The 110,665-nt window shown below is 38.8% G+C and overlaps 2 protein-coding genes across 9 annotated transcripts; one reads left to right on the forward strand and one right to left on the reverse strand.

Moving 5' to 3' along the window:
• The first annotated feature begins 7,649 nt into the window (after positions 1-7,649).
• LOC104590264 (uncharacterized) lies at positions 7,650-14,741 on the forward strand. Its single transcript, XM_010248852.3, has 8 exons — positions 7,650-8,231; positions 8,512-8,706; positions 8,842-9,000; positions 12,848-13,009; positions 13,158-13,271; positions 13,377-13,484; positions 13,610-14,143; positions 14,332-14,741. The coding sequence occupies exons 1-7, from the start codon at positions 7,857-7,859 to the stop codon at positions 14,054-14,056; spliced, it is 1,560 nt and encodes a 519-aa protein (XP_010247154.1). The 5' UTR covers positions 7,650-7,856; the 3' UTR covers positions 14,057-14,143; positions 14,332-14,741.
• Positions 14,742-32,295: 17,554 nt separating this feature from the next.
• Positions 32,296-97,640, reverse strand: RBL15 (RHOMBOID-like protein 15). 8 transcript variants are annotated; one of them, XR_016082415.1, is made up of 13 exons: positions 97,419-97,603; positions 96,537-96,702; positions 83,784-84,087; positions 83,496-83,528; positions 83,302-83,393; positions 83,101-83,174; positions 56,850-56,944; positions 56,706-56,775; positions 49,260-49,426; positions 33,290-33,324; positions 33,135-33,191; positions 32,712-32,786; positions 32,296-32,625 (listed from the first exon to the last, which is right to left on the reverse strand). XR_016082415.1 is itself a non-coding variant. In XM_010248849.3 (13 exons), the coding sequence occupies exons 1-13, from the start codon at positions 97,440-97,442 to the stop codon at positions 32,620-32,622; spliced, it is 1,218 nt and encodes a 405-aa protein (XP_010247151.1). In that variant the 5' UTR covers positions 97,443-97,640; the 3' UTR covers positions 32,296-32,619. The 8 variants fall into 8 exon arrangements, 6 of the variants coding, with proteins under 6 accessions (XP_010247151.1, XP_088753886.1, XP_088753885.1 ...); XM_010248849.3 differs by having other exon boundaries at positions 33,270-33,324; positions 97,419-97,640; XM_088897760.1 differs by having other exon boundaries at positions 33,294-33,324.
• Positions 97,641-110,665: the final 13,025 nt, after the last annotated feature.

Here is a 110,665-nt window from a genome sequence, read left to right on the forward strand (position 1 = left end):
GTCATAGGCGCACGCACAGCAGGCCGCACAGCAGCAAGCACCGCCTGGCAGCGCCGCATAGCAGCACACACCGCCGATAGCGCGCAGCACGCACCGCCTGGCAACACGCACCGCCCAGCAACGCGCAGCACGCACCGCCTGGCAGCACGCAGCACGCACCGCACGGCAGCAGCACGCAGCACGCACCGCACGGCAGCAGCACGCAGCACGCACCGCGCGGCAACAACACTAGGCAGCAGCTCGCACCGCACGATAGCAGCACGCACCTCACGGCAGCAGCACCGCGAGACGCACGCACCGCCCGGCAGCAGCAGTAGGGCGGGGCCCACATGACAGCTCATTAGGCTAGGCCCACACTTATCTTACCACATCAGCTCTACCCGCCAACTCGCCGCCAGCTTACCGTATCCCTATCTTATTCCTTATCCCTTATCCCTTATCTTATCTTATTCTTATCCTTATCTTAAGTAAGAGTTGTGTTACCATTAGGAGTAGGTAATTGGGAGTTTGAGTTCAAGTTGGAGTTTGAGTTTAATTAGGAATTTCCTTCTGTAATCTCCTATTTAAGGAGCCACGAATTGAAATAAAGGCATTCAGTTTTTCAGTCAAGAAAAGGGTGAAGAGAGTTCGGGTGGTCTCTTGGACAAATCACCCACTCGGTTTCCACAATAGGGTCTGCACGCAAGGGCAGGCGCAAGGGAAAGCAGAGCTTTCGCACCGTGGACCAACCCATGACGGGATCCTACGCGCGGGACCATAACATTTGGTATCAGAGCCAAACGTCACGGGCGATATGGAGAAGCTATCATTCATGGTCAACGAACTGGAGCATAGGCTAGCAGAAACCAGCATGGAGGTTCGTGAAGTCAAGGAAGATGTCTGGGAGATGCGATGCCTGTTGGAAGCATTCCTCTACAACAAAGAAAGGAATTCTGAGGGAATCGCCAACACAAACAATCACCGTCCGGACTGGGCAGAGGCATCCAGCGAACAGTAGATCGCTGCCCCGACGTCTATTCCCAAGTATAGACGTTCGGAGTTTCCCTCATATAGCGGCAGCGGCGACCCACTAGGATGGCCGAACCGCTGTGAGCAATCCTTTCGTAATCAGCGCACGGGGGATGAAACTGTAAAGTCTCCTCCTTTGGTCGGGGATGGTAACTATGCAGAAGCCCAAGAAACAGGAGTGTACAAGAGATATAAGGTGGATGGGCCGGATATGGAGGTAACTTTCTTTCAAGCTTATATTGATGGCATGGATTTTGTGTTCAGGGACAGCCCTATGTTTCGCAATATTGAGAAAAATATATATGGGGGAGGCCGAAGGGATATTTTAAAATGAATGGTTCTCTTCGGTAAGATTGCTCTTGAGGTTCTCTTCGGTAAGTATACCCGGTGCGTTCCTGTGATCCACAACATAGCACACCGGGGCCATGGTCCAGTACGCGATTTTTGTTGTGTGGATCTTCCACAATACTACTTCAAACTATATGACCCAGGAGGTGGGGAACACTTCAATGTCCTTGCGGCTGGCCTAAGTGCAGCAGATCGTGTAGTCACTATAAGTCATGGTTATGCCTGGGAGCTGGAAACTAAAGAAGGGGGTTGGGGTCTGCATCAAATAATCCAGCTTTATGCACTGAACTACGGGGCAGCCCCTGGTGGACTGAGAGATAGTGTGCAGCCGTTTGATCCATTCGCAGAGTTCCAAGCCCCGTATCTAGAATTCGAGCTTGAGGACAAGCTCGTTGTCCAGGAGGGGTGTAATGTTATGGTCACACCATCCGGCAGCGCACTGCGGCGCAGTCATAGGTAGCAGCACGCACAGCAGCAGGCATCGCCTGGCAGCGCCGCACAGCAGCACGCACCGCCCAGCAACGCGCAACACGCACTGCCTGGCAGCACGCAACAGCACTAGGCAGCAACTCGCACCGCATGGCAGCAGCACCGCAAGACGCACGCACCGCCCGGTAGCAGCAGTAGGGCGGGGCCCACATGACAGCTCATCAGGCTGGGCCCACACTTATCTTACCACATCAGCTCTGCCCGCCAACTCGCCGCCAGCTTACTTTATCCCTATCTTATTCCTTATCCCTCATCCCTTATCCCTTATCCCTTATCCCTTATCTTATCTTATTCTTATCCTTATCTTAAGTAAGAGTTGTGTTACCATTAGGAGTAGGTAATTGGGAGTTTGAGTTCAAGTTGGAGTTTGAGTTTAATTAGGAATTTCCTTCTGTAATCTCCTATTTAAGGAGCCACGAATTGAAATAAAGGCATTCAGTTTTCCAGTCAAGAAAAGGGTGAGGAGAGTTCGGGTGGTCTCTTGGACAAATCACCCACTCGGTTTCCGCAATAAGGTCTGCACGCAAGGGCAGGCGCAAGGGAAAGCAGGGCTTTCACACCATGGACCGACCCGTGATGGGATCCTACGCGCGGGACCATAACAGTAAACCCTTATCTTATCTGCAGATTAGATCAGCCCTTTTCTAATCCTATTAGGAGGTTTCTAAATTTTCTAATCTAATCTCAGAATTTGCCCCTCATTTAACTGATCAAATCAACCCAGTTTGAAATGGGTTTTAGGCCCAATAAGGATATGTGCTCACTTAGCCTTCCAAACTGCTACCCAGTTGGGCTTCCTTGTATGGCATGGGACCCAAACATTGATCTACACATCAGACACATGGGTTCAGCCCAGCCTTTGTTACAAGGCCTGTCCGAATACACTGTTATGGATAGTGCACCCCCTGAAGCCCATCACATGGGCTCCTAATGGGCCCAACACTTACCCTAAGTGGTCCCTGGGCCAAGCCACCTTGTAACACCCAGTGACTGTGGGAAGATGCAAGATTAGCCCATCAGGTATTACCCTCAATGGTCTTACACTTAACCTCTCAGCCCATAATAATCAAACACTGCCCGACAAGAGAGGACCTCTCCCTCGGCTGCAAGGAACAGTGTTGCACTCTCTGCTCACATGGATCCCAAGAATTAAAACCTTTTGCAAACATTTAAAAACCATAATATATATATATATATATATATATATATGTATGTATATTAGTATATAAATATATTTTGCAAAACAAAATTTCAACGATTGAAATCGGCTGTCGGCAGTCTTGGTTTCCAAGTGCATCCCCGATCATTACCTTTGTCCGACAAAGGGGCTAATCCTGTCACTATGATCACCCACTCAGATGAATTCTCGGACTGTCCCAACATACCCAGGTTTTGACCCCCGCTAAGGATTTCATTGATTGGCATATCAAAGACAACCCAATCTGACACCTAGTGCAGTATCATAATCGAGTCTAGGGGTTAGGTGTAACTTTCCAGTTTTGCCCATCAATCTCCAAGGTCCAGAGCAATACTGGAAATTTGGTCCGGTTCAAAGATTCAATTAATCCTACACTGCATGTGCCTTGGGTCTCACCCTAGCGACTGAGACAGGCCGCCCCAACATTTGGCAGCACACCAGTGTCAGCCTTAGCAGGATAAATCTCCCCAGACTTATCCAATGGCTGTAAACATTCTAAGCTAACACGAGTCTCATAAGTGTCTAGTTTAAGGATATTACACAGAAACACACCACAGGAACATAAATCAAATATGTACTTTATTCATTTACAATAAATTCATAATGTTCATCATTCTGATTGGAGCTAAGGGCATACAACTGTCTAACACTAGGTCGTGCCAAATTACCCCTCATCAATATGCATGACTTTCAATGAGGGTTAGTATTGGGTAAAAAGAAATAGGGTTGGGGGTTTAAGCCAATTGTCTTTTTTTTTTCTTTTTTTAGTTGGCTGGAATGTGATTCTCATTGGGAGAGTCGGAATGGCCATTCTCAAAAGGGGGAATGCCATTTCACTAGAAGTGGGAATCAGAATCCCATTCCACCCAATCAAACAATTAGGTCATTCTAGTTCTGATTTCAAACCCCCATTCCTTTGAATCAAATGGATCTTAAGTTCATTCGAATTCAAAATTCCATCATCTCTTCGATTATGGCTAAACTAAGAACACCAAATCCAACTTAAATGAATCATATTCATTTGTTCTAATCTATTTGTTTATGTATTCATTAAAATTTGGAATGTAAGTAGATAGAAGTAAAATGAAAAGTATCAAATTAAGGCCATGTTTGGGAGTGCTTAAAAATAAGTGTCCATTCAAAATAAGTGCTTATTTGGGCCATTAAGCACTTATTGGTATTTGGGAAATAAGCCCAAAATAAGTGCTTATTTTAAAAATAAGGAATTATTTTTTAAGCCCAAAATTCCGGCTTTTTGTAAGTGCTTATACAATAAGCACTTATTAATTTTTTTCTTCCAAAATTATCCCTAGTTGAATTTTAAAATACCACTTATAATATTATCCCTAGTTGAATTTTATAAAAACACTTTTACAAAAGCACTTTTATGAAAGCACTTTTACAAAAGTGCTTTTTACAAAAGACTTTTACGAAATTACTTTTATGAATGTGATTTTACGAAAGTGCTTTCTTAAAAGCATTTTTATAAAAGTGCTTTCATAAAGGCATTTTTATGAAAGTGCTTTTACAAAATCACTTTTAAGAAAGTAATTTTACGAAAACACTTTTTTGAAAGCATGTTATAAAAATACTTATACCTATAAAAAAGTACTTTTATATACTTTCATAAAGTACTTTTATAAAAGTGCTTTTGTAAAAGTGCTTTCATAAAAGTACTTTCACAAAAGTACTTTCGTAAGGGTACTTTCTTAAAAGTGTTTTTCATAATTATGAGAAACTATTACTTCATTTTTCTCCCTTACTTCATTATGAAAGTAGAAATATATATTTTATATATTTCATAATTAATTCACCAAAGTAAGGGAGAAAAACTATTACTTCATTATGAAAAACACCAAAGGGAGAAAAATGAAGTAATAGTGATTCACCAAAGTACTTTCACAAAATTAATTCATTAAAATGAAGTAATAGGGTACTCTCTAATAATTATGAGACCATTCTTAAATCTCTCTCTCTCTCTCTCTCTAACCTTAATAGTCAATGTTTGTAAGTTGTAACATCTCCCCTCTCCATTAAATCTTTATTTTCATCTTAAATACCTCTTAATACCCGTTGGCTCTCTCTAATAAAGTATGGTGTAAATTAGATGGATTGGGTTAGGTTACGGGTCAACCTAAATGTGAACCTTAGCTTGGACCCAAGTTAATGTCAAAAACCCAAATGTGCCCACGAGTATTGTGAACCAATCTAAACAAATCATTGCTTCTTTCCTTGGCTTATCAAGTTCCAGTTTTTGTTTTGCTCCTTGGGTTCAGGTTTTTCCCTCTACTTCTATTTATTTAATACAATGTAGTTTATTTCATGAATTGTTCTAGTTCAAAAAAGTAAAAATATATAAAATACTATTCTACATGTAAAAAAGTAGAAATATATAAAATACTTTGGTGAATCACTATTACTTCATTTTTCTCCCTTAAAAGGTATATATTTTTTTTTTAATTTTTAAATAGTGTAATGTGCATCGCACAAGTCACTACTAGTATAAATAGAAAGCTTAATACTCCAACACACTTCTTAGTCTAAGCTCCTAAAAATCATGTTGATGACTTCTTTTCTTTTAATCATTGTCTAGACTGGATACCAAATGTTTAGGACTTTGTAAAGCTTGAGTTGGTATAAGTAATTTAATCTTTTTAGTTTCAAAAAAATAAAAAAAAAATCCCATTTAACAAATGGAGAGACATCATCACCATTAGAGCCCAAATCTCCTACAAATAAAAACTTTACTCAAATAGCTTCCATCCACACATTGGGAATATCTCCCATACATTTATGTTAAATTCATGGGGGATATTCCCAATGTGCAGCGAGTTTCCCATGCTTTCATATTCACATTAGTTCCTTACAACACATTACAACTATTCATTGGGAATATCTCTCCATGAGATGTGCTATGGGGCATGTGCAAGGTTTTAAAAGGCTAAAGGCCCAAAAAGGTGAGGTGTAAGCCTCAAAGTGTTGAGAGGCGTAAGCCTAAAAAATTAAGAAAAAAAGTAATTAAAATTTATAAATTATAAAAATAATGTGTAATATGCAAAATTAGAATGATAGAAGGTAGAAATATCCATAAAATAGAAATTTACAAGCAATATGTTTTAACTTTTAAGCATTAAATAAAAGAACAATTAATCATCTAACAATTATAAGCATTTTACATTTTATGTTTCAAAATGTAATCTTATGAAATTATTCATATGAAGAATCATCTATATAATGGGTAGATTTATGGTCATCCAACAGTTGTGAAAAAAGAAACAATGTAGTTGATTTGATCTATGTAAAAAATCAATAAAAAAGAAAATTAAATCCATTTGGAAAAGAAATAAGAAAAACAACAAACTTGGGAGGTTAAATTAGAATCTTAAGAAAAAAAAAGTTCACTTGATTTGTCCAAGAGAAACTAATAACTTGATTGGCCATTTTTTTGCATTTAACTCTCTTAGGCTAAAATACTAAAAGAAACTAATAGGATTTGATTTGACCTATTGATTTTTGATTTTTACTCTTTTATTTGGTCCATAATTATTAAAGTGCTTTTTCTATTACATTTTGAACTATAAAAAATACATGAAAATATGTATTTTTTGCATGGAACCATTAAACAATGTTGATATTTGAGGCTTACGCCTTTTTACGCCTCATGCATTGAGGCTTGAGGCTTATGCCTCATTCTGACAATGGCTTAAGCCTCAAACCAAAGTTGTGAGGCTTAAGCCTTGAGGCAAAATCTGAGCGCCTTGCCTCAAGGCATATGCCTCATGCCTCAAGGCGTAAGCCTTTTGAAACAATGGGCATGTATAGGAAATGTTCCCAGTGCACGCTAAAATGAGCTGTGGGGCACGTGTGGGTTGTGTTCTATGGGGAGTCAATTTGAACTCCATGCTTTTATGGTGTGTGTAGAGTTTTTATTGAATCCCATTGTGGTTGGATTCAGCTTTTTTTGCTTAGACCTGACCAAGGCCAAGTTTGGGAGTGCTTATTCGAATAAGAACTTATTTTGGGCCGGAACCATACCATTAAGCATTTATTGATGTTTGGGAAATAAGCTCGAAATAAGTGCTTATTTTAAAAATAAGTACTTAAACAATAAGCCCAAATTTCTAATTTTTTGAAGTGTTTAAATAATAAGCACTTATTCAAAATTTCTCTACCAAAATTGTCCCCATTTAATTCTAAAATGTCCATTTATGCTCTTCCACCGTTGTCTCCAAATCCCCATTTCCCTCAACACACATCCTACCACCGCCATCATCAAACCGCTTTATCTCTTCTTCTTTGAACACTCTGTTACCATTGTTGGAGTGGCTCTCCTCATCTCCACCACTACGGGTCACTGGTTTACTTTAGCTATCGGATTGGCCCGCAACTTAACCCGGCCCACGGTTGCTCTCGAACCTCTCTGGACTCTGGCTTTCAAACAATCAAGACCGTCAGGTCGGTCCATCTTCCGCAGTCAAACCTCTGGCATTCTATGGTCTCATCTCATCATGTCCTCACGTCCTTAGGAGATCTCAGCGTTGCACTTTGGCGTTGCTTGCTATCTTTCCTAGTCCTCGTTTAAAAAACAAAAAGAAATAAAAAATACAAACCCTAGAGGAGGGATTGGGCAATTCTCGGCTTCTTTCTCTTCTCTTGTTTTCTTTCTCGGTGGTCTGTCTCTCTGCCGTTACTCCAAGTTTCAAATCTAGCTCTGCTTTAGAGGGATACAATTAGGGTTAGGGTTAGGGTTTTATTCTTCTTCCCTCGGGTCCGTTTGTTTCTGCAAAATTTGTTTTTTTGTTTTAATTCTGAAATGGGAAAGAGGGAGAAGATGAAGGGAAAGCTCGAAGAAGAAGAGGAAGAAGCAAGGAAAGCATCGGTAATTTTATTGAGCAGCAGTGACGACGAAGAGGCGAACAAGGATTTGAGCCTTGAGATTGTTAATAGAGCGAGGATGCGTGAAGCCAAGAGAAAACGGGAGGAGGATTCCAGTGAAATCGCTGGCACTAGTGAGGTTCGATCAGCTATTGTTATTAACCTCTCTTCCTCTTCTTCTGAGGAAGAAGTTGGAGGTCGGTGTGGCGCTGGTGATGTTGGTGAAGCGCCGACGGCGGTAGTGGTGGAGGTGAAGAAGAAGAAGAAGAAAAAGAAGAAGAAAATCAATAAGCTTGAAGCTGAAGAACGGACTGTAAGTTAGATTCAGTTCGTTTCTTTGTTCTGCTATTTTTCTCTTACTACTTAATTTGAACCAGAATCGAAAGTGTTTCTCGATTCTGGTGGTTTTAATTGATTGATTTAATGTTTTTGTTTCATGTTTGTTTCCCAACCATATTGGTGGTTGAGTATTGAATTCATGCAAAACGAAATTTTATAGTTCTTTCTGCAATTGGATTGATTGGTGTGTGAGGATTGATGACTTTTTTTCGAAAAAAAGGATTATAATGGCGATTTTACTGTGCCCATTTTAGGTTGGATATTTAAAGGAAGGAGACCAGGTAGAAATGGTTCAAGCTGTTGAAACAGTAGAATCTGTAGAAACAGAAGCTGTAACTGATAAACCTGTGGAAGCAGGAGAGGTTGATATATCAGACAATATTGAGCTCCGAAAGGAGGAAGCAGGAGCGGTTGAGATATCGGACAATATTGTTCTCCGAAAGCTTCTTGTGAGTTTTCTGATTTGGTTTCAATTATGAATTTCAAATTTGAAGTTCCTCCCCTTCCCCACCGGAAAAAAGAAGTTTTCTGCTTTAATTGAATTTTCTTTTTCTTTTCTTTTCTTTTATTTTTTTTTCTATCAGCGGGGACCGAGATATTTTGATCCTCAGGAAGGAAGTTTCGATAAGTGCTATAACTGTGGTGAAGAAGGTCATACAGCGGCCAGTTGCACCTCAAAAAAGCGGAAGAAGCCATGTTTTGTCTGTGGGAGCTTTGAGCATGGCGCCAAACGTTGCAAACAGGTATGCTCTCCTCCATGTCCTCAAGCTTTTATCTGCATCATAATTTTGTAATCCAAAAGTGAGCCAGAACTCCAATATCATAGCAATTTGGCTCTCTCCGTGGAAACCTGTTTTTAAGTAAGATTGGACTTATGTTGCATAGAATTGAACAATATAAAAACTCTTTTACATGGTTGCATGATTTAACTGCATGAGTGGCTATGCATTAAATTGAGGAATTGATATCATCCTATCCTGAAAACAAAGTATTTTGCTAATAAAAAAAAAGTATTTCTACTTCAAAGTTAACTAGCATCAAGAACAAGGATCAAAATTTTGATACGATATTTTGGACATATTGTATCATATCTTTTGGTTCTTGATAACATACAGGTGTTTTTGGGAACTCATTCTTTTTTTTTAAATAATATATAAAACTATATTTTAAACTAAAGCTTAAAAAAACCAAGAAAAGGGGGGGGGGGAATCTTCAAGAATTCATTTGCTGCTCTTCTTCCAAATAGCCTACAATATCATTTTAAAGTGTTCCATGTGTTTAAAGGTAAACCCTGAGGCATGGGGTATATAAGCTCATGAGCGTGCAATTTTTCTATATTGTAACAATATAGAGTATAATACTTGTACAGAGGCTTCATTGTATTTTGGTTCTTTGATCTTAATGAAATATATTACCTTATACATTAAAAAAAGTATGATACTTGTTCTTTTTTGTATTTTAGTTGACTTGGATTTTGGAAATCCAAATGCACATGGTACAATAACAACCAGTCTTGGACCTGAGAATAAAGAAAAAAGGAATTTTTTTTGTTGAATTTTCATATGTTCTTAAGGTCAGATAGCATGTTTACATCGGTGAGTTGTCGAAAGGGGTGTTCAGATAAGACTTGCTTGTGCCTTGTGAGAATGCCATGCTTCTACTAGCAAACAGGGGCATGTGACTCAAGGCATATGCCTCTAATGCCTTTTAAATCACATGTCTGAGATAAGACAAATGAAGCAGATTTCATAAGACCTTAGTGATTGAATACTGCTATCAACCAAGCAAGGATCAAGTGAAAGGTGCTACCATGTCCAATAAAGGATTGAAAAGGTACTAAAACCTTTAGAGGTGATAACATGGAAGAGCTCGACACGGCCCGCAGGTCATCACGGGCTGTGCCGCCCTCCCCAGTGAAATTTTGGGGGTCGGCCCAGCACGGCGCATGGCCCATGGCCCAGGCCTGCGTGGGCCCATGTCGTGCCGTGCCGTGGGCTGGGCTGGCCCGTGGGCCAAGCCTTGGCCCAAGTCGGGCCATGGACCGGGCCAAAGCTATTTTTGCCTATTTATTTAAAAAAAATTGAAAAAAAACTTAAAATTTTAATTTTATATGAATTTTGATGTATACAATTGCTTATATATACAATAATTAAATAAATTAGTATAATAAAATTGAAAAAAAAGTGTTTATTTTATTAATATATTATATACTATATATTATTATATAATTATAATTTATATGATATATTATATATTATATATAAATATTATGTATATATATATAAATGTATATAAAATATATATAAATAGTATATATGGGCTGTGTCGTGCCGTGCCTGCCCATGGACTTCAAACCCAAGGCCCAGCATGGCATGGACCATCGTGCCAGGCCTGGCATGACTCGTGGGTTGTCATGTCCCCGGCCCGATTTACACCTCTACACTAGACTTTAGGAGAAGATGACTTTCCTGATCAGGGGCAATGGGGCATTTTGTGAATGGACCTGGGCTATGGAAGGTGGTATAATTAATTGTGCAGCCCTATTGCCTGGTGTAGTGAGGGAGAACACTTTTCAGGATTTAAGTTGATTAGTAGGATATTTTGGCAAGAGATTTAAGATTCAACTTTTTTTTTGTCTGCTCAATGTTGTTAAAATCTTACTATTTTACGATTTGAATTATGAATCCCATGGGTTTCAACTTGAATCTTATGTCTGAATCCTTTTCTGCAAAAATATTACGATTTTTATTTGAATTCTACTATTTGAATAATAAATCTTACGATTTATACGATTCGTGTGATTCAAATCAATTCAATTATGAATTAGTTCTCTACTTTATCATTTTATTTTGTTAATATTTAGTTTTGTAATAGGTAACTTGTTTTAAAGACATTACTAAAAATTGACATATTTATGTTATTTAAACCATATATTGAGTTTATTTTTCATCATATATAGGATAAAGAGTCATTTTATGTGGATTATTTGGCTTTTAAGCCAAACTTGATTATATTATCTTAGACTTCTATTGTGTAAGTGGTAAATTCTATTCATTTAGGTAGATACATGGTAGGTATGGATTAAAAATAGGGTAGAATTACTTTTCTATATACATTTTGCCTTTTAACATATTAATATTTTATTTTTTTTTACAATTTTTTAAACTATAGAAATAATCTTACAATTTACAATACTATTTCATGATTAAATTCAATTTTCTCGATGAGTAACGATACGTTTACGGTTATCAGAGCATTGCTTTTGCTGCTACTAGCACTGGTATTTTCTCAAATTTAAATTTTATGCAGCATTCATTTTAGAACTTCTGCAGCAAACTTTAGAGTAAGATAACTGCCCTAACCAGGGATATTTTGTCAATGGACCTGTGTAATTGAGGGCATAGGGGCTGTTTAGCAAGTCTTTTTGGGAAGATCTTCTGGTAGCTCTGACAGTTAAAAGGCACATTGAGCTTTTGCATGAAGATCTGAGCAGTCCAAAGCTAGTTTGGCTACTGTGCGTCTTTCTCGCATCTTTTTGGTGCACTGACTTTTGGCAGATAGATCTGTTAAGAACCAAACGGAAAAAGGACCGCGACGCGGTCTGCCTGGCTTGTAAACAGCCGAAAGACTGCACAGAAAGACGTGCCGAATGGGACCATAATTAATTGTGCACTTCTACTAATACCTTGTTTACTGAGGAACTTCCTGCAGGATGTTCACTTTTTGACATGTGCTATAGAAACCTTTGCTGCAGTGGACACTGGCAGATCCAAACTTTCTTGAATTTGGTACTTACTGTGGTTCTTTGAGCCAAGAAGTTGCTGGGGATTATCACATTGCCAATATGTTAAATGTTATATATATATATTTTTAATTTTTATGTTATTTATCTAAACTTTCTCAACCATCCAATAGATCAAATTGGTAACTTAGCATCATCATCTGCCAACTTTCTACTTAATCTATGGTACCGGTTTTGATGTTTCATGGATGATGTTAAGTTTTTATATCATTAGGGTGTGGGTCTGCTGGTTGGGTTGTTTATAGAAGTTGTCTTAACAACTAGAAATCTTGTGATAGCATGGTTAGGGGCCCACAAAAGCCCCATATGTTCCTTTGGCCACTTATTTGTGTGGATGTTTTAATCCAAAAATATTTGCCATTTGCAAAAAAGAAGCCCTTTTTAAATTTATAAAATGGGAACTCTCAGTCTCACTCAGAGAAAGCTCAATACTGGGCGGAGTATAAGGATGACATGTGCTGGAAAAAGTTAAGGTATACCTAATCCATTGTAGTAGTAGATGTAATTTGGATTTGCCACTTGGTAGTGGTGTAAATAAGGGGTTTTGCCTGGTGAAAATGCTAATCATTCTGATTGAATTACTTCTTTTCATGTTATTGTTCTGTTTCCTTTCCAAAACTTTCTATGGAAAAAATTTGAGAGAAAAAGTTTCTTTGGAATGGTCCTCATAAATAAAAAGAATGTCTTCATGATTGTGATATGGTTTTCCAATTTGATTGGATTGTTACTTACTGTGTCTACTATATATGTATTTTTCAGATTGATAAAAAAATATATGTATTTTTCAGGGGCTGGAGTGCTTTATTTGCAAAAGAAAAGGCCATCGTGCGAAAGATTGTCCAGAGAAAGACCAACGGGGATCACAAAATTCAAAAATATGTCTAAGATGTGGAGATATAGGGCATGATATGTATTCATGTAGGAATGATTATGCACCTGATGATCTTAAGGTCTGCACAATCTTCTAAGATTCCTTTTCAATTATGTTCTGCCTGTCCTTTTGTGTACAAAAGGTTTGTTTACTTAAATTTGAAACCATTTGGACATCCTTGTTTATGATGTTTAAACCCCCGCTCCCCTGAAAAAACACTTGGACAGGAAATACAGTGTTACGTTTGCAAAAATTTTGGGCATCTCTGCTGTGTTGGTATGGATTGCACTGCTAGAGAAGTTTCTTGTTACAATTGTGGCCAGTCTGGTCATACCGGTTTGGTAAAATATACTAGCCACTAGATTAATTAAAGCTTTTCTGTATTCAGTGTTCCCTATTTGTTGTTAAAACTCCTGTTGCTTAATAGTAGTTGTCTGTTTACACAGGGATGTGCAAAGTCACGTGGTGAAACCAGTGGTACAGGGTCACCTACTTTGTGCTACAAGTGTGGAGAGGAAGGGCACATTGCACGAGGATGCACAAAATTTACTAAGGTCTATATTGTCACATACTCTTTCTTGATCTATGAGAGTTATTTAGTTGATCATTGGGTTTTTCTGTGGCTTGTTTATGGTCCACCTGTTCATATCATAGATGACAATTTTTTGTAATTTTCCAGTTTGGTCAGAGGATGGATGAGTTGTTAACTCCTACTCGGAAAAAATTTTCCAACAAATCTAGAAATGGATTTAGATCTGCGCCGCATGATCTTGGGAAAGCTCATAAAAAGAAAAATGTTGTTCGATATGAAGAAAGAGTGGTGACAACAGCAGTGAAGTCAAAGTGGAGGGGTGGGTGGATTACTGATGATCCAGGAGATCTGCTCAATGTTAAAGGCAAAGCAAATGGTTGGAGGTCTCCTGCGACACCAGCCAAAAAGGATCATAAGATTTCCACCCTAACTGCAGATGGTCATTTTTCAAATTCTCGATCTCGAAAAAAGTCTAAGCTTCTTTATGGAACTCCAGGTTCACATGGTTCAGTCGATACTTATCAGCATAGATTTTCAGCTTCAAGGTTCGGAAACCATAGTGTAGGTGCTTTGCGGAGAAATTATGATTGGTAGGAGGGATCGATTAATTAACATTCAAGTCTTACAAATGTCCATTAGGAGTGTTTCTGCAAATGGAAACGACACTACCAGATCAACCGTGTATATCTCTCTCTCTCATCTCTGTGAAATATTGCCTCATTAATTGTTTTCCTTTATTAGATATGGTTTAGACTTGTTGATGTTACAACTTGTCTCCTTGTGTCTTGGATTTACCATATTGGATTTCATTATAAATCAAATTATGATTACAAATACTTAATTAACTTTGTTTCATTTCTTGGATACAGTAATTTGTAGTTGATGGGAAGTGGGTAATTATGGTGCAAGGTCAAGGTTTCTGGTGCTTTTTGGAGTGCTGCTCTCCTACATGTACCATGGCAGATAAATTCCTAGAATCAGGAAAAATCTTTGGAATCAATTTTCTAGAAGCCATTATCATTCTTTAATTTTTTTGTTTGTTTGTTTGTTTCTTTCCTTCTCTTTCCTTTCTCAGATGCCTGGCTACAAAGCTTTTCTTATAAATGATGTTGCAGCCAAGTGTGGTAGACGGGATTTAGCCGGTCCCTAGAAAGCTGTACTTGAATAGAATGTAACATGCACTAGTATTTCCAATTTACAACTTCATTTTTTGACATACTGTATCTTGGAGCAGAACAATGTGTGAACATGAAAAAAAACAGAATAGCCAATTTGCCAATTTGGTGAATGTCAGCTGCTAGATTAACTGTAAGACGTTCCTGATATCTGAGAGCTTCATACATAATTTTCCATCAAAGGTATACAAATTGTGTATCATGTGACATATGCCCGATTTTGAACAACGTAGATGGTAGGTTGAAATTTGAATACAAAGTGAATTTAATCCAAAGTGTTTAGTTGAATTGTATTTTGAGGATTTTAAACTTATAAGGGTAAAACACAAAACCTCCCCCAAAGATTTTGACAATCATAGAAACCTCTACTATAGTTTTATTTTAACAAAAACCTCTTAACTTCTAAAGAACTTGACAAAAACCTCCTTGAAGGTTCAAAAAATACGCCCTCTATTAGGTGTATCGAATTGTATCTTTTTGGGTCCCAATATGTCTGTTTATAGGTGTTTTGGGACCTAGTCTTTTTTAATAAAAAATACTTTTTTAACTCTCCAAAACCAAATTTTGAAAAAAAAAACTATTTCCATGTGTATTTAAGTATCATAATGCCTTTGTCGACACAGAGGCGTATCAATACTTTGAATCATGCCCTAAAGTTGTCTTTGACGTGTCAAGTTGTCATTAAAATATTTCAAAATATTGGAATTATCCCTACAAGTTTATATTTGATATGAATTCTGCTTTATCTTCATATGCTTTTGACTCGTAGTTTTTTCCATTGAATCTGACAAATCCTGAGAAAAGTATTCATGGTGATGTCTTTTGGACTTCAATCAATACTTAAGTATGACAGGCTATGTTACAGAGTACGGGTGGAGTCAAACTCCTTCAACCTTTCCTTTTTGTTGTAACTAACTAACCAGCCAACCAACTTAACTCATCAGTTCTTTAGTGGTTTTTTTTTTTTTTTTTTTTTTTTGGAACATTTCGGCATTCTTCTCCTCTTGGAATCATGAGTGTTTTAGAGAGTCAGTCCTAGATCTTTCTTAGAAGTTGTCACACTTCACACTCACTTAGGTCAGTTATTTAACGTGCACTAGATACACTATTCTTAACTGATTAAGAGTCTCATGCTCAACATCTTCAAATTTCAGTGAGCACTATCTTACCTCAACATCTGAAATGAGACAAACAATAATGCTTTCCCAAGTCATCTAGCGATTCGTTTCTACCTTTCTACCCATTTAACTTAATTTTAGGGATCTCCTTTCACATAGGTTGGGTGTCCATCACTAATGACTTATGTAACGGCCTTCAGCCCCATTTCTACCGATGTCTCATAAATCACTTTAGAAGTCTGTGGTTTGGTTGACGAATCTGCAAGGTTTTTTTAAGACCTTACAAAATCCAGGGTGATTGTACATTTGCTAAGGTATTGTTTTATCATATTATGCCTTAAGCGGATATGCTTTTTTTTACCGTTGTAAGTCTGGTTCTTAGCTCTGGCTATTGCTGTTTGACTATCACAATGGAGAGATATAGACGGAATTGGTCGTGACCAAAATGGTATATCTGCCAGTAAATTCCTTAACCACTCTGCCTCGGACCCCACCAATTCTAGTGCAATAAACTTGGCCTCTATTGTTGAATTTGTATTACATGACTGCTTTATCGATTTCTACGATACTGCTCATCCACCTAGAGTAAACACATATCCACTGGTGGAAGTATTATCCTTTGAATCTAAAATCCAATTTGCATCAGTAAAGCATTCTAAAAGAGGAGGAAAACCTGAATAGTGTAAACCAAAATTTATAGTTCATTTTAAATATTTTAATAATCTTACTAAAACTTCCCAATGTTCATTTCCGAGATTATGAGTGTAATGACTTAATTTTCCCACAGCTATAGTTATGTTTATTCTTGTGCAGTTCATTGAGTAAGACAATTCCAATTATATTTACATATTCTTTTTGTGAAACAGGTTCTCCTACATGTTTCCTTAAGCGAATACTACAATCAAGAAGTGTTTTAATTAGTTTACAACCATAGTGTTTTAACTTGTTCCCATTATTAGCATATCATCAATATATAAACAAATCATGACTCCTTTATCGTTTTCAAATTTACTGTAGACGCATTTATTAGAATAATTTCTGTTATATTCATTAATTATTAACACATTATCAAATTTTTCATGCCATTATTTGGGAGCTTATTTTAAGCCATATAGAGACTTAATTAATTTACATACTTTATTTTCTTGTCCTAACATCATGAAGCCTTCAGGTTGCTTAATATATATTTCTTCCTCTAATTTCCCATTTAAGAAAGTTGTTTTTAGATTCATTTGGTGAATTAGTAGTTTGTAAATAGATGCTATGGCAAACAAGACTCTAATTGTAGTTAATCTTGCAACCGAGGAGTAAGTGTTAAAGAATTCAACATCTTTCTTTTGTCTAAACCCTTTAGCAACTAATCTGACTTTGAATTTATCTATTTTATCATATGATTTTAATTTTTTTTTTTAAATCTATTTACAATCCAAAGCCTTAGTTCCAGGTGGAAGATCTATAAGTTCCAAGGTGTGATTGGTGATTATGGAGTCTATTTCACTTTTTACGTTTTTTTTTTTTCAAAATACTGCATCAAGTAAAGTTATGACTTCCTGATAGGTTACTTGGTCTTTGTCCACTAGAAAAGTGAACATTTCGTCATCCAAGTTTGTTTCATTTCTGTCTTTTACTTCTCTTTAAGTTTGGATCTTGATTCCTAGAATCGGTGTTGTCCTAACTAAGTGAATTACTGATTCCTTGAGCACTTGATTGTTCTTGGTTTCTGTTTTGGATTTGGAATGATTCCCATATATTTTTTCTTTTCTCCATGGAAAATGTGCTCAAAGAATTCTGCATCTTGAGATTATTATTGTGTTATTTTCTACAACATTATCAATTGTTTTAATTACAATAAACCGATAAGCCGCACTGTTTTGTGCATATCCAATGAACACACAGTCACAGGTTTTCGGTCCTAATTTCTTTCTTTTAGGTTCAATTATTCTAACTTTTGCTAGGCAACCCCAAACTTTAGCTAATTCAAACTAGGTTTTTTGTTATGCCAAAGTTCAAAAAGTATGTCCTTTCTTCTAGGGTGGCATTCTATTATATAGGTGACAAGCCATTAAAATTGCTTACACCTACAAATTCAGAGGTACACCTAAACTAATTAGCATAACATTCATCATTTCTTTTAGTGTTATGTTAAGTCTTTCTACTGCTCTATTAGATGTAGGTTGCTAAGGGGTTGTACTTTCATGTATGATTTCGTTTTCTTCAAAGATTTTTCTAATGGTTTCTCCATCATATTTAGTTCCTCTATCTGTTCTAAGTCTTTTTATTTTCTTTCATAACTGATTTTCTACTTCAATTTTATAGTTTATAAAAGCTTAGTCAGCCTCATATTTTGATCTAAGTAGAACTATTGCATATCTAGAGAAGTCATCTATAAATGTTATATAGTATCATTTTCCTCCTCTAACTTCATGATATTTAAAGTCTCATAGATCACTATGTATAAGTTGTAATAATTCAGTTTCTCTTTGTACATTTTTTTTTAGGTTTCTTAATGAATTTTTCTTCTACACATACTTAGCATTTTTCATTTGTAAAATTAATAGGAACATTCAAAACTCCTAACTTACATAACCGTTTTAAATAAGGAGCACTACGATGTCCGAGTCTAACATGCCAAATATCAAATTATTCAATAATATAAGGAGAAGAAGAAGCAATTTTATTCATAACAATATCAGAAGTATTTAGTACAAATAGTCCACCAGCATTGTATCATTTTCCAATAAATACATTATTTTTAATTAACACATCATTGTTTATTTCAAATGTGAGTTTCAATCCTACTTTGTTGAAGAGTGCTCCTGATACCAAGTTTCGTCGGACCTCTGGCACATGCAACACATCATTCAGCATTAGAATTTTTCTTGAAATTAGTTTTAGGAGCACATTTCCTTTGTCGATAACCATCAAAATTTGTGAGTTTCCCATGAAGACTTACTCTCCCTCGGACTGAATTGTGCACTCATAAAAAGAGTTGTGGTCCGCACATATGTGCTTGGTAGCACCAGTGTCTAGTACCACTTCTTTGGCTTATCAACTAAGTTTACCTCAATTACCATGGCTATGATAACATCCTCAGTCAAATTAACTTTTGGTTTCCCAGAATCCTTCTTTTAGTACCGGCAGTCCTTCTTGTAATGTTCGAGTTTGCCACATACATAGCAATTTCCTTTCTTTCGTTGCTTCTTGAATTTATGGTCATTTTTCACATTCAAATTCTTTTTGAATTTTGTAATCTTTTCCTTGGCCATATTGGTTTTGGAAAACTAATTCTCATCTTTCTTTCTGTTCTTTTCTTCTATTTTAATTCGGACCACTACTTGGTCCAAAATAATATACTTCCTCTTATGTTTCATACTAGTCTTGAAATCATTTCATGTATGTGGCAATTTCTCTATGAGAAAACCCGCAATGAATTCATTTGGCAGTATCTTGTCTTCCTTTACTAGTTCCCCCACAAGCACTTGAAACTCATCTATTTGGGCAAACCCATGCATGTCTTTTTTCATGGTGAAATGCAGGAACTTGGCAATTACACATTTTTTATTTCCAGTATTTTCCAGAGCATACTTATTGTCCAATGCTTTCCAAATTTCATAGGCAAAGTTATAGGAAGAATAAACATTGTACAGTTCATTGGACAGGCAGTTGAGGATATGGTTGGTGCAGAGGTGGTCAGCTGTAGTCTAGTGTTCTGTAACAATAGAACGGGCTAGTTCCTCCATGTTTAATGGGTCCAATTCAGTCAAAGCAAAGGCTACCCCTAACTTCTCTAAGGCAAACAACAAATGTTTCTCCAACGCTTGTAGTTAGTTCCATTGAAAGGTTCAATCTTAAGAGAAATCGGGTACTGTTGACAGTATCCGGTTTCTCATGAAAGGGTTAGCAGAGATAGGTTCCATAAATGCGGTTTTAAGATTGTTGAAAAATAATAAGAAAGGAAAAATGAAACTTATCGGTAATCGCTTTCTAAACCGAAACTTGCAGGAATGTGATGTTGCAGAATTGCAAAATGGAGAAGTTGCAGAGAGGAGGGATGAGTCATGCCACTTGGTCACTCCCCTTAAAACCACATTTGCCCCCTACGGTGCAGAGGTGATTGCAAATTGGTTGCCAAGATAAATCAGCCCGCAAGCCACTAGTAGGCGTGCACTCACTTATCAGACCTTCGTGAACCACAAAGAATTGATGCTCAGAGAAAACAAAGAAGAGAAGAATGTCGAATGAATTGGTGTGTGTAGACTGGGTCGACCAACACTCCTTTTATAGAGTGTTCTCAGACTAGAAAGGACACAGAGGTGTCCGTTCAGACAGGTGCCTCTTCAGAAGATAGCACATGTTCGAAGAGGCACAGAAAGGAAGAAACACGAAAGAAGGAAAGAAAAAAATGTTCAAAAATTAAATTCAAAATTTAAAAACAAATTATTAATCCGGTAGAAACAAAAGCTGATTTGGTGCATCGCGCGCACGCACCCCATCCCGACCCCACTCAGTTCAGTACACATGTGAAAAGCACCCCCAACCCCCCCTTACATGCATGAGATATCTATAATGCTTTCCTCCTATGGGTCATTACCCATAGCAAGAGAAAAACTATAGATATACTCTTCCTCTACTTCTTTCCCAAGCAATATGAGACAATACGTCTTCCCATCCACTCAAAAGTGGGAGGAGAAAAAGACAAAACTCAAAAACAAGAGAGGGGAGAGAGAGATTCTTGAAATTTTGAATCTCCCTCCAACACACACACATATATATATAATCTCGCTAAAAAAGGCCATTACACGATCTTGTTACATGCCACAATAGTTTTATATTCTACTTTATAACGAGACAATGCATCTTTCATGCGACATTACACTAATAGATTCTTTCTTCCGATACATTATGCAAATGCTAGATGTAAACATGTTCAAATCAAAATTCTGCTAATTCATATAATAAATTCTTATGCATGGTGGTTAGAAGATATAAGTTCTCATTGAGATAGAAACACAACAAATATAAGAAAATGTATACAATAAGACCAAACACCCAAAAATATTTAAAATTCTACGAGTATAAAATGCATTTCTAAAATTGAATTAAATTATAATTTACAAAATAAGGTATAAAGTCATTTTGAGTTGTTTTTGCCAAGATTTGTATACAAAATTTTCCCCAATTTAAGTTGTTCATGCACCCCAGTCCTTGTATGTACATTTGCCAAGGCCTCTTGCTCTAGTTGGGTGCTCTCGGATGTCAGTTCATCAAATTCCTTTCTTAGTGCATCTACACGCCCCACAATGAAGTCAAAACGGTTTGCAATTCTATCATGAGATTGGGTTAATTTCGAGTATCTCCTATGCATACTAGATGTTGGATTTTAATCTCATTAGAAATTAAATTCAATGGGTATTTAATTGATTAATCATACAAGAAAGCACACTTATACATGTACTTTGAAAATGGTTTTAAAATTCCCATCAAAATTCTTTGTTCTGACTTGCTCTCCTTTTTGAAGCTTTATTCCACATTGAAAAATTACTCAACTTGACTTAAGTTTTAAATAAGACATTGTTTGCACTCCCTTGAAGTATAGAGACTTGGTACCACACAATATGAATACACGCATGTGTGTTGTGCAATGAGGTACTTTAAAGTCACACCTTGCTCGCACTTAATGTGGTTGCGTTAAATGACTATTTTAGTGCATTGAAGTGATGTACAGTGATATGAAATGCGATGAGATACACAAAAAACCCAAAATCACGATTTGCAATGACTCAATATGAAATCATAGATGTTATTTGCAAGTCATTTATAAATCACAAAATCACAAGTTGTGATTCACAACTTGCAAATAGCTACTCGAAAAATCGCGTCTTATGTGAACCACACATCAAGGTGCTTTTGAGTCTTGGAGGCTGAACCATGATCATTGATGTTTTAAGTTAATCCAACGGGTCATAACTTGATTGGGTGTGATTAAAAGACATTCAAATGTTAACAATTATTAACTGTTAACTAACTGTGAACAGTCGCAGAGTTTGAATTTGTGATTGTATAAAGAGCTTCTATAGATAAACACACCCCTCTTCATGATGACTCTCCAAAACTCATAAAAGGATGTAAATCAAGTTGGTTGTACACACAAGTTCTTGCTCACTTTTCACTGCAAATCACTCACCTTTCATATTCTAATCTACTACTGTCTCACAGAAAGTCTTATCAGAGATTCTTCAACTTAGCTGATTGCAATTTTTCAACCAAGATTCTTCAACTTGTTAGTAACTCAATAACAAACTCAGTAAAACTGAGTGAGAATAAATAACATTCCAAAGACTATATCTTTAGAGACACCTCAAAACTTCTCCTCCAAGTTATCAATTCACCAACCACGGAGCCAACCTCACGGAGTAAATTGCACCTCGCCAACCACCCATGCAAACCACATAGAAAGCGGACTCTACTTTAAAAGGCCCTTATAGATTGACATACCATTGCTAGTGTCCTTAAAAAGTTCATCACAACGTGGCATATCCAATTAGAGGAAGAATCTTCATCTTCAAAAACTCCTATACTTGTACCGGGTGACAAGGGATAGAGTAAATGGTTTGCATTTCCTTAATTTGTTAATTCACAAATCCTACAAAGGAACCTCAATCACCTCAATATTTTCAGTCCTATATCAACCTCGCAAGACATGCAATCTATCAAGACCAATGCCATAAAGTCCTAGACTTTGAATCTGCTATCCGAGACATCAACAAGTTCTATATGGCTCTAAGACAGGTAAGATAGGAGAAACATTGGATAATGCTTATAGTCCCCACTAGTGCAGAATTACTGACGACAATCATGCTTTCTTTGAGGGGTGATGTTTTAAGTAGGGGTGTAAACGGATTGAATTCGATTTAATATTTGAATATTTGATTTGGCGTGGTTCGAATTCAACCAATTGATTATTTTAGGTAATTAATAAACATATAAATAATTTATATAATTTAATTATTGTATATAAATTATATAAAATATTTAAATATATCGTATATTATACATAAGAGTTAAATATCAATCGAATTTGGAGATGTCAACCCATTAGAAATTAAATTCAATGGGTATTTAATGGATTTTAATCTCATTAAATCTCATTAGGGATGTCAACCCATTTAATGTTTTTTTACCATTTTTTATTTTTAATTATTTTTTATTTTTAATTTGTTTTATCAAAATGGGCCATCCGTTCAACCTTTCCGTTTCCGGGTCATTTTTAAAACCATGAGTCTAAGAACGCGAATCTAGCTTTGGTAGCAACCTCTCAATCTTCTCAGTCAAATAATCGGAGAGAGGAGCTCTAAGTTTTCTAAAAATTTTTCGGCTTTGGCTTAACTTGTTTCCTCGTCAACTATCTGTTATTGACCCATAATAGCTTCAGTTGTAGAAGTCGTGATCATAGGTGTTACAACAATAAGAAGGGATAAAACTAAAATCACAAAGGGTTATGCTCATAGAGCTTGTTGGCAAAGTTGCTTTAACCTCAGCACTCATTGTAGGAATTGTAGTAGATTGTGTGCAAATTGAGGACACAACAATAACTGGCACAACAAGTGAAACACTGGTAGTTGGAGGAGGTGAAAGAGCTTCAATAGCATCAAGAACAGAGCTTTATTGAACCTAAGGCTATGTTTGGTTGCAGTGCAATTTTATTTGTACTAGTACAAATGAAAAAAAAAGAATGCAAATTTTTATTTAATTTTGTCTGGGTTTTACTTTATTCAGCTTCATGTCCTAATTTACTTCATCTGTACTACCATCAACAGGATAAGCTAAAATTTGAAACAAAAAAGGTCTGAATTTACACTCAAATCATTTTCCCTGCTATAGTTTTGCATCAGTAGAAATTTATTTGCATTGCAACCAAACACAGCCTAAAGACAAAACATAGAAACACAAACAAATAATAATAATACTATGAGTTATAGGGATGTAAACGGATCGAATTCGAATAGAATCAAGCAATATCCAAATCAGAATTTGATTAGAAAATTCAATATCCAACGGATATTAAAAATTAATATTCGTATTCGAATTCGATTAAATATTCAAATACTCGATTCGACTAATTAATTATTTTAGGGAATTAATAAATATATAAAGTAAATATTTTACTTATATAAAATATATAAATTATTTATATAATTTAATTATTATATAGTTGGATCGATCTTAGGCCGGATTCAGGCTACCTATGGATTAGGCCCAGGTCCAATCCAAAAAAAAAAGGCCTGAACTTTTAGGCTCGGGCCTGGCCCAAAGACCAAAATTTCAAACCCAACCCATGTAAAATTTTGGACTGGATTGATTCGAGCTCGAATTAGACCCACCCAAATTGCACCCCTATTAGCATGGTGCCCTAGTGTCAAATATCACTTCATTCCACTTGCCAATAATAGCGGGGATAACGGGAGGAGCTTGGGAGTAAGTAGTTTCCCGATGTCTTTATTTGTGCTTCCTAGTTTCATTAACTGAGGGCTTCTACATTATCTTTTTTGGAGGCCTCTCTACTCATTATCACATTCATCTTTTAAAAGCATCTTTCTTTTCGGTTGCCCCTTTGTGTGGGCACCAAGGGGCCTCAGCCTTCCCAACCTTCATTACTTTTGAGTGTTGGCGAACAACTAAGGTCTTACTCTACGTGGTGACAAACTATTGCCACTCCATTATCTGGGTAGCCCAATGCTACTTATATCTCGAAGGCACATGACTAAGCTACATCTTGCGAGGTCTTAAGACTCGCAAGGCTAGTTTTCATCCTCATGCAAAAAGTTTCTTTACAAACAGGAGGAAGAAGATACAGTAAATTGGTGACATACATGGTTTGGCTTGTACGTAGAGTCTACCGTGGTCATCCTGGCCATAAGAGAAAACACAATTTACGGCTGCGTTGGAAGCGATGTAAAATGTCATCGATGTAAAAATTTATTGACGAGGTTTTACATCAAAGCGTAAAAAAATTTACCGTTGAGCTTCGAAGAGTGTGGAGTTTTTACATTGATAATCGATGTAAAACTTTACTTTTGATGAGATTTTACATCGATTTATGACAAAACTCTACTCCATTCAGACACCAACAAATCTAAACCAAAGTGGAGTTTCGCATCGATTTTGATTTACACTCCATCCAAATGCCGACAAAACCGACCGGCGTAGACTTTTACATCGATGACATTTTACTTCGCTTCCAAATGCAGCCTTAGGAAAAAAGAACAGAACATCTCAAAACGTGGAGTTTGGTTTCCATCAGGACAACACCCATTCAATCAGCCTTTACAGCCTTGCGTCGGGAATATTTCTGTACTTATGTGCTTTATTTCATGGAGAGATATTCTCGATACAAGGTTGCAAGAGGTTGTTGGGACAATGTGAGCACGGGCTTGCCTTGACCGAAGCCGATCCAAAAAATGCCTCTCTACACCAACTCTGGCTCTTGCCCAGCTACGAGATCGAAGCCAAAACATGTTGCTTGGCAACCGCTTACACTCACCATATACGACCAAGACTAAGGGTCCATTTGATTCGCAGTCGGAATCGGAATCTATTAGGGTTGTGTCTTATTTTAAAACTGTTGGATTAGTTTTAATCTAATGGTTGGTGTAGTCACTCTTTAGGTCAAAGAGGTTTTACATATAAAATCTTTCCTTTGTATGTAGGGTTAAGGCTTTTTGGAGAGAATGTGTGAAAGAAAACAATATAGAGTGCTCTTAGTGTGAGAGTGAGTTTTTTCTCTTGTTTTTGTTCTTCTAGTTGAGAGGAAAGGGCGAACGGGTGTACAAGGGCTAAGGGTTGGTTTGGGTTGCCAGCCACAAAGTACTTGTATTGTTTCTCAATTTTCTTTCATAGTGAAGAACAAGTTTCATCTCTCCCATGGACGTAAGTAGTAAGGCCAAACCACGTAAATATTTGTGTTCCTGGTGGTTTCTATTTTATTTGTCTTTACTTGGATTTTATCATTTTTGCTTCTATTAGATTTCTTGTGGTTGCTATTCCAAATACCTTGTGATTTTATATTGTAGGTGGTTGTTGTGGGGCCCCCAACAAAGTGGTATTAGAGCTCACAAGTTAGTATTCACAAGGTGTTTGTAAAATTGCCTGAGAGATAATGGCAACAAAAGGTACAAGTTCTCAGTTCTATATTGAGAGGTTTGATGGCAAAGGTAGTTTTACCCCATGGCAAAGAAGGGTAAAGGACATTTTGGTTCAATAAAGCTTGGCTAGAGCGTTGAAAGGAAAGGATGGGAAGCCAAAAGACATGAAGGATGTTGATTGGGAGGACATCGAGTCAAGGTGTGTTAGCATGATTCGATTGCTCTTGGCTAATAACGTTATGGAGGAAGATTCTGCACTGGAATTGTGGAATAAGTTTGGAAAAGCTTTATTTGGGAAAAAGCTTAACTACAAAGCTATACCTAAAGTGGTAGTTGTACGGGATAAAGATGGAAGAAGATGGGAATCTCCTTGAACACTTAAATGTGTTCAATAGTATCTTGGATCAATTGAGGAAAGTTGATGTCAAGGTGGAGGAAGAAGACAAGGCCCTTTTACTTCTTACACTTCCTAATTCATATGAAAACTTGGTAACAACATTGTTGTATGGGAAAGATACAATGAAGTTTGAAAAAGTTATCGCATCTCTTCTATCCAATGATGTTAGGAGGAAGCCCAAGTATGAGAGCAGGCAAGACTTTGTGTTGGTTATGCTGGGAACAGATCGGAAAGGAATGTCATCTGATAGGGGATTTGAGAGCAACAAGTCTAGATCCAAGGCCAAGGAAAAAGGCAAAGATAAATTGTTATATATGCAAGGAATTTGGTCACATGAAGAGAGATTGTCCTACATGAAAAAGGAATGGGGATGAATTTGGAAGCGTGGCAATTGCATCTGATAATGATGGAGATGTTCTCACAGTCTCCGAAGGTATGAGCAATTTTTCTCCATGTGAGTAGATTTTGGATGTTCTATGTATATGTTCTCTATAGGAAGGAATATTTTGACACTTTCCAAGAGAGAAAGACATGTGTTGTCTCCTTAGGTGATGGATCTACGTATAACATCACGGGTGTTGGGACAATGAAAATCAAAATGTTTGATGGAGTAGTTTGCATTTTGGGTGGTGTGGCATATGTTCCAAAAATGTATAGAAATATAATATCACTTAGTCGATTAGACTCCAAGGGTTGCAAGGTTTTTGCTGCAGGTGGAGCTATGAAAAAGATGTAGTGGTATAGTTCTGATGAAGGGAGAAAAATGCAAAGGTTTGTATCATCTAGAATGAAGATAAGTGCTACAAATTTCCAAGGTATAGATGATGATGAGAGGAAGATTCATGTTGGAAGAGAGGAAAGATCGAGGTCCCTCTCTAAAGTTAACTAGAATTGTTAGCTTGGGTACAACTACACAAGTACATTGGCTGTTTTGTTTGAATCAGGTGGAATTAAGACCAAGTGATTCATGTTATGTGTAACTAGTGATGTTTTACAAGGCCAATGGAGGTTTGCGGTATTTGCAAACAAGTGGAGGCATGAACAGTATATCTCTAAGGTGGTTGAAAAATAATCCAAAGTGAAAAGTGTTGGGATTGTGTCTTATTTTACAACCGTTGGGTTAATTTTAATCTAACGGTTGGTGTGTTCTTTTTTAGGCTAAAGAGGTTTTACATATAAAAGCTTTCTTTTGTATATAGTGTTAGGGCTTTTTAGAGAGGTGGTGTAAGAGAAAAATATAGAGTGCTCTTGGTGTAAGAGTGGGTTTTTTTCTCTTGTTTTAGTTCTTCGAGTTGAGAGGAAAGGGATAACGGGTGTATATGGGTCAAGGGTTGGTTTGAGTTGCAAGCCACAAAGTACTTGTATTGTTTCTCAATTTTCTTTCATAGTGAAGAATAGGTTCCTTCTCTTCCGTGGGAAGAGGTAGTAAAGTCAAATTACGTAAATCTTTGTGCTTTTTGTGGCGCTTGTTTTATTTGCCTTTGCTTGGATTTCATCATTTTTACTTCTATTAGATTTCTCATGGTTTTTATTCCAAATACCTTGTGATTTTATACTGTGGGTGGTTGTTATGAGGCCCCCAACAGAATTGGAATCGGAATCCTTTGAAATCAGAATCGGTATAGTCCATTCCCATAATCCATTTGGTTCAGACAGGAATGGGAATGGAAATGGGAATCAGCAAGAATTGGATTTCATTCCCAAGGGAGGGGCAGGGAATGGCCATTACCTCAAATGGGTGAATGCCATTTCAACAGGAATGGGAATGGATTTTCGATTCTGTCTAACTAAACATTTGAAATTGAAATAGCCCACTCCTATTCCGATTCCAGACCCCTATTCCCATGAACCAAAAGAGGCCTAAGAGGTTGAACGGTCATCAATTAGCTTCAACAAGGCTTCAGAAGTAGCAAGGCCAATGTTACTATAGTTCATCCAACAACAGCCTTTTCTATGAAGCAGTCTTTATGAAGTCCCTTCCTTAAGAATTGACATTAATTTGTTTGGGCCGGAGTTCTTGTGAGAAATGCTCAACCTGGGAAACCATTTGCAAATGAACATAATCATTAAACTAGTATTTACAAATGAAGAATTAGAGTCGCATGCATAGAGTCAAGGAACTTCTTCACCAAATCATCATTACATTGATGCAAATAACCTAGGAAATTCATAGCCAATGGAAGTCTCCACATGCACATGATAAGGTCACTGCCATTTGGTACAAATTTCTAACAATACCGTCCTCTAGTGACCCTGGAAAATGAACTTATATATATATATGCAAAGAACTCTTGGGGACAGGTTAAAGTTTTGTTTCCCATGAGAACTAGTACGAGTAAGGGACTTTTGAAATCTACCATCCTCGGATATTAGTTGGTCATAGATTTTCCTTTAGTGGTCTTTTAGGGGGCGTTCCTTTTTTGAATTTTGAGAGGGGGGAATGTTGCTCAATGGGATCTCATTGACCATGAATCCCATGTTACCACTTACCCGGGAAAGTTTATTTTCCTAGGTACCACTTACCCAAGTAAGTGATACTGATCTCCTAGGTGGGTAAATAACCTTCCCACCTAGGGGGAAAGTTGCCAACACTTGAATGGGACAAAAATACCTCATTTTGTAATGGATTTTTATGGTTAAAATGGCCATTGCCTTATTTACATAAGAAATAAAAAACATGGGTAAATGCACTTATCCGAATAAGTGTTTCCCGGGAAAAACTTACCCAAATAACTGCATTTACCCTCCTGGTAAGTAACTTGCAAAAAGCAAACAGGGTCTTAGAGAAACCTCGAGATCTAATAGACACTTGTTTAATACTTTGTCAACTTCAAGGAGACCAAGCAAAGCTTAAAGCCTTCCAATGTCACAGTAAACTCACCCCAATTTGTTACGAGTGCATGTGACTATGGCTTGACCACCTCGTTGCAAGACGTTCACAAAACTCACCTTCCTATTACTTATTTGATGCTACTATAATGTCTATAAATTGCCAAAGTCCACGTCGACTCTATTTTGTAACAAAGGTGGGGTGGGTATGGTGCTCATATAGCCTAACCCAAGAGGAAGATGAATTGGGTAAACTTCCCCCCCTTTCTCCTAAAAGTCTTCTAAAAAGATGAATGCAAGAACAATGAATGTGGAGTCGGAGTGTATGTGTTCTGTGAATGCAATGCAAAAACAATGAATGCATGTGCTTTGTGTCACAAAGTCAATGCGATGAGAAGGTTGCATTCTTTGCAGCCTCAGCACTACTCTTGCAATCACATTCCAATGTGATTTTGCAGTTTCATAGGATGAATTCTAACCAAGATTCAAAGTATCGACACGTATCAGCCCATATTGACCGATACGTATCATTCCAAGACCTCTCCGATACACCCCTATAGTAGGTATCGGGGGTCTGACTAGTTCAGGGGGTGGAGGAGCTCTAAACCGTCTCCCCTGAACCGGTTTTGCAAAAAAAAATAAAAAGGTATCAAGTCGCCCAATACACCCCTACCAACGTATCAGGCATATCAATATTTTGAACCTTCATTCTAACACAATGCTCACCAACTGCATCACAATTGGGTCTCATTTCATCACAACGTGGCCTTAAATTTTCGAAGCTTCATCATTTTCCTTCTTTTCAATCACATTTGCACCTCGTCCACATCGCAGTCATGAGAACCTTAGGCTGCATCACCGATTTTACATGAAATACTCCATGCATTTTGGAGTTAATTTCATCACTCCCAAAATGAAGGCCAATGATTGATAACAAGGGTCAAAACAGTAAGTAGGGGGACTAAAGTGAGTGGATATACACTTAGGATTTAAGAACAAGGCATCAGCCAGTAATGCAAGGCAAGAACGATGTTGCAAATTAAAACAAAGTAAATGCCTTGCAGGAATCTCAACATTGTAAAGATTAAAGAAACAACCTCGTAGGAGCCACTTGACAAGGCTCTAGGATCACAAAAGCACGACCTCACAGGACCAAGAGAGATCTGATCACCAAGGATCCCGTAGAATGAGAAATAAACGAGGGATTAATAACACCAAATTAAGTTTTAAAGTTTTAGATTACTATAAATAAGATATATAGACGTAAGAAGTCCATGTCTTGACAGTTTATGTCAAGTATGAATTATCAGGACACACTTAGGGAAATGATGGAAGAACTAAGGCTGTGTTTGGTTTGAAGGAAAAAGTAGGGAAAGGAAGGGAAATGTAGGGAAAACTTTACAAGCCTTGTATAGGTTTCCCTAAGGCTATGTTTGGTTTGTAAAGGTTTCCCTATCATTCCCTTTCCCTACATTTTCCTTCAAACCAAACATAGCCTAAGTTTCCCTTCCTTTTCCTACTTTTTCCTTCAAACAAAACATAGTCTAAAAGTACGCAAATATATCTGAATTCTTAAGGAAAGAAAAAAAAAAAAAAAAAGATGATCGGCAGAAACAATTTCAACATCATCCCTCTGAATATTGGCTGCCACAACCAAGCAACTCATCCAAGTCGTCTTAATAATTTTCACTCATTCAATAGAACCAGATTGAGAACAGAAAATTAAACCAAATAAATCACTCACCAAAGGAAAAAAATGAGAATTGAGTAAATAAAAAACAGATGAAGAAGAAAATAAGTAGCAATAAAATGGGGGTGAAGAGAGAGAGAGAGAGAGAGAATAGGGTTTCACACACCTTGGACGTCGTCTGAACTCTGAAGTTGAGCAGTAACAAGTTTTAGGGTTTGAGGTTTGTGTGTGTGTGTCGAATAGGTGGGTTGAGTGCAGGTTGAGAATACCTACCCACCCATTAATGATCCACAACCAACTAGTGACCAAGGAATGCTGGGATGCCGTAATGGACTATGCAACAGAACTAAAGATAAAATTACCCCAGCATCTCAACAGTCATCCCAAACAACGGATTCAACTGGAACACCAAAATCAGCAGCACCCCTTCATGCTTTAAAGCCTTAAATAGTTACAATACTCTAAAAAGGTAGCCATGCTTTAAAGCTCTTGATTTGAAGCATATTCTTATCTGTGATCACTTTAGATGTATGTTAAGAGCATCCTCTTGCAGAGAAGGAGAAGCAGAAAAGAAGTTTCTTCCCATTGCAGACATTGAAGCGAAGTCGTCAAAGGATACCGTCATTTTATCCTGAAATTTTTTTATTAACTATTTGTTGTAATTAATTCTGGTTCTGGGAACAATTATATGTCACGACCAGCTTACTGGTTCATCGAGAGTCTGAAAGAGTATGAGCAGGAATGGGGAGAAATTTTTGTTTTGGATGAAATTTGGAGCTAACGGCTGTCCTGTTAGTTTCACACATGCTGAGGGGCAATTCGTGCAGGACAGGTGACAGGCTTCCACTGTATGGAGCGTTTGTGGGGTGCCCATCCGTGGGCACCCGTGAATTTGCAATCTTTTGAGCTCTCATTGTTTTCTATAACCCATTAATTTGGGTGAGTGGATCAGTATGGGTGGAGTCATGAGAAGATCGGTGGCAGGTGGAGAGTTTGAAAACTTCAAACCGAGTGATGTTAGAGGAAGCGGCACCTTAGGAAGACTGAAGCTTCAATCTGCTGATTCTTCTCTGCAAACTTTGACCCAACCAAGGTTCTAAATATCAATACAGGCCGATATGCCGGTAGGGAAACTGTAGATGATCATGCACAATGTCCATTCTTAGCTTGAAAGGAGCATTAAAATTATGTAGAAGGGCATCTAATGTTTTCTCACTAATGGAGGGGATTTTTGTCTTGTATCCTTACTAATAAATACTAATAAGAAGGGCTTCTTGGCTCTGTTCTTTTTCTCCCTTTTTCTTCTTTCTTGCTTTCCTCTCTTCTTCTTCCTCTTCTATTCACCATTTCTCTTGCTGTTAATCTTCTACTGCAACCAGCATACAACTACCTATTCAATGGCAGGCACAGGCTGGCATGCAAATTAACACCCCTAAAATTTAGAAATACTACAGATTTCACATCACAAACATTGAGAAAATATTTGGTTCATGATCACCAGAATAAGTGTAATTTGTATTCAAGAGGCAAAGCATTTTTGTATGTTCAGTTGGCAATTCCACAACACTGAAAAAGCCAAGTGATGGTATGTAACATATAGACAGACTTCTGGAATTCGTGAACTTTTCTTCTTACTTCAATGCTTTCCAACTAATTTTGTTAGCTCATGATCAAACATATACAGTTCCCATCAATAAAGGATAGATCACATCACCCAAATAGGCATTACACAGGCAGACAAACCTGAAAAGAACTGCAACCTTGCCTGCCAGTCTGTCTTTAAAATCTCCAAGCTTGAGTTGCAATTTACCCCTGCTAATAATGAGCAAACCATATTATACTAATTAGAAAAAGCAAGATAACAAGTGAAGTAAGCAATAAAAGAACTAAATACATGCCTGTTGGCTCATGAGAATCTCCACAGCAACATTTGAATCTCCATCAGCAGCTGCAAGGGCAACTTCTGCCTGTGTCTGCACAGAATCAACATCTTAGTCACATACTCGCATGTGCAAAAAAGGCAAGATGCTATATTTGGAAAGAATTGTAAGGAAAGCATTCAAAATCGGCTCCTGAATGTACAAAAAGTTCTACCTCTGCTCTCCTTAGATCCATTCATTTTAACCAAGGGGATTTAAAATGAGATTTATCATTACGAAATAATGAAGCATATTTTCTATCTAGAATATATTGCATTGAATGTGGAATAATGTTAATCTCTTCATTCTGAAATTAATAAACAATCAAAATAGGATGAACTGAAAATTTCCTTCTGCAACCATGCCAGAGAAAAGCTAAACAAGCTGTAGGCTGTAACATACCCTATCAAAACCCATTGCAACAAGTTTTTGGATCTGTTCATCAGATGCATCCAAACCCTGCATTCAACGAACACATAAACCAAATAAATTTTAACAGAAACCAAGTGGAATATGTTTAATACTAAATGAAGAAACCTGCTGGTGCATGTGGCCACCTACAATTGTTGCAGAACCATCTACAGTTGAACGCCTGAAAACACTCAAACACCAAAACAACTGATGAATAGAAGACCATATAATCAACTGGAAATATACAAGCTAATTAAGAAATATGCATGTTTGTATCTCATTAAACTTTTTTTATCAATAACAGAATTTCGTTAGAAATATTAAGAACTACAAGATAGGGAGAGGTAAACTATCTTAACTCTCCACAAACAAAAACACTATTACATCTGAGCCCAAAACAACTGATTCCTCCCCACCCCTTGTATCTCATTAAACTACCCCAGACAAGTATATTAGGTACCCTTCTTAATATATTTGAGTTATTGATGATGCCGCAACGGGATTTGGAAATTCAATAGATAAAATGTCAAGCTCAAGATCCCAGAGGCAGCTTTGCTAGTCAGGTTGTTCACTGAAACAGTTCGGACAACCCAAGAATCTTCCAGGTGTAATATGTTTTTTTTTTTCTTGTTCTTTTTTCATGGATAATCAGTCATCCTAGAGATTGAGATGACCAATACCCAAAATGAACAACAATAGAAGTACCACCCCTACCCAAAATTACAATACAACAAACTATCGTCCCGTCTCCCAAAACATATTTTCTCTTACAATCCCTTGTTTAACTAACCCATCTGCCAATCAATTTGCAGATCCTTACACCCAGTGGACAGCTGCTACTGTCTCTTTTGGGATCATTAGTTTCTCTTAAGATGCGTCTAAACTGCCAAGGACACTTCATTATCCAATCCCAAACTACTTTTGAGTCTCCTTCAACAATGATATTAGTATGGTTATTTATCTTTGCCAGCTTTAGTCCTTGTAGAACTGCTAGAAGCTCCAATTGCATATCCGTGGCCTGCAGGACCTGAGTATTGGGCAATATTGCCATCTAACAATTCCAAGAGGTAAATGTTAGAGCTGCAATAATACACCAGTACACCCCTATCAACAAGGATTGGACAACACAAGAATCTTCCAACCACAAACTTACTGGTTCAAAGAGAAGATGTATAAACTTTGGTGGTAGAATACTAGAACTACCCTTATTAAAAGTGCACCATATCTGGGTGTATTAACCTCCTTTGCTCAAGATATAATGGTGAATAGCAGTGGAACTTCCAGGGTGGTGTCAAGGGAACAAGAAGTGTTTTAGAAGCACAAGGTGCAAGAGGCCTTTTGCACCAAAGGTGCAAGGTGCAAGGTGAGGCGAGTGCCATTTTGAAGCAAGGCATAAAATATTTTAAATATTCAAAAAAAAAATGCATACTTAGAATTTTTAAAGAAATTAAGTGTTTTAAAAAGCCTATTGGCTCAAATATGCATGCCAAGGCTTCAGATATTTGAAAGGTCTTTGCTTTTTTAGTTAAAAGATAATAAACCATTAATCAGTAGCAAGTTTCGAAGAACAAGCCCATCAATTGGTATCAAAGCTTAGCTTCGATGCCGACCACCAGATCTACAGTGGCAGAAGAAAAGATTGATCGGATTGAAGGGGAGGTGCGACAGAACACCAATGAGTTGAAGGACATTGTTAAGATGTGTCGAATAGGGGTAGTTTAGTCTTCTTCTGTTTATTAAGTAACTTGCTTATGTGGCTGTGTTATTAGAGTTACTCTGCCCCACACTTAAGTAAGGGCATTTCTGTCTTTGTAAACATGATTAGAAGCTAATATAGATTAAGGGGGTCGACTGAATGGGTTAACCATCAGATTTTCGACTGACCCCTCTTCTCTTCTTCTTCTTCTTCTTCTTCTTCTTCTTCTTCTTCTCCTCTTCCTGTTCGGACTACTGTAGCAGCAGTCGAAATATGGTATCAGAGCAAGGTTCCTGATCTAAGTCAGTTGGTAAAGCACCTCAGTGTTGTTCGTGACTCTTCACTTTCGTTTCTGGTCAGTCGATGGAGAGGACTGGTTCGCCCTAGGTCAGAAACATTACAGCTTGTCTCTCTGCTGCGCATAACTCTTTTCAACAAGGAAAGTAACTTCAGCAGTGAATGGTTGATTGATATTCTCAAAGGAAGGTCGGTTCTCTCTTCTTCTAGTGTTACTTATATTTCTGGATAGAAACCCTACAAGAAGCTGTTAGTTTTGAGTAGAACCTAGAGAACTAGGTTCATTGTTTCCCTAGGTAGGGCTGTGTGTGCAGTAGCCGAATGGTGTAGGGCTGCTGTAAGTGGCTGAGTGGTGTAAGGTAGAATGCAGTGAACTTGCCGAACTCCTTGTGGTTGTGTAATGCCCTCTTAAGTGTGTTGAACAAGTCTGAACTGGGTGTAGCAGATTTGGCTGTGTTGTGGTGCTTGAGTGGTTGTAAGAGGGCCTCTACTTGTGATTAATGAATGGTAAACTGATTCTTATGTGGGACGTAAGTGTGTGAAGTCAGCAGTAGTGTGAATAAGAACAAGTGTGTGCTTCCACTGTGGTGTTTAGAGACTGCAATAGGTGCTGAAATATCAAACTGTGAACAACATCAATCAGCTTGTAGCTGAGAAGTAAAGTTAGAGACAACTGTGAAAGAGTACAATGGCAGCAATAGGAGGTGGCTACAATGATCAGAAACCTAGTGTAGTAATTTCCTCCGACTACCTAGGGGTACAAATGACCTCAATTAAGCTAAATGGAGAGAACTAGGTTCCATGGGCTAAATCAGTGGAAGTTTTTCTCAAGGCAAAGAAGAAAGTAAAGCATGTAAGAGATGAGAAGCCACCGGTTGACTCTCCAGGGTTTGATGATTGGGAACAAGAAGATGCTCAAATCATGACTTGGCTGTGGAATAGTATGGAACCCAAAATCAGTGCCAACTTCATGTTCCTTGATACGGCTAAGGATATATGGGAGCATGCTAAGAAGCTATATTCTGGACAAGACAACACAACAAGAGTATATCAGCTGTATCAGGAGTACTTTGATCTACAACAAGGAACCAAAACACTAGAAGAGTACTATGCCTGCATGAAGAATATAAGGAATGAACTCAATGTCTATCATCCCCTTACTTCAGATATTAAAGTTCAGCAACAGCTAAAGGAGCAACTTGATGTTACAAGATTTTTAGTGGGGCTGAAGTCAGAATATGAACCAATTAGAGCTCAAATATTGGGGGGCTCTACTCTTCCATCACTTGAGGAAGTATTCTCAAGACTTCGTAGAATTTCTTTGGGCCAGACAGAGAACCCTACACAGTATGATAGATCAGCACTTGTGACAGCTAGAGGTGGTGGACATAGTACAAAAGGGGGAGGTCATTCCAGAGGGGGCCGTGGCAATTCCATGATTGGTCGGGGTGGCCGTGATTCAGGGGGAGGCCGTGGTAGAGGAAAAAATAATTCTACAAGGAAATGTACTCATTGTGGTAGGGATGGACACACAGTGAATTTCTGTTATGACCTACATGGCCCTCCCTCTAAATGGGCTAATCATGCTGTAGCAGGCGAGGTTGCTATCAGTGACAGTAAACTGGCAGACCGAACACCTCCCACATCTACATCTACTTCTGGGAGGGAGATGGTGAGTGTTCCGCGTGATGAGTATGAACGGTTCCTTCAAACTACTTCACAGCATACCACTGCCACATATGCCCAATCAGGTATTGCTTGCATGTCATCTAAAACTCCTTCTTGGATTATTGACTCTGGAGCCTCAGATCATATGACCGGGACTCCAGGTGTGTTCTCTTCTCTTTCTGAAACCTCCACATCACAAACTGTTACACTTGCCAATGGGTCCTCATCTCCCATTTGTGGTGTTGGTAATGTTGACTTTGTTTCTGTCCCCTTATCATCTGTTTTATATGTACCTAAGTTTCCATTCAATCTTATGTCTGTTAGTAAAATAACCAAAGCTCTTAACTGTTATGTTACCTTCTTTCCTTCCACTTGTGTTTTTCAGGATCTCAAGACGGGGAAGAAGATTGGTGGGGGGCATGAAGCTGGTGGATTGTATTACCTTGACGGCGGTGGATCTTCAATTGCACTTCAGACCTCCCTTACTCCTCTACAATGGCATTGTCGACTGGGACATCCATCTCTCAAGGTTCTCAAGATGTTGGTTCCATCATTGAGTCAGTTGTCAGTTTTACAATGTGAGTCATGTCAGTTTGGTAAACACCGTCGTGTGTCCTTTAGTCCGAGAGTTGAGAGTCGCATGTTGAGTCATTTTTCTTTGGTTCATTCAGATGTTTGGGGTCCAATCAAAATTGAGTCTTACAATGGGTACAAGTATTTTGTCTCCTTTATTGATGATTGTTCAAGAATGACATGGATTTACTTAATGAAAGAAAGAAGTGAATTATTTTCCATTTTTCAAAAATTTCATGCTGAAATACGTACACAATTTGGTGTTCCAATCAAAGTTCTCCGTTCAGATAATGGTCGTGAATATTTCTTACTGCATTTCAACAGTATTTAGAACAGCATGGCATTATTCATCAGACATCATGTGCTTTCACCCCTCAACAAAATGGGGTGGCTGAACGGAAGAATCGTCATCTTCTTGAAATTGCTCGGTCTATGCTTCACCACATGAATGTTCCTAAACGGTTTTGGAGTGATGCTGTACTCACTGCATGTTTTCTCATTAATCGGATACCCTCTTTTATTCTTCATGGTCGGTCACCCTTCTCCATCTTGTTTCCCACTTTATCTCCGTTTCCATTAACTCCTCGTGTCTTTGGTTGTGTGTGCTTTGTTCATAATCTGAGTCCTGGCATAGACAAGCTAGATGCACGCTCAATTAAATGTGTCTTCCTTGGCTACTCTCGGACTCAAAAAGGGTACAAGTGTTATAATCCCATTGCCCGAAAGTGCTATGCCTGCCCTGATGTCACCTTTTTTGAGTCTGTTCCCTTCTTCTCCCGTCCTGAAGCACCCCTGTCCTCACCCTTACCTCCTCTTCCTCTTCCTGTCAGTGATTCAGTTCCAGAGGCTGTTGTTGGAGTAGACTCATCTCCTCATCCAGTGCAGGTCACCACTGAACGACCACCGATCCGACAAGTGTATACACGTCGAACGACACCGGCCCCTCCTCCTACTTCTACCTCGTCTGCGGATCCTCTCATGGCTCCTATTGCTGAACCTTCAGATCTTGACCTACCCATTGCCTTACGGAAAGGTAAGCGTAGTTCTACACTCCATCCCATTTCCAATTTTGTTTCATTATCTCGTCTTTCTACCTCACATCGCCAGTTTGTTTCACTTTTGTCTTCTATTTCCATACCTAACAATGTTCAAGAAGCTCTTAGTTCACCTGGATGGCGGCGGGCAATGGAGGAGGAACTTTCTGCTCTTCAACATACTCAAACGTGGGAACTCACTACTCTCCCACTTGGGAAGCATGCTGTGGGCTGTAAATGGGTGTATACTGTGAAATACTTGCCAGATGGTAGTGTGGAGCGTCTGAAGGCCAGACTTGTTGCTAAAGGTTACTCACAGTCGTATGGTGTGGACTATATGGAGACATTCTCTCCGGTGGCTAAAATTGGTTCCGTTCGTGTTCTAATTTCTTTGGCAGTTATGTATGATTGGCCTCTCCTTCAACTTGACATAAAGAATGCCTTCCTTCATGGTGATCTAGAGGAGGAGGTATATATGGAGCAACCACCTGGGTTTGTTGCTCAGGGGGAGGGTGGTAAGGTGTGCAAGCTGAAGAAAGCAATTTATGGGTTGAAGCAATCTCCACGTGCTTGGTTTGGGAAGTTCAGTGAAGTGGTGAAGAGTTTTGGAATGAAGCAATGCCAGGTTGATCACTCCGTGTTCAGCTATGACTCAGAAGCTGGGAAGATTTTATTAGTGGTCTATGTGGATGATATTGTCATCACTGGTAGTGATAAATTGGGGATTGACAAACTAAAGGCATTTCTGCAAAATCATTTTCAAACAAAGGACCTTGGAACATTAAAGTATTTCTTGGGAATTGAGGTTGCCAGGTCAAAACAAGGTGTGAATCTGTGTCAAAGGAAATATGTCCTTGATCTATTGGAAGAAACAGGACTGTTAGGTGCAAAACCGGCTGAGACCCCTATGGAACCAAATGTTAAGTTGAGCAGTGATACAGGAGAAGTATTTGAAGATCCTGGAAGGTATAGACAACTAGTGGGAAAGCTGAACTATCTGACTATCACGAGACCCGACATCTCCTTTGCAGTCAGTGTGGTGAGCCAATTCATGCAGAACCCTCGTATACCTCACTGGAATGCAGTCCTTAGAATTGTGAGGTATCTGAAAGGAGCTCCAGGCCGTGGGCTATTGTATAAACCAGGAGGAAAACTTTAAGTAGTTGGGTATACAGATGCAGACTGGGCAGGCTCAGTGAGTGACAGAAGATCTACTACAGGCAATTGCACATTTCTGGGAGGAAACCTTGTGACATGGAAGAGTCAGACGGTTGTAGCCAGAAGCAGTGCTGAAGCCGAATATAGGGCCATGGCTCACACTACCTGTGAATTAGTGTGGCTGAGGAATCTTCTACAAGAAATTGGGTTTCACATGGATAAACCTATGAAATTGTACTGTGACAACCAAGCTGCACTCCATATCTCTTCCAATCCTGTCTTTCATGAGAGAACAAAGCACATAGAGGTTGATTGCCACTTTGTGAGAGAGAAGGTTCTTGCCGGAGAGATAAATACAGAACATGTGAGCTCCAATGACCAGTGGGCAGACTTGTTTACAAAAGCTCTAAGCTCAGGGAAAGTGAACTATCTATGTAACAAGCTGGGATTATATGACATATATTCTCCAGCTTGAGGGGGAGTGTTAAGATGTGTCGAATAAGGGTAGTTTAGTCTTCTTCTGTTTATTAAGTAACTTGCTTATGTGGCTATGTTATTAGAGTTACTCTGCCCCACACTTAAGTAAGGGCATTTCTGTCTTTGTAAACATGATTAGAAGCTAATATAGATTAAGGGGGTCGACTGAATGGGTTAACCATCAGATTTTCGACTGACCCCTCTTCTTCTCTTCTTCTTCTTCTTCTTCTTCTTCTTCTTCTTCTTCTTCTTTTCCTCTTCTTGTTCGGACTACTGTAGCAGCAGCCGAAATAGACATCAAGGAGACACTCTTAGCATTGGTCGAGCAGTTCAAACGATTGTCGGCGGCACTTAGAGCTTCAGAGGCCGAAGGATCCAGCAGCAGCAGCAGGAGCAAGCGAGGTGGAGTTTTCCCCGTCAAGGCCGCCAAGATAGATTTTCCACTCTACTCAGGTGATGACCCTGTTCCTTGGATATACCAGGCCGAACATTACTTTGAATTTCATGAGACCCTAGCAGACCAGAGAGTTCCCATTGCTTCCATTCACATGAACAGTGAAGCCATCATGTGGTATCAATGGTATCATAAGACCCACCCATAGACCACCAGGTTAGATCTAACCAAGGCTCTACGCATGAGGGTCGGTCCCTCTAGTTACAAGAACTTCAATGAGTCTCTCTCTCAAGAGTGAGACAGACCGGAACGGTGAGGGAATACCAGAATGAGTCCAAATGGTTGGCCACTCGAGTTCATGGCTGGCCGGAGGCCGCTCTGGTGGGATGTTTTATAGGGGGATTAAGGGACGATATAAGGATCGAGGTAAAAACCATGCAACCAACTACGTTGATTGCGGCGGTTAGCTTAGCAAAACTCTAGTAAGAAAGGTTGGACCGACTTAAGAAGCTTGGAAAGTCCACTGGGCTTCAGGCAAGCCCAATACAAAAAAAAAAGAAAAAAAAAAAGAAAAACTATCCTAAGACTGATCGAACCCAGGTCCACTGCTACCCACACCCACCATTCCAATAACCACTACCGCTAAGATCACACCACCCCCCAAGAAACCCGGGTCATTGACCCTACTTTACCGAAAACTATCATGCACAGAGATGCAGGCCAGAAGAGAGAAGGGCATATGCTATAATTGTGATGAGAAATTCGTCTTGGGCCACAAGTGCAAGGCCCAACATGCATACCTTCTACAAGTTGAAGAAGAGACCCTGGGGTTGAACAGATGGAGGTGGTCCCAAAAGTGGAATATTGTGTCATTTCCCTACAGGCTCTGTCCGGATACCAAGCCCCAAGAAACATGCGGGTCCACAGGCAAATCTTGGGGAGGAGAGTGGTTGTTCTGATCGATAGTGGGAGTTCTCTGAACTTCATAACTCCCGGACTAGCTCAGCAGCTGGGGGTAATGATTGAGGCAGTTCCACCCTTCGCAACCAATGTAGCCAACGACCAGCGTATCGCTTGTGAAGGGAAATGTAAGTCGGTTGAGCTCAAGGTTCAAGGGTATACTTTTAGGGTGAACTTACATCCCTTGGAGTTCATAGGAGCCAACGTGATTTTGGGAATATAGTGGTTACAGCTTTTGGGCCCTGTGGTATGTAATTGGGCCGAACTGACGATGCAATTCACACATGAAGGTCGTTCCTATACCATAAAGGGGGTTAAAAACCAGCCCATAACCGCAGAAAACTTGGACATTATCCTTAAACATTGTCAATACAGTGCTACCCCCTTATTGATGAACATGGGTTCAATGCCTCTGGGGCCCACGACCGCCCTTCCTCTGGAGATATAGGCCTTTGTCCGGATCAAGCCCAGCAACTCCAGCTGTTACTCCAAGCCTACTCTGACATTTTTCAGGAGCCCACTACCCTACCCGCCCCTAGAGCCCATGATCACAAAATACCAATTCAACCCGGAGCCCCACCCGCCAATGTTCGTTACCCCCATTACCAGAGGGTAGAAGTGGAATGGATGGTGAAGGAGTTATTGGACAAGGGTTTTATTCGGCCTAACACCAGCCCATTTTCGTCACATGTTATTTTGGTAAAGAAGAAGGATGGTAACTGGAGATTTTGTGTGGGTTACAAAGCTTTGAACAACATCATGGTGAAGGACCGGTATCCAATACCCTTGATTGAAGAGTTGTTTGACGAGTTGGGTAAGGCTAATTTTTTCTCTAAACTGGACCAGCGATCAAGCTACCATCAGATCCGAGTACACCCCAAGGACATACACAAGACTGCATTTAGGACCTCGGACGGGCATTTCAAGTTCCTAGTGATGCCTTTTGGTTTAACCAGTGCACCTTCCACATTCCAAAGGCCCATGAATGAGATTTTTAAGCCCTACCTATGCCTATTTGTGCTTGTATTCTTTGATGATATACTTGTTTATAACCCATATTGGGCCACTCACCTGGAACATTTGCAGCGTACGTTGGGCTTACTTCACCTCCATCAGTTGTTTGCTAAACCCTCCAAGTGTTCCTTTGGACAGACCCACTGGGGCACATCATCTCTGACAGGCAAGTGCACACCGATCCAAAGAAAATAGCTTGCATGGTCACATGGGCTAGTGCCACCTCTCCACGGGCCCTTAGAGGGTTTCTTGGTCTCACTGGTTACTATCGTCGATTCATCAAAAATTATGGAGTCCTTGCAGCAACCATTACTCGATTGTTGAAGAAGCACTCTTTTGAGTGGGATCAGAAAGCTGAAGAAGCCTTCCAATTACTTAAGAAGGCAATAACAACACCACCCACATTGGCCCTCCCCGATTTCATTCTAGAATCCGTGGTGGAGGCCGATGCATCAGGCAAGGGGATAGGCGCGGTCCTAATGCAGTAAAGTAGACCACTGGCCTTCTACAGTAAAGTAGACCACTGGCCTTCCAATTACAAGAAGGAACTCATGGACATTGCTCTTGCAGTCCATAAATGGAGAGCATATCTCCTGGGCCGAAAGTCCGTTGTTAGGACAGACCACCGCAGCATCAAACATCTGCTGGAACAGAGAGTTATGGGCCCTAACCAACAAAAGTGGGCCTACAAGTTGTTGGGGTTCGATTTTGTCATTGAGTATAAGCCTAGGCCCTCTAATGTTGTGGCCGATGCACCCTCCCGGGTGGATTCACATGATAGGGGTGTCGAAACCAATCTATCCTTTGATGGACCAATTAAGACAAGAGGCCTATGACGACCCTCACCTGGCTCGAATACGGGCCCAGACCCTTGAAAGTCCAACCATTACTTTCGGGTACGCCGTGAAAAATGTTTTCTACAAAGGTAGAAATGATAATTTCTGACAGGTCCCAGCATCACCAAGAATTGTTGCGAACTTTTCATGACTCAGCCCAAGGGGGTCATTCCGGGGCTCTCAGCATCTATAAGCGTTTGGCCACCCATAATCATTGGAAGGGCATGAAACGCATGGTATAGGAGTATGCCGCAAGATGTGCAACTTTGCAACAGCAGAAGTATAGCACACAAACACCAACTGGGTTATTGCAGCCTCTGCCCATACCAGAGAAGGTCTGGAAAGAAGTTACCATGGACTCCATAACCGGGCTTCCCACATCTCAAGGGATGTCAATAGTGTTGGTGGTTGTAGACTGGTTAAGTATGCACACTTTATTGCACTCTCCAGACCCTACTCAACATCCACAGTGGCCCATGCCTACATACGGAAAGTGGCCAAACTCCACGGGACCCCCACTCCAATTTGACCAACCGAGATCCCCTCTTCATGAGTACCTTTTGGCAGGCCTACTTCACAGCTCAAGGGGTACGCCTACTTCTCTCAACCAGTTATCACCCACAGACGGATGGGCAATCTGAAGTAGTCAACTATTGCTTGGGAACTTACTTACGGTGTTTTGTGGGAGATAAACCCATGCAGTGGACTCATTGGTTACCATGGGTCGAGTATTGGTATAATACCACATTTTAGATTTCGGCAGGAACCACACCTTTTAAGGTACTTTACGGGTGCGACCCTCCATCTATCTTACCTTACAAAATGGGGATGTCGTCAGTAGCTGAAGTTGAAGCCCAACTAACGACAAGGGGTAGCATACTCAAGACCCTCAAGTTCCATCTACAACAGGCCCAACAACGTATGAAGATAGCTTATGATCAGAAGCACTGAAGTTGGAATTCTCAGTAGGGAATTAGGTTTATTTGAAACTCCAACCATATAGACAAACGTCTCTGGCCCGAAGAACATCCCAGAAATCATATCCCCGTTACTTCAGCCCATTTCAGGTGGTTGAACAAATTGGGGTTGTCACCTACCGTCTCAACCTTCCTATAGAGTGCCAGTTGCATCCCATCTTCCATGTTAACCTTCTGAAGCCTTGTCTATCTTCCTCCGATGTCACCAGCCCCACCCTTCCTCCGTTCACAGAGGCAGGAGAAGTGGTGTTTGAACCACATTTGATTAAGGATGTCTGTTGGGTGAAAAGTGGTGGCAAAGTCAATAAACAGGTCCTAGTTGTATGGTATGGGCTGTCGTAGGAGGATGCCACTTGGGAAGATTACAACCAACTCCAAAAGCAATTTCCCACCATCAACCTTGAGGACAAGGTCATTCTTGATGGGGAAGGGAATGTTAAGACCGACGCAGAAGCAAGCCTAGACAATGAGACCCAGCCCCAGTTCGCTCAAGGCCCAACTCAGAGCACTCCATGAATCATGTGCGCAACACCACCTCCGAGGTTCGCTTACAGGCGCCGTCCACGTTAGGAGGAGTGATCAGAGTTTGTTAGTTTGTTAGAGGTTGTTGTCTCTCTAATATAAATATATGTAATAAGCATTCGTAAGGGATATGAAGGAAAACCTATTAGCATCTTCTTGTCTCTCTTCTTCCTCTCTGCTTCTCTTCCTTTTTCTCTTGTCCATTTCAAGAGGGTGAACTCCCTCGAACCAGCTCCATCAGTAGCAAGTTTCGAAGAACAAGCCCATCAAAGTATTAAAGGTAATTTAAAAGTTGATAAACCATTACAAAAACATAAATCCACAAAAAAAAACACGTTTAGAAAAGGTGCATGCCTTCAGTGAGAAACAAGGCAAACCAGAGGCATGCCTTTCCAAGGGGTTGCTTGGGCTTAGGTGAGGCACATACTTTGAAATGCCACTCTGCCTGTGCGCTTAGACATGCCTATTAAATCACTGGGAACAAGCAAATACCTCCAACGAAATGGAAATGGGTTCATTGTCTTGGAATTTCTAGTGGATGGTTTTGGAAAAATGGGTATCACAAATAAATCTCTTATTGGAGGAGGGAAATTGCAGCTAAATATGGGATATCCAATCGCGGTTGGCATTGAAACTAGTTATTTCCATATGATGGGATTAAATTCTGGACTAAGGGTCTTGTTAATTGTAGTGGATTTTATAGGGGATTCTCCCAAGTGAAAGGTGTTATTAGTAAGAGCCATCTAGGAGGGATAGGGTCAATTGGAACCCAACTTTGGGCAATCCCTTTTGATTAGAGAGATTGATGAATGCTACAAGTTCAATTTACATTGCATCAGGTGGGCCTATTAACAAATGCTTAAAATGAGCCTTCTCAAGCTAAAACCCTAGTTTTATGTATTTTGGTTAGAGTGTCTGTGGAGGTGGTGGAGGTTGGATGCATTTTGTGAAGAGATGGGAGATCCATCATATGGAGGGTCGAACCCTGCAGGAAGGTTGGGAGAAATTTAAAAAATTTCTTTACTCCCATCTGGGAATCGCATTCCCAATTTAGAAAACTGCATTTTCAAGGTTCGTTCTTGTAACCAAACTGGACCAAATCTGAAACCAAGATTTGGGAGAGTTATACCTGATACGGAATCCACACAAAATTGATCCTCCCAACGCAAGTGTTCACACCCAGAGTGTACCAAATCCTCCCTCCACTGAAGATGACACAACTTAGGATGAGGCAGGATCAACAGGTAGTTTTTCACCAAGAACCTTTGATTCTTCAGCAAGAATCAAATGGGGTAGTGAGCACAGCTTTAGAATTGTTTCTTCTAACAAGAAACAATATCAAAATCTAATCTTGATCAGTTCCAAGAAAATGGAGATCGAACAGGGTAGGGCGGCAAGAGCAGGGAGAAAAAGAACTGAAGGCAGAAACAATCAAACTAAATTGTCTTCTGTGTTGTGTATGTGTGTTTTTTTCAGATCCGCCATGCTCTCTTTATAGCCTTAAAGAGATTATCTCCTAATCTGATTAAGAGTCTCTTGATCCAAATCTTTATTTGGATCTGAACTCTTTAAGTGATAAGGATAATCCCTTATCTTATCTGCAGTTCAAGATCAGCTTTTCCTATTCAAATTAGGAGTTCCCTGATTCAAATCTCTATTTGGATCTGAACTCTTCAAGTGGATAAGAGTTATCCTCTTATCCTTATCTGCTAATCCATACCCAGATTCGCCCCTATTTAGCTAATCCAATTAACCCAGTTCAAAATGGGCTTTAGGCCCATTAAGCTTTCATGTTCACTACGTTTTAATGCTAGCTAGTTTGGCTCTCTTTGTATGGCGTGGGATCCTATCATTGATCTACACATCAGCCACATGGGTTTAGCCTAGCCTCTTTTACAAGGCCTGGCCAAATTCACTATTGAATATAGTGAACCCCTGAGTCCATCACCATGGGTTCTCAATGGGCTCAACATTCACACTAAATGGTCCTTGAGTCCAACCATCTTATGAAGGCCCAAGGACTGTGGGTAGATGCAAGATTAGCCCATTAATTAGGTATAACTCCCAATGGTCTTACACTTAACCTCTCATCCTTTAATGATCTTACACTGCCCGACAAGAGAGGACCTCTCCCTCGGCTGCAAGGTACAATGCTGCACTCTCTACTCACATGCATCCCGGGAATTAAAACCTTTTGCAAACAATTTGTGAAAACATAAAATATAAGTATATCTCTATATAAATATATTTTGCAAAACCAAATTTCAAACACATTTGAAATCCACTGCCGGCAGTTTAACTTTCCATCAGAGAGCGTGCATTTCCCCGACCATTCACTTTGTCCGACAAAGGGACTGATCATGTCACTATGATCACCCACTCAGATGAATTCTCGGGCTATCCCAACATACCCAGGTTTTGACCCCCTCTAAGGATCTCACTGATTGGCACATCAAAGATAGCCCAATCCAACACCTAATGCAGTATCATAATCGAGTCTAGGGGTCAGGTGTAACATTCCAGTTTTGCCCATCTGTCTCCAAGGTCCAGGGCAATACTAGAATTTGGTCCGGTTCAGGGTTTCAAGAAAACCCACACTGCATGTACCTCAGGTCTCACCCTGGCAGCTGAGACAAGCCACCCCAACCAACTTGTCGGCACATCAGTGTCAGCCTTGGCAGGATAAATCTCCCCAGATCTATCCAACGGCTATGAAGATTCTAAACTAACACGAGTCTCATATGTGTCCAATTTAAGGGTATTACACAGAAACACCACAATAACATGAATCAAATATGTACTTTATTCATTTACAATAAATGTCATAATGTACATCATGCTAATTGGAGCTAAGGGCATACACTATCTAACATTTGGGTCATTATTGCCTCCACCCCCAGAGTCAAGGCTTTCATGTGGCTTGGATTTATTATAAAGTTCTTACTACTGATCATCTCAATAAGGTGAATGTTGATGTGATGGGCTTTGCTATCACATGTTTATGCTTTACCCTCATTGCACTCGAAAAAATAGAGGCCTCACAGCTCCTTATAGATATGTTCACCATGCAAAGAGATGGAGAGTCAATCAATCAATTTTCATTGTGTGCTCAATCTCTTCAGCTTTATGGAATTTTTCTTTCACTTTTCATGGTGATTGGATTTCCCAGACTCTAGTCATTCCATGCTCTGATGGACTGACTACCTCTTAGGGAGCAAGGGGTCAATCCTGTCAAATATGGTCCTATTTATGACACATTGGCCTGGTTGGAAAAAGAGGAAGTGGAGGATCATTGGATTGGAAAGGCCTTTTGCCCATAATTATGTGGGACGGTTGTATGACAGAAAGGTATGATACTAGAAGAATTTTGACCAATAAACTCCCCCACCCATGAGTTTTGATGAATACCAGCTGCTTGGTTACCACTTTTATGATATTGGTTGATTGGTTACAAGCTTTTCTAGTATCATGCCTTTTCTACCTGTTCAGTGCCATATTCAATATTAAAGTACTAGCACTTTCTTACTATCTTCAAACAATGTCCTTGTCAACTGCCCTAGCTCTTTTAGCCCCCTCAACCTGTAACAGATCGCTTCTTACAGATGCTGTAAACAGTCTTCCCTGCATGTTACCAGTCCTCCCTCTAATTCTGCAAGTAGTCATTACAACTATCAACAGCTCACTTTTCTTTGCAAAAAGAGTTCATTCTTTTTCTATTTTTATATTTTGATTTTCCGGTTCATGGTTCATGTGGAATTAGTTCTTTTTTTGTGTGTGTGAAAAGATGCGGAATTAATCAGTCCATATCCACCTATACTCATCAATGTTCATCAATACTATCAACTCACAAGAACGGGTACAAGTGGAATTGCACAAATACTCCAATATTCCACCAGTGCCACATGACCCCCTTGAAAATCTGATAAAATGTGCCATGCATCTTCCATGTCATATTGAGATTTTGAACCTTGATTATATCTATGATTTTACTATATAAAGCAATTTTCATTATTATTAAGCATTTAGATACTTTTTGTTCATTCTATCATTCATTTATATGATTTCCCTACACAAAAACATGCATGTATAATGCATTTCTTATCCTAATTATTTTAGTTTCATGTTTTTTCCTAAAAATTGATAACCCATGATGTTGCTCGACAAGTCATAAGCTTCAAATTTGAGGTTTATGCATCTAAAGGTCCTAGCACCCCATATCATGCCTCTACATCTTCAATCATTGTCAATAATATTGAGAACATTCATATATCTTTTTGGTGCTAGACATACCATTTCTGCTAAGGATAGCTAATAGTTTTCCCAGTTCCAAGTAAGACAGGATTACGTCAAATCAACTAGGTCAACTTCCTCCAGATCAGTCATTGACTCAGCTAGGCTTGAATAGAGCAGCTTGAACCAGTGGGATGCTTCCCAATTTTATTATTGTCTAAGTGGGCATTAAGTCACCAAGCATGTCTAAAAGAACAACCAAAAGGAATTATTCAAGTACCTCCCATCCGACCTCTGTCCTATACCAGATTCTGCTCTTTCTGATGAATGATCTAAGGTGCTGTCATCTAAGAGCCTAGCTTGTAGGGTTGAAGCAGAATTTATGTCAGAGGCTGCTTGATTTCTACCAGAATCAAGTGTCCGTCCTCTTCCAGGAAACCTGTTATCCTGTTGCAAGTTTGCTACCATAAGTTAAAAGAAATGCTATTCAAACAAAAACATATTTTAAAAACTCGATCAAACACTAGAGGATAAAAGAATTCCCAAAAATATAAAAAAAAAAAAACAATAAAGAATAAATAGATGGGATTAGACAAAGTTGAATAAAAACACAGAGCCAAAAATATTTCCTTCCCCATCTATCTTCTTTCTGCTTTTATTGTATCCACATGAGACTACTGCCAAAAAATGCCAACTAAATTTTTCCTATTTCCACAATCACAAAAAAGTACAGACCATCATTGCAACCAAAGATTCAGTACAGCAATAAGCTCAAAATGTATTTGTCATAAGTTCAGGCCATGGATTTCAATAACAGATTAAGTATTCCAGTTATTTCTACTGAGACCCTTCTGGAGCATCTTCTTTACTGTTATTATTAGTCTGGAGTAAGCCAGAACCCAATGATCTTCATTGTAAAGAGATTTCATTAATATCAAGATCAAGAATTACAATTAGGTGGGGTTTTTTCCACCTAAGAGGCAACTTTTTCGTTTATAATTTTTCCCAAAACATTTGGTGTGAACTGTCCCTTGTTTAGCCAAGATACCCGCCATCCCATTTGCTGATCTTCTCACCCGTTTAAAGACAACATTTTTTTTTGATAATTGAAAAGAGATGATATATCAGAAATGTTACAAGCACCCCAAGGAGAGGCACGAGGTGCAACCTCCCTTGAGATTAAAGTGCAAAAGCTACAACAAAAACATTACAATGTTGCCCAGTACAGATGTTCCCTCAAAACCCCTTGTTTAGCAAGATGATCAGCCAAAGCATTTGCTGATCTGCTCACCCAATGTGAGCTAACAGACGTATTATTTGTTAACCAGCTTGCCTTTTTTAGGAAGTCCTAGTAGCACCAAATGACTTATCACGGCTCTGTTAGCCAGCTCACAACACTCTTAGAATCTCCTTCGATGAGAAGATGCTCAACTCCTAATTCATTTGCTATCTGAATCCCCTGTAAAGCCACCAATAATTCAGCCCTGACTGAGTCTCCTACTCCCGCTGGACCAGAGTATAAGGCTAAGATGTTGCTGTCTTTATCTCTCAAGACTCATCCTATGCCTGAGGGGCCAGGGTTTCCTTGACTGCTTCCATCAAAATTCAACTTTACCCAACCATCAGGTGGTGGGGTCCAAGAAACAATGACCTTTTCCTTCCTGGAGGAGCTGTTTGTCACTGCTAACCAGTTCCTCCAAAGGTCGTCAAAGGTGAACAATTGGAAAGAATCCAAAGTTTTCAGCCAGTGAATTGCCCTTGTTAAGATACACTCCTTGATGAATAAAAGACTTCATTCCTTTTCTGGAAAATCCTTGCATTCCTTTCTTCCCAAATTATCACAGCTCTAATACATTTCCACATAATTCTTCCTCTATTGTTGGGCCACACAAAAGCTGATGGATCAAAGAGTTGGCTCATATCCGCAGGTTAGTTCCACCTACATCCAAACAAGGCAAAAATCCAAGCCCAAATAGCTGCAGCAAAGGTATAGGAAATTAGTAAGTGGAAACAATCCTCACCATTTGCTTTACAAAGAAGACACCAAGAGGGGACAGGCACAAAAAAGGTTTTTTCTTCTACAACCAGTCCAAAGTATTAATCTTCCCAAGAAACACTTCCCAGCAGAAGAAAGTGATTTTAGGGGGAATAGGCCTAGTTCAAAACTCCTTAATTGGAAAAATAAACTATAAAGCAGGAGCACAAAGGACCTTGAAGGAGGCACAAGTAAAGAGACATTTAAAGACAACACTCAGCTCCCTTGTTATGCTTTGAATTTCCCAAAAAGTATGTCTATAGATCCATGGGGTTTGGGAACTGCATCTTGTCCATGAAATAACCTCCAAGTTATGGAATCCAAATTGCTTAGCAAATTAAAAGCTATGGAGTAGCCCACATAGTTCTGCTGTCAATGCATTACCATGTGTTAATGGTCCTGAAAACAATGCCATCACCTTTTCTTCTATGTCTCAGAAAATCCATCCCATTCTTGCCACAACCTGATTTCCAAAAAAACTCCCATCAAAGTTGAGTTAAACAAAGTTGGTTGTTGGGGGTCTCCATTCCATGTTTACTCTTTCCCTGATTTGAGCCGACAATGCCACTTCTTTCCACGTTCTCAGAATGTCATTTATTGAAAAACTTTGGAAAACCTCCATATTCTTTCATTTTCATCATATCAAAGATCTCCATCTCTGTTCTATTCTTTTCACTGAAGATCCTCCCATTCCTTTCTCCCCACACAGTCCATACCATGGCAGCTTTCACTGCTTTCCACATAATTCTTCCCCTTTTCTTCGGCTGTCTCAAGAAGTTTGGATCAAGGAGACCCATCACATCCTGAGGAGGAGTCCAACTGCACCCAAAGAGAGAACAAAGACACTCCCAAATACAAAATACAACAGGATAAAAAGATGTGGGAGATGGTTTCACCACTGTTTTTGCACAGAAAGCACATCTGAGGAGAAAGGCACTTATTTGGCCTTCTTTTCTACAGGTAGATGTTCACCTTTGCATTATTATTTTGCAACTCTGATGAGAAAAAGAACACTGACCTAAAGGAATAGAATTAGGAAGACAAACGGGAGGCTTTTCTTCACTAGAATTCTCCTCTTGAAGAGAGGCACAAGTGGGAAAAAGTTATGTCTTCAATAAAAGCCACATCTATAGATACAACATCTTCCAGAACAAGGATCAAAACACTGATATCCTTTTTGAGTAGTAAAGTAGCTAGGAGAACACAATGAATAGACTTGGGATCAAATTTACCATGACGAGAACTGAAAACATGAACAACCAAAGACCTTCAAAAGAAGGTGGAAAGAAGGATCATCAAGAAAAAGTACCTAGTGTGGAAACTGGAGCTGCAAGAACTTAGATGGTAACCAATTTATGAGATACACCACAGCATCAACAGACTTGAAAAAAAAAAGTAAGAAAAAATAACCACAAAGATCATAAAGAAACATGGCCTGTGCAATAATGGCACAGTCTTCTTTAATTCAAAGGCATATCAAGACTATCTTCATGAGACACGGGACATACACCAGAGCTTGACATGCTGGCAAATCAAGAAGGTATACCCCCATTAACTTCACAACCACTTCTAATCATCTTCCCCATCTTCAAGTCCTGAAAAATACAACAACGTGGGCAGAAAGTCACACAACTATTCAGGCTTTTTGGCAAGAGAACTAACTGATAACAAATTTGTGTGAAGGGAATAGGTAAGAGAAAGATTATCACTTAGTTTGACTTCTCCCATAATTGAAGCCAGTGTATGAGATCAATCAACTATAGTGATTTTATTACAACTTGCAAATGAAAGACCACCACCTCTTTCCTACCTACCCTCAAACCTTTCAGCAATCCCCAATCATCAGTTCTAGTGATTATCCAACTCAAAAAATCACCTATGAGAGTAAAAAGGACCCCCCTGCCTTAGACCTCTCTTCTCTGGGATAGAATCCTTAGTGAACCCATTAACTAGGATAGTAATGACAAGACTATAAGCATCCCTAGACCCATATCCTCCATATTGCTCCAAACCCCGTCTTTTCTAACAGAACATCCAAAAAGACCAATCTACCATGCCATATTCTTTTTCTCAATCCAATCTGCAAAGCCATCATTTCTTCCCTCCACCCCAGCCTCTTGCATACCCTCAGTAGCAATTAGGATTTGTTCAGTAATCTGTTTATCCTACATAAACACTCCCTAAAATTGGGACACAAGAAAATATAGCACTACCATAAGCATAAGGGAGAGAACCTTGGCAATGATCTTGTACATTCCACCTACTAGACTAATGGGCCTGAAATCTCTAAGAAGGGAATCATCTGAGTTCAAGGGATTAATGCTAAAAAAGTTGCATTTGCACCAGGATTAATGATACTCCTGGAAATGGAATTCCCTCAAAGCCTCCATTAAATCAAACTTTATAATATCCCAGAACTCATGAAAGGAAACCCTAGAAAAACTATTGGATCCCAATGCCTTATCCATTCCAAAGGCAACACTTTTTACTTCCATCTTCCCCGAAAGGTCTCTCCAAAGAAAAAGGACAGCTCAAGTAAGGAATGGCTAGTCTAGGCCAGAAACAAAAGCTCTGATTGGAAGGGGAGAGCTATAAATTTCTTTAGAACAATCTACTATTACCTACTCTATCTCTCTTGCCTGGTTATCTCCAATCCATTGATCACAGGATCCTCATTAAGGACATTAAGGGTAGAAAGGAATTAACTACCTATGAAAAGAGGGTTCATAAAATTGAACTTTGATGGACACAACTGTGGTAACCCGAGACCATCAAAAATAGGGAGGTGTTATAAGCATGGTTTAAGGTATTAATACACCTGATACGCACGAACAAGCGTATCAGGTGTTTCACTACTTAATAAATTTGCTTTTTTAGTTTTTTTGTCAAAATTGCATCAGGGGGTCGGTTTTAAGCATCCCTTGAAAATGGTCAAAGTCCGAAACACCTCTTATTTGGGTTTTGGACAGTTCTCAATACACTAAGATACACCCAATACGGGGTGTATTATCAAAATTTTAAACAATTGAACCTTGGCCATAAGGAATGAAAAAGAAGAGATTTGTCCTATGTTCTCAAGACCACTAAGGGAAGGAGACTCGACAAGGGCAAAACTAATTATTGTAGTTTGTGGGGTACAGAAGGCTATGGAACTAAGGGCAGAGAAACTTGTAATTGAAGGGGATTCAAAATTTTTCATAAGTTAGCTGCTGAAGATGGAAAATGTCTTGTGAATATATAGAAATGAGATTAAAAAGTTCAAGCAGTTCACAGAGGATATGCAGTTGACAATTTGATAGGTTCAAAGATTGGTAAATAGTTTGGCTGACCACCTTGCAAAGCAAGGAACAAATAGAGTGTATCTTTTCTGGGCCTTCTTGTAAATATTGGATGTGGGGAAGATATTAGGAAATCGCAATGGGTTTTGTAATGAGCTGTATAGAGTATTCCCCTGTTGTACTTTGATCTTCTTTCTTTTTGTTTTTTTTTTTTTATCAGCAAAAGGTTTTCATTAATTAATAAAGAAACTTGGTACAATTGTTGGAATACTCCAACCAACCCAAGTAACATCAAATTACAGTTTTGCCCAAATAAAAGAGGTCTGTCAACTAATACATATGCCAGCCTATTTGCAGTTTTTCTGACCCAGCTGAACTTGGGATTAATTTTCTTTGATAGGAGATCAATTTCCCTAAAAGCATGTATAGTTCCAAGGTGCTGAATTGAAGTTGTGAATCTCCTTCAACTTCCAAGTCCCTAACAAGAAGTTGTAGTGCTAGTCTCATTCCTTGTAATAGAGCTATTATTTCAGCCATAACCGAGTTTCCATAGCCAAATGGTCCTGAATACAAAGCCACCACCACAACTTGGTGGTTTCTAAGGAACCCCCCCCCCAATTTGGTGGTTTCTAAGGACTCCCCCCCATGCCTGCCCTTCCCAGATTACCCATAAAGCTTCCATCAAAGTTCAGCTTCGGCTTATTTGGCTGGAGGTTTTCATTCCATTACCACACTGCCTTATGTCAGTTTGTGTCACTTTAGACCATGTCCTTACCATGTCATTGGTTGATACTACTTGGAATATATCCGATGTTTTTACCCAATGCGCAGCTCTAAATGTTATGGCTTCAATCAATTCCTCCTTAGATCTGCTATTTTCATTAAAGTCCACACCATTGCTGCTCTTACTATCCTCCAGATAATCCTCCCTCTTTATTTCTTTTTCCTCAGGAAGTTGAGCCTCATTTAATTCATAAACTTAGTTTAGCTTGGCTTACTTATCCTTTTATATGTGAAGGCAAGGCCTTCATTCCCATTCTTGAGCAATGTGGTACATGGAAAAACACTCAATAGTCAGTGTTACCATTGAGTTTTGTCCCAACTCCCACATTGCTCAAGAATAGAACCGAAGGCCTCACATTTATCTATAAAAGATCTTGCCTAAGAGGACAACTCTCATACTTGAGTTGACTCGTGTTGGCATGTATTGACTTGTGTGTTGACATGTGTCAACTTATGAATATTTATGCATTAAAAAATTTATATTTTATATAAAATACTAAATGTTTAATATAAAAGAAAATATATTTGCATATATAACATATAAAATATATAAAATTAAGCACATATAGTGCATAAAATAATATATAATAATATAAAAATATTATACACTTAAGAATATATTATATTATATTGTGGGATGGGCCAGGCTTGAAGTGTTGGGACCAAGCCCGGCCTGGAATTTTCTGGTTTTAATACAGGCCGGGCTTGCACACAAAATCCTGGGCCCAGGCCCAGAAATTTATGGGTTGGGCAAGGCCAGGCCAAGCGTGACCACCCCTACTTGCAATAACACAATGTTAGGCTTTCCCTTTCAAGTATTTGATCACCATCCTCTTTCTTGCACTCCCCAACCCTATCACATTCCAACTAATGATTTTAATAGATACAACTCAGAAGAGAACCCAGAAATCTTACCACAACCTCCTTACTTGAAGCCCTTCCTCCTATCTCCCCTACCACTAAACTCTAGATCTCCCTCAATATCAAAGATTAACCATTCCACCTCAGTTCTTTTCTTTTTCTTTTTCTTTTTTTCCTCCTCTTCCTTCCCTCCAACCTTTTCAGCCATTTGACCCCTCTCATTTTTTGAGGCTGATCCTATTCCTTTACTTCCACCAAAGATCTTTCTCTTACACCAGATCATGGAACATCAAATTTAGGGTCTCTAGCCTCTAACATCAACAAACCAATTGACAACAAAAAGAACATCAGCTTACCAACCAAACCACATCAATTTCACCTTAAAACATTCTATAATTGTTTGTTATTCTTAAATTCCTAAATTTCACTGCATATAACATGTTCCATCATCATTAATGCAGTTCAGTTTCCTCAGTCTAGATCTATGTTTCAATGCATAAATATGTCATAATGGCACATGAGAATTACATATTTTAAATGAATGTTTCAGAATCTGCACAAAAACAACATGAAGGGACAAAAAAGCATGGACAAGTCATGTTTATGGTAATAGAAAACATGCTTATTGTAGCCATATCAGTGTCAACATCCACGCCTGTATCAAGGTATCCTGACCTTATGCATGACAAATGACCAACAACTAGAACAATCATTTTCAGATTTAAAGAGGAAAAGATCCCACGGCAGCAACCAATTTGACAGTCAATACCTGAGCAGGTGTGGATTCTCTATGTGGGATCCATGAAGAAAGATTTCTCCATATACTTCCAGAGGCAAAACTGTTGCAAAATAACCAAATTAGACCCTTTTTTTCCTCAACAGGCAAACAAAAAGCTCAAACCACATATCTTACCTCGGTGTTGTATTTTGGCTTGAATAAGTAGGGATGAAGCCAGATGTACTCCCTCCAGTACACAAAATAAATTTAGGTCGCCTCACGCAAGTGGACTGAAAATAATAATATCAAAAATTGCAAATTCATTTGGTCTTAGCATTAACAATAAATGTGCAGGTACACATTTCAATGTGCTTCAGTTTAACACATAATTCCACAAGGCAAGCAAATTTATTTAACAAATTATATTTTAAATTACATCTGTGATTATATTTAACAAATTCCACAAGGCAGTGAAGGCAAGCAAATTTTAAGTTTAATTACATCTGCGATTATATTTTAACAAATTAAAATATTTCTTTTGGTAAAAACACAGGCCCAATATACTTACCTTTCAGTTGAACACATAGAACTTGCAGTACCAGGAGCAGGTGATCCACCCATTTAACCATTTCACTTTTTTATCTTCACATGCAAGTTTGAATTCAACATTCTAAACACTGAGAGAAGGGTTTGCTTTTTATAACCCTTTTCATCTCCCATTTGGAGGCAAGATAAAGAATCCTTTACCCCTATAGTGGTTCCTTTGATAATAAAACTACAAAGGCTAAAGTAGAGCTCTTACTAGGACGAGAATCAAGAAACAACTTCACATTTCATCTTTCATTAAAAATAGCTGTTCATCTAATGCAATTAGATTGTTGTAGGAAGTAGTCCTTGGAACCCCCTTTCTAAATGAAATTAGAGAATTCAGAATGGGTGGTTCAATTAAGACTCATTGAGTTCCAACTGGTCTCAATTGTATAGAAAATTGGCTTGTAAAATCTAGGGTTAGAAAAGTTAATTTTACACTAATATTTTTTTTGTTGATCAGCAACAATGAAAAAGATCCATTCATTAAATAATTAAAGCAGTTACTGTCAGAGTTAGGTTGAGAAGAAGAAGAAGAATAAGAAGAAAAAGAGAATTGAACGGGTGTTTCTAGGCTTGACCCACACCCAGAAAGTTGTATTTATATTAATATGACAAAAGGACAATTCCGCGAGGGTACCACTTCAGTAGGCTTGGATTCGAATTTTGTTAATATTTGAATGGACCAGGGGATACAGTGTAGATTCAACAAATCAAGTACTCCTACAGTGTAATTTTACAAATTTTATTTTTCCTAGTAATTATGAGAACCCAAACCCACACAAGATTCTTTGGTTTTCTCTTCATCTCCACTGCATCAAGATACCACCAATTGATTCTCAACTGCAATTCTCAAACTTGCTCGAATTCCAACTCTAGCAATTTCTGTGCTTCCACCTTGCTTGAGAAAATGACGAGGAATTGTATCACCTATTCCAATTGGACCTGAAAAGATTGCAATAATTTCCTTCCTCATTTCTGAAAAGTCCAATTCCAGACAGACCCAGATTACCTTCACTGCTGCCATCAATGTTGAGCTTGATGAAACCTCTAGATGATGGGGACCAAGGCCTAACAGCCTCCTTAAAAGAAGAAGCAGCTACCCCCCGCCATTTCCTTATCAGTTCGCCCCCAAAAATATCCTAAAAAGAGATCCAATGTCTTCACCCAATGGACCACTCTGATTGTGATATCCTCAATGATATCATCGCTGCTTCTTTTTTTGCCAAGAAAAATTATCTAATTCTTCTCTTCCCAGATTGTCCAGCACACTGCTGCCCTTGTACACTTCCATAATATTCTTTCCCTCTTCATTGGCAAACTAACAAAGGTAGAGGTGAACAGACTTTGTACATTAGGCAGAAGGTTCCATCTGCACCCAAACAAAGAAAGAAACCATTCCCAAATTAAAGAAGAAAAAGGGCAAGAAATTAATAAGTGATAGAAATTCTCACCATTGACTTAGCAAAGAGAACACCAGTGAGGGGAAAGACACCGATCAGGTCTTTTTCTTTGCAGTAATTCACAGGTATTGATTCTTTCTACAAACACTACCCAGCAAAAACCACCCACCCTATGCGGAATAGGTTTACTCCAGATCTCCTTAACCAAAAAAGACAACCCATGAATATCACTCGGCTGAACAAGGGATGAGAAAAAGGAAGCACAGGTGAAGGTACCAGAGGGTGACAGAGTCCAAATTTTCCTATCCCTTTTTGTAGTATCCAAACACACCCCTCAAGGTTTTGAAGTAAACTCATGGCACTAACTTCTTGGGGTAAAAGTGGGATTGCAGGAATCAACTTGGAAGATGGAGAGTTGTAGAAGTTTGCAGAGAATCTAGGGTGTGAGATTAGAGCGTGGCCTGTCATATACTTAGGCTTGCCATTAGGAGGGAACCCTAGATGTGATGGCTTTTTGGAAGCTGATGGTGGAAAGGTTTGTAAGAAAATTAGCCATTTGGAAATGAAATTACATCTCTTTGGGTGGAAGAATTACTCTAATTAGAGCAACACTGGCAAATCTTCCCATTTATTTCCTATCTAGCTTTCGAATACCAACCAGGATAGCAGGGCAACTAGAGAAGTACACGAGGAATTTTCTGTGGGAACCAAGAGAAGGAAAAAAGGACCACCTAGTAAATTGGGAATATGTTAGTAAACCTAAGGAAGAAGGGGATCTTGGGTAAGGGAACTTAGTCTCTAGAAACACTGCCCCCCCCCCCCCCAAGGTAAATGGTTGTGGAGATTTCCCTTCAAGAGTGAAAGACCATGGCACAAGGTAATAGTAAGCATTTGTGGGTTGGAGGTTGGAATGCAAAAATTGCTCCCCCAATCTTCCTCAGCTTCTCTGTGGAAAGCAATTCATGATGTTTACCCAACTTTCTTAACTCTATCAAGTATGATGTGCGAAGGGGAGACAAAATATGTTTTTGGGACGACTTGTGATTGGGAGATTTTCCACTCAAAGACCTTTTTCCTAATTTCGTTGCTATTTCTCAATTTAAAGGTGAACCCATGTCCAGATTGGGAATACCCTCTCCAACTGGTTTAAATTGGGACTTGGGGCTCAGAAGAGTTAAGGAATGTTGACTGCTCTTCCTTCTTTAATTACTTGATTTGTTAAGGCAGGTTTCTTTGGATTCTTCCTGTGAGGACTCCAGAATTTGGATTGTTTCTTTAAATGGCCTCTTTACTTGCTCCTCCTCTTTTAAACACTAAGCTTCTTCAAACATTCAAGAGGTGGATTACCCAGTGAAAAAAAAAAAAATTGGAGTAAGCCTATCATATATAAAACTCAAGCTTTTTGCTGGGAAATTTTTCTTGGTAAGGGAAATACGTGTGATATGTTGCAAAAAAATAAGGTTGTCTGTTTGCCTTTCTCCTCACTTGTGCTTCTTGTGTAGGAACAATGGTGAGACCCTTTCTCATTTACCAATCTCAAATTTCTCTGTGTCTAAAATTTGGGAGATCTTTAATTCTCTCTTCGAGCGCAAGTGGTACCCCCCCCCCCCGTCAAGATGTGGTGGATCTATTCAATCCTAACTTCTTGAGGCAACCAAAGAAAAGGGGGAAAGAATTGTGGAATTCCACAAAGGTAGCAGTTTGTTGGGTGGTGTGGGCAGAGAGAAATAATAGAGTATTCTTGGAGAAGAGCAAGACTCTAGAGAAAGTGATTGATAGTATAAAAATAAAGGTAGCATTTTGGGTAAATACCATAGACATTTTCAATTCCTTCTCAATAATTTACTTCTCAAGGGCTTGGCTTGAAATAGCACAATCTTCAAGAGTAAAAGATAGAGTTAAGATGGAATGGAAACCCCTAGTAGGTATTAAAGTAAAATTGAATTTCGATGGGAGCTCCCTCAGAAACCCAGGTATGGTTGGAATAGGAGAGGTCATCAGAGATTCAAGGAAGAGGATTGTGGCAATGTTTTTAGGGCCAATTGAGTGGGGAAACTCTTTGATGTTGACTTTGTTGCAAGGTCTCAGACTAGCTAAACAGTTGGGATAGTGATTTAAAAGGTGCGCCTAGGCGCACAAGCGAAGCACATTTTAGGGTATGCACCTCACCTAGGTCCTAGGCGCAGCCCTATCAAAAGGTGCACGCCTGGTGAGCCTAGGCGTGCACCTGATGCGCCATGCGCCTCAGCCCAGGCGTGCGCCTTTTGAAAATTTGACGTTTTTTGGTAATGTTGTTCATTCATGCATTATAATAAAATGTTGTCAATTCATTCATCCTAATAAAATGTCTTCTTAAAAAGCAATTAAAACTATAAAATCATTATTTTTTGTGTGAAAAATAAGAATTTAAGACCTAGCGTGGACTTGTTTGGGCTTGCCTCGAGGGGCATGGCACAAAGGCGGCTCGTAGAATCAAGAATGTAATATGTTTAATATTACATTAGCTACTTGAAGTAATGCAATTGAGTGAAAAAAGAGATTAGAGGTTTTACATGCTTGAAAATGTTTTATATGTTTGATTTTATTTTTAAATTCTCATTTGAATATGCTTTACATCTTATGTTTATGTATTTAATTTTAGATAATAGGCTTTTTAAAACATTATTTTAAATTTTAGGTTTATATTTTTTATTAATAATATGTTCAATATTTTTCGTTTTTTTTTGAATTTTTTGGAATTTTCTGACATTTTCTATTTTTTAGCATTTTTTTTGTATTTTTGCACCTTGCTTCAAAAAGGCACGCACCTCGCCTTGCACCTTGCGCCTCAAGCGCAAATTGACCCATGTGCCTTGCGCTTTTAAAACATTGAGCTGGGATTCAGAATGATTGAGGCAAAAGGAGACTCGCAAGTAGTTATCTCTTGAATAAAACCCACCAAGCATATTCCTTGGGCACTTTGGCATGTGTTAAGAGAAGTGGAAAAGATTACAAGAGAAATAGAGGTTGAATTCAAGTGGATTAGGAGGAGAGCAAATGGATTAGCTCTCTCTTTAGCCAAACAAGGGATTATGAAGCAACAAGGCATCCTTGTAACTTGTTGTAACTTGGGCTTGAAGAGGAGATTGACACTTTGGTCAATAAAAAAATGATCCCAAAACTTAACAAGAGTTCCAAACCCGAGATTATATCTGATATATGGTAAGAAAAAAGGTAGAATATCGTGAATGAACTTCCACGGAGAAGATCTTGTAGCCTAGCCAAAGTTCCAATATCCCAGCCATTAGCCGCAAGCCAATGAATGCTAATGATCACCTTTGTGCACAACTTATCTCCATCAAAAGGCAATATCTGCAACTGTTTCCCAAACAATGCAATATTCCTCTCTTGTATATTACCGAGACCTAACCCTCCAAGCTTCTTGCTTCTACACAACACTTCCCAACTTACTCTATAGTCCTTCTTTACCTCCCCTAGCTCCAATAAAAAACCCCTCATCAATTTCCCTAGCCTTCTACCTAACCCATCCAAAATCCTAAAGATGGACAAAAAGTAAACATGCAAGTTGGATAATTTGTATGTCTAATTATAGTGACCCTTCCTCCTAGGGACAAATAACTACTCCTCCACGAGGCCAATCTCTTGGTGAATTGATCAATCACAAGGTTCCAAAAGTTGTAACTCCTTGGATTAACCCCTAAAGGTAAACCCAAGTCATAGGCCATTGAGAAACCATACCACCCAAAATTCCTACATTTTTTGTTATCTCCCTTCCTCACCCATCTAAGAACACCCCTTTCACAAAACAAGCTTGTATCATCAACAAAATGTAGGTGATTAATCGGTACCTCTTATCTTCCCACCCGCCACCCCCCTTCTTAATCTTCTAGAATCTGCTCCAAGGTTTAAAATGTCAATGATGATGTCGATGAAAATGTCACTCACCCAAATCAAGGACATATTTCGAAATGACGGAAATGCTGATAGTGAAGGGAAGGGAGATCCATCATATGGATGGCCAAACCATGTAGGGTGGCTAGGCGAAATTTCAAAATTTTTCCTTCTCCCTTCCGGGAATCGTATTCCCTGTTTTAGAAAAACTGCATTTTTCAAGGTTCGTTCTTGAAACAAACCGGACCAGATCTGCAACCAAAAGGAGGGAGGGATATACCTGATACGGAATCCACAAACGTAGCTCCCAACGTAAGTGTTCACGCCCAAAGAGGTCACTAAATCCTGCTTCCACTGAAGATGGCGCATCTTGAGGTAAAACAGGATTAGCAAAGAAGTTCTTCAGCAAGAACTACAATCCTTCAACAAGGATCACACAAGGGAACTGAGCACAACTTCAGATCTGATTTTTCTAGCAAAAATCAGAATCAAGATCAAATCTTGATCAGTCCAAGAACAAGAACAGAGGAAAGAACTGGATTCAGCAAAAGTGTTTAACAGAAGGAATTTGCCCTCTATTTATAACCTTCCAAGATCAGCTTCCTAATCCTATTAGGAAAGGGTTCGTTGATCCAAATCTTTATTTGGATTTGAACTCTTAAGTGGATAAGATTTATCTTATCCTCTTGCTAATCCAAATCCAGATCTAAACCCAGATTCGCCCATATTTAATTAATCACATTAACCCAGTTCGAAATGGGCTTTAGGCCCATTAACTTATCAGGCTCACTTCCCTTTTAATTTGCTGGCCAACTTGGCTGTCTTTGAATGGCGTGGGACCATAACATTGATCTCCACAAAAGTCGTATGGGTTCAGCCTAGCCTCTGTTACAAGGCCTGGTCGAGTTCACTACTGAACACAGTGAACCCCTGAGCCTATCAGTATGGGCTCTTAGTAGGCCCAACATTTACACTAAATGGTCATTGGGTCCAACCACATTATGAAGGCCCAAGGACTATGGTCTTAAGTGAGATCAGCCATCATGTATATAAGCCATAAATGGTCTTACACTTAACCTCTCAGCCCATAATGATCAAACACTGCCCGACAAGAGAGGACCTCTCCCTTGGATAATGGTATGAAAACCTTATTGCATGTCAATATTTCATTGGGCTTCAGCCACTGATACAGAACATCATGGTGGACGTCCAAGAAATACAACTGCAATTAAAAACAAACAGCAATGGAATTATATCACAAAATGTGTCGCTTGCATATGGATTTCTCGGTGGTGTTGGTGGTTCTTGTCATCAACAAGAACCCAATCCGAGAAATATAGCTGCAATTAAAAACAAACAATCCATACCGATGTCATCGAAGACACAGCATATCTTGATGGTGTTAGCAGTTCTTGCCATCAATAAGAACCCATACGCATCTATGACCTACACAACCAAACACGTCAAATCAGCCACATTGCCAATTAGCCTTATACGATATGCAACACTCCCCTAAACCAAACCAATACCTCATTGTACATCCATGCTTTTGAGTTGAAAAGGGGCAACAGGCAACCTGGACTCAAAAATAGACCACCATCGCTCCATACCAATTGTTCATTGCCATTAATTACATAAGAAAAAAATAATGATACAGACAAAATCTAGTTTAAAGCAAATCAATTAAATGGACACGGTCTAGTAATACAATCATGTGCACTTGCCCTCTCTTGGAGTTGTTCAAGAACTGTTTCACAACTGCCAAGTCCTCCTTTGGGAGCAATTCCTTCATCTTAAAAGAAATCCACAAGGATCGTGCATCCACCGACTACAACAAATACTCCACTCATCACTAAACTACTAAGCAATTCTACCCTAAACACAATAACCAAATCAACCCAACAGACAACACTGAGACAACACCAAAGGTTATCACTTCACCTTCCCCTTCACTGCTCTTTTGGGCCCTGCAGCAATGGCAAACTCTACCGCTACCTACCCGTACTGCCTAGGAGCTAGGTAAGGTGACACCACCGTGCTACTTTGCTTTGCTCTCTCCTTGCCTGGGGAAACTTACGTTTGTAAGTAGAGGCAATAGAGGGAGAGACATTAACAATCTCACAAGATGGGGCTACAACGCTAGTCCTTTCCGAAGTGGTGTCACATGCAATTCCAACAGGCAAGTCTACACCATAATCAACATCGTCTGGCACGTAGGTTGCCAAACCTACCAGCCCCTCACTAAATGGTAATGCATCCGAGTCCAACCCATTATTTCTTAGCATCCTACAGAGCCTATTAATTTCATCACGAAGTGCCTCGTTTTGCTTTCTTGTCGAAGCGTGTACTCGTTGGCCTTCATACGAAGAATTTGATATTCCAAAGATTCCATGCAGAATTTGCAAAATCCCTAAAAAATCAAGTTAGAAGCTGGTTGACAATCTCAACACTAGCAGTAAGCAAGGTTTAAAATTTTGATATGATACGCCAGATACAGGATACGCATAGAAATCGTGCGTTCGTCTTTTTTCATGCATATTGGGGGCGTATCGGTAGCATATCGACGAAAAAGATACGGCCAAAAACTGAAAAAATATAAAGGGGAAAAGTAAGCTTCTTTTCCCTGAAATAAGCTTTCTTTCACCCCCCCCCCAAATGACTCTAAAACTCTAAACCTCATTCCTAAAGTGCTAGATTTGAAAAAATTTGCAAGAAACAAGTGTGAATTGTTAATATTTTTTTAAGATTTTTCAAATTTTGAAAACAAATATTGTAAAGGTTGGTAAATTTTTTCAAATTTTTATAATTTCTTTTTTTCATGAATGTATAAATTTTTGTAAATCTACATTTCTTACATTCTAAATCATAATTTTTTTGTGTTATCGGTAGATTTATGGAAATTTCATGAAGATATTTGGGGAAAAAATAAATTAACAAAAATAATAATTTTTTCTCTGCCTATAAAGACTAAATATGTTTTATATCTATGGATTTATCTATCATATCCATAGAGCAATTGAAATTTCTTCTTTAACATTTTTTATTTTTTATATTTTTAGAATTAAAAAATAAAGAATAATTAATTATATTTTATCATTTGATCACAACAATTGAATATATTATAATTCTATGGATGATCTATCATATCCAAGCACCAACTGAAATTTCTTCTTTAATAATTATTTTTATTTTTTTATTTTTAGAATTAATAAATAATTTATAAATTATAGTTAAGCATACGATTTTTAATGAAATTATAATTAACTACAACATATTTCTTCATAAAACCATTAAAATATATTAATTTAATGTATATACACCTCATTGAGGTCTTATATTTAGTGTTGTTGATGTATTTTTATGATTTATAGTGTTTCCAAATGTATCTACGTGTATCTTAGTTTTTCTCCGATACGCATGCGTATCCAAGGCGTATCTCGATACATCTCTTAAAATTGCTTTCCCGATACACTTAGCGTTTCCGATACTTTGAACCTTGGCAGTAAGTCAACTTGTATATAACTCAAAGCATGTATTTTATGGTAAAAATACCTTCTGCCCCCTCCGACCCCGCCCATGACCAATATCTTCTCTATCAGAAAATGGTTCCACGCCCACACTATGGCCCCCTGGGTCCACAAACTACATATAAACACCAAAGGTTAATTACTACCATGTATTGGGGTCACATAAAGGACTCCACAGAAAAAAAAAATAATATCATTAATTCAACTTATACAGCCCCCTGACCGACCCTCCACTAAGGCCACCTCCTCGCTAATAAGGTTCAAAACCTCAATAACTTGTAACAGGTTTACAAATCCATATGAGATCTTTGGTCTCCCCACAACTAAACAAATAAAAACTAAAAACACCATAAGTAGAGGAACATAAGTGAGAACCGTTTTCGGCCTATCTTTCTTTAACAAATCAGCTCTCTTCAGCTTCCACTGATACCCCATGTTCCCCCACTTTAACAGACGATGACTGGCATCGGGAACTAAAGGACAGAATAGCGTTGTGTGCTCCTAAAGCCATGCCTACAAAAAGCAATCAACCAATAAGTGACACTCAATTGAATGTGATTAACATCCTCAATCAACCAAGAATTCATGTACACATTTACCCCAAGCATAATCACCGATATGTCGTAAATCATCAACGTACCCAGCCCAGAAGGAGCTCACCCTCGATCTGCCTTGGGGAAACAACACATAACCGAATAAGAACAAAATAATCAGCTTCACCACCTCCTCAATGTGCTCCTCACCATATAACAAAACAATCTTTTTTAGCCTACGCCACACCAGATCCAATTGTACAGAGGTAGAGTGATTTTCATCAAATCCAAACGATGTTTTGAACAATCCACTACCAGGAAGGCCTTCCGATAGGGCAACTGTACTACCCGACAGGCCAAGCCCCGTTATCAAGGCAACATCGGCCTCGCTGAATTGCACAGTCCTTTCACCAACTATAGAGCACTGGCTAGTTGAGTCCCACGCTTTTACTAGATAACTCAAAAAGGGACGTCTCCATAGCCACCTATAGCAAATCCAAGAAGTTCCCAAAGGGAGTCTGTTGGAACCTTCTCATGTGCTCCAAACTTAGAGACAAACTCTACAGCATCTCCCTAAATCGTTCCGTGGAGCACCTTGTCCCAATTTTGTCACTTGGCATTTCCTGTCAGGAATTTAACATCCTAACGTTAGCACAAGAGACAATCTGAACACAATGTACCATTTCAATTTCATACAAACAATGACAATACTCAATTATCACTCAACAAAACCAAGAAATCAACTCCCAACAATAAACCATCTAATACAGGGTATTTACCAAAAGAAATGAACTATACAATTAAATAATAGTTCACCATAATGCATGTTGCTTGAATGCCTAACAAAATGCAGATATTCCAACTCCATTTAGAGGGACAACACAACAAGTAATGGCAAATGCTAAGTAAAAATCCCACATTGACACATTAAATAATTCCATTACAGCTAGATCCTTACCGCACTCAGAACAATGGAACAAGTATTGGAGGAGAAAATCCCACTATAATCTACCAAATTCCATCATAATTTCTGATCTTCAGCGTGCCATAGAGGATCAGAATTGGATGTGGGGGTGCACGATAGCTGGTAAATTGGAAAACCTTCTACCGATGAACAAAGGGGGCCTCTGAGAATCCTTCCAATGTTCAAAGGCAAGGGAAGGAGACGGAAGAAGAAGAAGATGGGACAAGAAGCAGACGGAAGATATTTATTCCAACACCCGGTAAACCTCATTTCCGACGGTGAACAACGGTTGTGTCCGACGGTCAGTACAGGGGGCCTTTGAGAAACCTTCCAACATTTGAAACTTTGGGACAAAAGGAGTAAATGTCCTCGTTTTCTTTGAACGGGTAAATCGAGCTTCCTTTGGCCAATGACAAAACGGGGCCTCTACCGAACGGCAAATGTAGGGAGCTCTGAAAAATCTTTCACCGATCAAAATGGGATGACTAGTACAAGGGCCTTTGAGAAACCTTCCACCTTCGAAACTTTGGAATGAAAGGACCGAATCAATGTCTTTGTTTTCTTTGAACGGCAAGTAAATCAACCTTCCTTCGACCGGTAACGAAACTCGACCTCTATTGGACCGCGACGCAAGAAGCTCTAAGAAATTGAAATGGGGAAGACAGTTAAAGCTTCAGGAGAAGCAAGTGAATGTATTCGAACCAAGCTTCATTTTCTTTGAACGGTGACATAACTCGACCTTGACCTTTATCGGACGACGACGAAACTCGACCTTCCTTCGGGCGGCGAACGGAGGAAGCTTTGAGAAATCGAAATGGGAAAGCTCAACTCAATGGCCAGATTAATTTCGAACAAAGCTTCCAGAAGTATAATGGTTATAATGATAATATTTTTATGCTGACGTGGGGGGAAGAGCTTAAACAAATTTTCAATTTGTTGGCTGGGGCTGGCATGGGTTTCATATTCCATACCAAGCTCATTGAAATTTTGATTTCTGAGGGGGAGCTGACCAAAGAAACCCCTTTGGTTTATTCTAATAGGTAATTAATTTAATCATTTGTTTTTATTTTTGTTTTCCAATGAATATTGTATATTTTATCTCAAACATTAATTTTCTTATTATTTATTCATTTTTAGTGGCTTTTATAGTGAGGGTCTACAATATTACCGTATACCTTCATGTACTGTAATAAGAGTGAAATAAAGATTCTATTTATAAGTTTTCAATTATGAGGTCTATAATTTTACAATAGACCCTCTTGCACTGTAACATGTTTATAAGGGTGTTTTAAAGATTCCATTTCAGGGCTTGCTATTGTGATGGTCTATAGGCTTCCATAGACCATCACGGACTACAGTAAGTCTTTAAAGTTTAAACAAACTTAATTTAAGGCTTAAGAGTAGTTGTTTTATGTTAGTTGTTATATAGGAAGTGGGGACCACAGCAGTTATGCTGGGTCCAGTTTTTATTATTTATTTGAGTCTTTTATGTGCTTTTTAGTGTTTGCCACCCTATAAGGGCATATAGTCTTTGTACTCTTCTTATATTTCTAATATAAATATTAAATGAAGAGGGCGGCAAGATTATTGCTCTCTTTCTTTCTCAAATTCTCTTCTTCTCTCTTTCTTCTCTTCTTCAAGAAAATACTCTTTTGTTTCATAGTTTTTTTAATTCAGCAGATTTCTACTGATTCAATATTCATTCGACCTCAAGTTCACACCTTCCCCCCCCCCCTCTCTCTTCTTTTTCCCAAGTTTTTCATGGTTATTCACCATGAGAGAGAAATAGGATTATTTCATACCTGAATCAAGATGAGAGCAAAATGAGAGCAACTTCTTCAAAGTTTCATAAGTCGAACATCCTGCTTCCAAGAAAAAGGCATTTCAGCGCATGACCAAGGGTAGAGACCACTCTTGTGCTTGGTTAGATCCTAAAGTTGTAGTGCTCCAGATCCAGGTACACAAGCTAAAAACCTCTTCTTTCCCCCCTTTAACGTCTCTTTTTTCTCTTTTTGTTTGACATGAGATGTTTGTAGTTCGAATATATGTTGAGTTGTCAACATATACTTGAAAATATTTTGAAATATTATACATTTTTTGTTTTTTCGGAATGATATGGTCGACATTTACCGAAATGGTCGAAATATCAACTGATATATTGTATTTTTTCAATTCATGTGAAAGTTTATGTCACTGGGTCTCAACACTGACATATGTCGGGCAACATTTCCGTAATTTCACAACATTTTAAACCATGATCAGCTCTATCTATGAGTCTTCCGAACACATCTGCAATCAAAGTGAAGAGAAAGGAGCAGAGTGGATGATCCGCCACTGTCCCATTTACTAGTATTGAATAATGGAAAGTCTTAAGACACCCCATTATTCATCTACACCATCTTTCACTAAAACCAAAACTTTCCATGACCTCCAACAAGAAACCCAATCAACTAAATCATATGCCTTTTCCAAATCCAACTTACAGAAAAACCCTTTCTTCCCAGCTCTCTTCATATCCTCCACACCTTCATTGGCAATTAGAATCTAATCAATAATTTGCCCATCTTTAACAAAAATTATGGAGGGAAGTACTACCCTAATCCTTCAAAAGGGCACCTTAGTTATGGTTTTATATTGAATATTAACCAAACTGATTGGTCTTGAAGTCTTTGGCATGCAAGGCATCAACTTTCTTAGGGATCAATGCAATAATCTTCCCCCCATGCATCTAACTTCAAATAACAGCATCAGTATTCCTTACTTAGCAATATAAAAGCTGGTTATAGAACAGATTGGTGAAACAGGATTCATGTAGCCAACCCCATATAGTTGGGATAAGGCATGGATGATGATGATGATGACAAAAGCTGGTTATAGAAGGCAATTCTAAGGTGGTGGTAGGTTAGTTGATGAATAGTAAGAAAGCATTGTAGACATAGAGAAATGAAATAAAAGGGATTGAGTGGCTGATAATGGGTATGACAGTGAAAGTACAATAGATATAAACATCAGCTAAGCATATGACTGATTCCTCAGCAAAACAAGGGGGTGATGAGAGATTAATTATTTCGGGCCATGTTGTAATATGATCTAATACTTTATAGTGGGCAGATGATGCCGCTTCTGTAAAACAGATCATAAATTTGTACATATTTCTCTCATCTTAATGAATTTAAAGCTAATTATTTAAAAAAAAAAAAAAACAGCATCAGTATTCCACTATGATCACATCCACTCCACCAGTCTGCTGTCTGGACTTGATCACACAAAATAACCCAACAAGCATGTACTTCACAACTAGACATGTATTCAACTTGCCTAGAGCCAAAACCACAAACTTCATGCTGAAGCCTATATAATATCATTAGTTAATCTAATACCTGCAGTATCAAGAAAAACTCTGTTTCTCTTCCTATTATCTCATTATTTCTTTTTCTTTTCCTTTAACACTATTTGTTACAAGTTTCTGCAATTCCTCTCTTAATGGCATAACTAGATAGTTGTTGGACTCACATTTGCTCTTGGAGAAGCTTAGGCATTAGCCTATTGATTGAATAACATTCATCAAATCATGCCTAGATGATTTCTTTACAGAAACAAAAAAAAAAAGGCTTGGAAGACCAGAATCCGTAAGGGGGCGCCAAGACCAGGGACTAATGAAAAGAAGATGATTACAATCACTTGGGTGTTGAGGAAACACCAAGGGAAAAAAAGTCAAAGAAAGCTTTCAGAATGGAAGAGCTTTGACCAATCAAAACCCTCACATGAATTTTGATACATACTACCTGATTGGTTACCACTTTATGGTACCAGTTGATTGGTAATGAGTTTTTCCAGTATCAGTCAAACCCCGGTTTTGCAATTCATCAAGTACACCCCAAAAATTATCCCCTAGATCTGAACAGCAAACTTGAGCAAATTCAGGTAATATAAATACCCAATCTGCAACAGACTTTCCAATGGCAGCCTCAAACATTCTCTTCCTTTCTTTCCAAATGGTCCAACATACAGCAAACAGTTTACAGCACTGCACCACCATAGCTTTCTTACTCCCTCTAAGTAATGGCCACTAACAAAAATTTTCATTCGGGGACCTTGGTTGAAAAACTTGCATTCCAAGAAGTGCTGAGTAAAACTTCCAGCAATTCTACAAGAGAAGAACCACTGAAGAACTGTGTCCTCATTTTCTTGGCACATCAGTCGCACATTTGCCAGGCTGAAACTTCTGATTTTAAGGTGAGCCCTTAAAGCTGAATAAAAGGACTTCACAGTGAACCTCCCATTCCTGCACTCCTTCAATCACAACTCGTCCCTTGAAGAACTTGACACCTTCAAGTTTTCCAGCACGTCCAACAGCCCAACACACTCCTCCACCTCCCTATCCAAAAGAGGCTTTCTAAATTTAGGATTACAGATCAGCTTATCCCCACTCATCTCATAGCATTGGCTGATAGCGATGTCATGATCAGCCAACCAAAATAATTTTGGACATAACTCACCTAACTTTCCCACTCCACTCCAATCATCTTTCCAAAATTCTATCCTAGCACCATTCCCTACCAAGAATCTAGTAAGAGTCATAAATTCTTGGTTGAACTTGATAATTCCTTTCCACACACTCACCCCAAAGGAAGTAGACACCACCCTTGATTCCCACCCAAATCTAACCACTCCATACTTTCTAACCACCACTCTTCTCTAATAGGAATCCCTCTCCTTCTCTAAACCAAATCTCCATAGCCATTTACCAAGCAATGCCTTGTTGAATGTCCTCAATCTTCTAATCCTCGAACGCCATTCTTCTTTGGTCTGCAACTTTGTCCCAACTGACTAGGTGAAACTTCTTTGAACTCCCCAATCCTTCCCAAAGAAAGTGTCTCTGAATTTTTCAACCTTCTTTGCCACTTATGCTGGAATCTTTAGTAGAGAAATATAGAAAGTTGCTAACAGGGAGAACCAGTAGAGGAGCTAATAGGAAACTTCACTGTATCCCTAAAATTCAGAATGGTGGAAGATGGAATTACTTGGGTGCTAACAAATGTGTATGGTCCAAATAATCACAGAGAGAGGAATGAGTTTTGGGAGGAGCTTCATGGGATTCAAGGTTTGTGGGAAGGTCCTTGGTGTTTGGGGGGTGATTTTAATGCAATAAGATTCACAAATGAGTCAAATAATCCTAGGCAGGCCATTACAACTAGTATGAGGAAATTCAATGGCTTCATAAATTCCTGTGAGTTATGGGAGCTTCCTCTACTACAGGCTACCTACACTTGGTCCAACTTCCAAGAAAACCCAATCTACTCAAAGCTTGACAGATTCCTATTTAATGAGGGTTGGGAGAGCCACTGGAGAGGTTTGGAGCTAAGGCCCTACCTAGAATAACCTCTTATCACTATCCTATAGAAGTAGGACAAGAACCTCTTGGTAATGGACCTAGACCATTCAGGTTTGAAAATATGTGGCTGACACACCCGGACTTCTTGCCTAAGGTTAAGGAATGGTGGAGTGAAGAGTTGAGAGAAGTGAAATGGGATGGGGTTAGATTCCACAAAAAATTAAAAAGGTTGAGAGGCAAAATAAAAGAATGGAATAAGGTTCAATTTGGAAGAGTGGAGGAGGTAAAAGCTAGATTATTGGTTCAGATTGAAGAGTTAGATGCAAAAGAATCCCAAGGGATGATGGATGAGCAAGACAGAGAAATGAGGAGGAAACTGAAAAAGGAGTTAGAGGAGACTTTGTTGAGGGAGGAGATCTCTTGGAGACAAAAATCCAGACATAAGTCGATCAAGGAAGGGGATGGGAATACCAAATTTTTTAATGATGTGGCTAATGGGAGAAGGAGGAAAAATTTGATACTAAAGCTTGAGGTTGATGGTGTGGAGAAAACCTCTGAAGAGGAGATTGTCAGTAGGATTGTGGATCACTTCAAATCCATCTTTCAAAGACCCTTAGAGAATCGGTTAATAGTTGGGGAGGAGAATTGGCCAACTTTGAACCAAACAGATAAGGGATGGCTGGAAAGAATGATTGAGAAAGAGGAAATTAAACAAGTTTTTTCTATGGATAGGGCTAAGGCACCGGGTCCTGATGGATTTACAATGGCATTTTATCAGGACTGTTGGGACATAGTCAAAGAAGACTTAATTTTGAGTCCTGGAATCAATGCCACCTTTATAGCATTAATTCCCAAAAAGAATGATGCCATACACCCCAAAGATTTTCGGCCAATTAGCCTGGTGACAAGCATCTATAAGATTCTGGCAAAAGTGCTCTCTAGGAGGATCAAAGTAGTTCTCCCCTCTCTCGTTAGCCAAGCACAAGGAGCCTTTATACAGGATAGACAAATTACAGATCAGATCCTTATTGCAAACGAGAGTGTGGAAGAGATAAGGAGATCGGGCAGGAAAGGATTTGTTTGCAAACTGGACTTGGAGAAAGCCTATGACTTAGTGGATTGGAATTTCCTACTGGAGATGTCGAGAAACGTGGATTTGGGGATAAATGGTGTAATTGGATAAGAGGATGCTTAAACTCTTGTCGTTATTCAATGTTGGTGAATTGGGTGGTTAAGGACTTTTTTCCAGCCAATAGAGGTGTTAGTGGTGTTAGTGAAGGGGTATTTCGGTCTTTGTACTTGTTGAGAATGTTGATGTGTACTGTTATGTTAGTTCGAGTGTCTCTTACTTAAAGAAGGGCACTTAAGTCTTTTCCAATAAGTTAATAATATAATAACAGGTCTGGCCGAATCTAGTGATAACTTTTTTTTCTCTAATTCGAACCAGCCTTTCTCTCTTTCCTCTCTTTTCTCTCTTCCTCTTTCCTTTCCTACTTCTTGCTGTTTACTTTACAGTCAACGAACAAGGCAGAATTCTAGGGCAGGTCAAACTTTAACATGGTATCAGAGCGAGGTTCAACAAATCAGACTTGCTAGAATTCTGTCTTCTGCGCATTCGAATTAGGGTTTCTCTTGGGTTCTCAGCTGTGAGTTGGAGACTGGGAAAAGAGCTGAAAAGGAGTAATCGCCCTCTTCCCTAGGAGGTTCCTATGCCTCCGATTGTGTCATTGGTGATTGGTTGCTGTGGTTTCTAAGCCCTAGTTAGGGCTGGTACGTGTGGTGCAGTGGTGTCTCAGCCCTTCGTGTGGTTGGCCTTCAAGCGATGAGGTAAAGTTTTTTTTATGCATATTATCTGTTATGGAAGACATGAGAGGTGTAGTACAATTCGCATGATGGGTTTTCAGATTGCAGTATGCTAGGGTTTATGCTAGGGTTTATTCTGGTTTGTGTGTGATTCGAAGGGCAATAGTGTCTACTTAATGGTGAAACTTCCTGTAGCTGTGGATTAGGGTTTGTTGTGTTGCAGTTTTCGGCATTTAATACTGCTGAAATCAGTGTGCAGACTTCGGTGAGTAGGGTTTGTGGTGTTGCAGTTCTCAGCATTTAATACTGCTGAAACCAGTGTGCAGATTTCGGTGATTAGGGTTTGTGGTGTTGCAGTTCTCAGCATTTATTACTGTTGAAATCAGTGTGCAGATTTCGGTGAAGTGTCTGTGTAGTGTGCAGTGTGTAGTGCTCATAATTCAGTGCTCAGAATTCAGTGATAAGGGAGTTCGGCAATGGCAGATAATAGTGATAGTAAACCTAGTGTCATGATATCTACTGACTACCTGAATGTCCAAATGACCTCCATTAAACTGAATGGAGAGAATTATGTCCCTTGGGCCAAGTCTGTATAGGTTTTTCTAAAGGCGAAGAAGAAAGTGAAGCATATAAGAGAGGAGAAACCCCCCGCTAATTCTCAGGAGTATGAAGACTGGGAACAGGAAGATGCACAGATCATTACATGGTTGTGGAACAGTATGGAACCCAAAATCAGTGTGAAATTCATGTTTCTTGACACAGCCAAAGAGGTGCGGGATCATGCTAAGAAACTGTAATCAGGTCAGGATAATACCACTAGGGTATATCAACTGTATCAGGAATACTTCAATCTGCAACAGGGAAATCAGAGCCTTGAGGAGTACTATGCCAGTGTGAGGAATATCCGTAATGAGTTAAATGTCTATCATCCTCTCACTTCTGATGTCAAAGTTCAATAGCAACAGCGAGAGCAGCTTGATGTGACACGGTTTCTGGTGGGGCTGAAGTCTGAGTATGAACCAGTACGAGCCCAGATACTAGGGGGATCTACTCTTCCATCTTTAGAGGAGGTGTTTGCTCGTCTTCGGAGGGCTTCCATTGGATCTATGGATTCTAATGTCTCTGATAAATCAGCATTCGCAGTGTCGAGAGGTCGAGGTGGCAGAAGTGGGGCTCGAGGAGCCCAGTCTGGCAGGAGTGGTAGTGGTGGATCTACACATATCCGTGGTGGTGGTCGTACTGGAGGCAGAGATTCAGGGGGAGCTCGTGGTAGAGGACGTGACTCGGGTCCACGGAAGTGTACTCATTGTGGTTTGGATGGACATACCATTAACTACTGCTATGACTTACATGGTCCTCCCTCGACGTGGGCCAACCATGCCATGACTACTGACACCAGTTTCAGCTCTAGACAGGAGAACCGGTCAGCTGACCCGATGCCTTCTACTCCCTCAGATGGTCCAGGCAAGGAGATGGTGAGTGTTCCTCGAGATGAGTATGAGAGGTTTGTTCAATCCAAGTCGCAGCAGAACACAGCTTCCTTTGCACACTCAGGTATGGCTTGTTTGGCATCCACACCCAACCCCCGGATTATTGACTCTGGAGCCTCCGATCACATGACAGGAACTCCAAGTGTGTTTTCATCTCTCACTCATTGCTCAACATCACAATCTGTTACCCTTGCTAAGGGCTCCACATCATCTATATGTGGTGTTGGTAATGTTGACCTAGACCCTATATCCCTATCCTCTGTTTTATATGTACCTAAGCTTCCATTTAATCTTATGTCTGTTAGTAAGCTGACCAAGTCCCTTAAGTGCTCCATCACTTTTTACCCTTCTATGTGTGTTTTTGAGGATCTCAAGACGGGGATGAAGATTGGTGGAGGGCATGAAGCCGGTGGACTGTATTATCTTGATGGTGGTGGACGAACGTCAATGGCCCTTCAGTCATCCATTTCTCCTCTCCAGTGGCATTGTAGATTTGGTCATCCTTCGCTGAAAGTGTTGCAGTCCTTGGTCCCTTCATTGAGTCAACTTTCTGTTTTAGATTGTGAGTCATGTCAATTTGGGAAACACCATCGTGTTCCCTTTCGTTCTAAGGTCGATAACCGTGTGTCGAGTCTTTTTTCTTTAATTCATTCAGATGTTTGGGGTCCTTATAAAGTGATGTCATATAATGGATACCGATATTTTGTTATTTTTGTTGATGACTGTTCAAGAATGACGTGGCTCTATTTAATGAAAGAAAGAAGTGAATTATTTGCCATCTTCTAGAAATTTTATGCTGAGATCCGCATTCAATTTGGCGTTCACATCAAAATTTTTTGTTCTGATAATGGTCGTGAATATTTGTCTTCATCTTTTCAAGAATACTTGGACCAACATGGCATTATACACCAAACTTCATGTACCTACACTCCGCAACAAAATGGGGTTGTTGAGAGAAAGAACCAACATCTTGTAGAAACGGCACGCTCCCTCATGCACCACATGAATGTTCCCAAAATCTTTTGGAGCGATGCAATGCTCACCTCTTGTTTCTTAATTAATCGGATGCCCACGTCTATCCTTGATGGTCGTTCTCCTTTTAGTGTTTGATTTCCCAACATGTCTCCATTTCCGCTTTCTCCTCGGGTATTTAGGTGTGTCTGCTTCGTTCATAATCTGGGTCCCGGGACTGACAAGTTAGATGCCCGTTCCCTGAAGTGTATCATCCTTGGCTATTCCCGAACTCAGAAAGGGTACAAGTGTTATCATCCCAGTTCTCGTCGTTCCTTGGTATGTGCTGATGTTACATTCTTCGAGTCTACTCCGTTCTTCGTGGGGTCCAGTGCTGCTGCTTCCTCCACATCACCACCTCCTCTTCCTCTTCCTGTGGTTGATCCACCTCCTCTGGTTCCAGTCATGCCTACGTCCTTGCCTCCGGTGCCACCGCCGGTTGACCGGCCACCCATCCGTCACGTGTATACACATCGCCCGCGTGTACCGGCTGCAGCTCCTCCAGCTTCATCCCCGTCGACAGATCCAGCTCCAGCTCCGACACCAGCCTCCGACCTAGATCTTCCTATTGCCTTCCGGAAAGGTAAACGTACTTGCACCCTTCACCCTATTTCCAATTTTGTTTCACTTACCCACCTCTCCGCCTCCCATCGCCAGTTCATCTCTTTGTTATCCTCCGTGGTTGTTCCTAAGGATGTCCAGGAAGCCCTTACCTCTTCAGAGTGGTGTCGTGCTATGGAAGAAGAGCTCTCTGCTCTGCATCATAATCACACTTGGGATCTCACCGCTCTCCCTCCTGGGAAGCAGGTTGTCGGTTGTAAGTGGGTGTATAGTGTTAAGTACTTGCCAGATGGTCGTGTTGAGCGCCTGAAGGCGCGGCTAGTTGCCAAAGGTTACTCCCAAACCAATGGCATTGACTACACAGAGACATTCTCCCCGGTTGCTAAGATAGGGTCAGTTCGTGTCGTCATCTCCCTTGCAGCTATGTATGATTGGCCTCTCCATCAGCTAGATATCAAAAATGCTTTTTTGCATGGTGATTTGCTCGAGGTCTACATGGAGCAACCACCAGGGTTTGTTGCTCAGGGGGAGGATGGTAAGGTATGCAAACTTAAGAAGGCTATTTATGGACTTAAACAGTCCCATCGAGCATGGTTTGGTAGGTTCAGTGAGGTGGTCAAGAAGTTTGGTATGAAACATTGCCAAGTTGATCACTCTGTCTTCAGTTTTGACTCGTCGGCAGGCAAAATAATATTGGTGGTGTATGTGGATGATATCGTTGTGGCTGGGAATGATAAAATGGGCATTGACAAATTGAAGGCATTCCTACAGGAACACTTTCAGACAAAGGACCTTGGCAAGTTGAAATACTTTTTGGGCATAGAGGTAGCAAGATCTAAGCATGGCATTAATTTGTGTCAGAGGAAATATGTGCTTGATTTACTGGAAGAAACAGGGTTGTTGGGTACTAAACCGGCTGAGACACCTATGGAAACAAATACGAGGTTGAGCAGTGATATAGGTGAAGTATTTGAAGACCCTGGCAGATACCGATGACTTGAAGGCAAACTAAACTATCTAACCATTACTCGGCCAGATATTTCATTTGCGGTTAGTGTGGTGAGTCAGTTCATGCAGAAACCTTTGGTCCCACATTGGAATAAAGTGCTAAGGATTGTGAGGTATCTGAAAGGAGCTCCTGGTCGTGGTTTGTTGTATAAGAGTGGTGGAAAACTGGTAGTAGAATGATACACCGATGCTGATTGGGCAGGTTCTATGTCTGATAGACGATCTACCACAGGCTATTGCACCTTTCTAGGGGGTAACCTGGTAACGTGGAAAAGTAAGAAGCAAACAGTTGTGGCAAAAAGCAGTGCAGAAGCAGAATATAGGGCCATGGCACATACTGCTTGTGAATTAGTGTGGCTAAGGAACCTTCTACAGGAGATAGGATATGACATCAGTACTCCAATGAAGCTCTCTTGTGACAATCAGACAGCGGTTCATATCTCTTCCAATCCGGTGTTTCATGAAAGAACCAAGCACATCGAAGTTGACTGTCATTTTGTGAGAGAGAAGGTGCTGAATGGGGTGATAGAAACTGCATATGTTAGTACGGGAAACCAGTGAGCAGACTTGTTTACAAAAGGTTTGAGTCGGGGGAGAGTGGACTACATATGTAACAAGCTGGGATTATATGATATATACTCACCAGCTTGAGGGGGAGTGTTAGTGGTTTTAGTGAAGGGGTATTTCGGTCTTTGTACTTGTTGAGAATGTTGATGTGTACTGTTATGTTAGTTCGAGTGTCTCTTACTTAAAAAGGGCACTTAAGTCTTTTCCAATAAGTTAAAATATAATAACAGGTCTGGCCAAATCTAGGGATAACTTTTTCTCTAATTCGAACCAGCCTTTCTCTCTTTCCTCTTTTTTCTCTCTTCCTCTTTCCTCTCCTACTTCTTGTTGTTTACTTTACAGTCAACGAACAAGACAGAATTCTAGGGCAGGTCAAACTTTAACAAGAGGCTTAAGACAAGGGGATCCACTCTCCCCTTTCCTCTTTACACTTGTTGCTGATATCTTTAGTAGGATGATCTCCAAAGCAGATGAGGAGGGCCAAATAAAGGGATGGAGAATAGAGAGCAGAGGCATTCCAGTAACTCACCTTCAATTTGCTGGTGATATTGTTATTTTCTGTGAAGGGAATGAGTTGAGCAAAGTGGAGAACCTTAAGATTTTAATAAGTACTTTTGAGAGGGTCTCCAACTTGAAGGTAAATTTTGATAAAAGTTGTTTGGCTGGAGTAAACTTGGAGAAAAGAGAGATTGAATCCATTGCAAAATGCTTAGGTTGCAATATTTCTTCTTGGCCTTTGACATACTTAGGGCTACCCTTAGGAGCCAACCCTAAAGAAAGTAGTTTCTGGGCCCCTATTGTGGAGAAATTTGATAATTGTTGGGCGGCTTGGAAAAAGAATTACATTTCAATAGGGGTAGGCTGACTTTAATTAAGGCTACACTTGCCAACCTTCCAACCTACTTCCTTTCTATGTTCAGGATTCCTCCAAGGGAGGCTAAGAAACTGGAGAAGAGAATGAGGGACTTTCTATGGGAACCAGGAGAGGTGAAAAAGGATCACTTGATCAGATGGGAGATAGTTAACAAACCAAAGGAAGAAGGGGGTTTAGGGATAGGGAACATAGTGCTGAAGAATGTAGCCCTTCTAGGGAAGTGGCTATGGAGATAGCCCCGAGAGAGAGAGAGAGAGAGAGATTATGGCATGAGGTGGTGAAAAGCATTCATTGTTGTGCAGGAAATGGTTGGGATTCCGGGATATCTCGCTGAGCTACCCTTACTACACCTTGGAAGGCTATACATGGTATTCTCCCTCGCTTCCTCAGATTCATCAGGTATGATGCTTGTTCTGGTAATGCTATTCTGTTCTGGGAGGATAATTGGGTGGGTACTCAACCCCTGAAAGATTGTTTCCCCTCACTCTATTCCATTTCCCTTCACAAACATGAGCCGATTGCAACTTTTCTCCCGAGCCCGTTAAACCCTTTATCTTTAAATTGGGACTTTGGATTTCGTAGAGGGTTAAGGGATGGTGAGTCGAATTGTATTATTGAGCTAATTCATTTACTAGAATCCGTTTGCTTGGACCCCACTTCTTCTGATCAAAGGGTTTGGACTCCTCTTCCAAAAGGTACTTTTACTTGCTCTTCTTTTCTAAAATCCCTCAGTTCTAACCCCTTTTCCCAAGGATTCCCTGTCAAAGAAGTCTGGGCGCGACCTATTCCCCCAAAAATTGTCGTATTTTGCTGGGAAGTCTTCTATGGGAAGATCAATACTTTGGAAAACATACAGAAAAAGAGACCCTCGCTTTGTCTTTCCCCAAATTGGTGTTCCTTGTGTAAGGCCGAGAATGAGGACTGTGTCCATTTGCTGATCTCCTGTTCCTTTGCTACAGCTATAAAGAGGTAGAGCCTTTGTTTATTTGGAGGTAGGTGGTCTTTGCCTTCTGATTTAAGCTTGTTATTCAACCCATTTGTCTTTGTTTGGCACACTAGAAAAGGTAAGGTCATGTGGAAATGTGTCAGGGCAGCCACTTTGTGGACTCTTTGGGAGGAAAGGAATGCAAAGAATTTTCTTAGAGAAGGAAAGAGGGTTAGATGAAATGAAGGATTGTATCCTAACAAGAGCAATCCAATGGCTGAAAACTGTGGATATCTTTGATGACTTCTCCTTTGATGATTTGTGGAGAAATTGGCTAGTAATACCTAACACTTCAACAAAGAATGATAGAATTCTGTCAGAATGGGTTCCGTCGTTGGAAGGTGTCATCAAGCTGAACTTTGATGGAAGCAGCCAAGGCAACCCCGGGCCTTCAGGTATAGGGGGTATCCTGAGAAATAAGGACAGCAACATAATTTCCCTATTCTCAGGACCGGTGGGAATGGGGGATTCCACAAGGGCAGAAATCCTTGTTGCAGTACAAGGAATTCAGATCGCCAACCAACTTGGGTGGAGCATCTCCTAGTTGAAGGGGACTCTCAGGTTGTAACCAGGTGGCTCCTAAACTTGGATACCACCATTTGGGGCTACAAAGATCTCATCAAAAAAGTAAAGTGGTTAACCAGCAATATGAGAGTTGAGGTAAAATGGGTTAGTAGGTCTGCTAATTCTTTGGCTGATGCTTTTGCCAAACAGGGGGTTTCTAGGAAAGATCTTTTTTGTGCTTCTATGTAAGTTGTTATTAATGTGGAAATCTGTACTCAACTAGCCCTGAGAGGTTGCAACTCGTACCTTTCCTTGAGGACTTTGTACTATTGTCTATTGCTGTTTTATAAAATAATTTCAATTATCAAAACAAATATATATATATATATATAGAAAGTTGCTAAGCTTGAGAGAACACTTCTAACCAACATTATTCTTCCCCCCAAAGACAGGTATTTAGCCTGCATCTGTCAAGATTTTCTCAACTTTTTCAATGATTGCCCTCCGGATAGCTACTACAGTGGTCTTAGCTCCAACTGGCAGACCCAAATAGTGAACCGAGATCTCACCTACTTGACATTCAAAGGCTGCAGCGCATTCCTCCTCCACTTCTCTTCTGACCTCCCCAAGTCCAATTATGGTGCCCTTTGCTAGATTCACTCTCAGGCTCATCAACAATTCAAAACTATCCAAAATAACTCTCAAATTCAATAACTGATCCACAGATGCATCCAGAAAAATCAGTGTCATCCACATATTGTAAATGGGAAATGCATGGGCTGCCCCCACTTTAAAGCCTTCAATCAGACCAAACTGCACCCCCTTGCTTAGTAACAAGAGTTTCCATAACCAAAACAAACAACAAGGGAGAAATGAGCCTTGTTGTCTACCTTCCACAAAAGCTATTTAACTCTCACCAACTACTTCATGAATCATCCTTCTTAGCCTTGTTGACAGAACTTTTGCAACTAGCTTATAAGGACTACAAAATCAAACTTATTGGATGGAAGCCTTTAATGTCAAGAGCCCCATCCTTCTTCAGTATCAAAGAGATAAACAAAGCATTGGCCATTTGTCCAGCAGCTTAGAATCAAAGAAATCCTTGAACATTAGCATGAAATCTTCCTCTAGCATTCTCTTTACATCCTCATATTTGTTTTCTCAGCACTTAGGTTTTCCTAATTAAGAGGAGTATCTTTTTTTTCAAAATATCAATAATGGCATCCCTGATATTATAGATCAAAAAAATGGTACATAGAGATCAGATAGTGCTTGACATTTAACAAATGTTCCATCTAAATAATTCTCAGAATATACAATTAGTTACCAATGACTTTTCTACAGAATTAAGCAAATAAACTACGCTATTCAATGTCAAAAGCCAGTTCATTAGAAAACTTACAAGAAATGAGGAGCTCTCAATGGCAGAGTAGAAAGAGGATCCAGGTAACAAGTAGTTAAACAATCCATAGGTGTCTGGTTAGATTGAAGATAGAGAATGGTAAGTAACTTCTCTGACAATTCAATAATGTGCCATACATTAAAATGAAAGGAACAGTTGAAAGGGCCATTGCAAAGTGTGGTAGGAAATGGAAGAACAGACATGCAAATCCAGACAAGATTCCACACAAGTGACCGAGTAATGAGACATTTGACATGAGAAGCTGGAACACTACTAACAAAATCCAAGCATACCTGAAAATAAATATACTACATCAACATATTGCATGTGAAAGCAACCCCAATAAAAACCAAATAAGATACATGTAAACATCACTAGCAAACTGGCGCACTTACCATTTAGCTGGGACATTAAATAGTCCAAACACACTGCAAGAAAGAAAGCTCACTTTGTAAGAAGATTAGCTACTACGGAAAAGATAAATGAACCATTAGAGTATCATTGGATAGCATGAAACAGACTGAAAAACAGAAGACAGAAAGGTCATGGCATCTTGAATATTTGTTTCACTGCATTTGCATTTTTCCTCAAATGCACACATATGGCAAGTAGTTTTCATGCACACTACAAGTTATAAAAAGCATAAGGCAAAGTAAACAATTAACAAGTAAAGAAAAACCCACCTTCTGGATTGAACGCCGCTCAGACTTGTCTCTATAACAATCATAGAGAATAAGATTCCTGAGAAGCCTATTGCACATTCATTCATGAGATACTGATAAGGATGAAAAGGATTATGGGCTACTAATAGAGCAATAAGAAGATGAAAAATAGCATTGCTTGTAGCCAATAATATGATCACGTGCAGCAAGCGGACTGATCCCATTATTCTTTCCATCTCTGAACCCAAAGGTACTAAAGCCAGCATATTAAACATAACATGCAGCAACGACGCATGAAAGAGAATGGATGTATAAATCCTGTAAACTGGAACAAAAAAGAAAATGGTTAGGGGCTAAAAAAATGAAAAAGAACTATCTCTCACTATGATACCTGGATATTTGTACATGTCTAACCTACAGCGTTAGACACAATATGTGCCCGGGACAATGCTGCATGCAACTCACTAGATATACTCTATAGCATTACCTTACAAAATATGTAAAATGATATGTTTTAACAAAGCAGCAACCTATGACCTGGTGGATTGGTAGTTTCATGCATTCACAGAATCTTTGTTTTCTCCAATTTAATGGATTATGGATATCAAAATACCTTCTTTTATGTTCTATCTTACTAGGTTAATATGATACACTCATCTAGCTTCCTCTTGTAGATTACTATGCTTGATTAGATTCTCAAAATTGATTAATTGATTAACAATAATAGGTAAATAACCATTCAAACTTCGATATTACTTACAGATTATTTGGACAACCATAAAAGCTCACTTGGCAATTCTGAATTGACAATTAGAATTTAAAATTGCAACTTATCTTTTTTTTTAATAGGAAACAGTAACTTTCATTAGATAATTGAAAAGATTACAAGCTTACCACCCACAAAATGGAAGGAAAAAGAAAATCAAAAACTTACAAACAGGCCCAAAACAAAGCCTCCCTAGTAACTCCTTGCTTTGCTATAGTGTCACCCATTCCATTTGCTGACCTTCTTACCCAATTAAAGTCACCCCAATCTCCCTTGCTAAGCTAATAATCTCTCTTAGAGGCTGTCTAAGAGACCACACTCCCATATTTCCAGTTTGCATCCACCCTATTACCAGCATGGAGTCACCTTCCACTTTTAATTGTTGCATTCCCCATTGTTTCGCCAGTTTCAAACCTTGTAGTAAGGCCATTACTTCTGCCCTTAATGAATCTCCCACCCCAATTGGGCCCGAGTAAAGGGCCAAGACTTTTCCTTCCTCGTTTCTGGACACACCCCCAACTCCCAACTGACTTGGATTACCCGAGGAGCTTCCATCAAAGTTTAGCTTCACCCTGAACTGAGGAAGGCGAGGATATAGCTATAGCACTCCAATTTCTAATTAAGTCCGTTGAGGAGAAATCCTTGAATAGATGATGTACTTTCAGCCAGTGCATAACCTTGATGGTGACAACCTCTACAAGTGCTTCCTTGGATTTTTTTCTTGCCCTAGGAAGATCCTATTGTTTCTTTCTTCCCAAATTGACCATAGGATGGCAGCTCTTGTTATTCTCCACATTACCCTGCCCATTTTCCTTGGTTATCAGAAGAAGCTAGAGTCAAAAAGGTTCAACACACCCGAGGGGGGTTCCATCTGTAACCAAGCAAGGAAAAGAACCAATCCCACAAATAATAAGCAAAAGGACAAGAAATCAAAAGATGAGTCACCATTTCTTAAGCAAAGGTAACAGACGTGGGGAAAGGCTCTAGTCTGGCCTTTTTCTTTGAAGTACATCCATAGTATTGATCTTTTGAAGAGCCACTTCCCAACAAAAAGCCCTAACCTTTGGCGGCAAAGGAGAATACCAGATTTCTTTAGCAAGAAAAGAGATAGACACAAAAGAGGACTGAACTAAGGCGTTGAAAAAAGACGAGCAAGAGAAAATCCCTGAAGAGGACTCTTTCCAAATTCTACTATCTGGTCAGGAAAGATCTAAGAAAACTGAATTCAACACAGTGAACAACTCATCTGCAGAAGCCAATCCTGAATCCCTTAACCCTCTTCCCAAACCCAAATCCCAAGTCCCCTCAGACACGAAGTGAGGAGATGGTTTTGAATTTATTTAGGGAAAGAGAACGCATTACCGGGAATCTATCCTTAAGGGGGGTATTCCCAAGCCAAAGATCCTCCCAAAACAAAATTTTATTACCCGAGCACACATCAAATCTGATGAAAGGCTGAAAGGAAGACAAGACTCCAGCAATTGCTTTCCAAGGGGAGAAATGAGAAGCCCTAGGGTCGATGCTAGCATCCCATCCATTAGCTGCCATCCCATGAATACTTTCCACCACCAAATCCCACAAACTGTCCTGCTCCTAAGGAAATCTCCACAACCACTTACCTAACAAAGCTACATTTCTTAATCTAATATTGCCAATGCCTAGACCCCCCCCCCCCCCGCTTCCTTTTTCCTAGAAACTACTTCCCACTTAACTAAATGATCCTTCGAGTCACCCGATTCCCACAGAAAATCTCTCATGAGTTTTTCTAACTTATTGGCAACCTTGGCAAGAAGCTTAAAGGTAGACAGAAAATACACCGAAAGGTTGGCCAGAGTGGACTTGATTAAAGTGATTCTACCCCCTAGTGAGATGTAATTTCTCTTCCACCCTGCTAGCTTCTTAGTAAATCTTTCTAAAACTGGGTACCAAAAGTTTTCTATTCTAGGATTTCCCCCAAGGGCAGACCTAAATATACCAGAGGCCAACCACTTACCTCACAACCTAAAGCCCTAGCCACCAACTGCACTTCATCATCCCGTAAATTCATCCGTGCTACACAACTCTTGTTCCAATTGATTTTCAAACTGGAGACTCTCTCAAAATGCATCACCACCAATCTCAAATTATCCATCTCCTCAATTTCCCCTTTACAAAAGAGAATGATATCATCTGCAAATTGTAGGTGAGTGACAATCACTTGGTGCCTCCCAACTCTCCATCCTTTCAGTAAATTTCTTAAATCAGCCCTAGAAATCAAGACACTTGGGACATCCACTACTAAGGTGAAAAGGAAAGGTGACAAAGGGTCTCCTTGTCTAGGGCCCCTCTTTGCAGGAAAGAAGTTCCTAGCTACTCCATTCACTAAGATTGAGAAGTGACAAGAGGTCATATAACCCTTCATCCACTTACACCATCTCTCCCCAAAGCCTCTGTTCTTCAACACTTCTAGCAAGAACTCCCAACACGCCAAATCATAAGCCTTTTCTAAGTCAAGTTTACAGATCAGACCCTTTTCTCCTTTTCTTTTTTTGTAATCCACACATTCATTGGCTATTAAAATCTGATCAATAATTTGTCTGCCTTTCACAAAGTCCCCTTGATTCGGTGAGATTAAGGACGGAAGGACTTTCTTGAGTCTTAGTGCTAGAACTTTAGAAATGATCTTATACAGTCTCCCAATTAGACTTATCGGTCTAAAGTCCTTGGGCTGAACTGCAGGCACCCTCTTAGGGATCAAAGCTATGAAAGTAGCATTTGCACCCGCATTTATTTTTCCTCTTTCAAATAATTCCAAGAAGACCTCCACTAGGTCATCACCTAAGATGTCCCAACAGTCTTGATAAAAGCCATAGTGAATCCATCCGGGCCCGGGGCTTTTGATCTTTCCATTGAGAAAACTGCCTCCTTTATTTCTTGAACCTCAAATGGTCTTTCTAGGGGTTCCAACAATTCCCTTTCTCCAACATGCCACTCAAAGTCGGTTAGAGTCTCTCTTATTCTACTGGGGATGTCATAAATGGATTTAAAATGCTCCACAAAAGCATTTGCAATCTCTTCCTCTCTTGTCAGCATTGCCCCATTCCATTCCAAACTTTCCACTATGTTCTTCCTCTTTCTTCCACTTGCCAAGCTATCAAAAAAACTTGTCTTATCGTCTCCTTCCTTCAACCGCTTGCATCTTGATTTTTGTCTCAAGCTTATCTCTTCTTTTCTGAGAATTTCCCCCAACTCTTGTTTCAACTTCCATCTCTCTTCCCTTTCTTCACGCCTCAATCCTCTCTCTACCTCAGCAACATCAAGTTCTTGAATCCTTTTACTAATAGCCTCCTTTCTGTCTTCAATTCTACCAAACTCTTCTTTGTTCCAAGCTTTGATCCTGGCTTTTAGCTTTTGTAGCTTCTTATAAAATCTATATCCCTTCCATCTAAACTCCACCTGATCCTCTCCCCACCATTCTTTCACTTTCTTTTGAAAGTTTAGATGTAACAGCCACATATTTTCAAATCTGAAGGGGCAAGGTCCTCCTCCTAGTCTTTCTTGAGATAGTCTAACTGGACAATGATCCGGCGTAGGTCTAGGTAGTGCCCTCATCACCAAACCACCCCATACTTCCTCCCAATTTGAAGAGAATAAAAATTTGTCTAGTTTACAACCAAGTGGTTCTTCCTGAAAATTAGACCATGTAAAATCAGCTTGCACCAACAGTAGCTCCCTCAATTCAAAAGAATCCACAAAACGGTTGAAGTTCCTCATACTAGAGGTGATCCTATTGTTGGGGTTATCTATTTCAGTTATAAACCTGATGACATTAAAATCCCCTCCCAAGCACCACGGGCCCTCCCACAATACCCTTATAGCTACTAATTCCTCCCAAAACTCCTCCCTTTCTCTATACGAATTTGGCCCATAAACATTTGTTAAAGTCCATTCAAATCTGTCAATTCTTCTTCTGAATTTCATTGTAACCGTATAATTACCAATTAACTCTTCTGTACAATCCAAATCCTCATTTTTCCAAATTGTCAGAATACCCCCTGAGGCCCCCCAAGATTGTGCAAAAGCCCAACTCAGTCCTCTAGCCGACCAAATACTTCTCACCCATCTCCTATCCACCTCTGACAATTTTGATTCCTGAATCAACACAATATCTGACTTTTCTTTTCTGAGCATTTCCTTTTATCACTCTTCTCTTCTTGGAACTCCCCAGTACCCATACATTTCAACTAATAATCTTCATTGAGAACCTAATTTATCAACAACCCTAGAAACCACCTTTTGCTAACCTGACTACCTTCTTTTTCTCCCAGAACACCCCTTGTCATAGTCCACTTCGCACCTCAATCTCTCCACTTCACTCGGTTTCTTCTTCCTCCTTTTAGGTGTCCCTCCTTCAAGCTTTTTCTTCGAATTATCTTGTTCTTCCGCTCTTTTCTTTTTTTTGACTTCTCTTCCCATTTCTTCTCTTTGTTGTTTTTTTGCCCATTTTTACCCTTTTTCCCTCCCTTCCCCTTACCTAGGAACCAGGAACTGGAGTGTCACCCTCTTGTTCCATTTAAAAATCTCCCCTAATTCCTCCTCTACCAAGAGTCTAAAGGTCTGCAAAATTAATCCCCAAATCCTTTCCCCTTCATCCATAGTATCATTCAGAGCCTCCACATCCTCTAACATCTTTGTTACTTCAAATGAATCACTAGGACAGTCAACTAGTGGAAGAATGTCACTAGGATAGGCAGCTTTTGGATGAGTGTTAGCTTCACCCGCGGGCTGAGATAAAATAACAACTGGGGAAGTGGCAGATTAGTATCAAAAACTCGAGGAATACAAGAATCAAGACAAAAACTAGAAACAACAAAACCAGACATGTCACCAATTCTGCCTAGGTTCTGAGGGAGTTTGCTGGGAGAAGTCTCCTCAGGATCAGCCTATGTTGCACTAACAAGGGAGCAGGGATTGCCTGATTCTTTGCCATTTGACTTGGGGGAGAACATACTCGAATTGTTGACTCCTTGACCTTGATCTAGAAGTGGAACAGGTTCTTCTCTGAATTTGGCCAAGACATTCACCTCCCTCGAGGTACCGCCTCCCATTCACAAGTTCTTCGACAACTCCAAGGAGTTCGCAAGCACAGGGGTAAAATCTTCTCCAAACAAAAGTGTTGTTCCAAGGTCTACACCCGCTATAGATGAGCTTTTCGAGTACCTGCTTCTCACACTTCCTATGCTATAATCTTTAAAGAAAGCTCATCATCTTCCTTTTCTTCTTCACAGTAGTAGAAATCACTAATTGCAGATTTAGTCGAGTTTCTTGTGAAAGGAAAGAGGGGGAAGATGAAGATTTCGGCAGTAGAGAAGAAAGGACAAGAAGAAAAGAGTAGGAAGTCAACCAGGATTGTAAGTTAACCCTAGCCGCCTACCTCTCATTATATTTATACTTAACTTAAAGGATGAGATATTACAAGGATGCCCTTAGTAGGGCGGCTACTAATATAGCTGAACAGTCACAACTTAAAAAAACATAAACTGATGGGCCTAAAGCCCAACAACTTCCTAACTAAATAAAAAACAAACCGGACCAACTCAACACTCCCCCTCAAGTTGGGAGTAAATGTCACGCATTCCCAACTTGCGTAGATCATGCTCCAGCTTGTTCTTTGCAACACCTTTTGTGAGAACATCAGCGAGCTGCAGATCAGAAGCAATGTATGGAAAACAAACTTCTCCAGAAGTTACCCTCTCTGATAAAATGTCTATCCACTTCAATGTGCTTAGTTCGGTCATGCTGGACTGGGTTATGGGCAATGTTAATTGCTGCCTGGTTATCACAGTATAGCATCATAGGTTCTTCTGCATGTACACCAATTTCTTCTAACAGGGAACGGATCCAGAGAAGTTCTGAAACTCCATATGCCATGGCCCTGTATTCGGCTTCAGCACTTGATCTTGCCACCACTGTTTGTTTCTTACTCTTCCATCAGACAAGGTTACCCCCAACAAGGGTGCACACTCCTGAAGTTGATCTCCTGTCATCAAGGCATCCTACCCAATCTGCATCTGTATAAGCCTCTAGTTTCAATTGTCCATGATCAGTAAACAATATGCCTCTGCCTAGGTGTCCCATCAGATAAGCAAGAATCCTGTCAACTGCCTCCCAATGCTGGACACGTGGAGCATGCATGTATTGACTTACTACACTTACTGCATAGGAAATGTCTGGTCTTGTCATACACAAGTATAGCAGCCGACCCACAAGTCTCTGATATCTCCCAATGTCCTTTACTGGTTCACCTTCTGATGCATTGAATTTATAGTTCTAATCGATAGGGGTGTTGATTGCCTTTGTTCCAAGCTTCCCTGTCTCTTGAAGAAGATCCAAGACATACTTCCTTTGAGAGATAAAAATTCCATGTTTTGATCTTGCAACTTCAATGCCAAAGAAGTATCTCAGTTCTCCAAAATCCTTAATTTCAAATTCTTTATGTAGGTTCCTTTTTAGACCATCAATCTCACTCAGATCATTCCCGATGACAACAATATCATCCACATAAACAATTAGGACTGACACCAAAGATCCCCTTCGCTTCACAAACAAGGTGTAATCGGATTGAGTCTGAGTGTAGCCAAAAGCAATCAAGGCCTTTCTGAATCTGTCAAACCATGCTCTGGGAGATTGTTTCAAGCCATAAAGTGACTTCTTAAGCCTGCATACCTTTCCCGTTTTAGTATCATTGTAAAAGCCAGCAGGAAGATCCATATACATTTCTTCTTGTAGATCCCCATTTAGAAAAGCATTCTTCACATCAAGTTGAAACAAGGGCCAAGAGTATGAGGCAGCAAGAGAAAGAAGTATCCGAACATAGGTCATCTTTGCAACTAGTGCAAAGGTCTCCAAGTAATCAATGCCATAGGTCTGTGTGTACCCTTTTGCAACAAGTCTTGCCTTGTACCTTTCTATACTTCCATTTGCCTTATATTTTACTGTGTAAACCCATCTGCATCCAACTGTCTCCTTGCCTTCTAGTAGATCCACAATGTCTCATGTCCGATTCTTAATCAAAGCTGCCATCTCTTCCTGCATAGTTGTCTTCCACTCAGGTTTGGAGAGAGCCTCACTAACACCCTTGGGTATAAACATTGAATCAAGGGAGGAAAGAAAAGCACCCCCTCCCACTGGTCCCATTTCACTCCTGGGCTTATTTTCAACTCCGTGGCCCTCCATGCTTCTCAAAAAATGTAAAGAAAATAACTGAATTTTGCAACAAAATAAAAAAAAAACACCTTTTGAAACCAACAACACCTTTCTGGTGTCCTAGACCTTCTTCCCACAAAAGATTCCTTTTCTGTGGGACGGGAGAAAAGAGAGAAGAGGCAGTCGCTCTCTCTAGAAGCCTCCAAATCATGCAGGACTTGAATCGCCCCTTACAAAAAACTCCAAGGAACCCTAAAAAATTAGGGCGCCACTTCCTAGGTCAAAATTGAAGAGTCCAACAGAAACAGGACTCTTCCCCTTTCTCCAGTTTTTCCTAATTTTGATGAGAAACCCTAAACCAGCTACAGGGCACACAGATCCACCAAAAAAATCCAAAAACTAGGCTTACTTGAGAGCTTCGATCAGCCTCTTAAATCACCATGCAGTCGTCCGATCTAGGGCTGCATGAGAGAACAACTTCAAGGAACCTTCGGCCTGCTCTGATACCAAGTAGAAATCACTAATTGCAGATTTAGTCGAGTTTCTTGTGAAAGGAAAGAGGGGGAAGATGAAGATTTCATCAGTAGAGAAGAAAGGAGAAGAAGAAAAGAGTAGGAAGTCAACCAGGATTGTAAATTAACCCTAGCCGCCTACCTCTAATTATATTTATACTTAACTTAAAGGATGAGATATTACAAGGATGCCCTTAGTAGGGCGGCTACTAATATAGCCGAACAGTCACAACTTAAAAAAACATAAACTAATAGGCCTAAAGCCCAACAACTTCCTAACTAAATAAAAAACAAACCGGACCAACTCAACAACAGTTTACCCACTCTGAATCAAATCCATCATCGTCAGACCTTCGCCAATCAAACTTCAGGTTTGTACGTTCCGGGGTCGTGAAATAGGAGACTAGTCTCAGCCTCCAACTGAGCTTCTCCGCCACTGTTGTGTTCGAACCCCCCATCTTCGAGTCAGGTCTCAAGTTAGAAGATGATAGACCTGAAAACTGGTCTACCACCTCCAGTCCAGCCTTGGTCACGTGACCATTTAAGTGATCACCTGATGCCCTTATTTCCTTCGGCCCAGCCCCTTCTTTAAGCTTTAAAATATTGTGTGATGACCCATTTAAAAACTCATTTCTGAGATTCTTTGAGTTGTCAAGAGGCCGAACGCCAAGTGTCACTCGACTTAGCCCATTACTAAAATTCTGTGGGTCTGGTTTGAGTCTCTTCGAGTTACCCAGTTCAACACTTGGTCTGGTTTTGCTCAAAAAGTGAGCCCCTCTAACAGATGGCTCATTTAATGTTCCACCTGTCAAAGCTTGGGCATAGGACCTGCCCCAATCTGTGTCTTTAACTTGTCTTGCACACTCAAGGCATTTCCTTGCAGTCTCACCTTTTTCATTCTTCTTTCCAAGACTTTCCAAAACTGTATAAGCCTCAGCCAATTTCAAATCCGCCAATCCCTGATTTCCACGTAAGTATTCTTCTTCGACCTCCTCTTCCTTCTCCCTTCTGGACTTCCTCCATAGTGAAGCTTCAATGGAAGAGAGAAGCCAAGCTGAGTAAACACAGTTATCAGAGAAAATTTCAATCTTCCTAGGGATTTCTTCTGGTTTAACTCCACTCAATCTAATGGCTGCTGATCTAAGGTATAGCAGAAATACACCAACCAGTTTTGCCTTACATAGAGAAGCAATTGACTCAAAAACCTCCTTCTTCCACAGATGGAACGGCAAGCCAGCAATCCTCACTGTGACTCCATCTACTACTGCCAAGTCCTTTGAGTTTGAACCAAGGGACCAGTTCGTGACTGTAGCATTTCCTTCAGCTGTCTACACATTCGAAGCACTGATTTCGACTTCATTCTCCAATAAGTCAATCAATGCTTTACACTCTTCAAATGAAGTGATCAAGATAGGACCCTTCGGTTTTAAATTTTTACTTAAGTCTACAGCTATGTCCCCCAATCCCTTGGTTCCTTTTTCATTACTGCTATTAGCTTCTTTCCCCAATCTGCCTTCTCCTCTATAAAAGCTAATTTTCCAGCACTCACCAGCAAACCTGTTTCTCCCTGTTTTTTTTCAAAGAAAGAAGCCTCTATTTCTACCAAGGACTGTTTCGAGCCTCTCTCTTCACTCTTCAAGTTCAGGAACTCCTGCAATAGACTATTAATCTCCGCCCAGATTAATCCTTTTCTTCCTTCAGGAATGCAGATAATTTGTTTTTTCTTTTCTCCAAAGAACTCCATCACTACCAAAAACCTGCCTTTGATATTACACTTTCTCTCAGCTAAATATTTCCTCCTTTCACCTTCCTTCAAACTTTTCCAAACTATCTTTCTGCTATAGAAAGAGCTCCCTCTACAAATTGCAACTTATCTTTTATCCATACGAAATTTAGTGGTTCACCAAGAAGTACGCTGCACATCTAGAACAATGGACCAGGAGCTATAGCATCTTAAGATGAATTCTACAGAAGATGACCCATACAATTTTTCACTACACAGATAAGAAGGGAACAAAAGCAAGCTCAAAAATAAAAGGAAATTAGGCACCGGGAAGCAGGAATTGATAGATAAAGGTCTCAGCATCCAGATGTTCAATGTGGGAAATCTGAGGTACACCCAATCAAGAAGGCGTCAGAGTTACAGGCTGTGGAGGAGATTTCCAATACTAGCATGGTCACTGGTGTTGAGGAAGGAGGTGTTTCGACTGAGAGATGTGCCATTAACGAAGATTGTGAGAACAATAGACACAGTTTTACTAGAGGTGCCGAATAGTTCGTTGTTCAAGGAATCACAGCTTGTGGCGAAGGAAGTGAAGAAGGGTGAACAAGAGTCAGTAGAAAATTGTTGACCTTGCAAAGATTGTGGCATCAACAAGAATTCTAATTCATGGTCATTGAACTGTGTGGAAGATATTTCTTTTATACAGGAGCCAGAAGAGAGGGGTAATAAATGATAGGAATAAAAATGTTAAGGTGGGGGTGGGAAGAAAAGAAGGAAAAGGAAAGTGCGAAGAGTTTGACCAAGTGCACAAGGCAGATCTGTTAGAGAACTTCTGGAACACATTGGAATTGAATCCATGTAATTTTGATTCCTTTTCAGTGTAATTCTGTTAAGCAGATGGTTTGTCATCTAGACAACCAGCATTTTGAGATGTACTGCATTTTTTCAATTTAATGAATTTCCTTTTTATTTTTCAAAAAAAATGAGATGGGGATTTTAAGTGGTTGGAATCTGGTGGGCTCAGAAGTGGGGAGTGGTAGTAAAGAAGGAGAGAAGGAGGTGGTTGACGATTAAGGAGGGACTTTTTGTGACTGGAATTAAGAAGAATCAGAGGGGAAGAGTGACAGAGATCATGCAGACATGGCAGAGTTGTCTAAGGAGGGTGTCAAATTGGTGATAAATGAAATCGAAACAGTGGTTCAAAATGGAACTGTGGCAGTTAATCAGGAGGAACTGAGTTCGTAGGAAGGGTTGGGGAAGGTGAGGATCTGGGGTGTATTGAAGAAAGAGGAGGAGAGAATCAAGGGCCAAAAGTTATTGAACAAGGATGTCACATGAAAGGGATGAGGCCAATGATGTAAATGATTTTGATAAATAATATATGACATTTCATTAGTATCAAGAGGAAATTACAGACCCTTGGGAAGGCGCAAGGTGCCACCTCTCCATGACATGTATTCTTTGCCAATGATGTAAATGATGAAAGTAATGACTCAACTGAGGAGGAGGTGGTTGTTGATGAGACTCCTATAATTGAAGGGGCAGTTGGTTTGGAGAAAGTGGTGAATACAGAAGTGGAGATGAGTAAATCATTGGGTTGTTATCTTTCTTAGAAGAAAAGTTTGGTGTGCCTCCAAAGGGTGGGGGAAACATAGTTTAAACATGGAAGCAATAAGAATTAATTTAAGGATTGAAAATGCATAATACAGTTCAAAATTACCTGTAGTTGCAAGGGATGGTAATAAAGAGGATGGAGAGGTGGTGACAAATCAGATTTTTGAGAAGAATGTGGTCTTGGAGTTGCTAGAAGAATCCTAATGCTATAATATGATTCAGTAGCTGGAAAAACCATCAAACAGTACAGGTTTCAAAAGTTTTGTTCCAGATTAAAAGGGGTTTATTTCGAGTAGGGCCTATCAAGAAGGCAAAGAAATCAAAGAAAGTGTGTGAGAGAAGTAAAAAGGTCTCATATAAGTCACTAGAGTTATCTAAGTAATTGAGTATTATCTTGTGCGGTGTTTTGTTTGAATCTAGTTTCCTGTTGTTTGAGTTCTTTCAATTATTGGGTCTTTGGCGTATCTGATGTCATGTCAGGATGGTAGGATGGCCATCTCTGTATTGAGGGTTTAGAGTTTGGTAGTGAGAGGTGAAGTGTTGCTTTTCTCTTTAGTGGTCATGTTTCTTGTAATCTCTTTTTTTTAATAAAATTTTCTTTTTATTTACCACCAAAAAATGCTAGAGCATTTAGAAAGAGTGGAGTAAAGAAAACTTTTAGGATAAGATGAAATAATCAAATTTGAAAAATCTTTATTTTTATATTGATGATTAGGCATCCTTAAACAGTTCCAAAGATCAACAGTGATGAAATAATCAATTTGAAAAATCTTTATTTGTTATAATAGAATTTTCATCAGCTAACAGGTTCACAGCTCATTTGTTGTATGACCTGTAGGGCCTGTAAAAAGGTTTTTGTTTATTTATTTATGACACGAATCTTCTCAGTAACCAATACTATAAATATAGATACCAAAATGAAGCACTTAAAACTTTACACTGAGTGTGTCAAGAACTCAGAAATTAAAGCATACCTTGGAACCGTGATATAACTTCAGATGGCAAGAAGCATATCTCATAGAAGGAGTCATACCCAACAAAAAGGCAAACCAAGTAAATAATACCGCACACAATCACCACAGCTGATGTAAGGAATGGAATACCTTCCCACCATTGGCTTATCCTAGTAGGAAATCCTGCCTGTAGACAAATAGAATAACACAAAATGAGCTTCTAAATATAGACAATAAGTCAATAACATGGAACTGTAACTCCACTTTGTTTTCTGGTTGCGTCAAATGTCCATCCCGTACATGTGGAAAGTAATTCCAAAATTAGCAACCTAAAGGACACTAAATTTAACTTCCAAAGAAAAGTACCACGCAAAATATCCACAACATTTATTTATCAAGTCCTAGTTGTCAATAGGAGGAAACGACCTTCCTCAAGTCACATAGAACAATCAGCAGTTAGACTTAGACCTTCTCATTCTCATCTAAAATTAAACTAATTGGGTTGTAGAACAAGATTTTCCTTCAGTTAACAGAAACACAGTCATAATGCAAGGATGCTGATAAAAGGATGCAAACAATTGATATTGTAAATAACTTTCCACTCGATACAATCTTAAACAACATGACTGAAGCTAATAAACCAAGCGTTATCTTCCAAAATGGTTATAAATTAATTTATAACTATATAATTTGTTTCCAAACATGATTCCTTTCCGAATTTTATCTCCCTAAAACGGACAATAGAGAACGAAAACGAAATCTTGAGCGCACATACAATTAATACTGCTTTAGCAAACTGCAAATCAGGATTCTCTGGGCACAATAATGTCGAACTTACCAAGAACCAGGAAACCAAATCGAAGAAAGAGAGGCATGAGCCATGAGTTTCAGATCTGAACTTACCTCGGAAACAATGTTTGGTCTCATTTTGCTTTCCGAAGCTTCAATTAATTGAGAAAATTTCCCGCTACGAAACCCTTATATACTCTCGCTCTGACGCTCTGTGTTTAGTTCTTCTCGGATGTTCCGCGACCGCGATGTAGTTACTGATCATGAGATTGCCGGATGACAAACGTTAGTAAACGTTGGATCCAGACCGTTGGATGTATGATCTGCCACTGGGTCAACGATCAGTCTAAGACTACTTCCTTGTCTTTTTAAACGATCAGTCACCCGATAGACGATAAACCACCTCCAGGCCATTTTTTCTTGGAAGAATGACTAATCAGTCCAGTAAGAATTTTGTGGTCTTACCATACAGGGATGAATCCTGACTAATCAGTACTTAATTCTTTGTTTCTTTTCAGAAAAATTGTAGAAATGACCCTAGCTTTTCTGGCAATAATATGACTTACCTGTATGCTTTTTTCCTAACAAAAACCTCCCCTAACATTTGAAAAGGGTACAAATATTTTTTCTTAGAATAAATTATTAATTCTAAGAATAAAATATTAATTTTTAGAGAAAAGCATGGGAATTGAGAAGTCTCATAAACAAAGATTTTGAAAAGTTGGGACAAATTCCCACACCATATATATATATATGCATTTTTATTAGGGAAAATTCCCGATCAGTACCATGTATTTTGTCTCAAGTGCCAATTTGGTTCCCAAACTTTAAAATGCGACAATCCAGTACTTGAACTTTTGAAACGCGACAATCTAGTACCTGTTGTCTAATTTTCTTTATTAACCATCCGCCAAAATCAGAACCAACCGTCCAAATTTTTAGCCCTGCGACAACACTCTTGTCTTTCTTCTTTGAATATTTTGTCATCTTTGAACCAAAACCAAAGCAACTTTTGCAACAAAAGTTTTCCTTTAACTATTGTAATTATCATATCCAAAAAAACAGAGAAAGAAAAAAGTCTCCAGCCACCATCATTGATCTCTCTCTCTCTGTCTCTCAAGTATCAAGACAAAGATTCCAGTTCTTTCCCTCTCTTTTACCTATATGAATAAAATATTAATGTGTTAAGATAAAAAGTAAATAAAAATAAGTTTTTTTTTTAACTTGGAATTTTATGTTATTGGAAAAGACTTGCAACAACTTTGAAAAAAAGGCAAAGTTGTTGTAAGTGTTTATGACGGATAGCTTTTGGGCTCTATTTCATCTTCTTAATAATGAAGATGATGAAAAGTGTGTATTATTTTCAAGGGCAATTTTGACATTTTCAAAAGTCTTAAATCGCACATGAGGTCACGTGATATACATAACTAATGGTCCATTAACAACAATTACTAGATTGTCGTGTTTCGAAAGTTCAGGTACTGGATTGTTGCATTTTAAAGTTTGGGGACCAAGTTGTCACTCAAGCCAAAGTATAGGGTGCTGATCGGGAATTTTTCCCTTTTTATTATGACCATGATATGTCAAACCAACATGCTTCTAAGTCACCTTGTTACACAATATTTTTAATTCTGAAATTACCCTTAAACATGTAAAGACCAAAATGACATTGTTTTTTTTTTAAAAAGTGTCATTTGATCTTTCATGCCCTCTATCCTCCTCCCCTTGCTCTCTTCTTGCCTCTCTCTCTCTCTCTCTATGCATTCCATGTATCTTTAGCTTACATGAGTCTTGAACCAGGTGTTTTTTTCTCTCATTTTTTATTCCATTTCCTTCTTGAACCAACGTCTCAACCCTCATGTCTTATACTCCCTTTTGTTTTTCTTTTTAATCATATTAAGGTCTCCTCCTATTGGATTGAATCCAACCCAACTACATGCATTAGAACATCTCCATCAAAAACTCATGCCTTGAGTGGCTGCAACATCCTTGTCAACAAAGAGAAATGAGCTACACTGAGGAGGGTAGCAGCAATTAAGTTGCCAAAATAAGACTACTTTGCAATATATTATAAGGTAATTTTCTTTAAGTTAACCATAAATCCTATATACTGAATTCGCAAATTTCCTCTTATCAAAACAACATGAACAACTAAGAATTTCCTTTATAAATTAAATTTTGTTGTTATGTTTAAATAATCATATATAAATAGAAAGTATATCTTAAAGAAATGAAGGAAATGATGATAACATTTTCCTTTTTTCCTATTTCTAAATTTATCTATTATAAATATCTTATTCTCTTAGGATTGAGAAGGCTAAAACGAGGAGTAGGACGATTAATTTTTTTCACATTATAATTTTTCTTTATGAAGGTATATTCTTTTATTATTTATGTGCGGTCATTTTTCCTTATGGAATTATGGTTCAAGTATATAGGTTTTAAAGAATGATGATTCACACCCCTACAACTATCATCACATTGTCAATTTGATGTTTGAACATCATATTTATCCATTTTATAATTTACCATGAAATGTATTATCATACCCTTTGCTAACTTTTTGCACTTTCATGATTATTATTATCTTGGATTTCATAAATTCATATTCAAATGACTATAGTTCCTGAGGTAAGAACTAGAGAACTTTGGAATTCAATGGATGGACTCATAGATGTCTATCGAATACATCTACCGATTTGAGGTATATCATGAGATCTTTTTTTTTTTTGTAAAATGTTATCTCTTTCATCCCATTATATTATTTTGTACATGTTTGTATACTAGTTCATTGAATATAAGCATCAATTTTTGCATATAAAACCATTTGGTGTAGCTTGTTTTATCACATACTAGCTACTGCATTATAGGCATGTTTATGGGGTATTATTTTTCCCAATAACTTCAGGGTGGTGAAATAAGAATGATGCTCATGACTTTCACTTGGGTTTTATAAAAGTAACATTATGTGTTGATGAATAATATAAGTTACAACATGTTGGTAGAACTTCACATATTCTCCCATTGATCTTTGTTGCCCCACTACTAATCTACTAAACCCTTCAGTAGTTTGGTATGAAAGGCTAAAATCATTAGTGACCTTTATCTTATTCATTTAAATTTATAATCAACCATTTATTATTGGAATATAACCATGAAAGGCAACAGAGGATGTCATGTCCTCAATACTCAATTTAACTAACAACTCAAATTTATCTTGCTAACTTTTACTATGATGACAATTAAAACATATGGTGATAATATAAGAAGGTTTAGCAAACAATAACCTACACTATCATATGATAAAAAAATATTGATACTAGGACATAAAATCCAAGTAAGGGTGGGTATGTCCTTACTACGGAATTTAATTAGTTAATGCCTTACATTTGTCTTGGTAAATTTTATCCGACTAACAAAAAGAGCATTCAATGAAAATTTGCCCATGTGAAAGAAGATGAGAAAAATAGAAGATAAAAAATAAAGATATTGTGAATGAGAAAATTACGGGATAAAATATCAATATGGATTGAATAATTCTTAGTAATAAAATTAAATTTTCAATTCTTAATGTTTACAAGATCATATACCATTTTATGTAAATTTATGTTTTCATTTTTTTAATCTAATCCATAATAATGTTTTATTGTTTATTTTGTAGAGATGATGACAAACTTATAAAGTGTTATTGTGTTACTACACTTTTAAGGGAAGCATACTTGGGGTTTGTGATAAAAGAAAAGAATGACTTTAATAAATATATTAACAAAATTTGTGATGATTTGAAAATCAACCATAATAGTAACATAAACTTATATTAGACAATTTATCTCAATAGAACACATTTCTTGCCACTAAATATGCCATGTGATTTTTCAAATATATTGAAGTTTTACAAAAAAAGTACAATCATGCATACATTTTCAATGGACATAAAACAAACGAATGTTGATAATTAACCAAGCCACCATTCACAAAATGTACAAAACCATGGCAATGATTAAAAACATATTTTAGAGGTTAATAAAACAGATTAATAATAATTATGTCAATTCATCGTCACATTAGGAGTATGATATAGAGTCCGGATCACCTGCCCATGAGAACTCTGCCCATGCCTACCCACAATACACAACCCCCGTGAATTGGGAACATCTCCCCCTACATAATACTATGCAAAGGATGAGATGTTCTCCATGCGTGACTCTGATAAACGTGGGCAGAAGATCCGGACTCAATGATATAACTAAAGTTTGACAAACATATAACAATGGAAATAAATTCTAAAATGCATTGAATAAAATTTATATGTTTGGAGTATTTGCATATTAGTTTTAGTTTTAAAATAATGATAGAGAATACATACAAGTTAGATGTATTGTCAAAACACGTGGATATGATATACAAGCAATTAAAGTTGGGGGCGAATCAACACATAAGGTGTATAATTATCATCCCATAAATACACATTTAATTAGCGATGAATCAATTTGTGAATTTCATAAATAAAATAAATTGATAAGCATTGTGGTATTGAAAAAGCTTCCTTATACCATCTAGTATCTTCTATTAGATATAATAAAAAATTTTAACTATAATTATATCATTATACCGACTTACGAACAAGCATTGCGGGGAAAAGATAGAGCTAAAAATTTGCTTAATAGATCTATAAATGGTTCGTATAAGCATATTGTTTGACCATTTAAAAAACTGATGGAATTTAATCAATGAGTAATTGTTATTTTTAATGTTGATGATTCTACTATATTCAATGATATTCACTAGTGCAGCTCATTTAAAGGGGAATTATTAAGGACAATTGTTAGCTACTAAACCATATGATGCCAATAATGAAATGTTTTCAGTTTCTTTTATAACTACTTCATTATAGTCAATTTTATAATTGAACTTCGTTTCTAGAGATTTTTGAAAGTTGCATTGAATGATAATTAAAATCTAATAATTGTTTTTCACCGTAATATTATCATTATTTATATAATAAAAATTGTATTTGACTCTGAATATGTAAATCAACTAATTTATGCAATAAATATTTCAAAGTTTAAGCTCCACCTTAGTAAATTATATAATTAGGTTGTAATATCTATAATTGGATAATGAGTGGTGTTCATCCACCACCAAACACCAACTCTAGGCGATCATGTGGATGAACTTGATGGTGTTGATGTTGATTTTAAATTTGAATATGGGTATAAAGAATAGTATGGGTTTGATAGAGAGGGTGATCATGACTATGAATTGGAAGAGGAATTGGAAGTTGAGTATGATGTTGACGAGTGTTTTAAGGATGAGGTTGAGGCTAGTGACGTCAATAGGGATGATGTTCCTTTTGAAAATGTTAATGTTGTTGTTGGCTCGGGCACATTGTCTTATTATGAACAACAAGGGGAGTTAGAGATCTTGCATGGTTAGATGATGAAGGGGGCCTGGATTTAAGGCATTTGTCGAGAGGCAAATACAGAATCCACAATTGGTTGTGGGTATGATATTCTCTAGTCCTGCAACCTTTCAGAAGGCCTTCATCGACTATGCAACCATGGATGGGTTGGATTTCAAATATGTGAAGAATGAGGGTACCAGAGTGATAGCTGCTTGCAAAAGAGAAAAGTATGAGTGGTGTATGTGTGCATCCTAGTTACAAAGTCAATAGGTTTTTCAAATCGAGTTATTCAGGAGTACACACACCTGTTAATGTGTGTATTCAAACACAAAGATGACATATGCATAATTGGCAAACAAGTACAAGGACAAGTTCAAAGAATATCTAGATTGGAAGAGTAGTACATTACAGAATGAGACTCTAAGACAGTTAAGGTTGAAGTTTCTAGATCCATAGCTTATCGCACAAGGAGGCGGTTTGTTGTTGATATTAAGGGGGTACATGCTGAACAATATTGCAAACGGAGAGATTATTGTAAAGCAACTTTAAAGACAAATACTAAAAGTGTGATGAAGATTAGGTTATGTGAGAATTGTGCAAGTGAATTTCAGAGATTGTTTGTTTGTTTGGCAACAGTGAATAATGGGTTCATAGATGGATGTCACTCTATCATTGGGCTTGATGGGTCCCATCTGAAGAAACCTCATTTTTTGTTGCTTTTACATACTGTTAGGTTGGATAGGAATAATGGAATATTCTCAATAGATTTTGCAATTGTTGAGGTTGAGGTGAAAGATTCTTGAGCTTTGTTTTTTATATTATTGAATGAATCCATTGGAGGTCTAGAGGAATGTAGTTGGACTTACATCTCTTATGGGCAGAAGGCATACTGATTTACATCTGTAAATTCAAATTTGTTTACATTTTCTAATTGGTTATCATGCTAACAGTATAATGCATAATTTCTTTCAAGGGTTGGTGGAGTGTTTTTTGAGTTTGATGCTAAGGGCTGACCATAAGTTTTGTGTCAAATATATGTATACCAACTTCAAGAAAAGGTTAAAGAGAAAGGACCTTAGAAATTGCCTTTGGGAGGCTGTAATGACATATACTATGTCAAAGGTTCATTTGCATATGAATAAGAGATTGAACATTTGGATGCTTATGAATGGGTGAGTATTGTGACTGATAATTTGTGGACCATATTTGATTTTGGCCCTAGAGCTAGAGTGATGATATATGTAATAACTTCTCTGTCATTTAACAAGTGGATTTTGGATTGTAGAGATAAGCCCATAATCACACTTGTTGACACCATTCAGAGGCAAATGATGAAGTTGATACAAACTAAGCAAGAGAAGTTCAGAAGGGACAATGAGCTAGTGTGTCATGATGTCAGGAAGAAATTGGGGAATGCACGGACACGAGTTAGTACTTGTTTCTCAACATATGCAAAGAATGGAAATTTTGAGGTTGAGCATTTCAAGATAATAGTGGTGTTGAACCTACAGGTCAGGACATGTAGTTGTAGGGTTTAGGTATGGCAGGGTTACTTTGTTTCCATGCGGTTTTATGCATTCAATCACAATAAGGCATAATTTATGACTATGTGGACCCACCGTATTATAATGAGAAGTGCATTAAGGCATATAGTCATTATGTTTTTACTAGTGCCTGATGAATCCTATGGCCTAGGACAAAGGGAATTCCAATCAAACCACCACAATTTATAAAACAACATCGGAGGCCAAAGGAAAGTTAAGAATAAGGGGCCAAATGAAGTGAGTTTTGGGGTGCATGTGTCTATAAGGTTTAGGGAGATGAGATGTACACTTTGTGGACCTGAATGACATAATAGAAAATGGTGCAAAGGTTAGGGAAGAAGCAAACATGGTCCACCATCTATGGTAATTCATGACATTTGTAGTTCTTTTCATGGTTTTGCACCCAAAATGATAATATTGTTAGTTTATGTACAACAAGGACAGTCAAGCATAAGAATGCAAGATAGAGGTGGGAATTGTACATTGTTAATACAATCTCAATCAAGTTAATTTAACATATAACTGTCTTATGTTAGAGGTAGTGCTATGGGCGGAGGAATGGCACAACATGCTCTTTGCAAGTTTCACCACACCAGGTTCCAACACATCATGTTTTTTCTCATGTAAATGCTTTCACAAGTAAATTTTGTCATGTGTGTGCTTTTTGGATGCTATAACTAACTAACCAGATATTGGGGCTTGTACAGGCTAGTCCATTAGCCAACAATTGTAGGGGGCAAGGGCAATGGTATGGGCAGGCAACTACCATCATGTAATCCACTTAATTAGTTTTCTTCACAAGTCATTTGTTTATTAAATATCAAATCAAACATTTGTTTTTTCATCAATTAACCTTTGTATTTCTTTCAACATGTGTAGGCTACATCATATGGGCATGGGAATCAATTTGACAAGGGTGAATCAATCTCAAGGAGATGATTTTTCCCTCTTCGGTTGTTTGTTGATAGCAACAAAGTCGAGGACATTATACCAGTTGGACATATTGTTATTTTTTTTATAAATTAAGTTGTAAGTACTCATTTTTTTTTAGACGTTATAGATTTTTTGATTGGGTTAACGGATGGAATACGTGACCATTAAATGATACATATGATTGTAATGGTTTTTTTTTTGGAATTTTGAACACATGTTCATATATATAATTGTATAGGAGGGAGATCATGTGTATAGTGTGCTAATGTACAACACATTTCCTACATTCATTAGGATGTAACATATTTTGAGGTCGAATGCTTGTTTTCTATGTACACTGTGGTGAGTTAGCTCATTTAACAAAGTCTAATGCACTCATGTACTTAAACTTTAATTTTGTTGAATTTTGTGACCAGTGTTAGGACATCTAGTTTGCATTAACTTTGACAAAGCTAATATATTTTGTTGAATTTTGTGAATTAGCATGAATGGATAGTGAGAAGTCTTAGCATGTTGACCCCATAGCTGTTTTGGTAGGGCCAAGACAGTTGACTAAATAGGGTCTCTTTGATCAGGACCAAAGAGTAGTGGTTGTCGATACTTGTGTTTGATTTCAGGTATGTGAATGGCTTCACAACTATGTTGGAACATTTGGCTTATAAGTTGAGCTAGATTGGTTCAATCATGAGTTCAAACTTGAAATATGGTAATAACAAGATTTAGCTCCATATGGTGAGTTAAAACCTAAACCCATATGCAGTCCAAATTTAAAAGAATGAATTTCGGATTATCATATCAAACTTGAATCATACCAATAAAATACCTCTTACAACCATACATTTTAAGTCTCTCTCAACATACATTTTACTTATAATTTTAAACAACATTTTCATACAACACCCCTTCCATCCTACTTGTAAAGCCAAACAAATAACTGAAGGGGTACTAGGAAGTACACTGATAAGGTCTCAAAGACCCCTTCTATGCGCAATCCATACTAATCCATCACACACAACCTGCTAACATATTCATAACATCCATGCCAACCCAATTAACGTCTAACATGTAAATCCATCACACACCACCTGCGAATAAAACCATAACATCTATGCCAACCCGATTAAGCTCTAACAACATAATCAAATATTAGTTTGGATATTACATTTTCTACAATGAGCTTCTTGTGATATATATCTTTGTAATATTGTTGTTTTATTAGCTTTAACTAGTACATCTCTTTATTTATAATTATAAAAAAAAAAGTTATAGAGCACTCATTTGGCTTTTGCGAAAAAAATTAATTTCATAGTTAATAACGATCAGGTAAATGAAATTAATAACTTGCATTTATGATTGATGGTGGATTAGTTGGTTGGTTCTCTCGCTCATTGGAGTAATACCTAAGGTCAAATCATGCTACCACCAAGTAGGGTGAGTAAGAAAAACTGAAAAATCGACCGAACCGGTTAGTTCAATTTTGGTTTGGTATTTCTAAAAAGATAAAGGCATTGATTTAGTTTCAGTTAACTAATGTATAAAACTGGCGGTTAACCGAACTAACTGGAATACATGTATTTCTATATTATATATATATATTTGTATATTTTATATATATTATAAATTAATAATATGTATTATAATAAATATATATTTATAATATATAATATATTATTTACTATCTAAAATATAATATTATATATATTTCCATTTTTATTATATATTTATAAGTTTTGTATAATATATATTATAAATATAAAAAACCAAAAAACCGACGAACCAAACTGACGGTTAATCAATCGGCTCTAGTTCAGTTTTAGTTACCATTTTTTCATAAACTAATAGGACCAGTTCGGTTTCAAAAATAGGCCAACGATTCGATTAACTGAACAGTGAGCACCCTTACCACTAGGTTTGGGGGTTAAGAGAGGGGGATGAGCTATCCTCATGTAGCCTCATGAACCTCCCCTATAGTTTAAAAATATATATATACATTTAGCTCATGCTCGTTAACTTCATAGACGGAAAAGACTTATATACGATACTGGTTTTTCTAAAATATCATATTTACCCTTCATACCACCTTGCACATGTAAATTTATTAAAATACCTGAGGTTAACATAAATTTCCTAAATATTTTTCTTTAAGTAGATGTGTTTAATCCTTTATTTCCAACAAAGAGATTGAGCCATGTGTTGAAGGAGATGTTGTAGATGTGGAAGTGTTTGTCTTGCCTCCATCCAGGCAACCACTTAGGCTCTGCTTGGTTTGCGGGAAAGGGATGGGAAAAGAGGAATATTCCTAATTGATACCTTTTTCCCATGTTTGTTTGTTGGGATATAATGGTTTGGGGTGAGAAAAGAGTGAGACGCGGGATCCAAAAAACGAGTGAATGGGATCCCACCAAAATAGTGCGACCTTAGTGAGAAAGGAAAAAGTGATAGCGTTTGGGAAAAGTTATCGGGCTTTGTCAGGCATGAACTCGATAGTCTTTTCTTCCTTCAGCCAAGTCCCAACAGTCGGTCGTATCTCCGACGACTTCTTTGTTTATCTCGAGCAAAGGTAAAATCAAATCTACAATCCTCTTGCATTGGCGAGCCTTTTTCTCTATTTTCTTGTATGTTTTGATGCATAAGAATATCTTTACCATTGTTGCGTCAGTCTCTGCAATGACCGACCCCCTTTCATCTTCTTCACTACTTTCGGCAAGGAGAAGCTACTTTATACTTGTGTAGGTGAGAAGCAGAGCCAAAGAGAGTATTTTATTTTCTTGTATTCCCAGTTTTTCTAAGCTTATTGGTCTTTTATGCTTTTATAAATAGGGACCCTGTTATGAGGTTCAGATCATATATGTTTTTCTCGTTTTTTTTTTCAGAGAGAGAGAGAGAGAGAGAGTTACTTTTTACTTCTCGGAATTTAGAGAAGTTGGCATCGACCGACGCTCAACTGAGGCTTTTGGTCCCTAGAAAGGTCTCTGAAGATGACAAACTTGTTGAGTACGATGCTCTTCTGTTGGATTGGTTCCTCGACATCCTTCAGGATTTACATGGAGAGGAGCTCAAGGAAACGGTAATCTATTATTATTTGTTTCAAAGATTTTTTTTTTGTTTAATTCAGGTCTATGTTAAAACCAATGATATGAAATCATTGAAATAGAGCAACATACGGATACCCATATGTGTATGAATTACAGTTTTGAAAATTTTGCTTTTTCTCCCTTAGAATTAAAATTGGCTCATTGTTTGGTTGTAATGAATATCCGATTTGCAAAATCTATGGCGAAAAGCATAAGATGAAATCTAGGCTTTCACCACAACACACTGAAGCCCAACTAGAGCTAAGTTAAAGCTTTCACCTTGCTTGAAGCCCTGCTAGCTAGATCCAACCTACTAAAAAACTTAACAAGACCATGTCAGGTTGTGTTAAAATTTATCCAACCCAAGTTTTTCATCATTCTTACAATTTGATATTTCAACAAATTAAGAGGAAGAAACACGGAGGGGTGCAAGAAATTTAGTTAAGCTCTAATGATTTTCCTACGAAACAAACATAAGGAAAATAATTTTCCCACTATTTTCCCTTGCATAACCAAACAATGGGAAGTGAAAACTTCACACTTTCTCATCCCATCCCATCCCACCCTTTCCCATCCCATCCAAATCTTCCCGTAAACTAAATGGAGCCTTAAGCTCCACTATGCAAAGAAGAAACCCTTTATGCCTCTAAAGCTCCATCGCGGTAGAAAATAACAAGACAAAACTTCGCCCAAAGGGAAAATAGATAAATTTGAAAATAAGGGTAAAATCGTCTAAAAATATTGAAAAGGGCAGTTTTAGGATTTAAATTTATGTCAACAATTAAAAGAGAATCTTTCGTGGAGATAATGGGCGAAATGCAGATATATCACTCCGGATCCAGTGCGTTTGGACTCAAAGGGATTTTCTCTTCGAGCCCACTAAAATTTTGACACATCGATCAGTGTTCAATTGGCCATCAACTGCAACCACTTTAAGCTTTTTGACTAATAAAGTATTTTAAATAAAAAATTGAGGAAGAAAGAGTACTGGTGGTTCAGTATGAGCTATACTCCGATATGCGAGTAACATCACGACAACCACTGCGTCAACCGGTGAATCAACTCCGACACGTGCTCGTTAAACAATATACCTGAAACCTCTGGCACCGTGTCATGAATGTTCACCCCCAACCTCTCCACCTGCACCTTGAAGCTCACAATCCCGATTCTCAGCCCTGAGAACGAGAAAACCATCACCAGAACCGCCTGGCCATCCTCTATCACGTTCACGCCCGTCTCTGCTATGTCATAAGCACTTAGCATCGCTAGCGCGCTACCCAGGCTATGGCCGGTCATGTTTATGCTTAGTTCCTCATCTGGGTATTGATGCATCAGCCACTTGACTTCACTCAGGATATGCTCCTGAGCCAAGTACTTGTAGAACTGACACGAAAATGTTATTGTACCATATACCGAGACACTGCTTGGTATAATTGCTTGGACTGAAGAAGCCTAAGGCCAAGGCACCTCCTGCGGATGCTAAAATCTGTTTCTCGCTTATCATTTGCCTTGATTTAATCCCATCATTTCCGGTGATTCAAGTTAGCGAAATCGATGAGGAAAATGAAACAATAATAGAACAGAGCACCCCTGAACGATTCTTTTGATGTTGAGATCTTGTCTGTTTTTTAGTTCTCTTTATTTCATTTTGCCATTTGGCTTGCCAAAACAGGGGTGAACTATAGTTGTTATTGATTGAGGGAGCAAGGTCTAAGTCTAAGAACAGAGAAGAGAACGTGGGTGCTTTAGATTTTTTTGTTCGTATAAAGAAGAACATTTGCATGGAAGAAGAAGAAGAAGACAACCTCATGTCTTGGGTTTGTCTTGCATATCCAAAGTCATAACCACAAGAAGACTTTATCTTCCCATGAATGGTTGGGGTTTTTTGAACAACAAATACTGGTTAATTCAAGCAACAAATGTAAAATAGCACAAAAAAAAACAAAAAGAAATACTCAATAGATAAAGAGGAAAAGAATTTCCAAACATTCATACAACATTAATATTTGTTAGAATTAAAAAGAAAATAAAAAAATGATTCTATCATTGGCATTCAAGAAGGAAAGATGAAAAACCTTAGACATAGATATTAGCTTTCCTTTGAATATTCTTGATGTTTGAAACTTTTCACTAACACCGTTGCTGCTACCGTTTGTGTTGCTCGTCGCCGTTCTGTTGTAGGTTGAACACCGTTGACAAAGGCTTATTGCTGTTAATGGTGCGGTTGGCCGAAAAAGGTTAGAGTCTGAGAACATGAGGGCTTTGGAAATTTCCGTCATATTAGTTTTAAAGAGTTATCAATTTTTATTTGAAATTATTTTTGTCACTCATAAAATTTCAGCTGGTTGGTTGGTAGAGCACTGAATGACGTGTAAAAATTTTAATGGGCTCGAAGAGAAAATCCCT

The sequence above is a fragment of the Nelumbo nucifera genome, chromosome 2, assembly GCF_055504915.1.
Source record: "Nelumbo nucifera cultivar China Antique chromosome 2, China Antique-T2T, whole genome shotgun sequence".
Classification (NCBI taxonomy): Eukaryota; Viridiplantae; Streptophyta; class Magnoliopsida; order Proteales; family Nelumbonaceae; genus Nelumbo; species Nelumbo nucifera.

Coding starts and splice junctions, on each gene's coding strand:
- LOC104590264 (XM_010248852.3), top strand. CDS start 7,857: ATGGGAAAGAGGGAGAAGATGAAGGGAAAGCTCGAAGAAGAAGAGGAA. Junction 8,707..8,841: donor TTGTTCTCCGAAAGCTTCTT/GTGAGTTTTCTG, acceptor TTTTTCTATCAG/CGGGGACCGAGATATTTTGA. Junction 13,485..13,609: donor GATGCACAAAATTTACTAAG/GTCTATATTGTC, acceptor GTAATTTTCCAG/TTTGGTCAGAGGATGGATGA.
- RBL15 (XM_010248846.3), bottom strand. CDS start 97,442: ATGAGACCAAACATTGTTTCCGAG. Junction 56,945..83,100: donor TTGAGAGCTCCTCATTTCTT/GTAAGTTTTCTA, acceptor TATTATTTTCAG/TCCACTTGCGTGAGGCGACC. Junction 33,192..33,269: donor GTGGCCACATGCACCAGCAG/GTTTCTTCATTT, acceptor CGTTGAATGCAG/GGTTTGGATGCATCTGATGA.